The sequence below is a fragment of the Perognathus longimembris genome, chromosome 5 (genome assembly GCF_023159225.1).
Source record: "Perognathus longimembris pacificus isolate PPM17 chromosome 5, ASM2315922v1, whole genome shotgun sequence".
Taxonomy (NCBI): domain Eukaryota; kingdom Metazoa; phylum Chordata; class Mammalia; order Rodentia; family Heteromyidae; genus Perognathus; species Perognathus longimembris.
The window spans coordinates 11,823,445-11,967,623 of NC_063165.1; the positions used below are offsets into that span (position 1 = coordinate 11,823,445).

Below are 144,179 nucleotides of genomic sequence, written 5' to 3' on the forward strand. Positions count from 1 at the left end.
TAACTTAGTAGGAAAGGGCTGCCATGAGAGGCAGGGGTAACCATGGCAACCAGACGCCTTGGTAACAAGACTGACTACTGATGCAGCAAGACCTCATCTGATAGAGCATAGATCACCTTGGCATGCGTGCAATTCTGTGTGTGTGTGTGTGTGTGTGTGTGTGTGTGTGTGTGTAAATAAAACAATCGTATGCTTCTGGATCCATGCTGTGGTAAGAGACTTATTTTTCTCTTTTGCTTCTCCAGAAGCAAAGTATATCCTTTAATCCCAATTAAAATAGATATACCACAAGGGAAATTACCCAATACGGAACAAAACAAAAACCTTTCTGTGAATGGCACCCATCCAAAATGTTGTCTTTATGCCAGACAAAAATCACAAAGCAAGAATTGTTAACATGGTCCACTGAATTTCTAGGAACTGAAAATTTGAGAAACTGAAATAGAAGTACTTCTGTTTAACTTGTTATTATGTTATTTTATTATGTTAAGAGAATGTTTATGTAGGTAACAAGATTACAGTGATTATATCAGCCTCTTTAACCTCCCATAAATGGAAATACATCCTTATTCCTTGTTCCCATTTTGTGAAATCAAAAGTTATGTACACATTGATAGTGCTCAGAAAAAAATATATCCCAAAAGTAAATGTCAAGAGAAAATATATTTATGATAAAGAAGAACTCTGAGTCATGCTTGAGTTTTTGTGATTAAGGAAAAATGTACAAATGGAAACTTCTTACGGTATCTATATCATAGACCCAAAAAAATTAAGTCCATGGAATTTATTCTGTTCTTTGTTCAATCTCTCTGGGTGAATTAAATACTTTTTTACTTTTTTTAATTGAAAGAACTCCAGCATGAAAAATAACTCTTTTTTAACTTTAACTTTTGTATTAGCACATAATAGTTGTATATAATAATGAGATCTCTTGTGAAAGGACTTATGTGGTATGCATTCCATTTTTGCTTGCTTTAAATCCTCATTTGATCAAATTTATCCCTCACTATGAGAGCCATTCTCAAATTAGTGTATATAAGAAACAATAGGATGGTTATTTACATGCCATTTCAAGAAATGGAGAAATTAATGTTTTGACAATTATATTAAAGAATCAGGAACCTTCTTTTATCTCCATGCTCCGGAATAGTTTAAAAATATTTAGTACATAAAGGATGTTACTCCTTCGTGCTAGGACTGGCCAGAGCTACAATTCGCCTGCTTGTGTGGGCATACACCACTGTACCCAGCCATCCTGTGTTCCTTCTCCCTGCAATGACAGGCACACACTTACCACATCCAGCCATTGGATAAGATGGAGTCTCTTGACCTTTAATGCCAGGGCTGACTTTGAATTTCTATCACCAGATTTCCATCTCTCAAGCTGCTAGGACTAGAGACTGTACCCATTACCTCCATGGGGTACAATTCTTTACTAGCATAAAGAAGCATATCCTTCATGTTCTAAATATTTTTAAACTATTCTTGGGCATCATACACACTAAGGTGCTTTACTGGATGAGTTCTCTGATACTAATGTGTCTCAGCTTTCCTATCCCTGTTATTATTCTCTCAGTTGCTTTGTATTCAAAACTTTCACCTAGTTTCTAGATTTTTCTAGAGAAAAATGATCTGGATCTCTTTATTTAGAATACAGTGGAAAGAGGAAAATCAGGGGCTTCCTATGCCTCTATCTTATCAATGTGCCCTTGGTGAAAATGAAAGTGAGTTTCAGTATCTCTTAGGAAAAACAAAAGACATTTCTATGTGTGACTGAATACTTATTCTACTGTGTATACATTACATTTCACCACTGTCAGTGACAGCAGTAGAACAAGATGGAGAAATAAGGATTTAGCTAGGAAGGAATCAGTCTCTCAGATAATAGAATTATGTACATATAAATCTAAGACAAAAAAATAATGGGTATAACTAGTGAGATTTTTTGAAAATAAGAGTCTAGAATAAAAAATAAGCCAATGTTTAGAAGAACAAAGGGTCATATATATTAAAGAATATTTGGAAAAAATAGTAGTTTTGACAGGTGGAGAGAGCATTCCTTATAACAAATCAAGGCTCCTAATGAAACTATATAATAAAGGCAATACAGTGCTGGAAAAGAAATAAATGGACCAATTACACCAAACAAAAATCTTAGAATAAAGACAGTATGAACACTGTAATTCAATATGAACTAAATTCTAGTAGAAAATATCAAACTTTTAAAAAGAAAATCTCAAAAATGTGTATTTGACATCAAGGTCTAGGTGCATTTTGTTTATTTTATTATCTTTACATAGTAGTACAAAGGAGTTTCCATTTAACAAAGCAATTTATGAATACAAAAGAAGATCATAAATTATGAACCACAAAAAGGTAATTTAGACTATATTCAAACTCAGAGCTTCTATGTATCAAAAGATACTATTTAAATATTTAAGAAGGAAAATTGAAGCCCTGTTGTGAAAATGTTATTCTCTGTGCATTTGATTGATAAAGGTAGTTGAATACAGGTTATGAAAAATTAAGGAAATAAGAAACGTGCACATAACACAAGAAAAGAGAAAGTGATGTGAAGGAAGATTCTAAAACGTCATCCTAAACTACGCATGTGAAAGCTTGCTCAGTCACAAGTTTGAGATATATGTATTTGAGCAAAAAACCATGTTTATTAGACGAGATAAGCAAAATGAAAAAGAAACAAGTCTGACCATCACAGTTGTAGACATAACTGAGGAGCAATTGACCACTTATCCGTTGTGAAAGGAGTACCAACATTGCAACATTACACACAAATGTACCTTATACATTATAATTACCTTATACCTTATAATTGTAGGTATATCTCTTTGAGTAACTATGATACTTATGCATAAAGTACCACAAGAATCACAAGATGTTTTATTGTACCTTTATTTCTAGTCAGCAAACAAAACAAAAAATAGTTCACTGGCAAATGAATCAGGAGACTAGTACCTTCACAGAATAAAATAATATAAAAGAGAAGTACAATTAAATAAACTTGAGCTACACAGTTGCACATGAAAAATCACCAGAATGCAATCCCAACCACTTGAAATGAATGAAGACCCTGGAAGCTTAGTGCGTCATGAGAGAAATCATTTTGATTCTATTTGATCACTACAGAATAGCATGCCTGGATGAAAAACCATTAGCCAAACTGGTACCTCTAAGACACAGGCAGATGGAAAGCTTTCAAGTATCTATACTACTTTCCAATTTTGCTTAGAAGTCTTAAAAATCACAGTCCACATGCATAGAGCATTACCAAAGTAGGCCTTTGGTTCAATGCTGGCTGCTCACCTCCTAGCCATGTGCAGAATCACTTCCATTTCATTAACTTTCTGCTTGCTTCAATAATGACTTCTGCATGATCTTCCTTCTATTCAGGAGCAAAATTGTGTAGAAAATAAACCCATAGTTGACAAGACTAAAGATTAATTGCAAAGAAGTCTGTTACTCCCAATTGATTAGGCCACACTTACTTCTTGACATATGTTTTTAAAGTGTTGCAAATTAAATAATAATTATTGGTTTCTGTTGTTTGTGATCCAGCAGACAGATTAAAAGTATTTATTGAGGGGGCTGGGGATATGGCCTAGGGGCCATAAAAGTATTTATTGAGGGGGCTGGGGATATTGCCTCCCATACATGAAGCCCTAGGTTCGATTCCCCAGCACCACGTATACAGAAAACGGCCAGAAGGGGCGCTGTGGCTCAGGTGGCAGAGTGTTAGCCTTGAGCAGGAAGAAGCCAGGGACAGTGCTCAGACCCTGAGTCCAAGGCCCAGGACTGGCCAAAAAAAAAAAAAAAAAGTATTTATTGAAGATAGAAAGAGCAAGACAATTAACACAGAGTCTTACTTCTCCTGCTTTATCGATTCCAACACTGGCAGATCCATGTTCAGCCTAGGGCTTTCATAAGCACAAAAGGTCATGGATTCAGGTCATCACAAACTTCCACAGGAGGAGAAGCATAAACAACTTCAAATACAAGTTGTTTAAGTGACCACAACATAACATAACAAATGTGCCTCGGTGTGTTCCGTGATCCCTCTTGATTGCTTTTCTACACATTATGGCAATACTTGAGAAAACTAACTTCTATAGGAAAGACAAGATTGTACAAGTCTAGTAAGTAAATAGAGAATGAAGTACCACCTTCTCAACATTTGTGCATACGTACACATACATACTCATGCACAGCTCCCCCACCAGAAGATACCCACCTCAGCTTAATGCTTGACCACAAAACCATCTTATCAGATTTGAGACACGATTGGTAAAAAATTTATCTTGGTGAATAATCCAAAACTGTCCCTAACTAGAGGAAAGGCATATGTTTGTCCTCTGGTCATTAAAATATTAGATAAAATGACTTCCTCCTCCAGGATTATGGAGGAATTCAATGTTTACATTTTGTGTATGGCATCTAAAAATGTAGCATTCTCTAGTATATGATGAAAATGTGGCAATCTTTTAGCTAGGGCTTGCACAAAACACTGTTACAATGATAAAGGCTAACCAAACATACATTCTTTCTCTTGAATGGAGTTTTGTTTAAAGCCATTGACTCTGCGTGTGAGCATCAAGCTTATTGAGTAAGAAATAGTTTGAGTACTCAAAGCAATTCAGCCAGTGTACAGGAGGAAAGAAACAAACATAAGTGAATGGTGAAGTATAGGAATGCTAAGATGAAGTTAACTTAATGCCACAAAATGATAGACAAGAGACTTCAGAAGGAAGGTAAGGCCTTTGCTGAGTGTTGAATTAGATGAATAAGAATATATGAAAATAAAATATTTCAACTGAGAAAGTTCTTAAAGCCAGAGAGCAGGGTAAGCATGTAAGTCTCAAAACATAAATTCTATTGCAGGATAACATGTGCAAGGAAGAAAATGTCAGGCCTAGATTAGGAAAATAAAGCTCTTGAGGAAGACAAAAGGCTGGATCACAGGGGCTTTAAAATAGGCAGAACACGAACATCCTTCGGTAGAATTTTTTTTCTAAAGGTCAAATTTATTTTAGATAGATTTTTTTTTCTTCTGGTTGGTAGATAGATTTCAAAAAGGTCAAGTCTGGAAAGTGGGAGGCCAATTAAGGAGTTTTTATAAAATTTTATGAAAGAAATAGTTGAAGACTCTCAAAGAAGAGGGCTGGTTAATACAAGATTGGAAAAAGTTTTAGGCATCTGTGTATGGTAAGAGAGAAAGAGGCTAAGCCTACAATTACTCTGTTTCCATCCTTGGGTGACCAAGAGAAGGATTTCCAAAAGGGATGGTGGGATGGTGACACATATACACATACAAACAGATACACGCACACACACACACACACACACATACACATCCTAGGGAAACTTTTAGGGACCCACAGGAAAACATCAAAAGGCAGATTTTAGATCATCAGCATGTATTCAGAAAAGGCCACAGGAAAATGGGTGTCCTAATTAACAGAGATTTCATAGATAAAACTGAAAGAGCTTATTCGAAAAAAAAAATAGATTTAAAAGTAGACAGAGGGTTGGGAATATGGCCTAGTGGTAGAGTGCTTGCCTCGCATACAAGAAGCATTGGGTTCGATTCCTCACCTCCAAAAATATAGAAAAAGCCAGAAGTAGCGCTGTGACTCAAATGGTAGAGTGCTAGCATTGAGATAAAAAGAAGCCAGGGACAGTGCTCAGGCCCTGAGTTCATGCCCCAGGACTTGCAAATAAATAAGTAGATGGAGAATAAAACTGACACAAAAGAAGAAGGGAAGAATTGTTTCTAAAGCTAATGAGAAGGGATACTATGCAATCAGCACCCATAAATCTAGTGCAGTTTCACTCTAAAAGAATATGTATTCTCCATTTCTCCATAAAAGATTTTCTCGTGTCATTTCAACTTATCAGAAGACAAGCAGTATTTATCTAACCATTAACAGTCCTGTCCCAGAGGATATATATGTATTATCACATTTTAAAAATCAGGGATATTTTCTATAAAGTATAGTCTATTTAACTATTTTTAAATTTCTTATCCAAAACAAACTTTGGTGTGTGATTATTCTAATCTAGTCCTACCTTGATAGATAACAAATTGATTTTATGTAAAAGAAAGAACCTGAGAACTTCAATTGGGCAAGGATAATTATCATGGATTATCCAATTTGACTTGGATAATTGTCAGGCGCTCAATAACATCAGAATAAACATCTTTAAAAATCCTTTGGAAAGAAGAATGGGGAGTATTCACCTGAATGTGATTTGTGTTTGTTGAATATGCATTGAGAATTTCCCACTTGCCAAGCATGATGCTGCTTGTTGGATATCCCAGGCCCTCACACATTTGGAAAAGTATAAACAAAGAAAAAGATGGCTCCTACAATGTGCCACCATTCTATACTAGGGGGTAAAATAGTCCTGTGCTGGCTTGGAACCATGATCTTTAGATCTCAGCCTCCTGAGAAGCTTGGATTATAAGTGTAAGCTATCTGTGCTAGGCTCCAGGGGTGTTTTGATAGTTTTCATGCCGTCACTGTTAAAGGGACAATATGTTAGAAAGAGACTCTTCATAAATTGTAGTGTGACCAAATAATAAAATTCCCAATCAAGGAAAGGTATTTTGTGGTTCCTTAGTTTGGTGAGTAGTATCTTTCATTTTTATGTGTTTTCCGTAGGTTTTCATTTTGCTTTCTGCTTCCTAAATAACACAATTGAGATTGCAGAAGCATTTATTTTATTTCATTTTATTTTTGCCAGTCCTAGGGCTTTGATTTGGGGCCAGAGCACTGTCCCTGACTTCTTTTTGCTCTAGGCTAGCACTCTACCATTTGAGCCAGAGTGACACTTCAGGCTTTTTGTTTGTGTTGTGCTGAGGAGTCGAACCCAGGGCTTCATTCATCCAAGGCAAGCACTCTACCACTAAGCCACATTCGCAGTCCTTGCAGAAGCAGTTAGAAAAAAGACATTGGAGATGTATGGCAGGAAAGAACAAGACATCTGTTACTGTTGTAAAGTTTTCTTTAAAATATTATTGTTTTATTTGGTATATTCTATGTTTCTAGTAAGCCAACAGAAATCAAATCTAAACCTGTTTAGATATTATTTATGCACTATTTCCCTAAGAAAGCCATATTTAAAACCACAAAATCAACTTCCAACTTCTTATCTGTTTTCTGTTATAGAGTAAGTATAAAAATATTTTAATGAATATTTTCCATACAATAAATCTTTTTCTTTACCTCAAAAAATGATAATATCTTCTCTCTCTACTTTCTACGTTGTTATGGAAAAGGATGACTTCCTATACATTGCCTCGCTCTGCTGCCCTGGAGATGCATATTCAACAATGAGTACAAAGCTTGGAGACAGGGCAGATGTAACTCACTAGCAGTCAATATCAGCAGAGTGTTACTAACATCAATTTCATTGGGATGTATAATGGCAGTTGCCATAGCAACATCATCTTCACAAGGCATGGAAATACCACATCTTCTTTTATTTTTTAATGGAGAATCCTAGGGTCAGATTATCATTTCTCTTCATATCTCATTTATACTCTGTCCTCAGACATTCAAGAGGATTTTTATAGACATAAAAGATTGCTTAATATTTAAGTGGTATAATACTTTTAACTGAGATTCTTCTAGGAATATTGGATGTGAGAGGATTTAGGATAAAATATTTAAATTTTAAAAAAATCAAGGATTTTACTTGACCCTCTAAGAACGTGAAAGGTTTTTATTTAAACATGACTATAGAAATTCAACAAAGGAACTCCTTTAAGGGTCAAAGAAAAACTATAATCTGTTCCATTTAAAGAATTTTAAGAAATATGTGTCCCTTTTCTGAATTTTTTCTAACTTCTTTGAGGATTAAATTTAGAATAATAATTACAGTTTAATGATTTGTTCAAATACATATGTGTATGTTTGTTTATGTATATATGTCTATCTTAGAGATATCTCTAAGATAGACATATATATATAAGGCTTTATATATAACATATACTCATCTTTGTTTTTTTTGTAAGAGTTTATAGAGAGGAAGAGAACACAGAAAGAGCAATTTGATTTTCTTTTTATTTATTAGGTTGTATACAACATGTAGATCAATGGTTTTACCGTTTTTACTTACACAGTACAAAGAATGATCCTTTCTTAGACAGACTAATGATAGTGGAAATGAAAAAAGAAAGGATTGCTCTTCTGCTGTACTTACAAAGTATACTTTGGGAGCAGAAAAGTTTCAGGAGAACCTAGAAATGCAGTTTGCAAAAAAGTCAACATAAGTAGATTAGATGCAGTTCTTTAAAAGAAATATTAGAATACATCCCTCAAATTAATGATAATAATGAACAGAAGAATTAATACTTGCTATCTAGTAGTCTTCTTGTACAGAAATAACTTGCAGATGCCAATCAGAACATTAAAAGTTGATTGTATAACCAAAGGACTTCTACACAGAATTCAAGATATTCTTTAACTGTGGATGGAGAAAGTACAAACTTTCATCTCCAGTAACATCTAATTGAATATGTCAGCATTTCTTTCGATTGTAAGTGTCAGTGAGGGCTGGGAATGTGGCCTAGTGGCAAGAGTGCTTGCCTCATATACATGAAGCCCTGGGTTCGATTCCTCAGCACCACACATATAGAAAAGGCCAGAAGTGGTGCTGTGGCTTTAGAGGCAGAGTGCTAGCCTTGAGCAAAAAAGAAGCCAGGGACAGTCCTCAGGCCCTTAGTCCAAGGCCCAAGACTGGCACAAAACAAAACAAAACAAAAAAAAAAACAAAAGTGTTAGTGACAAAATATAGCACTATAAGAAATATGTTTATGTCACCAAGAAGTTTCTAGTACCTTCCTATCAAATCAGAGTAGTTCTACTTGCAAAATGTCATTTATTCCATTATCATTTATTATAATCACCTTGATATTACAGCAGACCTCAGCTTGTTGCTAATTAGTGTTATTTTGCATATTAATAAAAATGCACCTGTGTCACTATTTCAAAAATTTGAATTACTGTTACTTTGATTGGTGTGACTGATTTTTGGGAGATCCTGTGTTTTGTTTTGTGGCTTCAGAAACATCATACTAAGCAAGGAAACACTGCTTTCATTGGACAGCCTAAGCAGTTCAGGACCTAGTAAAAAAAGCTGCAACATTTCAAGGCCTATATTCAAGGATATCAGCATAACATAGTTCCACAGCAACAAATGTTTAGGAGACATTATTTTCATATGTTCTTTCAGAAGTCATCTTGGTACAATTTAAGTGATGTATGTTTCAGTTGACGTGAGCCTGGAACTTCATAAAAAAATGGAACAATAAGAACATGAGCTATACTTTTGTGTTATGTGAAGCTGAAAATGCTTGGCAGGCCAGGCATCTGTCCCAGGTCCTGAGAGATAAAAGAAGAGCAAGACAGCAAAATAATCATGGTGTCTGCTGGAGTGATTTATCTTATTTAAAAAAAAGAGTGATAATATTTATTTTTACTTTCAATATAATGTGTATTTGTATCCATGTCAGGCACAACCCCTGGATTTATAGTTAAAATTCGATGGAAGAGAGAAGACTAAAATAGAACTGTGACAGAAGTTAAAGATCACAGTGCCCCAGTTGATGATCAGATCTGTTCAAAAGACACCATGGTGACATATTTTGTAGAAATAACTTGGGCTGATAAATTCAAGTGACAGATATCTACATATACAGCAAAGCCTGAGAGTAGATAGCAATGGAATCTACAGTGATCATGGGCTTCTGAGTGTTCCTGCATCTTGACAGGGGAAGATCTGGTCCCCATGTTCTGTCTGACCTGGTAAAGACCTGCCAACTTGCCAGCTGTCCTGAGCTGAGGCTAACCAAACAGCTCATCTCCTGACCAAGTCAAATGTGGATGCGAAACTACGTTTACAAAGCCACCCACAAGATTCTTGCATGCAGTTTCAAGTCATAATTTCTAAAAATTTGTTTCTAAGAACCATCTGCTCCATCAATAATTCTTGCTTTCTTGCTCTCTCTTTTCCTGTGTACCTTACAGCTGAAAATCCTGAACATGTCCAATGTAAATTTGCTTCATGATTTATTCCTTAGTCTCTAAAAAATCTCTTAATACAAACAATCTCAGATTTGGAGAACAAAAGTGATATTCTTCTATGTGTAAATATAAGAACTGTCACATTTATGTCTGCCTCCTGCTTTCAAAATCAATATATGTTGACTATGGCAGCATCTGCACTACATTTTCCATTTCACAAACAAGCCTACAATAAATAGTCTGCCAACCAGGCTATAACTAGGCCACAAGAAAACTTTTCTTTAATTTGGAGACAACAGGAGCTTTCAATCTCCAGGAGATAGGAAAAGACTAGTGAGTCTCTCGAGTCCTTACCTTTCTTTTTTAACTCTAGCATTCATTCTTTGTTGCATATGGTTCAAGGCTGAAGCTTTCCAACATCCAATACGCTGAGGATGAATGTGTATGGGTTTTGTTGTTGTTGTTCTTGTAAGAAAAAGAAAATCCCAATTCAGAATAAGATATGGGCAAGGAAGGAGAGGGCAAGTGAACTTCCATGTTTGAAGAAGTCCTTAGTAATCAACCTAGTGCCTAGAGACTCCCAGGTCCCCTTTTATGTGCTTGTATATTAGAATTGTATATGAGTTAAAACGTTTTTGCTTACAGCCTGGGGGTGCTGTGGTTTGGATTTGGTTTGTCCCTCAAAGGTCCACAAATAATGAAGCTTGATTCTCACTTTGAGATTTTGAGGTGATAGACTATTGAGAGCTGGCACCTATGGGGTGGTTATTGGAGGATATCCCTGGGAAAGGCTTACGATAGTCCTCCAAGTTAGCTCTCAAGAGACTGAGTCATTATAAAATGCCTGAGTATGACTCCAACCACATCTCCTGCCTAGTAGATTATTTCTTTCTCCTGTATGGGCTCCCTCCTTTGTGCCATCAGATGGTGCATTGAAAGGAGGCCTGACAAGACTTGACGAGATGTCACTTCCACTTTTCACCCTTCAAAATAAGTCTTTTCTCTTTGGGAGCAGTTCACTTCAAGTATTTTATCATAGTAATGAAAACCAAACTAATGTAGTCAGCTTAATGCTTACGCCAAAGATATCTAGGCCCTCATCTTTTATAATATGAAATATTAATTTATTTGGCAAAAGAGACATAAAAGAAATGATTAAGTATAGCAATTTGACAGAAGCAATTATAATTATTATGGATTGTCCAACTTATCCCAAACTATAATTACCAAGTGTCCTTATAAAGAGAGAGAAAAATGTGACTGTAGAAACAGAAGTCAATGAGATTAAGCAAAGAGAGATTAAAGAGAAACTACTGGTTTTAAATAAGGAGGTATGGAACAAAAGTTAAGGAATTTAAGGAAAGACATCTAGACTACACAAAAGGAAAGAGATTTAATTTTCTTCTAGAGAATCTGGTGGAAGCAGCTCATCTGACACCTTGATTTCAACACGGCAAAACTGAGTGGAATTCTCACCTCCAAAACTATGAAGGAATAGCTGTGGATTGCTTACACCACCAAGTTTATGAAAACAACTTGAAACTAATGCACTCAATAAGAAGTGACTTAAACAATGATGTTGTCTTCTTATACCATAAGGACAGAACACTAGGCCTAATTTTCCTGTAAATCTCTTGGCTCTCTCCTCTAGGGACTAAATGAACTTGAATGCAAGGAAGTAACAAAGGGTAGATCTTTATTTCTTACTGTCTCTTCTCTTGGTTATAGCTCCTAAGAAAGCACACAAACAGTACAAGAAATGTATCCAATGCCTAATGTATGAAACTGTAACCTCTCTGTAATTCAGTTTGATTATATATATATATATATATATATATATATATATATATATATATATATAGAGAGAGAGAGAGAGAGAGAGAGAGAGAGAGAGAGAGAGAAAGCACACAATGCTGTCATCCATAGAGACACAGGTTTGGGTCTATTGATGGAAACTTGGCCTCCAATGGTGAGATCATTGGATGGATTTTAAACACCACTGAGCAAGTGTTTGGAGTTGTTGGAAATGGAATCATGTTGGCATCCATCAACTAAGTATTCCTTTCAGATGTAAGCATTTACTAGAGATGCAGTTATTCTAAGCTCACCACATATCTCTTCTCCAAACATCTTCGTCCTGGATCTGCAAGTCTTAGGCCAACAGAAACACAAAACAAAACAAAATGATGTTCACCTTCTCTCAGATCATTTCTACTTCCAGGAAAAAAATGGGCATAGCAAGTGGAAATTCTGTCCACTGCCCTAGGAAATGCTCCTAATATGTCGGTGGGCTCCTCATATGAATTTACATGTAGCTCACATACGTTCGGATTACTTATAGTCCACTTTAGAACTCTGAGAAGAAAACTGAGATGTAATGATTCATTCATTCCTTGTCCCTAGGTGACTCTAACTGTGTGTACTAGGATAGGTATTCACTTTACATCAGGAAGTACACTGGACCTGAGATTGTTCTAGTTCCGTTACTTGTTCATATGCAGTGGACAGGTACCTTCAAAAAGGGTCTGATCCTAAAGACAGTTCCAGAGAAGCCCTGCCCATAGATAATTTCACACATTCCACTTCCACGAAACAATCCAGTGATGTTTGCTTCTGTCAGTTGGGCACATCAGATGCTATCAGTTCATGAATCACTTTTTGACCTTCTAGTGGAATCATCAGAAACTTGGAGACTATATTTCCCAGTTCAGAGTACAAAGCCAAGCTACAACAGAGAAGATCTATTACTTAACCAAACAAGATGACTCTACAGAAGCATATTAGAGAAGTAATTATCAGAATATGCAGCTTCAGGCTTCTGTAACAAATACATTTTGATTTGTAATTCTATACAAAATACTCATAAGGTCCTATACAAACCAAAAAGTAAAAAAGCAACCCAGGGCTGGGGATATGGCCTAGTGGCAAGAGTGCTTGCCTCGTATACATGAGGCCCTGGGTTCGATTCCCCAGCACCACATATACAGAAAATGGCCAGAAGTGGCGCTGTGGCTCAAGTGGCAGAGTGCTAGCCTTGAGCAAGAAGAAGCCAGGGACAGTCCTCAGGCCCTGAGTCCAAGCCCCAGGACTGGCCAAAAAAAAAAAAAAAAAAAAGCAACGCAGGTCATAATAAATATTGGTTTTACTCCAGGATAAGTACACTGATAATTTTCTTTCTATTCTATTCTTGACATAGTTTCAAAATGCAGCTCAAGACCTGTTGAATGGATTTCACAACTCAGGAATGAGTTACAATACAGTTTAAAACATGCTGCCCTGGAGACCACAGAGTCATTCTCCTACTGAGATTTTGCTGGGGGAATCACAGAACAATCCCATCAGCTACAGAAAGTTCAAGTGAAATCAATTCCACTGTTGGACTTTCACAAGTAGTAACACTGTCTGCCTTGCAGAGGCTGCTAAAGAAACTCCTCTAAGTCAGGCTGAAGCCTCCCAGTAGATGGGTCTGAGCAACCTTTGACATGTTCTACATAGTCATCTGATTTAAAGGAGCCTACCATACACTTTTCCTTCTCCTTTATGCAAGATATAGTAGTGACTTGGCTTTTATGTTTGAGGAAACCAACAGCATACGTTATGAAGTGGTAATAATATGCCTCAAATATTACTCAGGGTAGTAGCTTTATTATTGATAACCCTCAGGCCTCCAGAGAAAATAGAAGATGAATCCCCTTTTGGAACATTGGGGAGCATTATTGACACATTTTCTAGATTTGGTTTGGGGATATCCATGTTTCAACTTGTAAAATGTGGAGCAAATTTATTTAAAAATAGCCAAATAAATTAAAGAAAGCCAGAACACTAGGATTTTGTTCCCAGAATATCCTAGGCAGAAATAGAAATTAAGACTCGGGAGAAAGATGGCGCCGAGACAATAGGGAGGCACCCCGACTCGCACCAACTGAATAGCGAGCTGGGAACTCCAACACCCAACACTCCACCAAGAACCCAGCAAAACCAGCATCCAGAAGCAGTGGAGAAACGCAGGAAAACAAAAAGGAGCAAAAAAGAAGAACCGAAAACCTACACGGAGCCGGAGATTAATCGGGGCACCCTCCCCCCACCAGCCGGCCCTGGCCCAAACAGGGTCAGGCTGGGAAAGGGAAACCCGGCGATCGGCAGACAGGTTGCCAGGAGCGCAGAATCCATATAGCGGGAGACCCCACGGACACAAAGCAGGGTGCGGACCAAGACACACCCAGCAGCGACGAGAAGTTCGGGTCCACACCGGATTCGGACAAGGGAACCCAGCGCGGCAGAAAGAGGGAACGGGGGAGCCACCACGACACTTCGCCAACCCCTGAAGGGCCAACGGCAGTGCGGGACACGCACACAAAGCAGCAAAAGTGAGTCCCCCATAATCCCTTCCCCCAACGGGAGACCCAAGCCCGACAAAGACGATATATCTCCCTCCCTCCCCCTCCCCACTCCCGTGGGAACAAAGATTCCCCAAATCAGGCGGGAAGCTCCCAGCAGGCACTGGGAAGCCAGTCTAGCAGGGGAAGGGCGGAACAGCCCCAAGCCCCCAAAGGTTCCTGAACTGGCAGAACCGGCCCCGTCCCCTTCCCAACAGGGGCCAGGGACGGCCGGCAGGGCAAGCCCCACCCGAGGCGCCTAGACCTTGCGGACTCTTACAACTAAAATCACAGGCGCTGGTGGGCAATACCAGCCCAGCAGGGTCACCTGAGCCTGATCTCGTTCCCCCTCCTCGAAGCGGAGGCGAGGTCTGAGGGTGCCAAGCCACACCCGGACAGTCGATCCCACTGGGCCCCACACATACTGCTTCCCCCCCCCAACGGACTCGCGGGAGGGCGCAAGCACAACCCAACAACCCAGGGCTCGCTCTGGGAGGCAGACCCCACTTAAGTGCCTGTTGTAGGGGACTCACAGTGCACAGGAGGGCGGGGCCCCGGCGAAAGCGCCCGCTCTGATAGGCGTGCCCTGCACTGGTGGGCGGGGCCACAGCGACAGCACCTGCTGACGCAGACACGCCTACACAGAAGGGAGGGAAGAACTACACAGACTTCCAGATGCGCAAATCACAAAGAAACATAACTCAGTTCATCAAAGGACAAGCCAACTCGCCAGCTCCAAAAAGCAGCACGACTGGAGAGGAGATGGAGAATAAAAAAGCAAATGAGGACATGTTAACAGGAATGATCGAAACCGTCAGAAATGAAATCAGAAAACAATTCCAGGAGTTTAGAGCGGAAATCTGGAAGGACACCCAGGAAGCCAAGAAAGAAATGGAAGCAAAACTGGATACAATGCAAGCCTCGTTTAAAGAAATGGAAGCAAAAATGGATATAATGCAAGCCGCCTTTAAAGAAAATCTCCACACCCTGAGAATTGAAATGCATGAAAAAATAGATTTAAAATACAACTCTTTAAAGGAAGAAATTTCCACGATCAGAGCTGATATGACAACCATGAATAGCTCTCTGACATCCATAAACTCCGCAATTGAAACCATAACACAAAGAGTGGACCATATGGAATCCAGAATCTCTCGCCTGGACGATGAAGCAGCTGACAACAACCAGAAAATGACCACACTCCAAGAAAAGGTGAAGCTTCAGGGAAGATTACTCCAGGAACTAATGGACAAAGACAAGAGATATAATCTGCGTATAATTGGAATAGAAGAAGGAGCCGAATATCAGAGCAGAGGGCTTAATCATGTTCTCAATAAAGTTATTGCAGAAAACTTCCCCAATCTCACAGGGGACCCCATCCAGGTAACCGAAGCCTATAGGACACCTGGCAGGCCAGACCCCAGGAAAACCACCCCAAGGCACATAATATTCAAGACTACAGACCTCAAGATTAAAGAGCAAATTCTGAATTCAGCCAAAGCGAAGAAGGAAACTTTTTTCAATGGGAAGAGGATTCGAATAACATCCGACTTATCCACACAAACTTACCAAGCTCGAAGTGAGTGGAAGAACACCATCCAAGTACTTCAGAATAACAATTTACAACCTCGGATCAAATATCCAGCGAAACTGGAGTTCACATTCGAAGGGAGAACCAGATCTTTCCACACCAAAGAGGAGCTAAAGGAGTATGTGAATAAAAAACCAGCCCTACAGCGAATATTAAGAGGGGAAGCCCACCCAACAGAGATCGTAAAAGACACACAGACAGATTCAGAAAGAAACTTCAATAGCCAAAGTCCAGCAGAAACACAAGCTCACTAAAGACAAGAAGAAAAAAAAAAAACAACAGGAAAAAACAGCCCAACAAGAAAATGGAAGGAGAAAAAACACCCTTATCCTTGATCTCTTTAAATATAAATGGCTTAAACTCCCCGATCAAGAGGAGCAGACTGGCAGAATGGATCCGCAAGCAAAAAGTTGACATCTGTTGTCTACAAGAGACCCACCTTACAGCAAGGGACAAAAACAGGCTTCGAATGAAAGGATGGAGCAAGATCTACCAAGCAAATGCACCCACCAAAACGGCAGGTGTAGCCATCCTGATCTCAGACAAGCTGGATTTCTCTTTAAAGTCCACTCAAAAAGACAAAGAAGGACACTACATATTGATACAAGGAAAAATCCAGAATCAAGACATCACGGTGATAAATGTATACTCACCGAACAAAAGAGGCCCGACATATGTCAAGCAAATTCTCACAGAATTACAGAGCAAGATAGATGCAAACACAATCATAGTGGGTGACTTTAATACTCCTCTCTCTCCAAGAGACAGATCCAACACCCAGAGGATTAGTAAGGGAGCTGAGGACCTAAATAACACCATTGCCCAAATGGATCTAACAGACCTATATAGAACCTTCCACCCTACAGAGACCCAATACACCTTCTTTTCAGCAGCCCATGGATCATATTCCAAAATAGACCACGTCATAGCCCACACAAAGAACCTCAGCAAATACAAAAGAATTGACATCATCCCATGTATTATATCTGATCACAGTGGATTAAAGGTAACCCTCAACAACAAAGGATACCACAGAGCCTATACACACTCTTGGAGGCTAAACCCCACGCTGCTATCCAACACTTGGGCCACAGATCAAATTAAAGATGAAATCAACGAATTCATAAGCCACAATGACAAAGAAAACACATCACAAAGAAACCTATGGGACACAGCTAAGGCAGTACTGAGGGGCAAGATCATTGCACTCAGTACCCACATTAAAAGAATGGAAGCAGAGCAGGTGAATACCCTCACGATGAAGCTAAAACAACTGGAGAAACAAGAAATGACAGAATCTAAAACGACTAGGAGGGGAGAGATTACAAAGATTAAAGAAGAGATAAATCTGATTGAAAATAGAAAGACCATTCAACAAATAAATAAGACTAAAAGCTGGTTCTTTGAGAAAATAAACAAAATTGACAGACCCCTTGCAAGACTCACAAAAAAAAGAAGAGAAGAGACTCATATACGTAAAATCAGGGACTCCACAGGAAAAATTACAACAAATACACACGATATTCAAACAATCATAAGGAGCTATTTCCAAAACCTCTACTCAACAAAAAACAATAATTTTACAGAAATGGATCAATTCTTAGAGAAGTACAAACTGCCCAAACTGAACCAAGAAGAAATAAATCAACTAAATAAACCAATAACTTACGGTGAGATACAGGAGGTAATCAAGAACCTCCCTACTAAGAAAAGCCCAGGCCCAGATGGATTCACCAATGAATTCTACAAAACCTTTAGTGAGGAGCTAATTCCAATACTCCTCAAACTCTTCCGCGAAATAGAAACGGAGGGAAAAATCCCGAACTCATTCTACGAAGCTAATATCATACTCATCCCCAAACCAGGCAAAGATCCAACAAAAAAAGAGAACTACAGACCAATATCACTAATGAACACAGATGCAAAGCTCCTCAATAAAATATTAGCTAACAGGATCCAGAAAGTGATCAAGAATATCATACATCATGACCAAGTAGGCTTCATCCCTCAGTCACAAGGATGGTTCAACATCCGTAAATCAATCAATGTAATTCACCACATAAACAGAACTAAAATCAAGAATCACATTGTTATCTCAGTCGATGCCCAAAAAGCCTTTGACAAAATACAACATCCATACCTATTAAAAGCTTTGGAGAGAACAGGAATAGATGGAACATTCCTCAAAACAATAAAAGCCATATACAACAGACCAACTGCTAATATCATATTAAATGGAGAGAAACTTAAATCATTCCCCCTAAACACAGGAACAAGACAAGGATGCCCACTCTCCCCACTTCTGTTCAACATAGTACTGGAATCCCTAGCCATAGCAATAAGGCAAGAGGAGGACATCAAAGGGATCCACATCGGCAAGGAAGAAATCAAGTTATCCCTATTCGCAGACGACATGATCTTATATCTCAAGGACCCAAAAAACTCAGTACCCAAACTCCTACATCTAATAAACCAATTTGGCAAAGTAGCAGGATACAAAATCAATCCACAAAAGTCAGCAGCTTTTCTGTACACCAGCAATAGACAAACAGAAAAGGAAATTATGGAAACGATTCCATTTACAGTAGCCAAAAAAAGAATAAAGTACCTAGGGATCAACTTAACCAAGGACGTGACGGACCTATTCAATGAAAACTACAAAAATCTAATAAGGGAAATCAAAGAAGACACAAGGAGATGGAAAGACCTCCCATGCTCATGGGTAGGCAGAATCAATATAGTGAAAATGGCCATACTGCCCAAATTGTTATACAAATTCAATGCAATACCTATCAAAATCCCAGCCACATTCTTCACTGAAATAGAGAAACCAATCCATAAGTTCATATGGAACAGCAAAAAACCTAGAATAGCCAAAGCAATTCTAGGCAAAAAACATAGTGCAGGAGGTATCACCATACCAGACTTCAAGCTCTACTACAAGGCCATCATAACAAAAACAGCATGGTATTGGTATAAAAACAGATCGGAAGACCAGTGGATTAGAATTGAAGACCCAGAAATAAAACCGCACTCTTACAGCCAACTGATATTCGACAAAGGAGCTAAAGACATACAATGGAATAAACATAGCCTCTTCAACTACTGGTGCTGGGAGAACTGGGCAGCCATATGCAGAAAACTCAAAGTAGACCCAAGCCTATCACCATGCACCAAGATCAACTCAAAATGGATCAAGGACCTCAACATCAGACCTGAATCCTTGAAACTACTGAAGGACAGAGTAGGAAAGACACTAGAACTTATAGGCACAGGAAGGAACTTCCTGAATAGAGTCCCAGGCGCACAACAAATAGGGGAAAGACTCAACAAATGGGACTACTACAAATTAAAAAGTTTCTGCACAGCTAAGGTCATAGCCACCAAAATAGAAAGACAGCCAACGATATGGGAAAGGATATTTACCAGCACAGCAACAGACAAAGGCCTGATATCTGTCATCTACAGAGAACTCAAAAAACTAAGCCCCTCCAAGCCCAATAAACCTATTAGGAAATGGGCAAAAGAGCTAAAGAGAGACTTCACAAGAGAAGATATAAAAATGGCAAAGAAACACATGAGGAAATGCTCAACATCCCTGCTAGTAAAGGAAATGCAAATAAAAACAACCCTGAGATACCACCTCACCCCAGTTAGAATGGCCTATACTCTGAACTCAGGAAACAACAAATGCTGGAGGGGCTGTGGGGAAAGAGGAACCCTTCTCCATTGTTGGTGGGAGTGCAAATTAGTACAGCCACTTTGGAGAACAGTATGGAGGTTTCTCAAAAAGCTCAATATAGACCTACCCTATGACCCAGCCATACCACTCCTAGGCATCTATCCTAAACAGCAAAACCCAAGATATCAAAAGAACATTTGTACTTCCATGTTTATCGCAGCACAATTCACAATAGCCAAAATTTGGAAACAACCCAGATGCCCCTCCACAGATGAATGGATCCAAAAAATATGGTACTTATACACAATGGAATACTACATAGCGATTAGGAATGGTGAAATATTGTTATTTGCAGGGAAATGGTCAGAACTCGAACAAATAATGTTGAGTGAGACAAGCCTAGAACACAGAAAACAAAGGGGCATGATCTCCCTGATATATGACTGTTAACAAAGGGAGATGGAGAGACAGTAGAGACCAAGTCTGTGAACACTGTATATGTGCTTGATACATTGTATACTGCATATGGGTCTACCTGACCTAGACAAGGGATGGGAAAACAGGTTGTAAGATATCACAAGAAATGTACACAATGCCCTACTATGTAACTGCACCCTCTTTGCACAGCACCTTGTAAAAAAAAAAAAAAATTTATGTTCAATTGATAATAAAAAAAAAAAATAAAAAAAAAAAAAAAAAAAAAAAACCTACAAAGAAGCTGGAATGGCAATTAAACATCTTGGTAGCCATAAAAAAAAAAAAAAAAAAAAAAAAAAAAAAAAAAAAAGAAATTAAGACTCTATTGAATTGTTTATTCTAGGAAGCTGTGGAGGAAATGTGTGCTGGAACTGTCTGCAAGTACCTAAAGACCATTAGCAAACCTCACAAGAAAATAGCATCCAGTTCAGAAGTTATAGCTCTGAAAGGGTGAACTAATGAAACAGTGGTACTCACTAGACACTCACAGAGTGGAGGGGGGGGGGTGTTCAGGGGGGAAAAGCCTGGGAGAAAATGAGGGAAGAGGTAACACTGTTCAAAAAGAAATGTACTTATTACCTGAGTTATGTAACTGTAACACTATGTACATGAGCTCTATAATAAAATTATATAATATATATAAAATTATATAATATATATAATTTTAAAGGAAGTCATAGCTCTGAGAAAAGCATTGGATTTACATCTAAATAATAGAGGCCAAAGAGAAGGTTCAGCAGTGCCCAGAATTGCACTGGGGAAAATCTACACCATAAAATGGTGAAGCTAGCTATACCTCAGTAAGCACCAGTTCATGCACTCTGCTAGATGAATCTCCTGATTCACAAGAGTCCTGAGAACACACAATTCATGCTTGAATCTGAGCTTCTCTCCTTGTCCCATAGGGCAAAAACCAACAAATAGACTGAAGGGGACTTTGAATTTTTCTTGCATTCAATGGTAAGGGAAGCTTGTTAGGAAGTCTTTATAAATGGTGGAAAACAATAAAACAATTTATTTTATTACATATGAAATATGTTAACGATTGGCCCTACTATGCTTTTTAAAATATTATCATTAAGTAGTTGTGCAAAGAAGTTACCATTTAACAAAGCAGTTCGCAAATACGATGCTTTTGGACCAGTGACACCCCTTTTCACCATTCTCACCCAACCCTTATTTATCCACCCACCCTTCCCTCACTCTTCTTAATTTTGTAGGACATACATTGGATTCTTGTCTGTATTTCCTCCTCTTCTCCTCTTCATTTGCCTTCCTCTTTCCCTGGGTCCCACCCCACCCATTTTGAGTACCTGATTTTTGGTGTTTTATTTTGCTGAACTTTATTTTGGATTTCTAAAGAATTACATTATTTGAGATTTCCTTTGAATCTACCATATTTCAGTTTAATGCATTTGTATGTACTTGCGTAACATACAACGTATTTACTTATGAATTGGTAAGCTACATCTAGCTTCCACATATAAGGAGAAACATAGATCCTTTGTCTCTCTGGTTCTAATTTAACTTCAGGGAACATAATTGTTCCAAGTCTTTCCATTTCTTTACAAAGGATACAATATCATTTTTTCCTAGTGGATAAATGAAATTCTATATATTTTTGAAGTGGAATTCAGTTTATAAAGTCAAGTGGAAGTAATATTTCAAAACTGACTCTTTGCTAAATAAAGAACGGGCACCCTAGCCTTCCCTACCATCTTCTACAGCTTCATTTTCTAGTTGTAGTTAACCTGCCATGAAACCCCGGTATGCAAATCTAAAAATGGCAAATTCCAGAAATAGACCACTCCAAGATTTGAATCACTCACCATTCATAACCCTGCCTTGTGCTGCCTATATGTGAACCCTTCCTTTGCTCGGTGCATACACTGTATACTCATCACCCTTTCCTGAGATACTTAGCAGCCACCTTGGTGATGAGACCAATTGTCATCATGTCACAGTGATTCCATTACGGTAACTTTTATTTGTCTTAGGAATGACCCCAAAGTGAAAGAGTAAAGATACCAAATGTACGAGGGCATAAACATTTAGAAGGAGTCCCATTTGTCCAACCTTTCTTTGATTTGTTGCATTTCTGGACCTTTGGTAAGGAAGTTTCATCCTGTGTCAAGGAGCCCAAGTGTTTCTCCTATTCCTTCTTGTGGTGTTTTCAGGGTATCTCATTTTACTTCAAGGTCTTTGATCCATTTGGAATTCATTTTGGTGCAGGGTGATACATAGGTGATCTAGTTTTAGTTTGTTACAGGTGTTGAACCAGTTTTGCCAGCACCATTTGTTCAACGGCTGTCTTTCTTCAATCCTATCTTTTTAGCTCCTTTGTCAAAGATTAGGTAGCCATAGGTCTGTGGGTGCCGAAGTCAGCGGGCAGCGAAAGGGAATCCTGCCTGATTGAGGGGGAGAGGATTAAAGAAAAAGATAGACAAGAGAAAAAAGACAAGAGACAAAAGATGGGGTTCGGGAGGTCTACAGCTCAAGATTATGGCTCAAGACTGCAGCCCCATTTATTCTTAACTTCCAGCTTATATACAGTTTAGGAACCAGGGAATAGCATAGGATTAACTAAAGATTAAGAAAACAGGAAGGCCCTGAAGTTGGTAAATGACAAGAGGCAGTAAAACAAGATAAGGTTGAATGGTTTACATAAAACAGACTCTTGTGGACAAAACTAAACATCTCTGGATTAGTGCTGTCCTTCAACTAAGCCATGTCCTTGCACGTCCTTGAGAGCATAGCCAGAAGTCAGGATGAACTTTGCTGTTGGCTTCCTACATCTCCCCCGTCTTTGTTTGAAGAAGTGAAGCCGCCCGTCTTAGGTTGGGTGGGTCGCCCTGTTTGCCTTACCCATCATTGGGAACTTCTTCAGAGCAAAGCTGAAGTCCCTGTCTTAGGCTGGTCATACTGGCACCCCCTCTTACACATCTCTGACTGCAGTTCCTCTCAGGGGAAATTCATTTACTTGGAGTTTGATCTTATGTAACTGGCTGGCTAAACTCATAAAAGAGTTTTGTAATATACGTACAATGCAAGGAAGGCATAGGAAAACCATCAGTAAAAGTATTCTCGGACCGAGCGATGTCATTAGTAGCCCCTTAACATTAGTCAAGGAAGGGATATAGTTTTGAAATTGTTCAAACAGTTCTTTTAAATGTTTTAACACTTGAATACCTGTTTCTTTATACCACGCTTTAGATATGTTCATAGGAAGCATGACAATTGGAGGCTGCTTAGTAACAATTATAGAATCAGTAAGACCACTATACAAGCAATTTGTAAAAGAACAGTTACTACAAGTAACATCGAAATACATGGCTCCTATAGAAATATTAAAAGTCCATACATAATGGCATGAGGAGGTGTTACACAACTCATAATGCTTCTTAAAAAGGAAGAAGTGGGCCACGAGATATTATTTAGGGCAGCCACTAACATCCAGACATGATGTTGAAGGTGTCTATTCATCAACCACAGACCTGGGTTGTACTTCACTTTGACAATAACGGAGAGAAAAAAATAAAAATTAGAAAAAAAAATAAAAGGGCAGATTAACTCTGGTAAGATGTGGCAAAACTCCAGGGTCTATATAAAAATACCCTGCATGTCTAAGGTTCGGCAATATCCACAGTTTTAGGCGTTTACGGGGGTGTTAGAGTGCATTTCTTACAAATGGGGGGGGGGCTGTTTTATGTTGTGCTGTGGTATAAAAGGAAAAGAGAACTTTGCTTTCTTTTTAAAGAATGAATATGTGAATGGAAAGAAAACTTATCCTCAGTAGACAATGAAATGGGGGCTCATATGTCAGTCTTATCAGAGTCCCAATTCTCCAGAAGTATGTAACTACAAATCATGCAACCTAAAACTTAATGAGACTGGCAGATGGAAAACTCTTTGACCAACTTCCCATACAAAGTTAATAACAGGGAAAAGACTAGCATCCTGGTCTAGGACACTGTTTATTCTAAAACTTCACTAACTTCATTAAATTTCCTTTCATGTCTATACAACTTAGATTTACAAGTGGGCCATAAAAGTGGGAGAAAAAAAATCTGTATATTACATCTCTCCTCACTGCACATCAGCTGAAAAGGTGATGAAGGAGCTAGGTGAAATGCCTCAATAACCTACTTCTGCATAACTTATGTATATGTATGAGCAAGAAGGATACATAACAGTCATTATGACCTCTAAGAGAAGATCAGAGGGTAGAGAATCTGTTTTTTTCAGTTAGAGGAAGTGATGCAGCAGTATAACGTACATTAGGAAAACAGATAAATAAAATAGCAATAGCAAATATTTAGTAACAGTTATAAAGACTGACGTTTACACAAGCGTAACAGATTATATGAAATGACATTTATTTCAAGAATAATAATAAATTACATTTGTGACATACATCAAGCCATGCATCAAGGTTTCTATGATCACACGTCTAGACTAATATGACGATCATAAATAAGAATCTGTATACAAAATATCATTTGGACAAATTTGTTTTCAGAATGGGATGCTGTGAAATTTCATCACACATTGGAAAGTGATCCAACATTCTAATCTACATCTTTTCATCCTCATATAGTCAATATTACTGATTTATCTGCTTTCCTCCTCTTCTCTATCTCATTTTTTATTCCTCTTCTTAAGTTCTATATCCCCTGTCCATTTTGTCTTCATTTCTTTCACACCTCTTGACACATTTTGGTTTGGCTCAAGGATTCTCCTTTCAAATGGATGACATTCCCTTCAGTACCATTTTCCCCACCCCTACCCCTACCCAGATTTCTCCTTTTCATCCATGTGATTGTTTCACTACAGATGGCCAACTTGATCAGCCCCACGTCAACTTTCCAAGACCTTCTGGTGACTGGTGGATGAAGAATTAAAGCTCAGAAATGTTGACTCTATTCTGCACAACCTATTGGGCCAATCTAGCACAAATGACAGTTTCAGCGGTCTGATTGTAGCTATAATGGAGAACAGATCCTCCTTCTACCTGCTTCTGTTTCCTTCACACTCCCGTGTACACTCATTCCCAAAGCATTCCCCGTGTCAGCTTCCTGAGTACTGAGTAGGCCTCAGGAAGGAGGATTTTCCAGGAAGGAATTCTCCATCCTGCAAAGAAACACTGAATATTTCATAATATCTATTCCTACTAAGGAACTGTTCTGCTGCCACATAACTACTAAATCTCACCTCAACAACTACTGAAAAATAGCAAATAAAAAATCATATAGCATACACTTAGCACTCACATAGTATGAAATCTGCATTCTCAAAAGCCAAGTATACCATGTGTATATTATGAGTAACTACGCAAGCATGTGGTACCATAGGTCTCTAGAAATTTTTCATCTTGCATCATTGAACCTCTGTATCCGATTCATATCCCTAGACCCTGACCACCACAATTCTACTTTTTGCTTTGAAGAAATTGACTACTTCAGGTACTCTGTATCTGCAGAATATCACCATATTTGTCCTTCTGTAACTGCCTTATTTCATTTATCATAAACTCTTCAAAGTTCATTCATATTATAGAACATGACACGATTGCCCTTGCATTGAAAGCAGAATGATGTTGCATTATAAGTATATTATACACGCAAATATATATTATGTTCTCATTGTGTCCACATCTTGACTATCGTTAATAACAATTTAATGAAAACTAGAGTACTTGCTTCAAGATTCTGTCTTTAGTTCTTTGGGATAAATACTTAGATATATTTTACACTAGATTGTCTTGATCATTTATAAATTTATATGCATAGTTTAGTGTTCCTATTCACCAACTGGAAAATGCAAATATATTTATTTGGATTATATCTACCGTATCATAATCTCTGCAAATAGTCCTGCTGTTGCTGCTACTGCCGTGTGTGTGTGTGTGTGTGTGTGTGTGTGTGTGTGTGTGTGTGTGTATGTAATGAAATTGAGATGGGGACATTTTATTTACAGAGGTGATTTTATTACCTCATCGAAGATTAAAAACATGAGCTAGACTAGTTGTTCACACCAGTGATTTGTGATTGACCTAAAGTGTATCAAAGCATTCCAGAAAGCTCGTGACAGCTATTTTTGTTTCTTCATTGTGAATACATTCACAATGTACAAAACTGCATGTTTCTTTTTTGTGATGGAATGTGACATAACTGATGGAGACCAGGAGCTGCTCTGTGACCCCTAGCTGTCATTTGGGGACTTATGACTCAGCTGCACATGACTGGATGCTATGGGAGATGCGAGGGGCATAAAGTTTTACTTCTTGACTACTTTTAATTTTAGTCACATCCTGTATAAAAATATGGCCATATCAAACCATCCATTAGCAGCAGGAAGCATAAAGAATAATGATGCTGAACTCTGGAAAATGAGAGTCACGCAAAAGAAAAAAGTCTGAAATTCTGTTTCCAGGAAACTTTTATTCGTTCCAATTGAGAGAAAAAATATTTTTTGCCTCTGAAACTGTCATTAAATTCTTGTAATTTAAATTTTTTCAGAACTTTACAAGGTTGTAAAAGGAGGTTACAATCTAATATGTTCATCGAAGTATCTGGTAATTCCTGTATAAAGTCAGTCTTTCCAACATTCTCCCATCCTACCTGTCCCTCTCCCAGGCTTAGCTCACATTTCCAATTTCCTTAATGATATCATATTTTAATGGTTCTTTGAGATAGTTTAAAAAGGAATGTGAAAAGGAAAATAGATGGTAATTGGGCAATTTTACCTCATTTTTTTGTGTCCTCAGAAATCATGTTCACCTAAACTCCCAATCTATGTTTACAAACCACAATTGATATAACAACTTCTAATGACCTCTGCATTTATTCAATATAAACACAAAATACAAACTGATGAGAACACAAATAGCTACTAGCATAGAACTCACCATTGTGTATATATATTATATATAATATAAATATATATATATATTTGGTTTCCTTTATAAAATAGGCTATGTTAATTTATTGATTTAGTTTAAATCATGTTTTTCATAGCCAATTCATTTAAAATAAGTTAATGACCAAATGTGAATTATGATTGAAACAATTGCTAAAGTCTATATGATGTGTCTTAAGACTAGGGAATAAATTAGATTATGAGTTAAGATATAATATCAGCATTTCTCAGGAGATACAGAAAAAACACATTTAGGTAAAACACCAGAACAGTCTCCAAGATAGCCTAGATGGCAGTTTAAATTTGTACTACCAATTTTGGAAAGTAATAGAGAGGGACTGTATTTGTAACACTGATAAAATGTGTTAAAAAATCTCTTTATCTGAGACTTTTGCAATATCTTAGGGCAAGATAGTTATTCCCCATCTCTTTCCACTCTCTGTTCAAAACTTCTCAAATTCTTTTCCCCAAGTCTTTGTAGCTGCTCCCATTGTGCAAGCTAACATATTCAAATAATAACAATACTAGTAATCAATAGAAAGGCAAATGTGGGAGTCATGTTGTGGGACTTCAAGAAAGGAGAAGGATTTATTAATGCATATTTCCCCAGATATTAAGCCCATATATCTCATTCTTGCTGAGTAGTACTCTATTGTGGGATGCACTACCTTTTGTTTACTGGCTTTTATTCTGAGGTACATTTGAGATTTATCCTCCTCCATTGTGTTTAATGTTAGATTGTTCTACTCTGTTTTCATTTAGAACCAGTTTATCCATTTCACAATCATCATATTAGTCAAACTCTGTTGTACCACTCTTTAGGGAAACTATAGAGAAACCAAAATCCTATATTTTACCAAATTTACTCACTTTAGCAAACAATTTCACAATATCTGAGACAGCCAGGAAAGTACAATTGTCACTTGTCATTATCCAGTAATTCCATCAATAGTTTTAACAAAATTTGTAGGTATGTGCATGGAGATAAATCTACAAAAATGTTCATAGAAATACTTTTACAGAAGCAAAATATCAAAACAGCACATAGTTCTGGTCAACAGAAGATAGGACATATCGTAGTAAATCGTTAAATTGAGCATCATACAGTGATAGAAATCAACATGGATCACTAGCCTCTACTAGGATAATTCAATTGCAAATGTAATTTTGACTATGAAAAGTAAGTTTTAACTTATGATGCCATTCCTTCATACAACTAAAATGATAATATCTCCTGTGTAAAAAACATTGTAAGGTATAGGAAGAGTTGGCACGGTTGGCTTACGCCTATAATCCTAGCTACTCAGGAGGCTAAGATCTGAGGATCACAGTTCAAAGCCAGCTAGGACAGAAAAGTGTGTGAGACTCTTATCTCCAATAAATTACTGAGAAACAGCTGGTAGTGGTGCTGTGGCTCAAGTGGTAGAGCACTAGTTTTGAGCAAAAGACTCTCAGGAAAAGCACCCATGCCCTGAGTTCAAGCCCCAGGACCATCAGAAAAGAAAAAAGAAAAGAAAAAAATAGGAAGATATCATAAACACCCTGTGTAGAAAGTGGAAGGCAGATAAGAGAAAGACTTTTATTATTGTTCTTATTATTCTTGAAGGTTGGCTGATGCTACACAGGAAGTCACTATCAGATCTCATGTGTCTTATGTGTTAAAAATTTTACAATTAGGGACTGGGAATATGGCCTAGTGGCAAGCCTCATATACATGAGGCCCTGGGTTCAATTCCCCAGCATCACATATACAGAAAATGGCCAGAAGTAGCGCTGTGGCTCAAGTGGCAGAGTGCTAGCCTTGAGCAAAAAGAAGCCAGGGATAGTGCTCAGGCCCTGAGTCCGGGCCCCAGGACTGGCAAAAAAAAAAAAAAAAATATATATATATATATATATATATATATATATACACACACACACACACACACACACACATATATATATATATATATTCTTTTAAGCTACTAAATCACTCAGAAGTAAACACCTGATTTTACACTTTCCTAAGAATATCCTTTAGAAAGTACAATGGCACCAAGTACAGGTGGCTCATGCCTGTAATCAGGAGGTTGATATCTGAGGATCACAGTATAAAGCGAGCCCAGACAGCAAAGTCTATAAAACTCTCATCTCCAAGTAATCACCAAAAAGTTGGAAGTAGAACTGTGGCTCAAATGGGTAGAGCACCAGCTTTGAGCAAAATAGTTCAGAGAATAGCATCCAGGTCCTAATGTCAAGCCCCAGGAAAGGCACACAAATGCGTGTGCACATACAAACACAGATACACACACAGATACACACACATGCACACACACACATTTTTTTAACAGATGCATGCTAGATTTTTATTTTTTTTTCTTTCACATTTTTTTTCAGCCTCTTTTCAAATTTTTATTATCAAACTGATGTACAGAGAGGTTACAGTTTCATACGTTAGGCATTGGATACATTTCTTGTACTGTTTGTTACCTTGTCCCTCATACCCCCCTCCCACCACCCCCTTTCCCTTGCCCCGCCCCCGGAGGTGTTCAGTTCACTTACACCCAACAGTTTTGCAAGTTATTGCTTTTGTAGTTGTTTGTCTTTTTTTTTACCCTGTGTCTCTCAAATTTGGTATTCCCTTTCAATTTCCTACTTCCAATACCAGTATACATGGTTTCCAATATACTCAGATAAGATTACAGAGATAGTGTAGGTACAACCACAGGAAGGTGATACAAGATCATCATCAATAATAGAAGCTACAGATACACATGGGACGTTGAAAGTAGTTACAACTGTGATAAAACAATTGTTTCCATAACATGGAGTTCATTTCACTTAGCATCATCTTATGTGTTCATAAGGGTATAGCTATTGGGCCTTGTGATGCTCTGCTATAACTTGCCTAAACCTGTACTAATTATTCCCAATAAGGGAGACCATAGAGTCCGTGTTTCTTTGGGTCTGGCTCACTTCACTTAGTATAATTTTTTCCAAGTCCTTCCATTTCCTTACAAATGGGACAATGTCATTCTTTCTGATAGAGGCATAAAATTCCATTGTGTATATGTACCACATTTTCCTGATCCATTCATCTACTGAGGGGCATCTGGGTTGGTTCCAGATTCTCGCTATGACAAATTGTGCTGCGATGAACATTGTTGTGCTGGTGGCATTACTGTGATTTTGTTTGTGGTCTTTTGGGTAGATACCCAAAAGTGGGGCTGCTGGGTCATAGGGGAGTTCTATATTGAGCCTTCTGAGGAATCTCCATACCACTTGCCAGAGTGGCTGAACCAGTTTACATTCCCACCAACAATGAAGTAGGGTTCCCTTTTGGCCACATCCCCTCCAACAATTATTATTGTTAGTTTTCTTGATATATGACATTCTTACTGGGGTGAGATGGAATCTCAATGTTGTTTTGATTTGCATTTCTTTTATGGCCAGTGATGTAGAGCATTTTTTCTTATGTCTCTTGGCCTTTCTCATTTCCTCATCAGAGAAGTCTCTTTGTAAGTCTTTAGCCCACTTGATGAGGGGGCTATTGGTTCTTTGCGGTTTTGTTTTGGAAGAAGGTAATTTTTTTAGTTCTGCATATATTTTAGATATGAGGCCTTTATCTGTTGAATGTCTAGTAAATATCTTCTCCCAGTCTGTGGGCTTTCTGTTTATCTTGCGAGCTATGTCCTTTGCCGTGCAGAAGCTCTGCAGTTTGATGCAGTCCCATTTGTCCAACCTTTCTTTGATTTGTAGCCTTTCTGGGTCTTTGTTAAGGAAGTTCCCTCCTGTGCCAAGGATCCCAAGACACACACACATTTTTAAAGTACATTAGAGTAAAGGTTACTGAAGTTTGGGATGTGTAGGTAACATCAGAATGACTCAGTTTACCATGTTGATTCTGCGAATCAGCATTACAAACTGGACAAGTGAGGAGCTGGAGAAGAATGTGAAGACCTTTGGGTCTCTTACACAATTGATGCCACCACATAGCATTTGAATAAAATGTACAGGACCACATAGATTGCTAGGGAGCGAAACACTCCAGTGGCGTAAACTGTCCCACATGATTCGCTTATTTTACCAATTTGCCTTTAGCAAATATTAGCCTAAGAGAGGCACAGAGTTGCCAGGCATGAACCATTTCACCACTTACTGTAACAGATCAAAGAGACTTCCTTTAGACACAAGAGAGATCTGACACAGAAAGATACGGATGGTCCCAACAGACCCTGGATTTTCCCAATGATGAAATTCTGCAAAGTGATTCAAATAACACTCCATGGAAAGGATAAAAGAGTAAGATCTTCATAGGTTCCCACATTCATTTTTAGAGTACAAGCTTATAACTTTTTGCTGAATTATAGAAGCTAAGGCTTGGTACTTTAGGAAAGTGGATCTTTTTTTAATAACACTCTCCAAAGGCCTTGAATATTCAAAACCAGTGGAAATAATGTGCTTCTCCTAATGATACGATGACGTATCAGAAAAAGTCACAAGATACCACTGAAAGACCTAGACTGATAGCAAGAGGAATGGAAGTGTTCACTCTTCTTTATATGAACAGATTAGAAAGAAGCAATATGTGTGGATATACAGCTATATATGAATCTATCCGTAGGGAAACCAAATACCTCCAGGTAAGGGAAGATTACTGGGCTTTTGTTAGAAACGTTAGTTATCTCCTCTCCTACCCTTTGCCCTCCACTGCTGTTGTATTTATTGCTGTTTGGTAGTACCAGGGTTTGAGTGAAGGACATTTTCCTGTGCCCTCAACCCCATTTTGCTTTAGTAATGCTTCACTTTTTTTTTTTTTTTTTTGCACCAGATTTTAATCCCCTGCTGGCCTCAGACAGGAATCCTCTGATTTATGCCTCCTGTGTAGCTAGGATCAGGAGCATCCCACAGCCTCCAGCTTATTGGTTGAAGTGGAATCTAGCTAACTTTTTGCCTTGGCTAGCCTTGAACTGTGATTTCTCCCTGTTCTTTATCTGGCTTCTCACCACTGAAGTTTTGGAAATACTATAGTTATGGCTACTCAACAGGACTCTATATGGAGAGTGGACCAGTATTTTCTAGCTGTTCCTATTTCCTGGTGTTTCTTGACTGCAGAGATGAATAGTGCAAACTCTTCCCTAATCTCATTCAGTATTCAAATCTGCTAGGGTTTCATTCCCGAAGGAAGATTAAGAAACACTCCATGATGAGACTGAAATCTCAGATAACACTGAGAACTCTGAGGTTAAATTCAAAATGTTGTTTTGTGTCTCATTACATCAAGCTCAGCATGCCAGCCACCTACAATCACAAAATAATGATGTTGAATAGGCAAACATTTTGAAGGCCTTTAATTAATTGAAAAGATAATAAGCCACATTTTTTATATTCTGATAAAAAGCCCCACCCCTATATTGAATAATAACTGTACCTAGAAGGAATATACTCAAAGCTGAGAAGTTTAAAATTTTATAAACAAAACAAAACTTCTTCAGGTCCAATTAAGTGAGTCTGGCTACCTGCACACTAATCAGTAGCAGTGGTAGTGCTTTTGACCATTGGTGCATCAAAGTAAGACTTATAACCCACTCTGAGCATTTATTTCAAGTAGCTTTTTTTTTTTTTAGTTTCAGTTCATGAGTAAATATAATAGCCTGTTAATTCTGTCAGAAAATTTTTTCAAGCTGTTTTACTAATAATGCCAAGTTGAAAATGTACTGAAGTTAACCAAACTGGCTTTGCAAAAGAAAAAGAAAAGAGAGGAGGAGGAGGAGGAGGAGGAGGAGGAGGAGGAGGAGGAGGAGGAGGAGGAGGAGGAGGAGGAGGAGGAGGAGGAGGAGGAGGAGGAGGAGGAGGAGGAGGGAGGAGGGAGGAGGGGAGGAGGGAGGAGGGAGGAGGGGGAGGGGGAGGGGGAGGAGGGAGGAGGGGAAGAAGGAGGAGCAGGAGGAGGGGGAGGAGGGAGGAGGGGTAGGAGGAGGAGCAGGAGGAGGGGAAGGCGGCAAAGCCCTAAATGCCATTTTCTGTAGAAAACTCACAGTTTGGTATTATTCAGGGAAAAGACAAAAGAAATGTGCAGTGGTAGAAGAAACATGTCCCCCATATGCAATGAGGACATATTTTGATGATACAGTTGATTGATTTGCTGCTGAATTTGTTTATTGCTAACAGTTGAACCTAGGAAAGTAAGCCTGGTCGGTACCTTCTTCACAATGCTAAGAACAAGCATAGCATTCCCTTTATCTGCGCTTCTCTGGCTTTCTTTGTGTCTCTAGCCTTTCTCTTCAAAGTCAATTTCAATAGAGAAACCTTGAAAATCTCCTAAGAGCTTTTCCCTTGATCATATTGGCCACAGTCTTACATGTAACATTAAGCACACCTTTGATGTCTAAATAGTTTGCAGTGAGAATAAGTTTTAAATTTTTCTCTTTTTCCAAGAATTCTTGGTCCGAAACAAGAGAATTATCTGTTCATTTTCTTTTGTTCTTCTCCCAAAGGAAGAGGAAGAGGCTCCTGTGGATGCTGCACTGTGGAACACCTTTAAACCATAGCTGCATTTACAGTGGGTAGAGAAATTTGCTCATCATCCCTTTACCATTCATTCCTCAACCTTCCAACATGGTCTATTGAGAGCCACAGATTGTTTTGACAATCTCTAGTGCCACTTCAAATACCTCTCCATCAGAACACTGAGACTTGACTTTAAGCACCTTTGGTCCCAGAGAAATGGCAGAGGAGGAAGTCAGATGAAAGCAGGACAATAAGCAAAAGGAAAAAAAAATCAAAGGACGAGAAGGGTAATTTGTAAACTTTGCTTTGACCCTTGTGCAAACCTAGAAAGAGAATCTAACCTTTTGGAAGTAAAGGAAGGTAAAAGCCTGATGATGTGATTTTTCCCCCCAAGGGTATAAGTTGTAAGAATGTGGCTATATCAGCTTTATGTTTAACGACTTAAAATTAGAAAATGTTTCTAAAACTTTCACTTGGAAAGCTTTTGTGGGCTAATCAGCAAATACTGTGACATATTTGCTTTGAAACATGCTTCCATTATTGCCATAGAACCATAAAAATAAGTTTTGCTGCTCTTGCTGTTTAATAATAGATTTTTAATTACTCTGTATTTTTCCTTGGGATTTGGGGAATTTCTTTCATTTTGTCTACTTTATGAAGAAATAACATACTCAAGAATTATTTTTTTCAAGAGTTTACGAACATTTCCTTCTCATATTAGTTCTCAGGTCTTTTCAGTTGTCAAAACTGTTGAAACCAAAGGTACATTTAAACCACATACTACCTCAAGAGACTGCCTTCAGTACATTTTTGTTCAGAAATCCCATATAATTAACCATCATATTGTTTTCTCCCTGTCTTCATGGCCTCTACGGAAGTGCTTTGTAAATATTGCATTTCATAAAAGGGAAAGCTATCCCTTAGGAAACTTGAAAAATACTTTTCCCCTAATCATTTTGCACTCTAAACACTATTCTGAAATGTTATCACCTAAATTAATCATGTAAAGGGTATCCCTAATGTAACTACTGTTACTTCTGCTCCCCGTGTGACCTCTCTTCATTCATTCAATGGTTTAAGAAGAATAGGAATTTTGGTAGATATCCTCTTAGAAGCTTACACCTCAGAGGGAGACACATTGCTTAAAATTCTCCAGATTAATCTGGTTACAGGAAAATGATCTACCTCTAAGCAACAGTCACCCTAAAATTTGTACCAAGATTTATATATTCTGCAGTAAAATTGAAATTTTTTTGCTCTTCTAGGACCCCTAAAAGAAACGAATAAGTGTATGCTTACATATCATTTTCCCTGCTGGAAAGAGAGTTTATTCTACTTGGAATATGAAAAAAAATCATATAAAATACATTCTTCCTATGTAGCTAACTCTTAGTTGCTACCAAATAGGGTCTTACTAGACCTGAACTGATAAGCTAGTTCCGAGCCTTACAGGAAGAAAACTAGAGAGAAAGGGAAAGAACAAAACATCATGTGGTTTTAGTTTGGTTTGTATTTTGTTTTCTTGCAGGCAGGCTCTATCTAGTTACATAGCTCAGGCGGGGCTGAAACTCAAAGTCCTCCTATCTCTGCTTCCTCAATGCCTGGGTGCACAGTATAACCACCTACAGCTCTGAAGATTCTCCCCTTAGTTCAAAACGTTGCCTCAGGAACATTTGTTTAAAAATGACAGATTACACAGATATATTTCCCTATGATGTCTTTTTGTATTTTACCAAAACAACAGCAAAAAATCAAAAGGTAAATGTCACAATCCCAGAAGGATAAAGCAGCAGAAGAGACAATATCTGACAGAACAATAAATGTTTAGAAGTTAGAAAACAGAGAGATGAGTGATAATGGGTTTAACTGTCAATAGAAAGCTGACAGCTACCGAACCCATCTCTCCAGAAAGCAAAGCTATTGGCCAAAAAGAACTGGAAGAGACTGAGGAATGGTGTATGGTAGGCAGATATGGTTCAGTGTGGGAGAAATGATTGAGATTCCTTGAAAAACACAGTTCAGTAATGACTCCTTCCTCAACCCAATGTCTGCAGCAGAACACATCTTTAGGAAGAGGAATCCATGTTGGATTAATAATAAAGGAGGCCCTGTACCCGCCATATAATATTACCCATCCCAGATGGGAACAAAAGAGAGGGTAGAAGGAGAAGAGTGATATTATTTCCTTTTATTCCACCCCATGGAGTAATAATGGAGTATTGAGGTCAAGAGTTGGGTTCGAACAGGGAAGTCATTTGGGGAATGGTGGCACATAACTCAGATGAGCATATAATTTAAAAAAAATGCTAGTTAACTTTAAACTGCCTTATGAAGATTTCAGCTTCTTAATTTTCACACACTTTCTTAATTATTTGTTTCCTGTGTTACTAAAATTAGTTTTTGTTCCTTCTTTCCTTTGCTGCTAGATAGTGGGAGACAGAGTCTAAATGCAAAAGGTCAGTAAGTTTCATTTAATGGAATTCATTTGGTGGACTGCTGAGGTGAGATTGTATACTCTTGTCCATTTTAAGAATCAGTCACATCAGTAATGATCCCAGGGATCTAGCAGATTGTTTAGAAACTGCTTATTCCAGGTGCAATTGTGGATAAAATTCACATCAGTTGAAGATATACCAAAAGAGTCACACAAAAATATCACTTAAATAACCATGGATTGATGTCATTCAAAGTAGTTAAGATTTTAAGAATAGTGATAAAAATCATGATTGTAGTGAGCAGTGTCTAAAATGTTTTATGCTATTCTGTTGTTCTTTGACAATTTAAAAATGTACATTCCTACACATTAATAATGAACCAAAGGTTTACTGTGAATTAACCCTATTCACAAACAGATCGATAAAAGTGGCTCATAACATCAATAATAACAGTCATCTGTCCAATATAGATCATCATTGCAGTCTTATGAATTGTTGGAAGTGATTTGAGGACCTTGATTATAATATATGTGGCAATATGATTTAAAAACAGGTGGATAGTTATTATATACATATAAATGAAATGAAATGCAATGTCATAGCTTAATATGAATATACAAGCTGTAATTATCAAATAAAGGATATTGATATTTCCATGTCCTCAAATACTTTTCATTTATTTGTTTGAGTAGCTTTTTATCTCTTGTTTTTTAATTATTTACTCATTATACACTAAATTATTCTAGACTCAGACACCCTACTCTGCTATGAAACAATGCCCTTTCTTTCACATACTTAACTGTTGTTGTTTTTTATGAGAGAATTCATCATGCTCAACATGTCCATGTGTGGGACTGAAAGTATTCTTAATTATAGTAGTTCTCAGTTAAGCCACATCACTAATGTACCAGCTTGTTTTATTGACATTAGCTAGCATTGTGGTTTTGATTTGTCATTGTACATTGAAAATATAGTTGAGATTTTGCTAGTTTCTTAAGTTTTAAGTAAGTGCCTTATGGAATAAATCATGATCCTTTCCTCAAAAAAAAAAAAAAAAGCTGAAATTTTGAAGCTCTAACTTCCAATGTGGCTGTGTTCTGATAAAGAACCTTTATAGACTAACTAGGGCTAAGTGAAGTCATAAGGGTGAGCTCTCTGTTCCATATGATTTGTGTTTTTCTAAAAAGGTAGAGATCATGAAAAAGGCCAGGTGAGGACACAGTGTCAAGCTACCATCTGCCAGCCAATCAAAGAGGCCTCTGGAGACTCTGAATCTTCCAACACTTTGATCTAGGATGTCTAAACCCACACTGTGAGAAAGTAAATTTCCATCGTTGAAGTCATCAGATCTGTGATATTTCATAATACTGGTCTAAGAAGATTAATACCATGTAAATGCACTCTGAAAAAATATTAGATATGTGGGAGGACATACAATTTTACATATACTTCATTACAATATAGGTGAGAAAGTCAAAGATATATGGAAGTTGGGTACAGTGGTTCACTGTTCATAAAACAAAAACACATCTCTCACAGAAGCAACAATTTCCTGCTGCTCCACAGGGAGAGCTTGGGAGGCTGACTCTTTGAAGCCAGCTCAGGTAAAATATGATCAAAATATAAGCCTGGAGTAATGACATTCACTCATAATCCAAGATTAACCAGGATAACCAAGTGGGTTCAAGGCTCATCCTCCAGGAGTGTGGAGGTTATAATAAGAAAGCAGTAAATGAATTAAAAATAAACATTACAACAAGAATATTTAATATACATATGTGATAAGGGAAGTCGGAAATGTGAAAGGAGTCTAGGGGGAAGGAATAGATGGCCACTTAGGTGGAAAAGCTAAATTGTAACCTTTTTGTACAATCTTTGTAAGTTCCAAAAAAATTCAATAATTTTTAAAAAGCTAAAGCAGAGAGGGATGGGGTATGGCTATAGTAATAGAGAACCTGTCTGACAACTCTGAGGACTACGTTAAATTTCAACTACCTCTTCTCCCCCAGAAAAAGCACCTGAAAAAGTTTAGCTCTTCTATGATAAAATAGTAACATTCAAATTTCCAGTTATACTTCCTGGGTTTAATTTTTAATTAAGTATGCTATCGTTACTGTACTGCTCCTCAAGCAACTGCCGCATGCATCATGACCTACAAAGAATATAATTATCTGAATTGTATTTTCTCTTGGGTAGAGAAAAGAGACATTTTTTAAAAAAAATTTCTGAAACCAGAAGATAAGTGAAGGCACTGTTGTGCTCACCAGCCTTGAAGGTTGTGTCTCTCTGGATGCTTCACAATGGTATGATCCTGAGTCCATAGCCACACACCTAGAGATTTAGCTGTCTGTCATACAGTTGGATCCATGAGCTTCTCAGGAGCCTTTCTCAAATTCCATGACCCTCACGTGTAGTTTGCCCTTATGTTGGTCACATTGGTCGTAGTTGTTGGTCATGTGGCCACTCTGCCAAGTCCAATCATACTATTTGTCATGATGCTAAACTTCCCTTCCTATATGTCAAGTCATAGAGCCAAGACAAAGCTGGGATTGTTTTTGCCTTACTACAGATCTAGTGAGATCACATTAGAGAGTAACTATTCACCTCTGCTGTCTATTAGGTGACCTGAGTCCCCCAAATCAAGCTTATTTCAAGGATTCATAGAGAATTTCCAATCATGTAATGCCTGGACTTAAAACCGTTCCTTCAGATGTGATAGAATCCACATTCTACATCAACATCCTAGCAATTAGTTTTCTTTCAATATGGTGCATGGAAGTACCAAGCCAAATCTCTATAAGTGTCCTGACTATGCTCACATGTGTGAAAGGAGGGCCAAGTTCTCAGCTAAAGGAAGTCTGTCTTTCACCCTACTATGTATGAGCTTTGACTTATTTTCAAGGATCTTTCTTTTTCTTAGTTGACTATGTGAGGGAATATCTACTTCCTGAGAGTGAGTCCTCACCTTCACTGAGTTATAACCTTTTACTCTGGTCCACCAGGCGAACTGTTTCTGATAGCAGGACCTTTGAATGAAGTAACTTCCCTGTGTTTAGGTTATTTGGTTTCAGGTCAGATTAAGAAATCTGGAAAGTCCTCAAAAATGTTCATGCCACATGAAATTCATGCCCTTCCTTCTATGGTTTCTTTCTGATGTAAGTTTAAAATTCTGCCTCTTTCTTTTCCTTGAAGTCCTCTTCATGTGAGATCCTCACTCCAGGAAACAGCTGTTCAAAGCAAGAATACATGCAATCCTCAAGAATAAATTACAGTATAGAGCAGATTACATTATAAATATATTCATAAAACAGAAACACATCTTTCATAGAAGCAACAAAATCTGTATAAACATAGCTTTGCCAAAAACTTAAGCACAACAGCTAAAATTACCAAAGGGGCGACATAGCTTCTCAGTTTTTAACATCAGCAGTCATGTTTACATACTGAGTGAAAGATGCAGAGAAGAACAAAAGGTGTGCCAACATGTAGCAGAAGAGATGCACACAGAATAAAGAGATCGCTTAGGGACATAATAATTAGGAAATAAAAGTCAAAGCATGGGTAGAGGGCTTAATCTTAAATAAGAGGAAAACTGATCTAGGTTTGGCTTAGGGATCTGGAAAAGATTTAAAACTAGAAGTATAACAATACTAGAATGTTTTCCATTGAGGTATTATCATACTTCATATACTTAGAATATAGATAGAAAAATGTGTGAGTATAAAATGAAGCATTAAATATATAATATCTTTTTCTTGATAAAGGGGATATATATTTTTATGTTTATTTACCAAATGACTATGAAGCAGAGGTCTTCATTTCAGTAGATGGAAGACAAAATTTCTTCCCCTGACTTGACAGCCCTATACTGAAGGTAAGTTAATCATTCGGTCTATACTATGACCTATGGACCAAGTCAGAAATTGTGAAGAATAAGGTATTTCTCCACTAGAAAAGAATATTATCCTGTCATATTTTTGCATGTCTGTGTATAGGGAATGACACAGCAGGATGCAGTGGAAATAGGATGAATTTTAAAGTCCTGTGCCTGAAGACCAATGGAACAGAATTGAAGACCCAGAAATAAACCCACAGAACTATGCCTACTTAATCTTTGATAAAGGAGCTAAACAAAATTAGTCTGGAAGAAAGATAGCCTCTTTAACAAATGGTGCTGGCAAAACTGGTTCAACAAACAAACTAAACTAAAACAAACTAAAACTAGATCCTTATATATCACCCTACACCAAAATCAATTCCAAATGGATCAAAGAACTCAAAATTAGAACAGATAACCTGAAAACTCTAAAGGAAGGAGTAGGAGAAACACTTGGGCTCCTTGGCACAGGACAGAACTTCCTTAACAAAGACCCAGAAATGTGACAAATCAAAGAAAGGATGGACAAATGGGACTGCATAAAACTGCAGAGCTTTTACAAGGCAAAGGACATAGCTCACAAGATAAACAGAAAGAACAGATTGGGAAAAGATCTTTACTGGGCATACAATGGACAAAGGCCTCATATCTAAAATATATGCAGAACTAAAAAAATTACATTCCTCCAAAACAAAACCGCAAAGAACCAGTAGCCCCCTCATCAAGTGGGCTAAACACTTAAAAGGAGACTTCTCTGATGAGGAAATGAGAATGGCCAAGAGACATATGAAAAAGTGCTCTACACCACTGGCCATAAAAGAAATGCAAATCAAAACAACATTGAGAGTCCATCTCACCCCAGTAAGAATGTCCTATATCAAGAAAACTAACAATAACAGCTGTTGGAGGGGATGTGGCCAAAAGGGAACCCTACTTCATTGTTGGTGGGAATGTAAACTGGTTCAGCCACTCTGTCAAGCCGTATGGAGATTCCTCAGAAGGCTAAACATGGAGCTCCCCTACAGCCTAGCAGCCCCACTTTGGGGCAACTACCCAAAAGACCACAAACAAGAACACACTAAAGCCACCAGTACAACAATATTCATTGCAGCACAATTTGTCATAGCTAGAATTTGGAATCAACCCAGATGCCTCTCAGTAGATGAGTGGATCAGGAAAATGTGGTACATATACACAATGGAATTTTATGCCTCTTTCAGAAAGAATGACATTGCCCCATTCTTAAGGAAATGGAAGGACTTGAAACAAATTATACTAAGTGAAGTGAGCCAGACCTAAAAAGGAACATGGACTCTATGGTCTCCCTCATAGGGAATAATTAGCACAGGTTTAGGCTAGTCACAGCAGAGGATCACAAGAGCCCAATAGCTATACCCTTATGATCACATAAGATGATGCTAAGTGAAATAAACTCCATGTTACGGAAACGACTGTCATATCACTGTTGTAATTACTTTCAACATGTGATGTGAAACCGTAGCTTCTGTTATTGATGATCCTCTTGTATCCCCTTCCTATGGTTGTACCTGCACTATCTGTGTATCTTATCTGAGTACATTGGAAACCGTGTATACTGGTATTAGACCTCGGAAATAGAAAGGGAATACCAAAATTGAGAGACACAGGGTTAAAAAAAAGACAAATGACTACAAAAGCAATATTTGCAAAACTGGTATAAATGAACTGAACAACTCATGGGGGGAAAGGAAAAGGGGGAGGAGGAGGGGGGAATGAGGGAGGAGGTAACAAACAGTACAAGAAATGTATCAAATGCCTAATGTATGAAAGTGTAACCTCTCTGTACCTCAGTTTGACAATAAAAATTTAACAGAAAAAAAGTCCTCTGATCATGTTTAATATTCTGGCTTCCTTAGCAATGATTAGACATGTTTGTAAACTCCTTAACAAGGTGAAAATGAAAGCAATACCGCACATGGTTGCTGTTCTTTCTGTCTCCTCTCTGATAAGAGTAACTGAAAACAAAGCAGAGTGTGGTGGTACTAATAAAACACAGGAAGTTGAGGCAGAAGAATGGTAATGTCAAGGCCAGCTTGAAGTTCTTAGTGAGATTGAGGTCAACTAATTCTACATAGCAGGACCCTGTCTCTCTCACACACACAAGAATCAAATGCAAAGTAAGAACAGAAAAAAAGAGGAAGAAAATGAGGAAGGGAGAGAAGGAAGAAAGGAGGGAGGGAGGGAAACTGACAAGCACAAGGACAATGTTAAGGGAAGCTTTGGTCAAAATGTCTGAAAGATCTAGGTAGTATTCTCTGAGTTTGTCTGTGAGAAAAACCACTCCTTCCAAAGGGGACAAAAGATGGAAAAATGGGGGCAGGGTAGAAAAAAAAAAGATGTGGCAAAGATGAAAAGGAAAAAAGGGTTCAGCCTGTTATAGCCATATCTTTAGTAAGATACGATTCCCACTTAAAGGCTCCACCACAAATACCATGCCATTGGGAATTAAGTCTCATTATAAATTTTTGAGGAGACACAAACTTTTGACTCATACCAGATACCTAGCATTACCTTGAGTTCTTCCAATTCTTCTAAATTGCAAAAAGTCCTTGGATCTGGGGAAAACCTTACATAAAATCCTGTACTTTTCCACTATGTCATCTGTATAAGAACAATGATAATTTAGGCAAGTTAGATCATATGATGATATAGAGTAGGGCTTGTCAACCTCAGTTCTATTGACTACAAAATTTTTGTACAGATTGTATTGAATTCTTTTTGTACAGATTGTTTTGAATTCTTTTGTACAGGTTGTATTGAATTCTTTTGTACAGGTTGTATTGAAGAATATGTAGCAGCATCTCTGGTCACTATCTCTCCTCTTCTGGCATACAAATGTCTCTAGATATTATAAAATATCTCCATCAGAGAATTTGTTCCAATTTAAAAATTGTTCTTGAGACCAAAATTGTTGCATATTTAGGGAGAATGAGTTGCATACTCTAGAGAGAAACTTTACTCATTCATCCAATCAACAATACAACATGGAAATTTTTTATTTTATTTATTTACTTATTTTTGCCATTCCTGGGCCTTAGACTCAGGGCCTGAGCACTGTCCCTGGCTTCTTTTTGCTCAAGGCTAAGCCCTCTGCCACTTGAGCCACAGCGCCACTTCTGGCCATTTTCTATATATGTGGTGCTGGGGAATTGAACTCAGGGCTTCATGTGTACAAGGCAAGCACTCTTGCCACTAGGCCATATTCCCAGCCCCAACTTGGAAAACTTTTGAGAAAGATATAGCCTAGTATGTTAAACCCAAATTGTCTCATTATGTAAATCAGTAATTTAGGTAGGGGTGTCTTTTCTCAATATTTGAAAAAAAATATCCCAGAAAAAACAGAAAGTGGAAATGGCCTAGGAAGATACAAGGAACTCAGCAATGGGATCCTTGGACCGTCACCCCATCTGCTTTATGATTTATAGCATTCAGTGTCCCCAGAGTGCTAGGATTTCCAGTGTATTATTCTTGCATTACACATGTCATGTATAAATTTCTGCTTGCCACTAATATTTTCAAATGTTATTTCTCATCACAGCATTACTGGGGCTGTGTGTGTGTGTGTGTGTGTGTGTGTGTGTGTGTGTGTGTGTGTGTGTAATTTCATGTAGTAAATACAAACCACTAGCATATAACCCAGTTTAGAGAGTGATGGGAGATACATAGAAAATAAGAATGTAGTTTGTTAGAACTCAAGGAAAATGGGAAAGAAGTACAGAAGGCAAGATTTAGTTTGAGAAATAGAGGGAGAGGGAAAACTTACTAAAAGGGTAACATTTGAATAAAAATGCAATGGAGAGGAAAAAAAACATAGTTTTGCCACATGCAAATCTTTCCATGTGAAAAGCCTTAGAAAAGGTGTCCAGGTGAAAAAAACTGCTGCATGTATGTGTGCATGTTTGGATATATATGTATGTGTGCTAATACTTCCATATGTACATCTAAATTCTTTCTCTGCTTCTTTGCTCCTGTTTTTGTTTTTATTTTTCGCATTTAATCCTCTTTCAGTAAATGAGGCTAGAAATGGCTTCTGGTCCCTGTGTTCTCTCCCAATACACACTCCTGTATGCGTAGCTCGAGTGTTCCCCATCTCTGAAAATCACTAGCTTAATCATCCTTCGCTAGGAACTCAAGGTCACTTTACCCTTCAGCTCTGCTACCATCAGGTTTTATTTCACATTTATCTTTCCAGAGAAATCCCTGGAAGACATCAGAAGAAAGAGTCCTGACAGTAGCAGAGGTTAAAAGCAAACAGGTAAGTATATGTCTCCCTCTCATCAGTACAAAATGGAAACCGATTTTCCCCAGACAGTGAAAAAATCAGAAGTAGCTCACTATCCACGGTAGGTATCATAAAGTCACTTATTAAACCAAAAATCATTTTACATACCTATGAGCTGGATCTTGGTCTTTATTGTTGTTATTGTTTTGATTTAGTTTTGTTTTTGATTTTTGATAATAGGGCTTAAAATCAGACTGCATTTGCTAAACCAGCTATCTACCATTTAAACCACATCTTTAGTCTTTTCTGCCTTAGGTTATTTTTTAGATAAGTTCTCATTTTTAGCCTAGCTGATCTGGGCACAATCCCCCTACCTATGCCTCCCACTTATCTGGGTTCCCATGCCTGGCAGAACCAAATCATGATTAAGGGTCCTTAGAAAGGCAAAGGCAAAGTTCAACATAACAAGCACCAGGATGCAGCTACTTGAAAAGGGGTAGGGTGCAGTCAAGGGGAAACGAATAGAGGCATAAAGAGACCAAGAGGGGGAGAATATAGTCAAGAATGTAATGTATATACCACAATATTAACAAAGGTGAGAGAAAAGGTAAGTAGGGGAGTGATGAGTGGAAATATTGAAAGGGCTGACATTAATCAAAGATCCATTGTATTTATAAACAACTTTATTAAATGGAAACTTCTTTGAACAACTACTTAATGATTTAAAAATTAGCTGTGCAGACCCGGCTGTGGAAGCTTTCATGGTAATAATAACACTCAACAAATAACTGCTATTCAGCTGTAATCACCCATTACTCTCCAGTACCACATGGCCAATATGCCTCCTACAGAGAACCATTTTCCCAAGAAAAATGTCAGAAGTTCAATTCCTCAGCCTCTCTTATACCTATAGCTCTGTTGGATGATTCGCGCTCTTTCTTGGGCTGCATTCTGATGATGCTTCACACTGACTATTGAAGGAAGGGCTATGAAGGTGGAAGTACACCCACAATGTCTTTTTGCAAGGGTAGGTGGCATTGTAGAAACACACGAGAAGCAGAGAGGCAGCAATAATAGCATTTGGTCCTCAGGATGTGACGCCAACTCAACAACATCCTGGTGTAATTGCCTCAAAGTGCACTGTTTGTCAGCTCAGAACTAACCATCCGCCTCTGCTGGGCATTCCAGATGTGGTGCATGTCAGTGATGAGTTAAATTTCCCATTTTGTTCTATTTTAAGTGATTTAAAATTTAGTTACAATGATTTCATTAAATTGCCTACTAACAAAGCAATTGATATGATCATTTAATTTAATTCATTAATGGTAATCACAATTAAATGAAGAATTCAATAATAACAATTTTATTATATTAATGATAAGGCATGAACAATACAAGAGACATTAAAAACTACTAAAAATAAAGGTGGATACAATAGTAGCAATAGAGATCAATGCAACTAATGAACAACATATGCATGTGGGCAATGTGTAATGTAACAATTTTATGCAATTACTATATGCTAATAACTTAAAATACCTCCTCTGTTACTGGAACGCTTAAGCATGGTAGGAGAAATTTCAGTAAGTAAACTTACCTTTCCAGCTATGCATGAATTCCAAATATAGATGAGGTGACGAAAATTCAGCCCCTCGATTGAGATGGATTGTAAATGTATTGTAGACACAGAATTTCAAAATCTGTGTATTAGAAATCATTTTTAAAAGTCTCATTAATAATTTTCAACATCATTCACATGTTGAGTAACACTTTGGCTTATTCAAGGTCAATAAAATACTATTAAATTAACTTCACTTATTTAATTTTTCTTTTCTAATATGGCTATGGAAATTTTTAAATTACATATGTGGCTCACACAATTTCACTGGACAGCAATTTTCCAGGCCAACAGTTCTCAAATATTAATATACACCCAGAAGTTACCTGAAAGTTATTTTAAACCAATATGATAATCAGGTTAAGAATAAGGGACAGTAAGCAAGAAATCAAACTCTGAGAAAATGATGACTTAGGTAGGATCTGAAGGTGATAATGGGGGGAGAGCACAAAAAAATAGAACATTGTGTGGCAAGGATATGATAAGTACTTGCTGAAATCTCCAACAAAGCTTCGCGGTCAAATCTAGAAAATAGGAAGGCAGGTGGAAAATAACTCATGCAGAACTTTTTGTGTCTCATTAAGGAGTTTGGATTGTAATCAAAGCCCCAAAAGAATTTCAATCGGTGAAGTACTGAGACATAGTTTTACTTTTAAAAGGTTACATGGAGCATGATGGCACTGGTACCTTACACCTGTAATCCCGGCGATTTGGAAGCTGAGATCCAAGAATTGAGATTCAAAGCCAGCCGAGGCATAAGGTGCATGAGACTCTTCTCTCCAATTGACTACCAAAAAGCTCAACATGGAGATGTGGCTCAGGTGGTAGAACACCAGCCTTAAATAGAAAAAGCCAAACAACATCTTAAGGCTCTAAGTTCAAGACCCAGTACTAGCATAAAAATTAAAAATAAAAAGCCAAAACATAAATAGATCACATGATTATATCCAAAAAGCTGTTTCTATCAGAGCCAAACAGAAATTAAGAGACCAGTAAGAAGAGCAATTGTTAGTAAGTAAAATATTCTGAACCAACCTGATGGTTGAAAACTTCACAAATGAGAGAAACATTTATAATGAAATGTTAACTGAGGAACAAATGCAAAAAACATAGAGGTCTTATGTTTTAATTACAAATACTGGTGAATGGATGCAATAAAAGATTAGACTATTACCCACCTCTTCAAAAAGAAAAAGCTATTGTGATTATGTGTGCTATTTTTTTTCTTTTTCAACATTTGAATTACTATAGTATGATTTTACAGTATAAAGTGAAAGCTTTGTTCTAATTCAGTGAAAGATTTTTCTCCCCAGTCCCTCAGTAGGGTGAAATATTTCTATTGACCAACAAGATAAATATTTCATAGTATGAACAATATTTTGTTTGTATTTCTCACCAGAGTAAGTTTCAGTTTATTTTTTACTACAAGGAAGTATGCCATTAGTTTTTACATGACATTCCCTGTGCTACAGATAAAAGTAATTTAAAGAATTTACAAGTAAATTTAAATTAGGGCTCTAACTAGAAACAATAGTGGCCATCATATTAAATTTCCCCATAGAACCACTAGCAAAACAAACTTAGTAATTTATGATTTGTAGATTTACATTTGTATTGCTTGTTACATGCTGATTTTATATATTGCTATCCTATTAAAGTATGCACTAACAACACAGAGATTTTATATACAAAATGAAATTGAACGAATATTTTTGCTGATGATAAAGTTTTCCATAACCAGGAAAAAGGAAGTAAACTTTCTATAACTTAAATCTAGAGACCAAAAAACAAAAAAGAAACAATTTAAATTAACACATTTTTGTGTTACACTGAGGATCAAAATCAAGGCCTCCACATAGAAAGTTAATAAATGTTTTTCTCTTAAAAAATAAGAACTTCTAGGTGCCCATGACCCATGCCTGTGATAACCCTACCTACTCAGAAGGCTAAGATTTGAGGATCATAGTTCAAAACCAGCCTCAGCTGGAAAGCCCATGAGATTCTTATCTCCAACTAACCACTAAAAAGCTGGAAATGAAGCTGTGGCTCACATGGAAGAGGGCTAGTCTTGAACAAAAAATATAAATAACTCAGGGATCACACCAAGGCTCTGAATTTAAGCCCCAGGACCAGCACAAGAAAAACATAAGTAAAATATAAATAAACATATAAATACAGAAATAAATTATCCATTCAACAGAACTACCAGAGGATGCTACTCAGTAGTGTTTTTTAGTGAACAGAAAACAAATGTGTTGGCAGGGATTGATAGGAAAGGGAAAAGATATTGAAGGATGAAGAAGATCGGATTATACTCTGTGTGTGTGTGCCCGTGTGTATGTGTATGTGTGTGTGTGTGTGTGTGTACAGCAAATCCACTAAACTCTATTTGACGAAAGGGGAAAGAGGCAGGTAAGGAATGAAACCAGGAAGGACGGGGTGAACTTAGTCAAAGTACATGCTACACACATGGAATTTTCACAACTCACTCCTCACATCATTAACATATGCTACTTTTAAAAAGTGAAAAACAATTACATAATTAATATGTTTAAGAAATAAAAAAAATGAATTATGTAATCCATATTTATATGTTTAAAATGTAAGAAAAGGAATTATAGGTTTGGTGTACCCACATACTTGTGTATATACAAATACAACTCAGAAATCATAAGCCTACCCTGGTAAGTTAATTTTCATCCATTACCATAGGGCTCTTCCTTAGCATCTCCCACCCCATACCTATAACTCAACATTTACTTGTTCATCTCCATAATATAGCAGAAATAGTTTCCAAATTCTTTTGTCCATAAAACTACCCACAGATATAGCATACAAAACTCACTAATACTGTGCTTTTATTTCATTCCAATTTTATCCCACCCAAGAGTGAGAGTAGTTAGTCAATTACTGTGTTCATAGTCTATTAAATTTGCTTTCTAACCTGCTCCCAATTTTAATTCAGCTGAGATCCAGTTGGGCTAATTTATTTCATTTGTTGCTATTATTTCATTTCTTTTCCTCCCCATTCTTGCTGATTTCCATTTAGTTTAGTTGAATATGCAAATATTAACTTCTAAAAGTAAAAACACTTCAAAAGGTAAACCCAGAGAAGTGTCAGTCCTGTCCCTTTGCCAGTCTGTCCACCTCTTGAGCACAACCATTATTTTCTCTTTCACTCCCATTAATAAAATTTAAGCCTTTTCTGTTTTTATTGAGATGATAGATACAAAACAATGAGGAAACTATCTTTCGTGTGTGATAGGATTGTGGAATATAGAATAGCAAAAAGAAAAAGAGATTTCATTCTTTCTTTTTTTTTTGCCAGTCCTGGGCCTTCAACTCAGGGCCTGAGCACTGTCCCTGGCTTCTTTTTGCTCAAGGCTAGCACTCTACCACTTGAGCCACAGCACCATTTCTGGCCATTTTCTGTATATGTGGTGCTGCTGGGGAATCGAACCCAGTCCTTCATGTATAGGAGGCCAGCACTCTTGCCCACGAGGCCATATTCCCAGACCTCTTCCCTTTTTCTTTCTTGTACAAAAGCCACTATTCCGCTGCAGGTGTTCCATTGCATTATGAAACCATGTATGTGGAAATCATTGCAAATCTATTCACAGATGGTGTTCTTATTTAGTTTTTATTGTTCGATGCTATCATCTTAAAGGCATCACACTTCCAATCATCCAAGCAAAATTTCCTTGAGGGACACGTTATTCATTCATTCATTTATTTATTAGTGTTGATTTTCTGGGTTTTCCACATACCACAAACATCCCATCTGCTAATGATACTTTGGTTTCCAATTTCTTTTTTTTTCTCAGAGTATAGACGTCTGTTTTATTGATACTAGTATTATGAGGACTTCCTTACAATTCTCCTTTAACTCTTCCAGGAAAGAATAACGTCGTATACAGTTAATCACAAGGCATAAATGTGAAGCCTTCTGGTTCATGAATGTCAAATCAATGCTCTGCTTCTCTTCCTTTCGACATTCATATTCCAGTCAGAGAAAAATACAAATCCTTGTTCCTTTTTCTCTTATCTAATTGCATAGGCAGTGACTCCAGCACAGTGATAACAGGGTGCATTTTTCTTTTGCTTCCTCTGAACTATAAATATATCAGTATTTTATCTTCTTCCAGCCTAGGTTCATATGGTTGCTGGGCTTGCAATTCTTCTTGGCTTCACAGTCATTCTTTATGCAAGCTACCTTTAAACTTCCCAGTTGTCCTTTCTGTTCAAAATAGCAGTGTTCGTCCCTTGCTTGGAAGAGGTGAGGCGGGTGGAGAACGCAGTGGAGGCCAGGGCAAAAGGAACTGAGTTTCCAAAGGCTCAGGGTTAGAAAAAAAAAAGTTGCTTCAGAGCCTGGCTGTGCCCCCTGTCGTTGGTGGAAGCCAGCAGGGCTTAGGAGAGAGGGAGGAGTCGGAACACCCGGGTCCCCTGCCTCTACCCTGCTTTTTCCTCCGGGATGAAATGTGAGCCTGGGTGGCTGCGGATGCCAGAGCTACGCCTCCCCTCCGGCCCTGCGCGCCCACAGCCCCGACCTGCGGCCCAGCCCGGACGCCCCACACCGGCCAGGCTCCCAGCCAGGGCTCCCTGGACCATGGCCGGATCTCCGCTTCGTCCTGCTCTCTCCATCTGACCCGTCCACCTCCTCTCTCTATCCCTCCTGGTTCCTGGCTCTCCTTGTGCTCCACTGTGTCCTTCCAGACGCGCCACGTCGGGCCACCGGCTTGGATGGACCTGCAGCGGCCGCCCGGGCGTCCAGGGGTCTTGCTTCCAAAGTTAGTCCTGCTGTTTGTCTACGCAGGTCAGTGACAGAGGACGGTGGGAGGGCCAGGGGCTCGAGGCTGCATCTGGGTCACTGTCCTGGCCTAAAGTAGTGGGGAGAAGGGCAGAAATTTGGAGGTCCCTGCTTGAGGGAGGCAACAGCCAACAGCAGCGCCTCCATCCGTCATCTGCACCTTCATCCCCCATTTGTTCTTTGCTTTAACTTTTCCTGTTTGCTTTCTCCCTTCTTTCCTTCTGCGAAGTAACTTAGAAACCATGAGTTTTCCTTCCTTCCTTCTCTCTCTGACTTCTCTCTCTCTCCCTCTCTCTGTCTCTCCATCTCTCTGTCTCTGTCTCTCTCTGTCTCTCTGTCTCTCTGTCTCTGTCTCTGTCTCTGTCTCTCTCTCTCTCTCGCTTGCTCGCTCTCTCTCCCCTCCCTGAATTTGTGAGCAAAATATCTAGGATTAAAGAAGAATCTGAGGTTGAGGATAGGGACTCTAGAGATAGAAAGAGAAAGAGCATACTTTGGAAAAGCACTCGAAATATTACTTTAGTTTTTAAATAAGGGCATCTGGTGACTTTTCCAGTTGATAATAGGCTATTCAGAGACTCTCTTCACCTCCACTTTCTGAGGGATGTCAGTTCCCCCCCCCCAAAAAAAAAGATTCCCAGGACTAAAGGCTAGGCAGACAGTTGTATGGCTGAATTGAAATCTGAGCTCATCAGGTCTAAACTTTGTTGTGTAATGTGGTTAAGCACTCATTTATACAGGGTATCTCATCCCCTCCTTGTAATTATTCTTACTGGAAATTGCTAATAATTAATGACACAAAGTAGGGTGTTTTGTTTTGTGATTAATATGGAGCCCCTAACGGCCTTTCATGGTTTATTCAAGTATAAAGTTAATTTACACACGTGATCTTTGCATCTGCCCATATTCACAAACCACTGTGGGCTAAAAGCAAAGTCTTTCATAAAATGGTCTCACCCAAACTCAGTTTTCCTATGACATGGAGTGCTGTGTGTGACCAGGACAAAATTCACCCTCTTTGATGCTTGAAGATACTGCAGAAAAATTGTTCTGCTATGCTGCTACTTCAAAAGTATTAAAATGTACTATTGCATACAAAAGATTGAATTCCACCCCCACCCCCGCAACTTGGGCAGAAAGGGATCACAATAATGCCTACAGAAAATGTTTATCTGTTTCTGAAAATACAAATTGGTACTATCTAAGAGCTTTGATTAAAAAAAAGATCTGTAGGAGGGAAATGCTAACTTTCTTATATAAACATTCATAAAAGCAAACAGAATGTATTTAAGATGGAGGTAATGTACATTTTCACCTGACTGGAGCATATTTAACTTCATCTGCCTTTACTCAAACATGACACTGACCACAATTTCCCTTGTTCTTTTGTCTATAGAATGCTTCTGTCTATAGAATGCATACCTGTTCTTCCTTTCCTCTAGGCCTTCCAGTGCTTATATAAGTTGTGCTGGGATGGATAAAAGCAGGACAACTGGCCAGCGGTGAGCTTACCTATGGGCAGCTCTCCTTTCTTTCCTGAATCCTTACCTAGTGAACTACAGAGTAATTACAAGCCAACATTGGATTGCCTTCTGTAAGAAATCTTTAACTGCTATATTTTTTATGTTAATTCGTGGATTTATTTCAGAAGCCTTTTAGGGCAACCATATTCATATAAAGGTCAAGCAGAGATGGGCTTTGAGTTTTCTCTGGGAGATGGGGTGTGTTCGTGGAGTAAATGAACATGAACATGTTTCTGTCACTAGAACAGCCACAATCAAGGGCTGTGATTATTCAAGGAAGATGATCTTGTGTGAATAAGTTCCTATTTTATTCAGCAAAGTTCTACCACAGACTAGCAAAACTACTAGCCCATCGAGTATTGTGATTAATATGTGCTTAAAAAATTGAAGAAAACTTGGAGAAACAAGATCTTTGAAGAACAGACAAGCGCTGATAAAGGAGAAGACCTAAGCTATAGATAGGGGAGGATACATTATGAACATGACATGGGTGTGTATACACAATAGATCAGTCTGTTTGAAATTAAGAGATTCAATTGGAAGTATGCATTTGGGGCTAAATCCCAGAATATCACAGAAATAAAAATAGTTTCGACATCCTGGTAAATGAATTCTTGGCTTCATAGTACAAAATCTAAGTCATTGTTCACAGCATGAGTTATTTTCTGCAAAGTAAGAGCATTACATTCATGCTCTATTTAGTTAGGCAAATAAGAATAATTTTTCCATTTTGATATATCCTATTTTCTATGGAGTCACTTTTAGAGACAGATCCAATGAAGTGTTTATATCATTTTCCAACACTCACTGTAGGCTACAAAGACAGGAATCCGTCAAGGATTTAACCTTCCTGGCCTCGGCCTGTGCCTTCTGTCTCCACCCTTTCCTTCCTGTCTTCTCCTTAGCTATAGCTTGCAAGATCCATTTCCAAATCCAGATAACTGCTTTTCCTGTTCTATATATTCCTTAAGGTGGACCTGGGAGTTAAGTTGGGAATTATTCTTTTAGACTATATCTTTAATTAAAAAGCAGTTGAAGACAGTTTGAACTGGCTAAATTCAGGGTTATTAACTTGGTTGTTAGGCATAATAAAAGTAATATGATTTGCCTTCTGAGGACAATTGGAATGTTTCATTCTTTCACAAAACAGAAAATGTTGCAGTAAAGTCTCCCCTTCTGATCATCATAAAAATTATGTTCAAATAAGTCAGAGGAAGCAGCTAACATAAATAAGCTTTGGGATAAGATTTAAAACAAAACAAAGTGAAAAAAATAAACCACTCTAGTTGGAAAGGCTGTGATTGTGAATGCCTATTCAGTATTATGAAATTTTCAGTAGTTGACTTTTGGGAAAACAGACAATGGTGCTGGAAAATACCACAAAAATAATGAACAAGTTGTGATATGATGCAAATTTTTGCTGCAAGTATGACCCACTTCTTGGCTAGAAGATATGGGGCTTGGTTTCCTGTAGTGTTTGCTCACAATATTTTAGATAACACCATGTCCTTAGGATAGTAAAAATTGGAGGGCAATAGAGGTTATTGAATCTTTCAAATTCATGTTAAGCTAGATAGGTTATCATTGTACAGACTATTATTCCAAAGGCAACCAGAGAGTCACTTATACATTGAATATTTTCCCTTAGCAGAATGATCTTCATGGCTTTTAAGAGCATGAAGCAACAGATCTCTGCTAAATTCAGGAGACTGCTGATCCATCTAATAATTTAAATCAATTGAATAGTCCTAAAAATGACAGCTGCAAAAATTCATTGAGGAAGCTGTAAATTAAATAGCCCTAAAAAGTATACAATTTTTTTTAAAACAGTGATTGTCTACATACTAGCTTTTTTCTCAGATCTAAATAATTCTCTTTAAAAAGTGGGCAGGGTGGGCTGGGGATATGGCCTAGTGGCAAGAGTGCTTGCCTCGTATATATGAGGCCCTGGGTTCAATTCCCCAGCACCACATATATAGAAAACGGCCAGAAGTGGTGCTGTGGCTCAAGTGGCAGAGTGCTAGCCTTGAGCAAGAAGAAGCCAGGGACAGTGCTCAGGCCCTGAGTCCAGTCCCCAGGACTGGTCAAAAAAAAAAAAAAAAGTGGGCAGGGTACCAGTGGCTCACATGTATTGATAGCTATTCTGGAGACAGCAATAGGGAGGAATGTAGTTCTATGCTAGTCTAAGCAAAAGCAGGTTTTGAGACTTCTGGGCACAGAGTCATCCGAACTGCAGCAGAGGTTGAGAAGGAGCAGATTGTTCTAGGATACCCTGGGCAAAAGGCAAAGGTTCCTGAGACTCTCTCTAAACGGAAGGACATGGATGTAGTGGTGCTCACTTGTCATTCCAGCTATGACAGGAAGCACAAAATAGGAGAAGCACAAAACCCTCATGTGAGCAAAAACCAAGATCTTAGCTCACAAATAACCAAGGTAAGAAGGCTGGAGGCATGGCTTAGCAGCGGAGAACCTGTCTGGCAAACATGAGGCCCCATTCAAAGTCTCAAAAAAAAGAAGAAAAAAACCTAAAAGTAGATTTAAGCAATCTAACCTTTCTTTTCTAGTTAAGTCAATACATGAACATGTACACATTAATATAACATTTTGTATTTTGACTATTATATCTTTTAGGAAATCAGATGCTTCACATAATTCATACAATAGTTAATTTACTTTCAGCAATTACGTTGGAAATGCTACTATTAAGTGATCCTTGAATATACAACTTAAATTATTAAACTGTGCTTAGAGTTTTTCTAACCCTATTCTGAAACTCATATCCCTCATAATTTATAGTATTGATTGTGACTAACTGCTAACCAGAAGTTGTAGAACAAATCATTTAAAGAATGTTTTAGCTAATGTAGTTTTTCTTTAATATTCTTGGTACAATTTTCCTTCTTTAAAAATAGATAAACAGCAATTCATTTTTATCAGCTCTAACATATCCTGTTAATTCAAAACTACCTTTTTCTTCTTCACTTTTTACTGTCTTATAATTTTTTGGTTCTCCAATATTACACTAGATAAACTATTAATCATTCACAAACTAATTATGGGAATTTCCTTCTGTAATTAGCTCATGGTCTTCCAAGACCAATGGACTGACAGAATGCAGACTCATTTATAGTATGCTTTATATATATAAACTGCAATTATGAAGATTAAAAACTGTATAAAAGGACCAAAAATACATTAGCATGGTAAATAGACACACTAATTTTAATCACTGTTTGGTATTACCTATGTCAATACCATTTTCTATCAACTAAGTTAATTAAGAATGTACTGCTTAAAAGTCAGAAGACTTTATCACTTAAAACTATTATAAGAACTATATTAAAGATTAACATAAAAATGAGAAAAAGAACTGTGTTGATTAACTGAATAGCTGGTTAATTGATGCATTCCTTCATTCCTCCTTTCTTCATCTTATTCAAGCAATGCTACCTAAGCATGACAGTGCCCGGTGCAGGAGATTTAAGAAAACTTGTCTTTGCCTCCATCAGATTGGAATGTAGCAGGGAAGAGCAGATAATTTAGACCCCTACAAAAACATTGTAGAGCCAGGCCCTGGCAGCTCACACCTGTAATCCCAGCTACTCAGACACCTGAGCTCTGTGGATCTCTGTTTGAAGCCAATTGAGTAGGAAAGTCCAAGAGATTCTTACTTCCAATTAACTACCCCAAAATCCGAAATGGAACTGTGGTTCAAAGTGGTAAAGCACTCACTTCGAGCAATAAAGCTCAGGGACAGTGCCTATGCCCTGAGTTCAAGCCCCATGACTGACTATATCTATCTATCTATCTATCATCTATCTATCTATACAGATAGATATAGATAAAGATATATAGAGATAGATAGATAGATATAGATATTTCAAAATTCTATTCAACATTATTCAAAATTCTGCTGTATGTTATATATTTTGAATAAGAAAATATGACTGTACTAAGTAGATATTTGATTCAGTGGGATATACATAATTTCTTTTCAAAAGATGTGATTGCAGAAGTATCTCTGCTCTTGCATTTTTTTTTTTTAGATGATTGCGTTGCTCAGTGTGGCAAAGACTGCCGCTCGTACTGCTGCGATGGACACACACCATACTGCTGTTCCTACTACGCCTATATTGGAAACATTCTCTCGTGAGTCCTGGCCAGATGGGAAAGGATTGATGTTATTTGTTTTCAAGGAACACTGAGTTATAATTGTGAGCAAGGGGGTTTAAGATTATTTATTGATTTATAAATTTTACTGGAGGTTTTAAATGCCCCTTAATATCTGGTATGCTCTATGATTTGATGGCTATGCAAAAATGAATATAAATTGAATTTTTAGAGGGAGATTAAAGAGTATTCTTCCTTTGTTCAATATTGTGTACTATAGTAATGTTTTCAGTAGACATAATTGATCATTTCACTGTTGTCGGTGGTATATTTTTGCCTTCTGTGTTGAAGAATTTGGAATTTAACATTATCTGTTAAAATACTAATACATAGTTTACCTTGCCATCCATTAACACATCAAATGCGTACAAGATAGGAATACAAGAATGAATACAAGATAGGAGAGGTCATGAATAAGACAGTTGCAATATTTAATATCAGTGTTTTTACATAATTTTCATAAAGCAACTCTTGGAAATGAGTTTAAAGTCCAAGAAGTAGTAGGCATGAATAATGAAAAGTAATAAATAAACCACATGCATGCAAGAGAGAATATATTATATACATAGGAAGGAACTTAGCATATCTCATAACAAAGATGTTATTTTCATACTGCTTTAGAACAATGGACAAAGGACCTGCCTTGAGGATTGAAAGTCTAGAAATGTGAACATGTGGTCCTCAGGGTTGAAGGGATAGCCTATAGCTCTTGGCTAACAAGAGTGGTCTAGCCTCTATCCTCTTCTGCTTTTCTCTTCTCATCATTTCTGCTCCCAGATTTCTGTTCTTCTGGATTTGTGTCCTCTGCAGGCTGAACAGAAACAAGAAATATTAGACATTCACTTATAAGTGCTCAGCTATTTGAAGAACATGTCTGATGAGATGACTTATAACACAAATACATCCTCCATTTCCCAACACACAAAACCTGGCACTACAGAAATCTTCTAGAGGGTTCATTGGGCCTAGTAATACAGAGTCAAACCTTTCCACATTCAGTCCACCAAAACAGCCACAATCTGGTATTCTCTCAAAGACTCTCAAAGTCACATAAGAAGTATCAGACTGAAATTCAAAACGAATGTTTTCTAAATTTTAAATGAAACTTCTGTATTCCTTGAAATGTAAATAAACACTAGTGTTTAAATTGCCCCTCAGAATGACTTTTTTTGACAGAATGATTTTTTCACAGAAGTGTATCTATTCAAACCTAAATACATAATAATGCTTAAAATAGGATGTGACTTCACAGTCTTTAATGTAATTTAAAATTTCCTTAGTGGTAAACTGAAGTTGTATTTCCAAATAATCTCTTTATCCCCCAGGCAGGGGAGTGCAGTCATCATGAAACCAGTACCAGTAATCCTGCGATTTTTGGGTCCACTGACTCTTGATCCATTTATCACACTGAGTTGTGATATACTGTTGTCCTGATTCCTCTTCCCATAGTCATCACTATCTTGGTAACTAAATATAGAGCACATAACTACTGATTCGTCGGAATATGTGAGAATTTAAAATTTGAAGTTATGTTTTGTGTGATTGACATTTGCCCTCAAAGTTATACTTCCATGACCTATGCTCAAGATCTATACATACCTAATTTCAGCATTTAATTAAAGTAAATGATTAGTTTCACTGACACATTTATCTGAATTATAAGGACCATGGGTTTGTGATGCTGAGGGACAAAATGTGTTTTAGGAGGGAAAATAAACCCAAATGGCACTATATTTCAGGCAGTTAAAACTGAACTTGCTGTTCAAAATAGAAACTACTGAGTAAATTCCGTGCTAAACAATTCTTAGAGGGAAAAATAAGCATTAAAGTCTTTTCCCCCACTGACTAAAGAATACTTTTTCAGGATTTCCAGTTATTGTTTAACATTTGAAAAGACTTCTTAACTCCACCCAACTTTTTTTTTAAGTTGTGGCCGGATGGGGTAAGTAGAAAAAAAAATTAATTCTGAAAATGCTTCCAAGAGGTTTTTGTACACATATTTTCCAAAATGATTTTATTATGAAATTTATAAACTATGTTTCCTCTCTTGCAACCATCCAAATACATTCTTGATACAATCATTTTAATCACCTTAAAATAAAGTTGAATTTTTGTAGTGACCAGTAGAAAGAAGGAAGAAAGCAATAAACACAACGAAACATGGTATATTATAAATGAACTATTTTTAATTTGTTTGTGATGTTGATGAACTATCAAAATTAACAATTGGCTTCCTTTTAAATTAAGTAAAAAGAGACCAGAACACAAATTAGACCATGTTTTTTTTTGGTGAAGTTGAATTCTTGAGAGCCTTATTGCTAAAGCCTCTTGCTATTCACCAACACAATATTCAGAGCTCAGGAGATATGGTTAACCCCTTTATTTGATTCTACACCTGCCTCTACTCTTTTGTCACACTATTAATATTTGGTTTTGATAGGATCATAGGACATAAATTTATATTTTTCTGTTTATTGAAAAATCTTTCTTTCCATGATCCTTTCCTTTGTAGATATTTCCTAATATTCTAGATGAGTTACATTGATGAAATAAACTTATGTTTTCTCCGATTTCTCACCTCTCTTATTTTCTTATTTTACTTAGGAATATTAAGAATATTTTTAAGAACTCTATATTAAACTTAAGAAGGTAATATATTATCATATCTACTTTTGGTTCACTACAGAAATAGTAATTTGCATATAGGAGATTCATAATGTTATTTTTAGAAATAAATATTTTTGTGCTGATTGGCATATGCTATTCAATCAATAGTTATTTTATAAGCACACATTGAGTGGCCCCTACTGTGAGAACCAAAAATGAATATGTAATGCATTCTGACTTCTAAGAAAGACCTTGAAAAATCTGCTCAGAGAAGAGAATAGAGACAATTCTCAATTAGTGCATTCTGGATGACCAGACAGTCCGTGTGCATGTGAGTGTGTTGTTTAGAATAAGATGTTTAGAGAAAGCTTAGTAACTGGCATTTGATCAAAGTTTTTAAGGAAGAACAGATATTCACACAAATGGACAGTGAAGAAAGGGAAATGAATTCCAGACAGAGTGACTCTGGAGTACAAAGCCAGAGTAGAAGAAAGGAAATTATTAGTTTGGTAAAACCCATATTGTTCAGTGTAGATAGATTGGCAAGATTAAACTAGATGAAAACATAAGAATAAGTAGGTCAGATAAGAAGTAGAGTTTTACTAACATAGTCTTATTGGTCATGTCTACTAAAACTAAAATGAAACAATTCCATATTTTTCTGGGAAATTAGATTACTATGTTCTTTAGAAAGCAGTCTCTTTCAGACACTACTAAACAAAGTATGAAGGTAAGAAGACTCCAAACGCAAGCTGTTCTTATTCATTCTGTTATATGAAAGATTATTAGCAACTGTTATGATGTGACATTATTTGGAACATGTCTTCAGGAGATTTATGGTCATGTGTGACTACTAGGAGCCAGAAAGCCTCACTGTGTTTAGCAATGAGAATTTGGGACACTTTGAGAAATAATTTCCAGCTAGTTTGACTCTCAGATATAACATTAGGCAGCTCTTCTCTATGAAAGATGAACTCCTTTGTAATGAATATGGAAAAGGGCATTTATATTTATCCTGCTAATGAAACTAAACAAACATTCCCTGGAAAGGGTGTACAATGTAAAGATCTGGTAGAATTTAGGGGAATACAAAATGCAGTTGGGTGGCTAATTAATGTTTATCTATTGGAACCAACTAACAAATAAGACAATCCAGAAAATGAAAGTACTGGGTATTGCAAGAGAATAATTGCAAAATATTAAGTATGGCCCAGATATTAACCAATTGGGATGTAGTGAGTCAGATGAAATGATATAGGATTTAATTCTCTAACTCAAAAATAGACTTATATTTTTCATTATAAAATGCTGACCGGTGTAAGATTCCTCAGAGAACCATCTGGCAACACAAAATCCCCAAGGGTGAAAAATATCTAGAGGAAGAACTCATAATTAAGATGCTGTTGGGATTAAGTTTCTCTTTCTCTCAATGAAATGTGGAAGATATATAACCCACAGTTTTGCAAAGACAGTTAATAAATGCCACTACTGTGATTTTACAGCCTTGCTATGCATGAAAGCAAAACTGAGCTAAAAGATAAAGGTTTCCTATTTCCAGATGGCATTTGAGAGCCTTATGATCATTAAGTAGCTGAATGTTCTGAGCTGCACACAGAGGTGATTCAAACACTGGCAGAAACAATGCCATTTCAACAGCTTGGATGTTGGTTTAAAATGTTACATAAATTAATGGAATTAGAATTGAGTGTTAGATATGTACCTAAACCTTGGAAAAGCACGTAGTAAACAAATCAAATTTTGTCTCTTTTTCTTGTTTGTTTTACTAATGCCACAAAGAGAAATTAACTGACATGTTTTAAAAAATGTGAACTAGATTTAAAATTGGCAATAATTTACATTTGAAAGAAAGGCAGTGTGTCTCTGAAGACATATAATTACATGTCATATGTAATTAAGAGAAAACATAAATATGTAGATATTTAAAGCTTTAATCTGCCAAACTACATTCTCTCTTAATTGCCTTCATAAATTAAGCCTAATTAGGAGAAATACAATTTGTTTATAGACAGGAACGAATGAAGTTTCTAGGATACACTCCCAACAATTTATTGTTGCAAGCATATACAGACATGATCAGCGAGCTACAGCAGCCACTGAGAGGTCCAGCCATGAACCACACAGGGTCCTGCCCTTGAGTTGCTTAGGAGCTCCTAGCAGCAGTACACCACCCATTATGGAAAACACAAGACACAGGAGACTCAGAAGGGAGTTTTCACTGCAACGTTGGTAGGGTGCTGTGAAGACATTTTAGCATGAGTAATTCTAATATTAAATTCAGAAGGAACAGAAATTCATAAAACACATATTTTACAGTTAAAACGCCAAGCCAACTAGGAATGTTGAAGAAAAAATTAATCTAACAGGTAGCAATAAAAAATACATCTCCTTATCTCAAATCCCAGACTCAGTGGTGGAATGTTAAAACCTTTCACTCTAAGGCAGTGGTAGGACAAATCAGTGACTACCATCACTTCTGTCCAGACTGGTACAGAAAATCCTGTCCAACCAAATGTAATGGGGCAAGGAATTAGAAAGAAAGAAACTGAATTGCTGCTACTTACAAATATTGTTGGTGTCAATACTCAGAATAGAAAAACTCATAATAGAACTCACCAAGAAGGCAGGGCATGTAATCAGGATAGCAAGATTAGTTCAGTGTTACATACCAGCAACACTAATTAGAAAGTAGAGCTTGTATGTATATAAACAAATTCACAGTGCAATATTATGAACTGTAAGAGATCTGCGGGAGCAGATCAGAACACTTGCCCAGCAATTCCTATGTGCCAAGCACCATTCTGAGTGGTTCAAATGTATGAATTTGTTTAGCTCATAACATAGTCGTTGGAGTAAATGTGATTAGTATATCCTTACTATCTACTGCACAGAAGCTCAGGGCTTCATCCACAATATCACACACAAAGAAACTTGCAAGCACTTCATAAGAAATCCAATAAGTGTGTGGCATATATTGAGTAACATAAAACCAAAATTTTCAATTTATGAAAAAGACACCAAAAGAAATTAAGAGATATATACAAATTATGGATGGAAATATTGCAATGATACCATTACTAGGAGATGTCAGTTTTTTCCTGAACTACCTCTGAACTCCATCAGAACTCCATCTGAACTCCATAATTCCAATCAAAAGATTATTTTTAATTTAATTTGAAAGAGTAGGCTTACAGTTAATGTGGGAAAGTAAAAGACTCAGAATAAGACACTATTTGAAAACATCTAGTGCTACAAAAGGATTGACAGAAGAGATCAGGACTTCCCCCTGATGGGAGGTAGAGCAAGGATTAGGACTAAACTACAGAAGCAGGTCCAGATAGGTTTTAAACTCTCCCCTTTGCATGACTGCTTTGCATGGTATCCTTGAAATGAATTGGGGAGTATTCAAGAAGGTTTAGAAAAGGGAATGACTTACATTTCTAATATGCTAAATTCAAATGTACCAATGTTAAATACAAGTGGAAAGTGCAGGGTATCACATATTGACTTGTAATAAAAAGCTAATGATTGCAAAGGTACTTGGGGTATGTGACACTCATCTCGGCATTAGAGAGGTCTATGCAAGAGGATTATGAGCTCAGCTTGGACTGCCTAATAAGATCCTGTGATTTCTATTCCTCTTTCAATTCTATCAACACTGATGTGCATGCCTCCATTCACATGAGTACACTACCAATGGTAGGAGGGGTAACAAATGCCTTTGGTTTCTTTTGAAGTGTGTGTGTGTGTGTGTGTGTGTGTGTGTGTGTGTGCGCTACAAGATATAAAAAAATATAGGATTTTTTATATCTCAGTTTATTTTGAATTGCATGTGTTGCCATTAGAATCAGTTTGGGGACTTTCTGCATTTATTTGCTGAGATTTACTCACATCACATTTGGTAATATGTAGCCCTATATTTTAATTTTTAGGAACTACTTTAATTATATACAAGTCTAAGTTGGGTAATAGAAGCCAAACCATGTTTGGGAGTGAAAGAGACTTTTAGAGTGGGTGTGAGGACTAATAAGGACTACTATTTCTGTGTGTGTGTGTGTGTGTGTGTGTGTGTGTGTGTGTGTGTGTGTGTGTGTTTGACAGTTCTAGGGCTTGAACTCAGCGCCTCTGTGCTATCCCTGGGCTTTTTGCTTAAGGTTATTGCTCAACCACTTGAGTCACAGCTCTACTTCCATTTTTTCTTCTTCTTTTTAATTGGAGATGAGTCTAACTGACTTTCATGCCCAGGCTGGCTTGGAACTGTGATCTTCATATCTCATCCTCTTGAATAGATAGGATTACAGTCATGAACCATTGGTGCTGACCTACTATTTATTTTTAATGCTTCCTCCATTCCAGATCTTCAAGATGTGTTGATTTATTATGCATAATAATTTTAAGAAGGATATAATTGATTCCATAAATTATTAACTTAGATATCCTAAAACTCTGTGACTGAGACATTGTTATTTTTATCTGCCCAAATGAAAAGGTTGAGACTATGTTAAATAATTTGTTCTGTTCCAGACAGCTCCTGTGCAACAAGCTGGTATTTAAAACTATATGCCTTTGGTCTTTTTCTGTTGCTTCCCACTGGCTCCTAAACATCAGATGAAGGTCACAAGATGGGATGAATGACAAAAGCTTGTTGCTCTCCTTACAAGATCCTAAATGATGTATTTAAGGAGATGCTTTCCCTGCCTTAAATTCTCTCCAATATCTTGCCACACCATTATTCTTTCTCTGTTCTGTTATGTATCAACTTATTGAAGTTTCTTCAGATATCTGCATGCCCTTCCACACCCTAGACCTGAGAGAAAAGGAGCCAGTCTGTCAATTCTTTAGGGAAGCCACAGGGCTTGTCAGATTGAAAGATCCAATAACACATCATTGAAATGCAGGTCAAGTCTCTGTTTAAACATGAAAAGCCTGAGATTTTATGGGTTCTAAATTATTAATGCACATCATCTGGATAAATATTTGTTTAGATAAATCAAATCATAATTTGAATATGTTATTGGTTTCAAAGACTGTCTTCCCATGGAATACAGATTAAGTATCCTCATAGAGCAAAAAGTGTAATTGAGTCAGTTATCATTTTCTAATAGCACTTTTTATGATAAATTATAATCAGATGAGAGGGGCTAGAATTGAAACACCAATGAGATTATAATGATTTAACTTCTTGTCATGTTTTGCAGTGAACATGCTTCATCAATGAGGTAGCGGGGCCCTCAGCCTAAGAATATTAAGACAACAGGCATTCAACTCTATGCACTTTCATAATTTTTACATATAAAATGTTTTAATGACACAAGGGAGTAGATATACATTGGTTTTCTATTTTCTGTATTGTAAAAATTCTGGCAGCAGCTCAGCCTAGAACAATGTCTCCCTGTTATCTCCCAACTGTGAAGCATTGGGAAGAACACACCCATAACTAATGAAAATTTCAGAGGGCAATGATAATGTCATAAAGTATAATAGGATTCCATTTGAAAGAGCCACGGATGAAAGCCTGAACTACTTAACCCATAGTAACACTCTGAGACGTGAACAGATATGGTAGATTCTAGAGAAAGAAGGAAGAACTTGCACATAAAAAGTTGTTTATGCCTTGGCACAAATAGAAACAGTACAAAGGACTTTAAACCTTTTTTTCTATCCACAATGTCAAAAAGATGAGCAGACCTATACTGTGCTATATTTTGCAAAAATAAATAAGTGCTTTGGAGGTTGCATATAACCAGCCCTACAGGAATGCTAAAACATTGTTCATCTGCAAACATCAGGAATAATACAAGACCAGCCTCTAAAGCATTATCCACAGGAAAATACTTGAATTTAAAGATTTTTTACTAAAATATATTAATTTTACATATTAATGGAATTCGATATGACATATAATGTTCAGTAATCCAATCCAATCTCTCTTTATGCACCCCACACACAGTTCTCAAACTCTAGTAATCATTGTTCAATCTATACTTCATCTAAGGTATTTACCTTTCTCATATGAGAAACCTATGTGATATGTCTCTCTGCATCTGGCTTATTTCTATCTATAAAATCCTTCTGTTTCATCCATTTGGCGATGAATGGCAGCATCTCATTCTTCTCTGTGGCTGGATCATACTCATTTTCTTCATTCATGGATGGGCATATAGGTAGCATTCATGTTACCTTAGGTATCGTTAATCATGTTTAAAGTTATCAAATAAATGCTGACAATTCTACTCTGAAGTTGTAATCTTAAATAACACCTACCCCTACCATTACTTGGTAGAATTGAACAAGGAACTGGTTTTTTTGTGTGGTTCTATACTTCACTACCAGCAATCTTAGTGTTAGGAAATTATAAAGGAAAGATCATGAGTATTTGGAGTCAAGGAAAAAAACAACAAAAAACTGGGTTTGGATTTCTCTTCTTTTGTGCTGTGAGCTTAGTTTTGTTAATACTATTGAATCTGTTTGTTGGTAGATACAAAGGAAAGAATGGAAACAACTTGCTTGCCTCTCCTAATGGGGCTGAAAGATACATTTGTTATAGAAAAGCATTCAGTAGGGCTTTAGACTTTTTCCTTGCTATGAATGAAAACATTGGTCTTTGAAAAAGGAAAATCCAAATGTGAGGGAAAAGGAAACAGCTGGAGAGCATCATGGCTTCATTTGGTTCATCTGTAACATCTGTGAAGGTACAGGGTACCACTACCAGGTAGGAACTCTCTCCCTGGCTAAGGGGAATGACTGACTGTCAAGTGAAGAATACCAGTGCCAAAACAGAGGTATATCACTCCCAGGAGAGTATCCCTGGCCTCGAATAAGGCAAATAATCCTCTTGATCAAAGGTTATTGCAGTCTGATAGCTGCAAAGGCCACTAATTAAGTCCTGCATCCTGCTGCCCACTGGTTGCCCAAAGCACCACACAGCCAGAAAGTCCTGTGTGCTTGATCTACACATCTGCCTTGTTGCCCTAGGCTGATCTGTAAATGATACCAAGAAACAATCTCAGAAACAAGGGCAAGTCTAAATACAAGTCCATAAGCCCAATGCATGAAAAAAAAATAGCAAGTGTAATTCCAAAAGTCAGTGAGTAATGATTTGCTTTATAAACACATTCATTATGAAATTCTAATTAATTCTTTTTATTAAATGTGATTCATGACTTTTCAAAATGATGGATTTTTATGTGCCTAGCTTACATCTATTGATATGTGAATCATTAAGGGGCACAACAGTGTGCTGACTATTGGGCATTACAATCAAGCAATCCCAGTGCTCTACCAAAATATTGCATGAAGCATTTTAGAATTGCCATTGTTAGGGTTCATTAAAGCATCTCTCAATAGATGTAGCCTATGTTTGCAACAAACATCAAAGTATTTTCCGTGGTAGACAACGCATGCCAGATGGACTACCAAAGGAAAACAATCATTAATGATCACAAGGACCAACTGAAGTGTATCAATACAAAAATGACTCTCTTTTGATTCATCTTGTTGGACATCCACAAAGAATTTGTTGTTCATGTCATGTATTGATTTAATGTTGGGGGTAAATTAGTTTTTAACTCATTATCTTCACTGAAAGGGCTGAGTCCAGTTCTGTGTTTGTTTAACTGTGCCAGTCCTGGGGCTTGAACTCAGGGCCTAGGCAATGCTCCTGAGCTTCTTAGGCTTACTGTTAGCTCTCTACCACTTGAACTACAATGCCACTGCTAGCCTTTTCTGAGTAGTTTATTGGAGATGAGTCTCAGTGACTTTCCTTCCCAGGCTGTCTTTGAACCGAGATCCTCAGATGTCAACCTCATGAGTATCTAGGATTACAGGTGTGAGCTACCAAGGTCCAGCTGAGTCCAGTTCTGATTGAGATGAAGAACGCCTCTTCCACCCTGTGGCTCCAGAAGCTACAGGTCTAGAACATGAATAGCAGGTATCTCAGGAGTAGAAGAATCATCAACACCAGACAACATGGGGAACACATTCAAAATACTTCCCTACTATTCAGGTTTATTTATGTATTCACGTGACTTTGAACTAAATATATCTCAGACATATAAGTGGTCTCAGGGACCAAAGATCACTGCAAGAGGAGCAATGTAATTGTGGCTAAGGAAGCAAGTGTTTCTTTGTCTTCTAAGACACAGGGGGATATTCTTCAATATTTTTTCTTTCAAGTGTCTCTTGGCTATCAAAGCAATAGCAGTGAGAGCAAGATTCAAAAACTTAGAAAACAAGGAAAGTTTCTTTTTGATCAGGAAGGTAGGTGAATCTTCAACTCTCTCTCTCTCTCTCTCTCTCTCTCTCTCTCTCTCTCTCTCTCTCTCTCTCTCTCTCTCTCTGGATCTATACACATGTCTGAGTGTCTATGTCTCTGTCTGTTTTTCCTACTACCAATCAACACTGGTTGTGAGTCCGATTATGAGCATGTTCAAAAACTGTAGGAATAAAGGCCATCTTTCTGGCTAGATATTTTTTTCAGTTTCCCTAGGGAGCCAAAGAATACTTAGAAAATGGGGAAGCTGAGGGAAGGGACCCTTACAGTTCATAGGTATGTTAAAAGAATGGAAAAAGAGACACCAAGCAAGCATTACCTGAAAGAAAGCAGACATGGCTGTATAAATATATGACAAAATGAAATTCTAAACAGAGAATATTATAAAGAATGATATTACCTAATGATAAAATCAGGCCAATTTACCAAGAGGTCATAACAATATTAAATGAGTGCTTATCTGAAAATAAAAGTTCATGAAACAGAGGCTTATCCATTCCTGAAAAGAGTAATAGACATGTCTGTAATTATGCTAGGCTTCTTTTTCAGAAAAATAGCACTGCTATAACGGAGAGAAAATCAGCAAAGACTGAGAAAACTTGAACAAGTCCATCAACCTAATGGATCTAATTAATACATTTTTAGAGCATTACACCCTACAAAAAAGCAGTTGTGCCTTTTAAGACCTGCTAGCAACATTCATTAAGATAGACCACATCCTGGGTGGCAAAACAAACTTTAAAAAATTGAAAGTAATGAAATTTGTTACACAATTATGCGAGAACTCAGTAACAGAAAGCAAGCTAAGTGGAATTTGCAAACATTTGAAAATTAAACAAGATAAAAAAATAATCCATGGGCCAAAAGGATATCTTAAATTTAAAAATACTTTAAATTGCAAAAAAATCACAGCATAACAAATCAGGAAATAAAATTAGAACAGAGTCTAAAAGGAATTTATCACCTATCAAGAAAAGAACTTTTCAAATCAATAATCTGTTTTTACCTTTAAAAATGAAGAAAAAAAAAAAAGAAGGGCTAGATTAACCCAAAGCAGAAATCAATGTATGTGAAAACAGATGGAACAGACAAATCTAAAAACTCTTTGAAAATATCAATATAATTGACAAATCTCTAGCAGGACCAAAGGAAAAGAGAAAAAAGACAGAGAAGCCACAAATTACAAAAGTACTAAAGTATCAATGTTGTCATCATAATATGGCAGATAGGCATAAAATATGGAGAAATATAAAGTTGAATGTTGAATTCTAAATTTAGAAATGTGTATAGAGATTTTTCCTTACTTATCAATTCAGCACATCCAGCCAATGATCACTCATCTCATTTCTCTAGATTCTTATAGCCATTTATTCCACAAATGAACCTTTTTCTTTATCATATATTTATGTGTGTGTCATTTCTTGAGGTAAATTTCTGAGAGGTATTGCATCTTGTGTTCCTTTGTCTTTCTCTGCCTCTTTTCTTCAGTGTATGTCACCTAGTCCCCTGAAAGTCCAGAAGCTGATAAAATTTCATCTATATGACAGGCATTTACAAACTATTAAGTCAATAGACTGTCTGTTGTCTAACCTAAAAAGAAAGAATTATGAAAACTAGCAAAACCATGTTTGCCTTCTGGCTTTGTATTAGTGGGTAAATTTAAACAAATTCACTAAACTTTCTTGACCCCTACTTTTTTCTTATTTAAAGAAGAAATCATAAATGGGGCAATGGTGGCTTAGGCCTGTAAGGCTAGCTACTCAGGAGCCGAGATCTAAGGATTGTGGTTCAATGCTTTCTCAGGCATGAATTATCCACCAGAAAATCAGAAGTTGTGCTGTGTTTCAAAGTAGTAGAGCTCTAGCTTTGAGCAAAAAGACCTCAGGGATAGCACCCAGGGACTGAGTTCCAGCCCTACAACTGACAAAATAAAATTAAATAACAGTAAGAAGAACTCATACTATTAACATGCAAAATTCTTATTAAGAATTACATATCTGTGTTAGAATGCATGCTTTGAATTGCTAGACATCTTCCACCATACTGTTTCTCTGTTATTGAGAAGCACAGAGCTGCGTCCCACAAGGGTAATGTCTAAACTGTGTTTGTCTGAAAAATAGATGCCCCATTAGGGTATCAGCAGAAAATAAGCTTTTCATCACTTACGAATCTGCTATCTCTGCATTATTATATACACCTATAATAATGTACACATGTACGTATATGATTTATACATAAATATGTGTATTTTGAAGTTAGTGGCAAAAATGTTTTTCTAGATGTCATGAGTGGTTACAAAAGTTTACAGACACTAAAGGAAGATATTAAATGGTCCATCGATGTGTTTTCCTTAAGACAATGCACTTTGAATAAGACATACCAATATGGAGCTCATGTTACCTTTTGAAGCAACACATCACTATGGATGAAAGAGGATAATACACACACATACACACATACACACACACACACACACACACACACACACACACATACACACCCCAAATTTCTTCAGCCCTGTAGTGGACGTGTAAAGGTATCATGATGTATTTTTTTATACCTGAGGACAGGGATGGCACTGGGATCCAGGGGTCTAAGCAACAACTGAGAACACACAGATAGTCCCCCACACCACAGAATTATTTGGTTCTAAATGTTAATAGTGGCAAAGTCTAAAACACTTGATCTAGAAAATATGTGATCAAGGTTCAACCGAGCTCTGCTATCTAGAGATATTTACACAAATTCTTTAGATTCTTTTTTTTTTTTCTTTTTTCCAATCCTGGGGCTTGAACTCAGGGCCTGAGCACTGTCTCTGGCTTCTTCTTGCTCAAGGATAGCACTCTACCACTTGAGCCACAGCGCCAGTTCCAGCTTTTTCTATATATGTGGTGCTGAGGAATCAAACCCAAGGCTTCATGTATATGAGGCAAGCACTTTACCACTAGGCCATATTCCCAGCCCCTTTAGATTCTTTTGCAGATATTTTGACCAACCTTACAAAGACTTGCACTTTACCAAAGTCTTCATGAATTGCCTGTAGTTCACTAAAATGTCATTCTCTGAGGCTCTGAAATGCTTATCTGTGATGTATCCAACTGTCAGGCATAGATCATTCTGGAATGGTATAACAGGGCAAAAAGAAGGCAGTATCACAGTTAGTAGGGAAGGGAAGACAAAAATCATGTGGACTTATTTCATTAGCACATTTGGTCAAAATACCTTAAATCTTTTTAAAGACAGAACAAGTGGCTGAGCTAATCACTATTTATAAAGGATTTAACCTCCCACTGTGCGTTCACAATGGAGACAATGCTCAGTAATAAAATCATGACTAACTTGTTTGGACAAAGAACAAAACACAAAGAGAAATTGAAATTTTGTTATTTGATTGTATAAATAGTAAAATAAAGAAAATAACATATTGAAATTTATCTTCCATGGGAAAATGAATAACAAAGGTATACTGACTTGCATTTAAGTCCAGGTGAAATTATTTTCATTTCACTTTCTTTCTTCAAATTGTGAGAGTCTTGATAGTGATTCACAAACAATATCAAGGAAGATTGGATATGCCATTCTAATTCTAAACCAGTCTAAAACTTGACAAACCCTGTTTTGTGTAGTAAGAACACATAATTTAAGAATTTTGATCTTTGAGAAGACCCATTCTGTCTGCTTTTCTATAATACACCAAAGATCCATACAACAGGGTAGAAATATTAATTTCATATGTTGTATTGTGAACAGGCCCATAGGTAACATGAACTAGAGACAAAGACAGGGGAAATCGAAAACTAAAGATGTCCATAATTAAATTTTCTCACGAAAATTACTTAAAGAATGAACTTCAATTTAGGTTTATTAAAATAAATGTACTGTCACACAAAATGTGCAAGAATTTTAGAAGCAAGAAAAAGATAAGATTAAAATAAAAACTAATCATTGACAAACTTTCCCAACTATGTGCATACAGTTTTAAAAACTCATTCAACTTTTAAAAATAATGATTCTGTTTTTTTCCTTTTTTTTTTTTGTTCTTCCAATCTAAATATTTATAAGCAGGAAGAGCTCACACAGAGCTGAAGAGGCCCTAAAATCCAAACCATTCTGGTACAGTTACAAAGCATTTCACAAGGAGAAGAGGGGAAGAGCTTATCCTAAAATGATTTATACAAAGTCAGTAAAATCTGTTCTACTTTTCAGATTATGCTATTAGGAAGACCAACCCCCAGGTGTCTCAATTAATCAATGGTCTGATATAAAGATCTGCAAAACCTTGTCGTTTATTTTGTTCCTGTAGTGCATCATTTATTTCAAATAACATTTTTAAGCCTGTATTTGCATATAAGAAACAAAACATACTTATCATATTTACTCATTTTAAAGGGCACTCAAGCGTTCAAATGTCCTCCATTTGTAAACACCGGGACTTAATTGGGTCTATTCACAAGAGCCAGACATTTCACAGCATTTAAATTAATTCAGATTAGATGTCCCTAAAGTTTAGTGTGCTTTATCTGAAGTGGTGGCTAAATGTACATTTTCCTGGGACCTAATCTAGAAATCCACAATCATTAGATAGAAAATTTGTTTCTACTCACCCCCACCACCTTCAAACACACACTAGAAAATTCTGGGACCTATGGTCCTGCGAATACACCATCTGTATAATCCACACCAAGATCCATTTCATTTCTAGCATCCTACTATCGCTCTACTTAATTATCAAATTAAGATACACAATTAAACATTAACCTTCAATTGAATGTACTGGTGCATATCTCTAGTCCCAGGTAGGTGAGAGGTAGAGGTAGATTGCAGAAGTACAAAACCCCAAGTTTAACTTGCCCTACAAAAGCTTGTACTTTCAGAAAGAAAAGACAACATCCTTAGGTTGAATGCTGCAAAGACTGGATTTTTGGGTGTTTTTGTTGTTGTTGTTGTTTTCTTATTATTATTTTAAGAAACAAACTACGTGCTAACCCCAGGGCTTCCTAATCAGAAAATGCAGCCTCATCCTGGCTCAGCTCTTGACTTGTGATGCTGGCTCTTCTGCCTACGTTCAAGGGACACTTCCATCTTCAGGGTCTTCCTGCCAGGAAACCCACACTTGCACTTCATTTCCTGTTGTGATTGTTCCTTTGTGATGTCTCTGAGGCCACCTCTGGCCACAATGAGCTTCCTCCTTGAGCCAGCCAAACTATTTCCTGAGATAGCTATTATTATGGCTGCAGTACTCTGAACGAAGTACAACCTAGAGTGACTTTGGGCCTAGTTATAATCTGTAATAGAATCTTAACTAATCCAACAATGAGATTAGGAAGACACTTCTTAACGCATACCTAATGAGAGTAGAATTTATTATTTAAAAAATAGTTTTTTTAAATATCAGAAGGTTGCACAAGAGGGCTAACATTTAATGTGAACATTTAAAAATGTCCATTGCTTCTTGATCAGAGGCAGCCCTTCCATCATTCTTCCATATCCCATCTGTTCTTTTCCCATTCCGTAGACTCATCTCACTTTTCCCACTTTATCACCCAGGTACATATTCTGGCTGTATCTGTCCATTATCTTTTTTTTTTTTATTCATCCAACCCCTCACCTCCACACTAATCCCTTCCCTCATCCAAATTTGTTTCAGATTCCTGCTGTTCATTTATGTTATACTACCCGTTTACTGCTCAAAAGATGTATTCCGTGGAGTTTCACTATTGCATATACTGTACTTTAGTGAAGTTAATGGAATGATACAGTGTGTGTGTGTGTGTGTGTGTGTGTGTGTGTGTGTATACATATGGTTATTTTTTATTGTGTTTACATGGGAGGTGATATTTTGGGCCTAAAATCCACATATGAGAAATAAAAACAAAAGGACACGTCTTTTGGGGTCTGATATCTTTCCTAAATACCTAATCTTTTAAAGACTCCCATTTTCTCAATACGGTTGCATTAAAGACCAAACTCATAGCACATTAACCTTTGGGGATGATATCCAATCTATTACAGGCCTTTCCTTGGCATTCATGAGGCTGCAAACTGAACAGCACTTGAGAAAGTAATATGTTTTGATGAACCCCTTCAAAACCAGTGTTTGCTTCTACTTCAATTTCCTCTCCATCAAATAACTTAGAATGGTTGGACCATTTAGGGGCTCCAGCTAGGGGAAGGAGAATTATGGATAGCTTTAGCATAAGTTTAATTTAGTATATATTCATGTGGAAGCAGTCATTTCCACATTTAAGTTAATTGTTGCTAGCCACTCCAATAAAGGAATTGCTTCTAAAAGCAATCAAATACCTCACTGCCCCAATACACCCAGCATTCTAATGAGAAGGGAACCGTGAATGTATGATTCTCCAAGTGTTCCCAATAATTATGCAGAATAGAACTCCACGAGTAGCAACGGAGAAAAGTTTGAAACATACATGACCAGAATAGAGTCTGTAGCAATTCTTCAAAATGGATCATTACCACTTATCCATGAACAAATCTTAATAGATGTTTTCTCGAATTTGAAAACAGTCCTAAATATTTACACATTGCCACTATCAAGCTTTGATGTTTAAACCAAGAATAGCTAAAAGCAAGCAGCAATCCATCCTGCTTGTGGAATACTATATTAGTTTTAGTCTTCTTGGTTTAGGAAAAAGATACTGCAAAATGGTTGTCATAAGAAGAGAGATTCAAAAATGTATAGCCAAAATGCAGAATGCAAGCATGTAGACATTTGTGCTACTGAACTATGGCAATTAGTCTAATGCCTTCTTTCTCTTAATGAGAGTTCCCCCAAATCTTTTGTTGTTGCTTGGCAATCCAGGAGGTTGGAAGTCAGAGCCTTGCACTTACTAGGCTGGTCTGATGCTGCTAGCCCTGATCTACTTGCTAGCCCTCTTTCTTACTGATTATTTTTAGCTACCCACCCAAGTATGCACTAGAGCCTATTTTAAGTTTCCATCATTGCTAGGATTCAAGGAGCATGCCACTGTGTCCAGTTTCCCTTTTAGGGAGAAGGAGTTTCTCAAAAAAAATTTTTTTTTTACCTGGGCTGACCTAGAACCATGATTCTCTCGATCTCAATCTTTCCATTAACTTGAAATGACCAAACTGTGAACAGCTATGGGTTGAGAAAGGGTCTCAACTGCTTTACTGGCCAAGCAAGCCTTGAGCCATGATCCTCCAACTCTCAGCCTCTCAAATAACTAAGATTATAAGTGGGAGCCACCATCTCCCATGGATAGTGCCCCAGTTTTTTGCAAGCTTTATATTTGAGGAAGAAGATCCACCACTGGCTTTGCCCATCAAGTTGCATAGATTGCTAACTTCTCTACCTTGAGTTTATTTTTCCCATAAATTTAATTTTTGCTTGTTTTATATTTTTAGACAAAAACAGACCATGTTTTAACAGAATCAGCCATTATTGTCACTATGACTAATGATACTTTCGATGAGGAAAAGAAATCATAAGTGACCAAGTTAGTTCAAGAGTAGGAAGATTTTCTGTAACACTGGCATAGTCTGTACTTTATTGATCTTTTGAGGATTTGTTATTATTATGTAGTTGTACAAAAGGGGTACAATTCCATAAATCAGGTTATGCTTCTTGGTCAATGTCACCTCTTCTTCATTCTCCCCCAATACTCCTCTTATCCTTACTTTAATTTTAAAGCTAAATTTTTAGAAAGTATAAAAGGAATTAATGGCCACAGAAATATCTTCCCATTTTTAATTTTTAAAATGAAAAATTAAGCAGATCATTGCTTCCCTTCCAAAAATGTCTTCCTGGATTTAAAAAAATAGGTATCTTGGACATCTAGCCTAGATAGCAAGTACTATGCCCTACCTAAAAGAAAAGGTGGAGCTAATTCAAATTAATTCAAATTACTTTCTTAGTCTTTATTGTTAAAGTGAATAATAAAAAGCATGATTAGTTTTATTAGGAATAACTATCACTTTCAACCAGAAGCTAGAAACTCTTACACAGTGCAGACGAATGCCTTCAATGTCATTCACAAACCCCACCATCTTGTAATGAAACAAAGTAGCCTAAAATAAAGAGAATTAGGGGGACCCGCAGGAGCTGCTGAAGAGGTGACATTGGAGCAGAGAAGAGACAACAGTGAAGAAGTCATCACGTAAAGATTTTGAAAACTACAAGTTCTCAGCACGCAGGAGGCAAACTCTGATATTATAAGGTGTGAAGAATAGGAAAACTGGCCATGGCAAACAAAATAGTTCAAAATAGCATAACTATCTTATATTTGTAGCAAAAAATATCATTTTAATCTTAACTGTATTTGCCACCTTAACAAGTAAACACAGACCAGGATGTATAGTGGAGAGATTTTATCATTTAATATCTTCTGTCTCTTAATTGTTTTTGTGCTTTGCAGGTACCATGGTCTGAATTTAAAACCTCATACTCCTAGCTTGCTTACTCATACGGCACTCTACCACACTTCCTGGCTTTTTGCTGGCTATTTTGGAGATGTAATTTTGTGAACTTTTCTGCTAAGCTGTTTTGAACCATTACTCTCTAGATCTCAGCCTCTTGAGTAACTAACGTTACAGGCACGAGACGTTGGTATCTGACTTCCAATATTATTAGTATTACACTATGATTTATGTGTCATTTTAGGCTGAAATAATTTATCTTAAGAATTTATTAGCTTAAGATATTTAAATTTTTATCTCCATAGTATAGACTATGCAGATGGACATTATTTTTATTATAAAATTATTCTTTAAATTTAACTTAAATAATGTAAAAGAAGTTGAATAAAGTTGTCTCTCTTTCTGGCATTACCATTAATGGCTGTATCCCAATGTCACCATTACACATGGGGAGGCTGAGATCTGAGGACTGCAGTTCAATGCCAGCCAGGGCAGGAAAGGTGATGAGACTCTTATCTCCACCAGAAAACTGGAAGTGGTCCTGTGACTCAAAGTAATAGAGCAGTAGCACTGAGCAAAAATGCTCAAGGACAGTGCCAAGGCACTGAGTTTAAGCCCCACTACCACCAGCACCACCACCAAAAACAACAACAATATATCTTTACATGTTGACCCTGACTGCCAAGAGTTTATAAAACTTAGTTTTGTGCATCAGGGAAGAGATTTATAAACATGGCATTCTTATGACAGACTTTCAGCCAATAAATATTTAGCTTATAAATCCTTTTCTTTCCCTTCGGGATTCATAGACCTGATTTAATAGTCAAGAAGCTAAAATCTATAATTTGATCAGGCATAAATCTCAATATGAAATTTCTGATTTAGCATGTGTTTTGTAAATCCTGGTCAGGGTGCATCTTTTTTTCTAAGTATTGTGCATTTAGCAGAGCCCTATGTGTTCATATTTAGGGCTCAGCTGATAAGGTTTTATTCTGGTATTCCTGATCTGAATAAGACAAGAGGTGAATAGAACTTCCTCTGTATTCTGGGTGAGGGATTACCAGAGGTGCACTGTAAACCTATTGATGATTTCAGCATATTTTGGAGATAGTAATTAAACTTTAGTATCTTGAGACTATATTACTTAATAGTAATTAAACTTCAGTAAAGCATAAACAGACCCAGCCTACCTTATGGATAGATGTGGCCATTCAACCAACTTGAAGCCCGTGGCAGGAGCAGAGGTGAATGCATGCATCACTGTATCTGTTCTCTCTGGAATGATGTTGTGGCTTGGGTCCAAATGAAGGAGAGGAACATGGACCTCTGAAGTGAATGTCCATCGTGTGACCCCTGTTGTCCAGACGGAAGAAAACTTTTTATACTCAACAAACATCCTTTGATTTTTTTTTCAGTACAATTTAGCAAATACATTACTTGTCAAGGCATATGGCTGCTTGTAGAAATAAAGGTAAATATGATTTAGTCCTTGGCTTTCTTAAACTTACACTAAATGATAATTTTGCTTATATAAATTTAAATTTTAGCTGATACACACTTAAAAATTGTTCATATAAGTGAGGTATATGTGTTTTAAGCTATTAAAATAGTACAAAAATGCAATTACTTTTTCTGATTATATATGTTATGGCCCTTCTACATTCTTTTGAACTTCTAGAAAGTATTTTTCATGTATGTATGTACATATATAAATTCTCTATATTTACATATATACATTCTCTGTATATATTCTCTTGTACTTCTAGCAAGTATTTGTTCTGAGGTATATATATTTTATATATATATATATCAAAAACAAATAGAGAGAGAAAAGAAAGGGAGAGATCTGGGATACTGGGGTATTTAGATTTGGATCCTATCTAATCTTGTGTCTCATTTCATGTAAAATGTCTCACTTATTTGACATTTTGATAAAAATCTCACAAATCACTGAGGCTCATCTTTTTCTTTGTATTTACTTTGATCTCCAAGTTTTACTTTTTTTTCTTATTTATTGTCAAAGTTATGTACAGAGAGGTTACAGTTTCATACATTAGGCCTTGGGTACATCTCTTGTACTGTTTGTTACCTCCTCCCTCATTTCCCACTCCCCCCCTCTCTTTCCCCCCATGAGTGGTTCAGCTGGTTTACACCAAATGGTTTTGCAAGCATTGCTTTTGGAGTTGTCTTTTTGTCCTTTGTCTCTCGATTTTGATATGCCCTTTCAGTGGTAGAGCATTTGACTGCAGTGAAAATTTTACAGTTTTGATTGAAGTACATTTAAGTCACTAACTTTACTTTCATCTCTAATATTCTTTTAAGCCATCCAATGAATCAATTTTTATTCAGATAGTTTATGTCTTGTTTCTAAAGTTATATTTGGCTCTTTTTTTCTAAAATCATTTACATCTCCTTTCAGATTTCCCATTCATGCCCTCATCACAAACATAGACTTTGTGGTTTTGAGCATGATATTTGAGCATAGTAGATTCTTGATCCCTGTTCCCCAGCAGTATAGAAATAAAGCCAAGAACAGTAATCCAGCTATAATAAAGAGTTTGCTTAACAAAGTAAAGGCAAAGCAGAAGAGTGAGCAGAGGGACTCAGAAATCTTGTGGTCCACTGCATGGCTGAGGACTGACTGTTAGGTATTGTTTCCCCAATCCCCACTTTTTCCTCCTCATCTTGGGTAATTTCTCAGATGGTGATTGGCTTATTTGAAATAGGCAAGGCCCTCCCCTGGGTGGTGGCCACCATTTGGGGCCAGGATCCTGCCTGAAGTGGCTGGCTGCTCTGATGATTTCTTTCTAACAGAGGTATAATAGCTGCATTAAAATCTTTATTAGCTGATATAATTTTATACACCATCTAGGTCATCTCAGAGTTGATGTCTTTAATTGCTTTCTTTTGATCACATGCCTAGTAATTTGGCACTACATCCTGAAAATTTTTTTAAATGCATAGGTTTTATTTTTTTCTCCTAGTGTTGATTGCTTTTTGTTTGTGTATTTTTTCAGATAGTTTATTTGTCAGGACTCAAGCCCAGTTCTTTTCATTCCTAAGAGTGTGTAAAATCAACTTCAGTGTATGGTTCTTTCAGCTTTAAATGCTCCCATTCAAGCACAGTTTTGGGGTCATCCTGAGATATGCCCCAGAATTATGTGCAAAATATGGTTTGTCCCCTTTGTAGTTTCTTTCCTGATTTCCCTTCTAAATCTCCATCTGCTTTGGCAATTCTGAACTCCATTCTCTTAAAACTAGCACACAAAAGACATTGCTGCTCAAGGTGTAGCTAAATTCCTTCTTTCTTCTGACTGGCCCTGTGCTTAGAGGCCAGAAACCTCATTGAGTTCCACTTATTCTTTCCCAGTTTTGATTCACTTTCAATTTATACCTGCTTTAAGCTTCTCTCCAATAACTTCATAGATTTGGCCTTATGTTTTGTTGAGAGTTTTTAGTCCTCATAGAAATCAGAGATAAACTGAAAGGAAATATTCTACATCTACCCTTCTCATAAGGGAAGAATCTGTCCTCTATCTTATCATTGTGTCTGAAGATCTCAGTCTACTACCCTAGATGGAGATGCTCAAAACAACAAAAGAGAATTTATGAAAATTCTTTTATAAAAATTTCTAAAATGTGGGATAGGTATTTTTTTTAAGTACCATTGGATAACAACTTTGTTTCTTTCACTTCTGTAGTAAATCAGAGGAAAGATGATCCTCAGTAGGGGAAATAAAAGTGTAAATCCAGGCATAATAAAATGTTACTTATGAATGCACCAGAGCTTCTGGTTAAGTATTGTGGATTGAATGCAAAGCCACCTGTTTCTCCTTCGCATCTACACAAAACGACAGTCAAAGAACTTCTAAGAACTCACCGGGACAAAAAAAAGCAAGCAGGCAGCACAACTGACATTTTAAAATCTGGAATGTAGCTTAACTCCTGCTAAATGCTTTAGACTACAGATGCAGAAAGCTGAGTACTTTGAGTCAAAAAGCCAGCCATTTCCACATAAAACTACAGAAATCCTCAGGGATAGCAGATGATAGACACTCCAAAGGCAGGTTTGCAAAAAATCAAAGAACTGAAAGCTAGAGGATGAAGAGAACACCTTTAGAAGAGAAATTAAACTTTTCCCTTATACTTCCACCCCATAGAAGTTCATAACTTTGCCAATGCTGCTACACCAGGACAGTCTGTTTTCTGGACAAGTTTCATCCCTGGATTTGGATACAGGAAATTGGAGAAATTTCTATGCTGAAATATGAGGGTTTGGGGAACAAAAATCTTTCTACTGAAAAGAGATCTGTAGTCTGCATGGCCTATGGAGGAAGAGAAAAAAAAAGGCTGATTGTCAGGCTTACCAACTAAAGGATAACAATTGGTAAAGTGCTTTCTGGGGAAATGTACCTACCTGGAAGCAAAGACTGATAGCAGAGATTTTTAACCAATGCGTCACTGAACTTCAATGAGAAATAAGTCATTCCAATCATTCTCACATACCTCTGAAAGTGTTTCCATCATCTTTGAATGTAGTACCAAACTATCACCTTATGATTATACCTGTGATGCTGTGCCCAATAGGATCACAGTTACTTTCTTATCAAAACACCAGGTACACTCATCATTTCAGAATTAGAGCAATCTAATGGCCATGGAACCAAAAGAGTTCTAGAGCTTCTGATCTATGGATACAGAATTTGGAGGTTTCCTCAAGCCAAATATTAAACTCAAGGGAACAGCCCCACAGAAAGAGTCACAAATTGATAAACTCCACTCCAGCTTCCTAATGTGGCTCTATTGAATCTCATCTTGAAAAATTATTAGACACCTCAGGAAGATCTGGTATTTAAGGAAAGTTACTCACAAAATGAGCAAAAATAAAATAAAATAAAATTTTAAAAAGGAGACACAAAGTGACAGAAAAACAAACACAGAAAAAATATTGCAATTAATATCCAAAGAGAAATAAAAGATATTTGACATCCAGAAAACCTCCCTTCTCCAAGTCAGGTTGTTTTTGTTTGTTTGGTTGGTTAGTTGAGGTTTTTTTTGCCAGTCCTGGAGCTTGAACTCAGGGCATGAGCACTGTCCCTGTCTTCTTTTTGCTCAAGGCTGGCACTCTGCCACTTGAGCCACAGCGCCACTTCTGGCTTTTTCCATACACGTGGTGCTAAGGAATTGAACCCAGGGCTTCATGTATTCGAGTTGAGCACTTTACCACTAGTCCATACTCCAGCCCCCAAGTTAGGCTGGACAAAAAGCTTGATTGGTAGATAAATGTTGCTGCCACTAAGCAGGGCAAACTTGGAAGTGCTTTGTGTTGCCTTGAGAATCAGAATCTCTAACATACACCTCCATTTCTCTGCTCTTTTTGTGACTTAAGTTATAAAGTGCTACCGCTAAATGTGTCCCCTCTAAAGTTTATAAGCCAAAATCTTCATCTTCCAACTACTACATTATTGGTATTTGGAGCTGGCACTTGATGGATGCAACTATGGTTAGAAAGCCGGACTCATGTGGTAGCATGACAGCTTTGTAAGAAGAGGAAGGGAGGCAAACTAGCTCAGTGATTCTTTCAGGTGGGATACTTTCAGCAATGAGAGCTGCACAAAGCCCTCACCAGAGCCTGCGAAGATACCAGCACCATGTTCTTGGATTTTCCAGCCTCCAGATCCATGAGCACAATACCTTTCTATTCTCTAGAATGACATGGCATTAAGTATTTGCTATCCTAACTGAAAATGGGCTGGGATATGAACCAAAGGTAATTGCTACACCAAAGAATAAGACAGAGAAGTAGACTAGATCTCTTAATGGCTGAAACCTGGCCTTATTCATGAGTTAGTTGCATTCCAGTGGTTTTAAGTCAAACCCTGCATGTTTCCATACATGACTTTAGCCTCACACAAAGCAGATGTCTTCTTATCATCAGGATTAACTCCTTCCTCCTCCTCCTCCTATTCTCTTCCACTACTAAATTAACTTATGCATATCAGCTGCAACTCACTTCCTGCATTGCTTCACTAGGAAACTTCTCTGAACCCACACACAAGAGAAGATTCCTTGCCATTGGTTCCCTATGATATTTTTCCTTTCATAGACTTCATCATTAGTTACACATATACATTCTTAGCTCTTTTGCTTGACTGTCATCTCTGTTCAGGTCTGTTCAGGCTTGAGAAGTACAGTTAAGTCCTCAGTGGTTACTTATTGAATTGTGAGCAAGCAAACATAGCATCAGGAAAGCTGAGAATAAACACAGCTCTAGAAGACACAGAGATGACATAGTTTGGATGGATATGCACACATAAATGCCAATGTACACATGGAAGCAGAAGAGGTTAATAAAGTGTGATGCCACGATTCCAAAAACATCATGAAGCATATACAGTCTCATTCCTATGTCTCAGGGCTGTTGGTGTTATAGAAATAGAGAATGAAGATCAAAGGGAAAAGTTCACCTCTTTCTACCTCAGAATTGAATTTTAAAAGCAAAGCTTCAAACCCTTTACAACTGCATTACAGTGACTCCTGCTACACTTTTCTAACAAGCAAACCTCTGAAGTAAGGATGGAATGATGTTATAATGGGCAAAATAACTCCCACCTTCTAAAAACAAAGTCTTGAGTTGCTATCATACCTGACTATGAAATGTCATAATTTGACAGTGCCTTCCTTCAATAATGTGCACTGTTGCTTCATGCATGTAGAACACATACACACACCCACAAGATATTTATATATAATTTTATTTAAAGCGTACTAAGGAATGTCATGAAAAGCAGAGCTTAATACCTGTGGGTTACCTTCATCAGTGTGTTACATCTGCTTCTTTTTCATACAGCCCAGGCAGTTTAACAGTAGAAAGCCATGATCTCTGCTAAAGAAGAAGGACGTTTTGAATAAACTCCCCTAGTGGCCTCTCTGTCTGCCATTTTTGAGCAAGGAGGAAAAGCCTTGGAGGATGGGGTTCTGAGAGTATTTCCAGGTTCATTAGGAGAGCACAGCCAAGAGAAGGAACACAGCACACAGACCTTTTGTGATAAACCAATGGCATTTGAGAGATCCCCTGGGTTGAAGAAGGTGCTAGAAGAACCTCAATCTAAAAATCATTATCTGAACTCAGAGCCGTTGAGCTAGGAGTTGTGCAAACCTTACAGACTTTCTTCCTTCTATCCCAGTGAATAAAACAAGTAAAATTTCAATGGTAAAATTCTTAATCATAACAAAATGATTCTAAGTAGAGTATCTTCTATTCTTTGTCAACTGACTTGCTCCCTCCTTTTGCTCTCATTCAACAAAGAATCTTTACATTGGATTACTTGTTGAAGCAGTAAGAAGCATTCATTCTCTCCAGGCCAGACTGGCTCTGTAGCTCTACGTTCTTATAGTTGTAATGTCCAGAGATTAATTTCTAGTGACTTGTGGGAAATAAAAATGAATTAGTTAAGTAAACAAATAAGATAAAATAGGCACCTAGGGAAGCTATATTTCTATCACAGCTATCCTGTGAAATGAAAACAATTATATTTGCCTTGCAGGTACAGGGAGTAAAAGTAATTACATAAAATCTGTGTGGCCATTATCAAGTCACCTTGCTCTGTCTGTGACTCCCAGCAGGAAACAAGTAGCTCGTTCAGATTGGAACTTGAAGAGAGTTTCATTAAAGGATGTTTTGTAAAGGTGCATGGAGGAATTGGAAAAACCAACAAAACATGGTGCAATTACTCTGGCATGTCAACAACAACGAGTCTTTACTATTCCTAAGCCTGAAAGAGAAAGGAGAACTGGCAATTACCAAACTCCAGAGAGTGGTTGTAAGAAAAGGGCCATCCATGGGAGCTGTGGATTACACTTGGACTTTGGTACTTCCAGTTCCCTGGCTTTTGGACTCTGGAATTTATACTACTCTGATCCCTCATTCATCCCTGAAATCCCAGACCTGACTCAGACTGAGTCTCACCACTGATTTACAGATCTTATGCCCTTAATTTGCATAGTATTTGTTCTCAGGAGAATTCTAATATACAAATTGATCTGTGTGTGTGTGTGTGTGTGTGTGTATGAGAGAGAGACAGACAGACAGGCAGACAGACAGAGACAGAGACAGAGAGTCAGGGAGAAGGGAGGGAGAAAGCTTTTTCCTTGATCTTCTTTTTCAATAATGGAGATTGAAACCAGGCCTTGCTCTAGCCAAGTATTCTTCTATTTGGGCCATGCACCAGCTCATAAACAACTTTTTGAATGTATAGCCTATAGTATGGCCAAGTTTTATAATTTTGCTAGGCACTGGTGGCTTATACTTTGAATTTAACTTTATATGTTAAATAGCAGTGGATATTTGCATTGTTCTAAGAATTAATCACTACATGAGCATATCTACAAAGAGTCATGGAGAAGCATTTTTTATTATTGAGAAGGACTCAGTGAGTATGATAATATCTTACATATGGTCTTTTATTTGCTGCTAATAATGGATTCATTTGTTGTAGTGAAATAGATATAAGGATGGAGGGTGAGATTTTATATTGACAGACTACCTGACCCAAATGAATAAAGCTTGTTGAGAAGACAAGTAAGTGATTTATTTGGAAGTACCTTCTTGTCTCCTACATTATATTATCTGATGGTTATGTGTAATAGTCACCGAGATCCTTAGAAACACGTGCACATTGATTTCTGGTGAGAAAATGAGTTTGGGGTTAGTGTAATTATAGCATCTCTCAATAGATTAAACTGAGTCTTAGGTATTACTTATACTTTCTCCCCATTTTAGAGTGCCTTCCACAGTTACATTAACAAATTTCAGGAAATGCTTTTTAATAGTGATTTTCAAAAAAAATCAGAATCTTGGAAGTATAAATCTTTTAAGTTAACAAATAGAAACTTAGTTATTAGAAAGTGATAACATTTTGGTACAATAACCATTTTCACTTCTACTCTATCCTTGTGGTTGATAATTGACAGGGTTTTAACCAGAATATCTCTAGATTCTTACTTTTTTTTTCGAGAGTTGCTATTTTTTCATAGAATAATTATGATTTATTTCTTGACATTTCGATGTGGTATTTTTATAAAAGAGCTCACTTTCTATACCTTAAACAAAGAAAATGTAATAAGGTTTCCTTAGCTATCATTATCCCAGAGTATGTAGAAAATTATATTTTTAGCCACCCAACAAGCGAAAAGATCGAGTGATCAATGAACTGTTATATTATTTGAACAAAAAATTTCCCTGGCACCTATAAAAGAGTCTCATGCTTCAAACCTGAATTTAGCTTTGAATCTGGCAGCAGGCCTATAAAATAACAACTTCTCTAGGGGAGCTGAGCTTCTTTTTTGTGCAATTCATCTGGCCATATTCATGTAAAATTTTAAAAATGTACAAAAGCAACAATGATTTACAGAACATCCGTGCCAACAGAGGCCATTTTTACTTGATGATGAAAACACATCTATCCAACTACCAGTAATTGCTCATATAATGAAAGATGTCTAAATTCAGAGAGCACAAAAAAAACTTCCTATTACATATTATTTTCTCATAAGCTTTCTAATCTTTGAGGTTTAGATAGCACTCATTGAGTACAAATAGAAATAATCTTATTTTATTTTGTTATGTTACGTCATTTTACATAGTCAAACTATATCCAGTTTATCCAAGTTCATGCCTGCCAAGCTGAAGAAGGGAGAGACAGTAATATTGTAAAAATTGGGCTGGGGATATAGCCTAATGGCAAGAGTGCCTGCCTCGGATACACGAGGCCCTAGGTTCGATTCCCCAGCACCACATATACAGAAAACGGCCAGAAGCGGCGCTGTGGCTCAAGTGGCAGAGTGGCCTTGAGCGGGAAGAAGCCAGGGACAGTGCTCAGGCCCTGAGTCCAAGGCCCAGGACTGGCCAAAAAAATAAATAAATAAATAAATAAAATAAAAAAAATATTGTAAAAATTATGCTAGATTAGCAAGATTAGATTCCAAGCCTTTGTTTCCTGAAATGATAATATTTGGCCTCATGGAGAAATAAAGGGTAGGAGGACACACTGCTTCTGGCCCTTGCTCTGGCTCTAATTTCTTGCAAATCTTCAAATGCCTGTTTTATGCCTGTTTTCTGTGCAACATGTTTAATGTACAGTCTGTCGTTTTCTGCCTCTGAGCACTCCTGTTATAAATACATTTGTATATTTGGAAGGAAATGCAAATCCAGAATCCCTTCACTTTGGAAATCAACTTACTTTATTTTTCAATTCACTACAAGTGATTGGAATCAATTCTTCTTTTTTTTTTTTTTTTTTTTTTTGGTATGGGGAAAGGAATATCTTTTCTGAAACAGATAATGAGAATTAACAAGGCTGAAGGCCAAGTGATGTATTTCTAAGTGGGAATCCTGGATTTTTACATGCTTTTAGGGTTGTTGTTGTTGTTTTTTAGTTCTTTTTATTCCTAGGACTCTGAGTCAGGGAATGACTATATAGTTCAAAAGATGAAAACCTTTAAACTGATAATTAAAAAGGTGAAGAGATTTATAAAGGGTCCACTGTCACTCGGCCAATAAATAGTTGATCTGAGATTGGAATTTGAGCTATTAAAGTCTTACATCAGTATATAGGAGGAAAATTAGTTTGTTGGAATGAAGTTTTTCCTTTGAAACATTGAAAATTATTTTCAGTGTAGATATCTTGCCATATTGATTGGGTAATTCAAAGGACTGTCATGAGCTTAATACGGAAGTCATTTCTATCTTGTAACTAAGAGTTTTAAAATGTAAAATTTTCAAAATGGATTTATAAACTAGTTTTTGTAAATTTCGTATCAGAATGCTTAAGAGAAAATAACTCTTTAATGAGAACTACCCAAGGAGTTAGCAGAGTAAAATGATTTATATATAGCAATGATTATAGCAGGTGGGTGGGGAGGGGGGAACCAAGTAGTTGATCATACCTTTAATTAACACAAATTTCTTCAGAAGACAGATAAGATTCTGCTTATCATACTACTATAAATTTACTCATTAAACATCCCATATACACATAAGAACACCATCTTTTTAATTAAAATGTTATAATGACATAAATATCCCCATGGACAAAAAATAAGAAGCATTAATATACAAACCTTAAACAGTGCTAAAACCCCTGAAAAGAGAGGAATGCAGAAATAGCCAGGAGTTCAACTTCCCTAAGTCCTGGACTAGTAGTGGGGACCCACAGGGTTGGGACTGGGCTTAGGTTGAATGCTAGAGCATGTGGACTTTCCCAGAGTTGAATTCAGTTCACCACCTTATCAGAGATGCAATAAAACAATTCTATGGAGTGGCTGATAGTTAGTTCAAAGACACTTTTAGAATTCTCAAAGGAAGAAGTCTGCTACAAATATTTGAAAGCCCAACCAAGTGACACAAACAGAATTGGGGGAAAATGTATGCTGAGAAGGAAGAAGACAAAGAGGAAGAATTAAAAATCAAAAATAATACAGGGATTATTCTAAAATCTCATTTCAATTGCCTGTAAACTCCATTTTGACCCTTCAATATGTGCTCTGAAAGAATAGACAGAATTGTTCTTAGCATTCTTTTTTCCTTCAGAGTAGGCATGATGGTAAAATTTAATGGTCCAGACCAGTGAAGCTATACATGAGGAAGGAGAAGAATATCTGGTGGAGTCCTTTCTAAATAACAACCTAGAGGTCAAAATCCTCAACAACATTGCAACTTTGACCTAATGACTTTTCCCAGGATCTTTAACCATTGAATCTAGAACTTTCGATAATTCCTACTACAGTCAGTCCCCAGATTTCCTCTGCAGGCTCCAGATGCATATGATAAGGATGGTTCTTACCCTCTGCCTGTGTTCAAGTCACTCATTCCTCATTCCTGCACCCAACCCACTCTCTAAAGAACTGCCTCTCACTTGTCTATGGTGAACCAGCAAACTTCCTCTAACGTGCAGTAGCTGAATCATACCTGTGTCAGCATAACCTGTTTCCCAGTCTGTTCTTTCCTTGGATATTCTGTTTAGTCCTAGGATATCATATAGTGTTCCATTCCCTTATATCTTAGTTTATTCTTTTCTCAAACTTAGCAATTATTTATGCTAATTCTTTATAAATTAATTTCCCTTGTTTGAGTCATTAGGTGATTTCTATCTCTTGATACAATATCTACATTGTTTAGAAAGTGGATAGAGACACAAATTTACTTTAGACTTCCTTATGCCAACTTTGCATAGTAAACATATTGAAAGGTTAAGAAGAAAATATACTATTTGTCATGGAACATTAAGAAACAGAGAATACAGTGAGGCAATTTAATAGAGCAAAGCTGGGTATAAAGGCCAATAGAAACCATAGTTTAAAATATACACTTACATATACATATAACATGCACATGCACACAAATGTTCAAGATCCAAAACGATCCTAAACTTCAAAGATATCTGTAGCAACAGAACTAACCAACAAAGTCACTTGAAAAAAAACTCACTAAAAAAAATACACTAGTAATATTTTTAAAGCATTTATGTGTTAAGGGATGGCCCTCCTAATTTATAAACAGTTTGCACACAGAATTTAAAGGTGTCTGGATCAAAGTCGATTTTTTTTCTTTTGCTTTTAAAACTTGAGTTCTTCAAGAAACTACATTATCAATTTTAATACTTCATAACAGGATAGATCTTACTTTGTTTCAATTAACTTTATGAATAGCCATGATGTAATGAGCATACAATGATGCTACCAAGGTAAGTGTAAAAAGAGTTTGCTAAGTGAGCCAGACCCAAAGAAACATGGACTCTTTGGTCTCCCTTATTGGGAATAATTAGTACAGGTTTAGGCAAGTCATAGCAGAGCATCACAAGGCCCAATAGCTATACCTTTATGAACACATAAGATGATGCTAAGTGAAATGAACTCCATGTTATGGAGACAATTGTTATATCACAGTTGTAACTGCTTTCAACGTCCCATGTGTATCTGTAGCTTCTATTTTTGATGATGTTCTTGTATCACCTTCCTGTGGTTGCACCTACACTATCTCTGTAATCTTATCTGAGTATATTGGAAACCGTGTATACTGGTATTGGAACTAGGAAATTGAAAGGGAATACCAAAATTGAGAGACACAGGGTTAAAAAAAAGAGAAACAACTACAAAAGCAATACTTGCAAAACTGTTTGGTGTAAGTGAACTGAACACCTCAGGGGGGGAAAGGGAAAGGGGGAGGGGGGAAGGGGGGTATGAGGGACAAGGTAACAAACAATACAAGAAATGTATCCAAGCCTAACGTATGAAACTGTAACCTTTCTGTACATCAGTTTGATAATAAAAATTGGGGAAAAAAAAGAGTTTGCTTTCCTACCTTTGAGAATCTCAATCAGGAGGGATACAGACAGAGCTATTGATTATATGACATTAAAAAAATCCTATATTTATAGACAATTTCATCCCAAGGACAACTGAATTCCACCAGGAATTAAATGGGACTAGAAAAGTAAAGATTTTCCAGGCCTACAGGGAAATGGAGCATGTACTGGGCAAAAAGAACCATCGGCATGCAAGTGTGATATACACACCTTTGCAGAAACACTTAGCACTGAACACTCAATGTAATGTAGTCTGTCCAGTCTCATCACATAAGACTAAAGCCACTATGTCTTCTGTGTATTTATTTACTTCCAGACTACAAACCTCTGTCATTCTCCCTGTCATTATCTCCCATTTCTTCCCATCTATGTTCTGTATTACCTTTGTCAGAAATCAATCCTTATGCTGTGACATTCTAGATTTCTCAGTGAAAATGTTGAGATGTAAAAGTTCATCAATGATACAGCCTATGTCAGAGCTATGTGACAGCAACTCAAATATAACTTTAAGTCACAAGTACATGCCAGGCTCCCAAAAAATACTTGCCCACTTCTGTGGGCAAATCTAGAATTTTCTAGAGATTTAATTTTAAAAGATTTTCTGTACTATCCCAGTTTGAGATTCTTCTTCCTCCTTCAAAAAGGTTTAATATGTTTGATATCATATCCCAGGCTTTTCCTTTTAAAGAAAAGAACAATATTTTGCAAAAACTAAATATATCTAGATAATAGAGTACATTTTGCCTGTATTTTTCTCTTTCAGTTGCAAGCCACTTGGAAATAAGTAGGATTTTCTGATAGTGTTTGAAAGATTAGAAGTAATACGATATTAAAACTGTGTATAATAACATAAAAAGTAAAAAATGGATTCTAGGAGGGATAGTCAAGGATGTTATTAATACAATGTTGTTGTTTGTTCCACAGCAATTCATTGTACTGGTAGGTACATGAATTTTTAACCTTGATTATAACCATATTATCATTTGGTAGACTCTTAAATCCTGGCTAAATATTGCTTTTATTATTCTTCAGTATCTCTTCATTACTTGCTTGCTTGTAGAGGAAATTTAATATTAAAGAAAAATGTAGCATATATTGCTTTAAATGTAGAACACATTCTAAAGGGCAACCTAAGTTTAAGTTTGAACATCATCATGTGTAATATATACAGATAATATTGCCTTGCTAGGCAGATAATTAAACATTGATTACATTTTGAGAAGCCTCTGTAATACTAGCAAAACTACCAAACTCATTGGCTAACACCAATGTTTATGAGAAGTAAAAAAAAAAATTTTGTTAGTTCTAGGGCTTGGACTCAGGGCCTGAGCACTGTTCCTGGCTTCTTTTTGCTCAAGACTAGCACTCTACATTTGATCCACAGGGCCACTTCCAACTTTTTCTGTTTATGTGCTGCTGAGGAATCGAACCCAGGGCTTCATCCATGGTAGGCAAGCACTGTACTGCTAAGCCATACTCCCAGCCCTACGAGAAGTAATTTTTAAAAGAATGTATACAATTTTCTAGTTTTGATAGCAGTGAATATTCTTGTAGTCACAGAAAACCCAAGATTTTTTTCATAACTTAGTATTCATTGGCCATCCTTTAATAAAGGCATTAATATTTATCGAATGAAAAAGGCTTTTTAGTATGCTCTAAACCATCCTAAACCTGTTTTGTTTTCCAGTACAGATTAGCTTTCAAAGGGTCCTTGTAAACTCTCAGACTTCCACATCCATGTGAATTTGACAATAAAGAAATGTATGTGGGAAGTGATTTGAATAGAACCTCGAACCTTCCATGAGCCTAAGATCCAAATCATGCTTTATTTCCTGGAAGACTCTGAAAAAGTCACATTCTGTGCCAACTCTGTACATACTACTAAAAGCGAGAGGTGTTGTTTGACTCAGTTTACAATACAGCCAAGGTAAAAATCTTTCTTGTAAGCCACGTAAGGAAAACATTCCTTGCACAACACCTGTACATGTTAAATGAGAAACTGACCACAAGATCTCAAGCATATGTCAGGTTTATACTACTTGTGTCCTTCTTGTGCTCTGCCTGGTCCATTCTTCTGTGTCTCTTGCCTTCCCCCAGGCTAGGGACACTTTTCCTTCTTTAAAAGTCTGTTTACTCTGCAAGACCATGAACTATAACTCAACCTATGTAAGAGAAATTTAAGGAGACCAAAATTCAGAACTCATTTTAGTTCATTCACTCTGTGTTGGCTTCTCTGCTCATACATGTGTTCTTCTCATCTTGGGAATAAGAATGGTGGTCAGAAGATTTGTTTAAACCAATCACTTCCCAGTTGCTTTGGGATTATGTTTACAAACTCTTAAAGTAGGAGACTCAATGTACATTCTCTTCTATCAGAGGGATTTACACGTTGTATTTATAAAAGTTTGTAAACAAAGTTTACAAACATAGGATAGAGATAAAATGAAAGTACAGGAATAATGAAGTACGATACATCAAAAGCCTAAGCAGGGCTGGGGATATAGCCTAGTGGCAAGAGTGCCTGCCTTGGATACACGAGGCCCTAGGTTCAATTCCCCAGCACCACATATACAGAAAAAACGGCCAGAAGCGGTGCTGTGGCTCACGTGGCAGAGTGCTAGCCTTGAGCGGGAAGAAGCCAAGGACAGTGCTCAGGCCCTGAGTCCAAGGCCCAGGACTGGCAAAAAAAAAAAAAAAAGCCTAAGCAAATTTCTTACATTATTTTACCCCAGTATTATAGTTATCTCCTTATTTAAAAACAATATACAATCATTCCATTTCAGGACCTACTGGCTGTTCAGATATGGTACTAAGCAGCAAAGTAAGAAGCTGAGCGTAAGTCTGGATCTTAAGCCTTACTACCTCCTCAGGCGTTCTAAGATCAAGTGACTCTATTCTTGCCAAAGTCTACAGCTCCTGCTTTAACCTCTTTTCTGTTGCCATGGTCCCTGGCAAATGGGTTCTTTAATCCCACTGATATTTGGAGCTTGACTATTCTTCAGATTTGTGTCCGCACTGGGGCAAGGTCCTAGGCTTCTGACTTTCAAAACTCTTACCTGTTTTTAATGGAACAAAATGATCCTATAGTACTTTAATTAAAGCACTGACTTGGATCTTTTGTTGTATCATTACAATTTCCTCAGGACCCTGCAATTTAGTGAGTATGGCTCTGCTTCTGATCTCATTCAGTCTATAGGGATCTATACTAGGTCTGCTCATGTCTGATGCATAATGAGAGTCACAAAGATGACTAAGGCCAGTCATCACACTTCTGGATCCTATAACATAGCGGAGAATACCATCCAAGTGCATGCTGAAGAGCCATGCAAGGCAGAATATGGAAAGTATATCAGGGAAGTACAATAAAGCATGTCAATCCCTGGCAGAAGGAAATTAAATTACATTAGCTTGACACATTCCTGAACTGCCATGTTAAAAGTGACATTTCAGGCTGGCTTTCAGTGTTGGATAAAATATCAACAGAGAGATATAAAAGATACAACTAGAACGAGGTGGAAACAGGAGCAAAGACACAGAGGTGGCTAACTGGGACCAGAGGCAGAGAAAAGAGTTCATGGCATGGAGAAGATAGGCTGGGTCTGAATAATGGAAAATCCTGACTGCCTGGGAGAGGAAAAGCACTTGATATGAAGGATACCGGAGAGCAAGACTGTGGTTTGCAGCAACACAGTTATCTGTCAGCTCAGAGGATACCATTCATTCATATCATCTAGGGATTGGCAAATTGTGGTTTATCTGGTCAAATACCAAATATTTCATGTTTAGAGGCCTTGTGGTCTATATAAAAACCACTCAGGATTGAACTCATGACCTTGTGCTTGGTACTCTATCAGGTACTCTACTCAGGCAGCTACTCTATCACTTAAGCCATGTCCCCAAACCCTTCAACTCTGTTACTTGAACTCCAAATAATTATGGACAATATGTGAGCACATGTGTCTAAGTAAAATGCTATTTATGAACACTGAGAAGCAAATTTGATAAAATGTGTCTGTGACATTTTTCTATCACTCAAAAATGTAAAAGAAAGAATAAAATAAAATGTTCTTAGTTAATAGGCAACTTACAAAAAAGAACGGGTCAGGTTTGACTTTCATGTTGTGTATACTGACTTTTGATGAATACTTGATAGGAATGACAGGTTTAGAGATGGAAGACATAAAGGCCACCTTGGAAAGCCATTGATAGTGATCATAGAAGGAAAACGAAGGAAAACACAATGCCATTTACTCCAGGGGGGAGGAACTAGTAATGAGCCTGTTACTTTAAATTTAACCATGTGTGCATATCTATGTGCATGCGTTCATTTGAATGATGCTTTTGATACATTTCTGGTTTTTTTTTTGTTGTTGTTTTTTTGGGGGGGGGAGTCCTGGGGCTTGGACTCAGGGCCTGAGCACTGTCCCTGGCTTCTTTTTGCTCAAGGCTAGCACTCTGCCACTTGAGCCACAGCGCCACTTCTGGCTGTTTTCTATATATGTAGTGCTGGGGAATCGAACCCAGGGCCTCATGTATACGAGGCAAGCACTCTTGCCACTAGGCCATATCCCCAGCCCTTTGATACATTACTGAACTGTCACACTGTGTGCAGAAAGTCACACTTTAATACAGCTGTTTTTCTATAGTTTTTATTTTCTGAGTAATCTACACAATGTACCTAGGACTGTGACCCTCTCTTCTAGTAACTTTTATAAAAGAAAACAGAAGAGTCCAAAGAGAATAAAAGAAGAAAAGCAATTATTCCCAAGGTTATAATCTTTTGGAGGGAAAAGTAATTTAGACCCTTGAGTGAAAGCAGTAGTACAAGCTGTCAGCAAAATAAAACAAAAAGCAGTCACTTTGCAATAACCTGGTCCTATTTTATCACAACATCATATAGAACACCCAATAAAATTTGCTGTGCTTTCTGTTACACTGCTGTAAAAGCGAGCACTTGGGCATGTTTCAGAATGCGGGTTCAATGAACTTCTGTTGTCAAAGGTTTTTATCCCCCTGTGGGTATGCAGGCTGCCTTCAGTCACATGGTCTCTATTATTGTCTGGCTTGACCAGATCCACCTGCTTTTGTTCATCAAAGAAGAGCAATGTAGGGCAGGAAAATCTGTGGCAGTATTGAATGATAATACTCTCCTCAGGAATTTTGTGTGTTGGCTGCCCAGTACTATCTGGTTTATGCACTCTAATATTTTAATCTCTTTAATCCGTGACCACTGAATGACTGTAAAGATACTCCGAATGTTTAGCACGTGTGTGATGCAATCAATAACCGCAAGAAACATCTTCTAACCTAGTAACAGGTGGTATCTCCACAGAGGCAAATATCTGCTTACTATGAAATCATGTCTATCAAACAGAGAAATACACAAATGAAATGAACTTTTCAGATAAAAAATTAGCAATTATCATGAACTGATAAAAAAAAACTTGTCTGGTCATATACAGTAATCGTTATCAAATGAACTCCAGAAAATGGAAACAAGATTTTTTTTCATTTCCTCTCAAGTAAAAAGCTAGAATCACCACTAATGGCCCTCTCCAGCCTCATTCTCTTATTTCACATGCTGGAGGAAACTTTTTCACCTTTTTTTTTTTTTGCCAGTCCTGGGGCTTGAACTCAGGGCCTGAGCACTGTCCCTGGCTTCTTTTTGCTCAAGGCTAGCACTCTGCCAACTTGAACCACAGCGCCTACTTCTAGCTCTTTCTGTGTATGTGGTACTGAGGAATCGAACCTAGGGCTTCATGAATAGGAGGCAAGCACTCTTGCCACTAGGCCATATTCCCAGCCCCTGGGGAAAACTTTAAAAATATATTTTTTTATTATTCTTAGGTAATTTGTACTAAAGACTTGCCATTCACCAAAGCAGGGCACCTTGATCAATGTCACTCCTTTCAACATTCTACCTCCTCCTCCCAACCCTCCTCTTCCTCCCTTTGCTTCAATCTTAGGACATGTTTTGATTTTCTCTTTTGTCATGTAACAAAGCAGACTGTGTGTGTAATGCATCTTGATCTGTGTCATCACTTCAACATTTTCACCACGCCCCCTCAGACTCAACCCTTCCCTTGCATTTCTCAGTTCTGTGGTATATACAACGCTGCATCCTCCCTGTCTTGCCCCTGCTTTCTTCTCCCTCTCTCACTTGCCCCACCCTCCTCTCTTACAAGTATCCATTTCCTGGTACTTATGTTGTTGTGCTTTAACTTAGTGTTTTTTTAAGAATTACATTTGCTGTTTCCATAGTCTATTACGTTTCATTTAATTCATTTATAACCACTTGCTTACCACCCAGTGTGTTTACTTATAGGTAGATAGGCACATTCAAGCTATCACAAGTGAAGGAAATCATGCAACCTGTGCTTCTCGGAATCTGGCTTACTTCACCCAATAATTTTCCCCAAGTCTTCCTATTTCTTTACAAGTGGTACAATATCATTCTTTCTGATGGATGAGTGGAATTCCACTGTGCATGTATACCACCTTTTCTTGGTCCATTCATCCACTGAGGAGCATCTGGGATGATTCCCTATCTTGGCTATGGTGAATAATGTTGCAATGATATGATGGTGCTAGAAAAGAAAAATTAATGCAGACCTGGCTGCTTCTTTTCCCTCCTTCTCTTTCACATAAAGATTTCTTCAAGTTCTTTCCTGAATTTTCAACCAAATCTCTTACCACATCTAGATTGCAACATGTACTGCAGCTGCACACATCTGCTTGTTTCCCAATTGTCATAAAGTGCCTTACACATCTGTGATACTTGGGTTTTTTTTATTCAGTGCCCTCTACTGCAATCTTTTCTCACGTTGTCTAATTGCCAAATTCCTACTGTTTTTAGCCTCTATTTATAAGTCATTTCATTTGAGATGTTTGTTCTGACCTCATTTTCAGAGCCCCCATAAATAACTTCATTTCAGAGGTGACTTCAAGCTTATATCTCTCAGCCCCAAGAGATAACTCTTTGTAAGACAAACCACTAAAACTGTGGGAGATAATAGGTTTTCAACTGATGGTGAACTCTAAGTACCATTTTGCCACCAAATTGTCTATTGTCCACATATCTAAGAGAAGGTCATAGCTGTGTCTCAATACCCACCCTGTCCAGCTCAGTGAGTAGAAAAGGCCACTGTGTTATCATACTGTTCGTCATGGGAAAGTGTAGTCATTTATGTTAGCAGTGTGTTGGATAGTGAAAATAAACAGTATCTTAATAAGAATGTTTGTTCTTACTAAGGGGGAAAGGTCATTTGTTTAGGAGATTTTATTTGTCTGGGGGATTTTATTGCCCATGATTGGTTTATCTTCATAGTTCTTTAACAAGCAGCGATGGTTATTAAATAATTTCTACTCTATGGTCTGACCTCATTTTCTTATGGATTATGACAGATCTGTTAAGAAAAATCAGCTCTTGATTTCTTGGTCTACGTGGAGATTTGAGTTCTGAAGTTTGTGTAAAGTAGATTTTATGTGATAGAACAGTTATTCTAAAGCCAGTGGTTGTATAATGATAAATAGAAAGCCACCTAATTTTCATTGGGAACTACTATATTTCAGCAACACAACATTGTTTAGTATTTATATTTGGCTCTTTTTCTCATTACAGGGTAGCATATGTTCTCAGATGGGACATTGCTGCTCTTGCTTCATCAACTTGAAACCTCTCTCTAGTCGGCATAAGGAGTGTTTGGTTGAATGCTACAATAATATGCTTTTATAACTGGTGGCTGACTCATCTGTTTTCACAGGATTGGTACTGTAAAAAAAGTGAGACATATGCTTCATGTGTAAGAACTGGGCATGCTTTTTAAGTTGAAAGTAAAATGAACCCCTGAACATATTCAACTGGAAGCCATAGCAACCTATGGGCCAAAGGGTTCTCATACCTACAATTTGGGTTGTTTTCCCAAGTTGTAGTCTCACTGTTTTATATATGTTCATGAAGGGAATGAAAAGTGTATAAGCAAAAAATAAAAATAAAATGTCTAAGCTTAAATCATACTGTAAAGAATGATCTTTGAAATGATTCTAATTTCTTTGAAACTACCTATAAACCTTGATCCTCTTGTCACTAATGGCTTCATTGGCTTAAAGAATACACAGTGGTCAAGTGATGGAATGAGGGCCAGGGTCATATTAGCAAGTGGTTATTTTCCTGTGTTGGTTGAGAAACCAACAGACGATGCACCTTCTGAGCCTTGGACTCGTTCCGGGAAGGATTCACAGACTGAGCGCTTGAATACTCAATAGTAAGATTTCCAGATTGAATTAAGAGCACGGAAGACCTGGACATGGGAACGTGCAGACAGGGTCCTTCTACCGAGAACACTGAGCACATTGCACATTGAGTTGTGATTTAACTCCCAAAGTGGATCCAGAAAACCTTCTTCATGTCTTCTGGGAGTCCATTTCCTCTGTCTCCTAACCTTGGCCCTAGGTGCTTCAGTCACAGAATATAGCACAATGATGATTTTCAAATTATACCTACAGAGCTTATGAATCAAAAAAATGCAGCAAAACCTCAGTTATGTAATAGTTAAGACAAATAATGTCACAGAAGATATGTTGAGGGGCAAGTTGGTTGATAGGATGACTCTGGCCTGGAATCACAGTGATCTAGAATATAGCTAAACTGAAATTAATGAATGAGGATTCTAGTCTATCTAGGGGAAAGAATGAGGACCTAATTCTCAAGTTTCTTTTGTCCAAATTAGAAAGACTTTGAAGCCTAATCTGATCCTCACTTCTTGGGTAATGGGCAATGGATTAATTATACATTGTGCCAAGGGGTTGTAGAGTTGGGTGTTGTTTTATTATTTTCAATTTTCCAGTTTTATTATCTTTTTTTGTTTTTTTATTAATTAAATTTTGTTGACAAGTGTTATGCAAAAGGGGTACAGTTATATAATAAGGCAGTGAGTACCTTTCTTTTGATATCTTACACCCTCATTTTTCTTTCGCTTCCCTAGATCAGGTAGGCATATATACAATACCTAGTGTACCAAAATCATATACAGTAACCACGTAGCATACACCAAAGGCAATTCACCTAGAACTTTAAATGTAACATCAACAATAGAATTCTTCTGTGTCCTTCTCTTGGAGTTGTTTTTGCTTATTCTCTTATATGATCATATGTACATAGCTGTTGAGCTATTGTGATCCACTGATAGGTCTATTCTAGACCTTTTTATGTTTAGTAGTTGTTTGGTTTTAGATACATAATGTAAGGTCACTGACCCAAACCTGTGGAAATAACTTTTGAAAAGAAGATTTTTGTTTCACTGACCTGGTCTCTACTGCCCCCCCCACGCCCTAACAGTCATTTATCAAGGAGACCATGCTGCTTTGTCCTCTGTGTTCTAGGCTTGTCTCGCTCAACATTATTTGTTCAAGTTCTGACCACTTCCCTGCAAATACCAATATTTTATCATCATATTTTATGATCTTTAAGTAATTGTACAAAGGAGTTTCCTTTCATCAGAGCAGTTTATAAATCTAATGTATCTTTTTTTTCTTATTTATTGTCAAAATGATGTACAGAGAGGTTACAGTTTCATACGTTAGGCCTTGGGTACATTTCTTGTACTGCTTGTTACCTCCTCCATGAGTTGTTTAGTTGGTTTACACCAAACAGTTTTGCAAGTATTGCTTTTGTAGTCGGTTGTCTTTTTATCCTTTGTCTCTCAATTTTGGTATTCCATTTCACTTTCCTCGTTCTAAACCAGTATATACAGTTTTCAATGTACTCAGATAAGATACAGTGCTAGTGCAGGTACAACCACAGGAAGGGGACACAAGAGGATCATCAACAACTGAAACTACAGTTTCACATGGCATTTTTTTTTTTTTTTTTTTTGGCCAGTCCTGGGACTTGGACTCAGGGCCTGAGCACTGTCCCTGGCTTCCTTTTGCTCAAGGCTAGCACTCTGCCACTTGAGCCACAGTGCCACTTCTGGCCGTTTTCTGTATATGTGGTGCTGGGGAATCAAACCCAGGGCCTCATGTATACGAGGCTAGCTCTCTTGCCACTAGGCCATATCCCCAGCCCTCACATGGCATTTTGAAAGTATCTAATGTATGTTGGTCAATGTCATTCTTTTAATCATTCTCTCCTATCTCTTGCAACCCCACCTCTTCCTTCCATTTTCTTAATTTTATAAGATATGCACTGACTGAGCTTTAGGACTGCATTTACCACACCCCTCACTCTGTCAACTTTATTGGTGCTTTTTATACATTGCTCTAGTGGTGTATCAGTGGGTATGTAATAAATCATAAAAAATCACCAAGCAATAAATTTAATATTTGCCTACTTTTGTCATTTAAAATATGTCACAAGAAAGGATAAAATGGAGAGAGTTAAAAAGTGGGGCAAATTCCCAAAAGAAATCAGATATTTTTGTGTGGTTTTGTATCAATCATTTCTCTCATATTTAAGCAATGAAAAGCAGTCAAACCATTTTTTTTGTTTGTTTTTCATATTATTAACCTACTTTCTCCAGAAACATCGTCTCTGTGTGGTGTTCCTCAGACATTCGTGATCAGCCCCTGTGGCTCTGTGGCTGCCCTCGGAACCCTGATTCACAACTTTTATGGGCACAGTGACTTCATTTAACTTGATAATAATGATCATGATAATGATAATGGGAATAGCTAATGTGTATCAGGCACATTAGCTTTCCTAGGCACTCTGGTTACCTACACACTCCCATTTAATTCTCATAATAACCTTACAAAGTACATTAAGTATGTACATATATTTCTTACAAAAAAATGTTGAAGCTTAGTGAGATTAAGCAGCCCCTGCACGGTCAGACTACAAGACATGGTGGAAATTTAGGTTATCAAAGTTTAATTTTTAGCTCTCTGGGATGCTTCATCTCTTGACAGGTTCCACATTCTTATTTTGAAGTCCATCTTCATTTTTAACTTGGGTCTTTTAATTGATTATTGAGAGCTTGGGGATAAAATTGTTGAAGGATATATTTATTTTAAATATTTTATTATAGCTTTGTGAGGCACCATATGAAAAGCATAATTAATAGCATCAAAACTATAAATGTTTAATCAGGCATGGTTGTATATGCCTATAATCCCAGCTATTCAGGATCTAGAGGCAGAAAGATGAAAATTTCTAGGTCAGCTTAAGAAATGTTAGTAAGATCCCTATCTAAAGAAAGAAAAGAAAAGGGAAATAAAAAGGTTGTAGGAGTGGTATAAGTGGTTGTACTAGTTATACTTGTCTAACATTCCAGAGACTCCCAATTCTTACCTAAGTACAAAAACAAAACAAACAAAAATACCCTGGGGGCTAGGAATATGGCTTAGCAGTAGAGTGCTTGTCTTGCATGAATGAAGCCCTGGGTTCTATTCCTCAGTACCACATAAACAGAAAAAGCCGGAAGTGGTGCTGTGGCTCAAGTGGTAGAGTGCTAACTTTGAGCAAAAACAAGCCAGGGACAGTGCTCAGGCCCTGAGTCCAAGCCCAGGATTGGCAATAAAATAAAATAAAGCAAAAAAATATATACTCTGAAAGTTTAGCTAGAAGTGAATATGTTTGCTTTATTATTTCACCCCTAAACTGTATTTTATTTCATATATTATTTTCTAGATTCCAGAATTGTTCTCCTGTGAGCATAAATTTTTTAAGGATTTTTAATTATCTTTCAACAATGCAAATATATCCTGAATCCATCTGCCACCTAAAATAGAAAACATCTTCCCTCAAGTACATAACTGTTCTTGCTATTCTATTATTATATTTTCTCATGATACAATGACTTACCTGAACACCATTAGAAAAGGCTAGTGCGTCAAACTCTGAATGGTTTGATGTGGAATTCTTCCAACTGAATTTTATTTTCTTTATCATTGATTCTTTTTCTCATCTGTCCTTGATCCAACTCACTGGTTCAAAATTCCTTTAGACTAGAAAAGATGAGAATAGATATAGATAAATAACTGAGCAAAAAATACCGACATCAGAGCCTTTTTTAAAAATCGGAATAAGAACTGTGGGGGCATCAAAAAAGTTCTTCAATAAAGTAAAGATATCACTTTTGTCCTATTCCTACACATCACAGTCTTTATAATAGTATGTCAGGACATTTTTTATTTAAGTTTTTTTGGGTTTTTTTGGCCAGTCTTGGGGCTTGAACTCGGGGCTGGAGCACTGTCCCTGGCTTCTTTTTGCTCAAGGCTAGCACTCTACCACTTGAGCCACAGCGCCACTTCCAGATTTTTCTATACATGTTGTACTGAGGAATCAAACCCAGGGCTTCATGTATACAAGACAAGTACTTTACCAGTAGGCCATATTCTCAACCCTGTCTAGATATTTTTAATAATGGTAAAGTACTGAAATTGGGATTAGCTCTAGAGATTGATTTTAGTGAATTCCAGTGGAGTTTTAACATTGAACCTTGGGGAGGTGGGGAGGGAAGAGTAACCTTATCTCACTACAAGTTGCATCCACTTTTATTTTCAATATCTCCGTACTTGTACTTGTGACAACAGAAAATGCATTCAGAACCCATGTGTAGGGAAGAATACAAACATCTAAACAAAATTAGCAGAAAGGAAAAGGGAATAAAGATAAAAATTTCACGCAGAACACCTAATATGGTGAAATGAGCTGGCAGCAGCCAAGTGCCAATGGCTCGTGTCTATAGTCTTCGCTACTCAGGTGGCTGAGATCGGAGGAGGAACATTCTTATCTCCAAGTAAGCAGCAAAAAGCTAGAAATGGGGGTGTGGCTCAAGTAATATAGCAAAAAAGAAAGCCAAAGAGAGCATGATGCTCTGAGTTCCAGCACATGTGTGTATTCACACACTCACACAATCAGGAACTTAAAAGAACTCTTCTTTAACATTATCTGTATCTGACTAGTATGCTACAACAGAGAGCAGTGCATACAAAATATAAAACATATCTAGATCTTTTAGATAAGGACACCACTCCAGTTTATGAATAGAAGGAATTAAAATCCTAGTAAAAGAAGGAGCAGACATCGTCCTCTCTTTGCCTTGTGTGTGTGAAGAGCATAAAGAATTGCAAGGGCAAACATAATAAATTCTCTATTTCCTGGCAAGCCAGTAGCCTGAAGTAATTAATGTATAGGAAGGACACAATGACTTTTTCTTTAATACTGCTTACTCATAATCTCACATTCTCTTCTTACCTTTATTGGTCTATAGTTCAACTAAAGCAACTATACAGTTACTTTTCCCATCAAATTTGCTGTACATTTTACCCACTTCTACAAACAAGCAGCATTCATATCCTCATTTCATCTTCTTTATAACCCATCCAAATACTGCTATCAAGTGCCCTATGGAAAGTGCATTCTGCTCTCTGAACATTTTGAACTGGTAGCAGCAGAGGTTGCTTGTTGCTTTTGTCTTGAATTCTACCCCTGAACATCTCTTTACCTCTTTGCCTTTTCCTAGAGGTGATTCTAAATTTCTAAAACTAGAATTTGAGTGCATAAATCCATGCTTTATTTTTTAAATTAAGGTTGAAACTTTAAGGATACAAAAAAATAGTTCACTATTAATACCACAAATGGGCAGATTTTTGTGACTGCTTTTGTAGTTCTACTTCAACATTATCCATTTCTTTCTATTCTGAGGCACTGAGGGACCAGGGCAAGCAAACCAAGATCCTTTGCTGTATGGGTTTCTGTTCCATATTCATTAAAATATACTTATCCTTTGACACTTTTAATAACACTCATCAGGTCCCTCTCTCTTACTGTGATCTTCATCTTTAGTACACTTGGCACACTGTCATTAATTTTTACAACCCTTCAGAGAGACTGATAAGTGGGTATTACTGGTCAGATTTTCATTCAGTCTGACAGTGGGAATCCTTTCATTGAGATAACATAAGATAGAATTGGGACCCATTATCTCCACTGTACAGATGAAGAAAATGAGACTGTAGGATTAAGTGGTAAACCACACAGAGAGAGCCATGTGAACAGAGTGCCAAAGCCTTTTCCACTCCAGCTCTCAATCCTAAATCTTCTGTACTGAGCTTGTTATAGATCTCTTCCTTGGGATGGGAAATTCCTATATATAATTTTCTCTAAGGATTAGAATTAGCCAAGCACCTTGCACAAAATGATATGTTTCTTCAATATGCCTAGTCCAGCAAAATAGAGTCCTTTTGTTTGCCAAGTTCTTTGAGAAAAAAAAACCTGCATCTTCCCAAACTAAAAGTCATTAATTCAGACTTTTTTCGAAGCCTGGGGTGTTGGTACATACCTGTAATTTCAAGACTTGGAAAGCAGAGATAGGAGGCTCATGAGTTCAAGGTTCGTTTAGGCTACCTAATGAATTTGAGGCTGTTTGGGGCTATATTTTAAGACTCTATCTCAGAGAGAAAGAAAAGCATGGAAAAAAAGGGAAAGGGGATGATAAAGAAAAGATGATTAAAATATTTTATTACATTGGCCAGATAATATAACGATACGCAAACAAATGGTTCTAATCACTTCTATAAAATATTTATTACTACTGTGATGATTATTATAGCTCAACAGACAAGATTGTTTTTATATTGGCAATGATGGGAAAGAGATATTTGTTTTCCTTCTTAGAACTGGAGATGTTACTTTAGAGAAGAATTGTGTGAGTAATATGGTCTAAATTACAACTTGTCAATATCTTTAGAGTTCCATTCTTACTGGATTGTAATTAATCATCCCACTGAAATGTAACTCACTTGTAATCTCCTTTTCCATGTTCATTAGGTTAAAATGCCACCTCTACTTTACTTTCTTTTGCTGACCTGCAGCAGCTGTATTATTAAAGTAGAAGTTTGACTAATTCGTTGTGATACTTGGGATCTGGAAAAAACCACAAGCATCAAATAATCCAATTAGATTCTAGCTGCAAAAAGACCTGGATGGAAAGATCAGACTGTATGAAATAATCTAACAGTTAACACAAAGGCTATTATTTTAAATACATGTTGTGCCAAGGCTTAAGGACATGAGTTTTGGAGGATAATTAAGAGTTCACTGATTAAACAAAGTAAACCTGAAAGTTAGCTTATTATCCTAAAGGTTTGTTGAACACAGAACTTAAACGTATATATGCTCTATAAACATGTTCACCCTTTGAAAACACAATTGGTTAAAATCAGACCATTAAGTAGCAAGAGTGAACAAAGCTTAGGTCCTGCTCTCCCTCAGACACCATTCTGTTTGACCCTTCCTCTTATTCCCCTATAAATTGTTAAGGAATTGTTAGCAGAATTCTCTTTTGGGGGAGTAATAAGAAATCTGATTGTAATTCTAGCTACTTGGGCAGCTGGGATCCACAGGATAATCATTACGGGCCAGCTTGGGCAGAAAAATTCACTAAAATCCATCTCTCAAATAGCAAAAAGCATGGCTAGAGGTGTGCCCCAGGTGGTAGAGCACCACCCTAGTAAGAATAAGACTTTGAGTTCAAATCCTAGTGTCCCTAAACACATAAAAATATAATATTCCAATACTCCATTTTCCATGGTGAAATATAGCCTGCCTCCGGACTGCTTATATTTTAAATTGTAGGGTTATCCAAAAATTTTAGGCATCTGAGGACATCTTAAAGCTATAATAATCCTTTCAGAGTTTTAATTTAGTTACTATTAAATTTAACTTCCATGTTCTTAAATTCTCTCCTCCCCAAAATTTCACTGTCCCAAAAGATACTTAAATAGGACTGCCTTGACTTATCAAGATTCTATCACTAGTTGGACCAATTGTATTCCTTTCCTGGGATTGTTTCTACTGGAATGAGACAAGATTTGAACTACTGTTTTCCTGGTAGTGGTTTCCTGGTAGATAATGATAAGACATAAAATGTAGGAACTCGTTGGAGCTCTGTAGCAGCAGTAGTCCATAGTAAAATAGAATGTTCTTGTTTATATAATTTTACTATCATCAATTAGTTGTACAAGAAGGTTGCTTTTCACTTGTCTATTCGTGTACACGGTGCACCTTGATTAGTATAACCCCTCCATTCCTCTCCCTCCTCCCTCCTGTGCCTTTTACCAACTACTCTTAATAAACACAATTATTTTATTTTCCCACATCTATAGGATATATTTTGATCACATTCATTCTTCTCCATGCCTTCTGTTCACCCTTTCCCCTCCTACTAGGCAGTCCATGCTACATAAAACATGCTTTACATTCCTGCCATTCTCTTATTGTAGCCTATGCTAACTGTTGAATGATTTCACCCTGTGATCTCACATATACATATCCAGTTTTCTAATCACATGGACACATACACCCTCATTCACTATCATTTTGCCCATCTCTACTACCGCCATTATTCAAGAGCTTTCAGTGAGTTTAATTTTGTTCTTTTCTTTCTCAGATGTACTATCAGTTGATACAATGAGCAGAATGGGTTGCTAGTGAATGACTTTAATGCTCATGAGACTAAATCCTAGGAGAAACCAACACATGACAGCTGTAATCAATCACAGTGAACTGACACAACTGTATCTGTGAGGTTGTGAGAAAAATCTCCAACAAGACTTGACCCGGCAGCTACTAGTCAGCCGCCTGCTCATGAAAGTCATATACAGATCATAAATGTCAGACCTGGGCAAATGGTTGGCAGCACTGAGAAAGGAGATCTCTCCAATAGATAGTGATTGATCACGGGCTTGTCTTGGAAGAGGATGGTGACTTTCCAGGGTCCTGGAAGAGGATTATGGTTGTTTTGTTGGCAGGTCATCCTGTCATATATGGCCAAGCAGTCAACAGGGCCACATAGGTAAATATTGGGTTAAGTCATTTATGCCATCAAGGTCTGTTGCCTGTGTCTGCAATTAATTGGGAAAGATCGTCATCCTCCAGTATCAACCCCAGTCTATCAGGAGCTTTAATCAATTTTTAAATTCTAAGCAATGAATAGCAGATGCTCTTCTGTCTGGTCATTCAAAACACTCAGTCCTGAAGCCAGTAGAAAGGAAAACAGATTGGCTTTGAATTTTCATAGTCAGAGACAATCACTTAAGTCTTATATGCATTCAGGAATTAAATTTAATGTAAAAAATTGCATACTTTCAATAGAAATCTGTGTAGTTCAGTGTTCTTTTTTACACTTAGTGTGATAATAGAATACAGAAAAATAGAAAGAATTTCCACATCAGGTAATGGCCATAACCAGTTAAAGTGATTAGCTCAATGGGAAGTTTCAGGAAAGGTACTTCAAATGACAGTCCTACACCTAGAAAGAACTGGGAAGCTTGTAGGTTTGGAAGGTGGAAGTGTGTACACAGTGGTTGTGTCTGCTTAAATATAGTGTATGATCATTTCTCTCATCTTTCATTTCTGCACATTTTTGGACTGTATCATATAACTGGTTGGGAAATTACTTGAAGGAAATACTTGATTTAAATATTAGTTGAAACTTATTATTGACCTTAAAATCTGACATTTTTGTTGGATCTGCTAACGAGGAAATGAAATGTGACTAATTTTCTACCTTGCTTTATTTTTTAAAAACTAATGAATATAAATATGCCTCAATTTAATTTCTTAACAGTTTCCTGCACACATATTTTGGAAAGTCTATGACTAAATAATTAGGTCATTGATTATATCTCCAACATAAATTAAGCCTTCCAATTCATTTAGACCTGAAAATTGTAATACCAAAGCTTTCAGATAACTTTTCTTTTTCTAACTTCAAATTATCTCCTTTGATAAATCTCTCTATAAAATATTTCTTTATTAAACCACTAAACTCCTCAGTTACTAATACCAGTGCATCTAAATGTCTTACACACATTGTCATCATAATTTAGTAGCAAACTAAAAATTGCCAACAGAAATACCATAAAAGTATTTATTGCAATTCTCAATGACATTGTATTTCCTTTTTCAGTGAGTGAGAAAAAAAATCTGAGAGAGGTATTTTCTGAGAAGTACAAAGACACATTCAAACACCGCTATCTGTACTTTCACTTTATAGAATTCTTTTTTTGAGGATTTGAGAAGTGCATTATCAGTCTTATTTTTGCATTACTATAAGAAAACACCAGTGTCTATGCAACTTATTAAAAAATTGATTTTAGCATCTAAAAGTCCAAACAACATAACATCACCTTTGATAAGAGCCACCTCACTTCATCACAGCAAATAAGATCACATCAGAACAGGAACATGTTTGAGAAAGTCATGTGACAAGTCAGTAATCAAGAAAGCCACCACAGTTCAGAGAACTATGCTAATCCCTTCCAAGGACATACTTCCAAGAATCTAGCTAGCAGCCTCTCATTGGGCTCTGCCTGTAAAAGGTCGCACTGACTACCTCTTCATTTTGCCATACTTGTGACCAAGCTTCGAAATAATGAAAATCTGGGGGACACACTTAAACCATCTCTAAACCACAGCAGAGGTCATGCAAGGATTACTAGATATTTTAAGAAAACAACAAACATGGAACAAATTGAAATAATCAATGATAAAACAACTTGGCCAAGGCAAAGGAAACCAACAGAATGGAATACATTCAGAGAATATATCACTAGTACTTTCAGAGTTTAAGAGACCATATTCCCCAGGTTAAAACAGAATGCTATTTTTTTTAAGTGATGAGAGTACAGTAGAGGGCAAGTTAGAGAAGTTGAAAATTTTAAATAAGATGGCTGACCTGGGATCGAGGTACGTGCCCACCCACCCAGCTACTGAGAGGGGTCATAGTTCAAAGCCAGACTGCTAGAAAGCTAGCTAGACTCCACTATCAGCAAATAAGCAGACTGAGGTGAAATGCCTGGAGTTCCAGCTACATGGAAGACATAAGTAGAAAACCTGTTGTTCCCAGACAAAAGAAAAGGTAGGGGTGGAGAGGGGAGCCACTGGGAGTGTAGGTTAAGTGGTTAACAAAACAAAGTGGAGACTCTGAGTTCAAACACCATTATCAGTGTGTGTGTGTGTGTGTGTGTGTGTGTGTGTGTGTGTGTGTGTGTGACAGAGACAGAGAAAGAAAGAGAGACAGAGAGAGAGAGAGAGAGAGAGAGAGAGAGAGAGAGAGAAAGAATTGTACAAGTTCAGTAGAACTTTGGAATAGTAAGCCAAAGAATTTCCCAGGAAAGTAGTGCAAAAAAAAATGAGACAAAAGAAAAGGTTAGAGAAGCAATAAAGGAAGTTTAGAATTTTACTTTCAAATAGATTTTCAGGAAGAGAAGGTGGAGAGAAAATTATCAATCTATGTAGTAGTCTTGAAAACAAAACACACATGACCAGAAATGAAGAACCCAAGGATCTGGCAAAATGAGGTTCTGTAAAATTCAGGGACATGAGACTTCAGGATACCTGGGGGAGAGAGGGGGAGAAATTGCCAAGGGTCTTTAGGAAGAAAGAAAAGAAATAACTGATTCCACAGAGAGACAGGTGATTAGAATGTCATGGCATTCCTGTGCAGCAGTACCAGGTTCCAGAAGACAATGACTATTAGCTGCATATTTCTGTGAAATGGTGTATTCTGTCTCAACGCTCCATCCATAGCAGCTACCGTAGGGATTAGTACATCCCAAAAAGCCCATGTGTTGAAAGCTTAGTCCCCAGTCTGGCACTACTGGGAAGTGGTAGAACCTTCACGAGGTAGAGCTTAGTGGGGGAAGGTCAAGTCTTTGGGAGCAGGTCCTTGAAGAGGATGTTGACTCCTCTGACTCTTCCTTGTCCTTTGGTTTTGTTTCTTGTCTGCTATGAGGAGAGCAGCTCAGTTTCTCAGTCCTGCCGTGCTGTGCTGCCTTATCACAGGCCCAAAGGCAACCGACCCAAGCACACTTAACTCATGTCTCTAAAACTAAAAGCCAAAATAAAACATTCCTCCACTTCAGTTGAATTACTTCCAATATTATGTTTTTATAAAATCAGATAACTGAGGAACATAACATCTAAATTAGAAATCAAGCAAGTATAATATCAAATCTGCTTTCAGGCTTTTATACACAGACTTTTTAAAATTTCAATTTATAGTTTTGTTGCATGAGCTTAAGTGTTCTGGAGGAAACCGTTAACATGAGTACAAATGAGGTTTTGTTGACATTGGTCTGGAACTTAATAGAATATTTCTTTGTGGGTTAAAAAATAAGATGTTTGATTTGGTTTTCTTTGTTTTAAAAGGAAAAACATACAACATAAAGAGTTTTAATCAAAAATGCTAAACTACATTGAGCATCTTGTCCTGTATCATGTTTTTATTTAAAAATGTACTCTATGTTAAATAGATAAACCTGTGTTGCTTAGTGTGCAGCAAAATGGGGTCTTGATTTTTCTTTTTATTTATCTAATTTAATTTTTTATTATTCTTGGGTTTTTATTAGTAGCTTTTTAAATTATTATCATAACTGCAGGATTGTTCATTGTACAAATACACACACAGGCTTTGGAAACAGTCATCTGAATGAAAGATTGGTCAATTATGTTGGAAAAAAACATTTCCTAAGTGATTACAACTTTTTTGTTTTCACCTTTTGAACTACAAATGACCATTTGCTTAGCTGATTCAAGTGATTCTTTTTAAAAATCATTTTTTTTCTCCTGTATCCCTGAGAACATTTATAATAAAACACTTTTCATACAGACTTGGAGCTATCTTTGAAAGACTGAAAAATGCTTATTACCCTATGTCTCCATCTATTCTTTTTCCCTATAGGGGCACTGCGATTGCGGGCATCGTGTTTGGAATCGTGTTCATCATGGGGGTTATTGCAGGAATCGCCATCTGCATCTGCATGTGCATGAAGAACAACAGGAGGACTCGGGTAGACGTCCTCAGAACTGCTCACATCAGTGCCATCGCCTCCTGTCCTGGTGAGCCACACTGCCTACTCCTAAAAACTGACTCAGCTCATTAGTCATACTCTACTCCGTAGAAACAGGAGGAGACATTCAGTACTCTCAGGGACATAGTCTCCAATTTTCTAGGGCAATTTTCTAAGAAAATGCAAATTGAAACTGTAACTTTGAATAAAGTAAAGATCCAACCTATCTTGTATTGGAGGACAGTCCTAATCTCAATGGTTGTCACACGGACTCGCCAGTGAGCCAAAATTACAATAATTGATTCACACGCTCTGTCTCTATCTACCAGTGAGCTCTGATAAGCAATTATAAAGAAAATATGTTAGATGTCTCAATAAGCAATAGATGTACATAGCTGGAAAAAAGTATTGAAGAAAGTTTTTATATGTTCTCATTAAACAAAAATATAATGCTTTTACATAATAGTAAAATGCTAGACAAAACATGGAAGTAACATATTAATAATTTGCCAAGTACATGCAAGCATTTGCTGGAAGTTCTCTATGTAAATATATCAAACACATAAGATTTCATAAGCGAACTACCACATTTTGCATCCGTGATGTCAATAGTGCTTTTTATGTCAACCTGTGTGTGTCTGATGTAACATACAAAAGGGCGAATTTTAAATCTGACACACGCTTAGTAAACAATTTCTCATCCACGTTCATGTCCTCTCAGTCTCTATAAAAATGGAGAGATGTGTCTTCTATATACAGTGTGTCCTATAAAAAATTCCCTAATCTATTCCCTTTAACCTGGGAGTTGGATTTCAGCTGCGCATGAGTGGCACTTTCTCCAGTTCCTGTTGGGTCATGTCTTCTCCTCCACTGTCTTCATGTTGCAGTCCATCAGAGCTCTGCCTATGCCTTTTACACACCACATTACTCTACTTGAATCATCTGGACTCACACTCAGAAGTCCTATTTATATTCTAATGCTTCCCAAATTTACATATGTCCATACTAAGCCTATCTTCTGACATTCAGATGCATCTCAGTGTCTATTGGACACTTGTTCTCTTGGTGTCTAGGAAATATACCCGTTTTAATGTGTTTTCAGATATATTTCTATCTCCTCAAATTTCTCATCTGTAACCTTTCACATATTTGTTGAGGATATCTCCAGCCTTCTCATCACTGGGCCCCAAATCCTGGAGTCTTAAATGATTCCCCTCATTTCTTCAAGGGAAATTTCTTCAGGAAAATTTCTCAGCTGTGACTGTAGAATACAATCAGCCTCTGACTACTTCTCCCAAGGAGGAGCAGAAGCTGTGATTTCCAGGGGTGGGGGGGAGGCATACTCTCAATTCCAACCTCCTTTACTGAAGTTACATCTCTTAGCTTCTTGGGCCTCATTCCCTTTGCCAGTCTGGGTGCATCACAGTGAATGAATGAAGCCTGCTTTAATCTCTGTTTTAAGTCTGTAATCGTTCCCTTACCCTAGTTATCCTTATGATACTCATTTATTTTCAGAGTGCTTATAATCTCATAAGAGCCCATATATTTGAATATTACTGCACCATGATGTTAGCTGTTGACTGCCCATCTCCTACTAGAATATTCACTCCATATTAGAGATCTTGGTGCTTTTCATTCATCTCTGTTCTGAGCAGGTAAGACCTGGCATAGGTTCTTGGCAAACTTTCCTGGTGAATGCAGTGTACAACTCATGTTAAGACTTGACTTTCAATGCCTAGGAGGTTGATCATAGATTTCACCTAGTAATCCAAGCCTTCTATACACTATGCAAACAAAGTAATTCAAGCGTTTTGTCTTAAATCAGCCAGATTAAATGAATCATGCCTGCAATCTTAGCTACTTTGGAAGCAGAGATCAGGACTAGCCTAAGAAAAAATGTTGTAGGATCTTAAATAGAGAAAGGAAGTTATGTTCAGAAAACCAAGTAAGAAAGCATTTAGACAAGAGTGTGAATTCATGCAGAAATAGAGAGTTTTGCAGATGATACACTGTTTATTGAATAGAAGTTGGAAAAAATCAACATCACCATTATCCCATGACCATGTAATTGCTATTGTTGGCAAGGTGGTGGAAATGTAAACAGGAAGCTCAACATCTAGGATGACTGATTGGCTGGGAATATGGCCTAGTGGTAAAGTGCTTTCCTCGTATACATGAAGCCCTGGGTTCGATTCCTCAGCACCACATATATAGAAAAGGCCAGAAGTGGCCCTGTGGCTCAAGTGGCAGAGTGATAGCCTTGAGCAAAAAGAAGCCAGGGACAGTGCTCAGGCCCTGAGTTCAAGCCCCTAGACTGGCAAAAAAATAATAAAATAAGTTAGAATGAAAAGGGCTATAGCCATGGCTTAAATGAGAGAGCCTTTTCTTAATAAGTCAAAAGCCCTAAGTTCAAAAATCAGTACTCACCAAAAAAAAACAAACAAAAAAAAACCAGTACTTGAGTTTTAATGTGCCAAGTATATTGTTGTAGTTGGTATAAAGATATTCAGATGAAGCTATAAGGAAAACAATAGATAGAAATTTATATACAGGGAGAGAGAGAATATATTCTATCTCTAATGCAAGGTCATATGTTTTCTGATGTTTGAGTTTGCTTTCTCATGTCTAGAAACATATTTTTTCAGACTTCATAGTGTCATTTTTCATATGAAGAGAACACACAATGCAATGCCTTTGCAGTAAATTCACAGTTCTAGAAATTGAATACTGCAATAAACACTAGGAGCCTTAGGCTGGAAACAATTTTGCTGCAAAAATGAAATTTACAAAACTAAGTCTAGGAAAAGATAATGTCCTCAATTACTTCTCATTTCCTGCTCAAAGTCAGTAATTAAGCTTTCACTTAAAGGATCAGGAAATGATACATAATACTAGTGACTGTTTTTGAAAACCCTCCATCTGTGAAAATACGAAGACTTTTACTGGCACTAATTAATTAGCCTTGTGAAAATTGAGATAAGAACCCAACTCACTGTATTCCGTAGTTCCACAGTCTAAAGCTACAGTAAGGAGAACATAGCTTAGGCTATCTTCTCATGAGGTGGAAGTTGGAAGTGCTCAGTGGGAGCCCGCAGAGAAGATGATTGCTGTGCTCTGCAGAGGACTGAATGCCATTGTGCTTCCCTTTCCAGCCCTTGTGAGGCAGTGACCTTTCAAAATAAACCTTCTCATCCTGTGGTATTGGTTAGAATTAACAGGTGTCCTTTCCAATTACAATTATGAGGAAAACAGCCAGTGTGACCAACAAAAAGAAGATAAAAGGTTTCAATACCATCAAGAAAACTGAGATGTGAAGGATGTTTTTAAGTCCTTTGAAGAGAGAAATATGACAGACAGACAAAAAGACAGACAGACAGAAAGGGGATGGGAGATTTGCTAGTGGAAAAATGTTAGAATGCTAAAGGATACACTAGAAAGGAGTTGAAGAGTTGAGAAAAATGATCAATTTAATATTCTTAGAAAATTTGGGTTAAATCATGAAGAAGGGAAAGGATGGCTGATGAGACTAATATTTGCAAGTCACAAAGTGTCTACAAGATTGTTGACTGTTATAAGATGGAAAAAGTAGGTAACAACACATGGAGAGACCAAATAATGTTTCAACCAGAGGTCAAAATGAATAATGTTCCCAAGTTATAAATGGATATCATACCTCTGTGAGTGTGTTACTGTAAGGTTAAGATAACTTCAAGAATTAAATGTTCAGTATGGAAGCTAAGAGCTTAAATCTGACATTCAAAAAAAGATTCTCATCATTCCACAAGACATACTTGGTGTATGATTTTTCAAAGCTGACCATGGCAGCTAATCTCACCTCATTCCCATCTCCTTTCCATGCACCTTTTGCTTAAACAAAGAACCTCTCCTGACTCTACACTTTCAGGCCAACTTATTAGCCTTCAGCTTCTTCTCTATCTTCTCATTTGGCTTCATAGGTCCTAGTTACTTTCCCAAAGTCAGCAACTTGGAACCCTCTAAGTCACCAACACCACAATTCAGAGCACTTGTCCTTTCATGTACACATGTCCTAGGCCTGGAAAAAAATAATATTTTTTTTAAAATTTAATTTTATTGTCAAGGTGATGTGCTGAGGGGTTACAGTTGCATACGTAAGGCATTGAGTACATTTCTTGTCAAACTTGATACCTCCTCCTTCATCAAAAATGATATTTTTGCAGAGAAACACTATGCATTCTTCTAAAGTGTTTAGTTAGATTCATGGCGTAAATGTAGCAGGTGTGCAGATATTTATCAAATGGCTACTATTTTCTCCTTCTCTTTTTTTTAGGGGCTCCACCCCCCTACACTTATGACCATGAGATGGAATACCATGTGGACTTGCCTCCTCCATACTCCCCAACACCACAGGCTTCAGTACAATATTCTCCACCCCCTCCGTATCCTGGAAATTCAAGAAAATAATCCCCCTTGGACAGTGTTAGTGTTAATCAGTGGTCTTGCCTGGAACAAAATGCCTCACCTCAGAAAAATGCAGAAAATGATTGCCCTGAGGAATACTTCGGGGGGGTCAGATCACAACTCAGATGGAATGCCCATATTATAAAATGCTGCGTTTCCACCCTGCTCAGAGCTGACACCGTGTGCAGCGCTCTATCCAGCTCTATGGAATTACATGTTGAGAGATCTATTGATCTCCTTAAGTACATTCAGGGAAGAATAATGAAATTGACAGAACAGCTGATTAGCCTGTTGTTTAAGGAAGAGCTGAAGGACATTTCAGTATTGATCCTGGAAAAGAGAAGACAGAAGTGGGCCATGAGCATTGCCTGTCCCGTAAAAGGAAGCAGCTTTATTCTCTGTAGCTTTAAAAGTCAAATGTAGAATTTTTCATTATTTCATTCACCAAGAAGTATATCCTGAATACCTCATAGTCTGCTGTGTGCCTGGCACTGCTTTACGGGCACTGGGTGGAGGTTAATGGGGAATTGGGGTTTTGGTATAGTCATACCTCATTTATTGCACTTTGCATAATTGCACTTTTCAGATATCACATATTATTTTTTTTACAAACTTAGTGTTTGTGGCAATCCTTTGAGGAGCAAGTCCATCAGTGCCATTTTGGCAATAGCACATGCTAACTTCACGTCTTTGTTTCATAGTTTACAAATATGATATTTCCAGTGTGCACATTGTTCTTATATCTGTTACGGTGATCTGCTGATTTTTTGTAAGGTTACTTTTGTATTTGATTTGGGTTGCCATGAACCACATCCATAGAAGATAATAAGTTTAATAGATTGACAGATTTGTGCATTCTGCGTATTCTGGTAGCTCCACTGACAAGCTCTCTCCTATCCCCCTCCCTTCTCCTTGGGTCTCCTTATTCCCTGACATACAACAATATAGACATTTGCCCACTTAATAACCCTATAGTGGATTCTAAGTGTTCAAGAGAAAGGAAGAATCACAATTTCTCCTTTAAGTCAAACACTAGATGTGGTTAATCTCATCGAAAATGACTTGCCAGAAACTGAGGTAGACTAAAATGTATACCGCCTTTGTCATCAATAATCCAGGTTGTGAACATAAAAGGATAGTTCTTAAAGAAAATGGAACAAAAGACTCTCCAGTGAATGCCCAAATGAAAAAAAAAAAAAGAGAGACTTAGTCTCATTGCCTCCAAAAAGAAAGCTTTAATCTGGATAGAAGCTTAAACCAGACACATTCCTGTAAGCCAAAACGTACTCCAGAGGAAGCGCTAATACCACCTCAATAAAATGAGTAGTTGAGGACACTGAAGAGAAGTCAGCAGAGGCTGGATTGTGAGCTTTAAGAAAATAACCCTCTCTGTCTGAGGGCAAAGCTTCAGCAAGTTCTCCAGATCTAGGTAATACCACCAAAGGTGAACAGATATTCAATGTAGATAAAACAGGGCTTTATGAGAAGACCATGGCAGCTAGGACTTTCATAGCTAGAGAGAAGTCTTCCTGGCTTCAAAGCTTCAGGCTGACTGTCTGGTTAGGAAATAAATACATCTGCTGACTTTCCACTAAAGCCAATGCTCGGTGTTATTTACCATTCAGAACTCCTGATGTCCTCAAAAATAGTTGTAAATCTACTCTGCTTATACGCTCTAGACAGCAAAGCCTTGTAACATGGTTTGTTGAATATTTTGAGCCTATTCTTTAGACCTGTAACTCAGAAAAAACAATTCCTTTCAAACTATTAGTGTTAATGCAACCGATCACCCAGAGTGTCATGGGCGATGCCAAGAGCATGAAGGCTGTTTCCTGGATGCTGACCCAGAATCTAGGCTGGGGCCCGCACATGAAGAATGACTTTTACCCTCAAGTCTTATTATTCAAGAAACATATTTCATGGGGCCTGTTGCCATAGAAATTGATTCCTCTGATAGATCTAGAAAAAGTAAACAGAAAACTTCTCGAAAAATATTCTAAACTCTAGATGCTGTTAAGATCACTCCTGATTTATGAGAGGAGGTCAAAGTGTTGAATTAACAGGGATTTGGACCACATTGGTTCCAGTGTTTCTGTGTGACCATGTAGGATATACTGATCCCAGCCCTCCTGTATGGTTTAAGACTTCAATGGAGGACGTACCTGCAGTTGGATTAGAAATGGCAAAAGAACTAGAATTAGAAGCGGAGCTTGAAAATATTCTGCCGACTCATCAAAAATTAAGGTGATAAAGAGTTATTTCTTAGGAATGAGCAAAGTCGTTTCCAGAGGTGAAGTCCATTCCTCATCATGATTCTGTGAACATTGTGGAAATGACCCCCAAAGGTTTAGAATATTACAGAACAAAGAAATAATAAAGCAGCATCAAGCCTGGAAAGGGTTGACCACAATTTTGAAAGATGTTCATTCTACTGTGTCTGAAAATAGCTACAACAACCTCCCAGGCTACAGAGAGAGCTCTCGTGAGCAGCAGGGTCAACCTATGCATCATACTTCATGGCTGACTTATTTTAAGATATTACCATGACCTCCTCAACTTTCAGAAACCATCAGCCCGGATCACTGAGCTGCCATCAGCCATCAACACTGAATGAATACCCTCCGGTAACAAAAAAAGTTTATGACCCACTGGTCATTAGCATATTTTAGCAATAAACTGTTTTTGTAATTAAGGCATGTACAAAGTTTTATAGACATAATGCTGTTTCAAGCTTAATAGACCAGAGTGTAATATAAACATGACTTTAATGGGCACTGGATGGAAAATCAAAATTTGTGAGAGTCAATTTATTGCAATATTTGCTTTTTAAATGGTGGTAGTCTGTAAATGAAATCAGAGGTATATCCCAGCTATATCTGTATTTGAAGGAAAAAAAAGCAACTGGAGTTTCCTTATTGAATAAGTTGTTTTGTGAAGTTCCCAGTTACCAAAACTTCAAAATAGTGTCTGAATATCTGGTAAAGAAATGATCTGGAAGAGTATCTTAATCCAATGCTGGACAGTTCTGCTTACATTTTAAGTAAATGTGAATTTTATATCTATAAAACTAAAAATAACAGTTGAATCTTATTTGTTGAAATTGAGAATTAAAAATAGGGTCAAAGGAACTCCACAGCCACTGTAAGGCAAGATTTTACAATGCTAACATCTGCTTCTTATACCTCCTCTGGATTTACTCAGTGGATTATGACAAAGATTATTCCAGCTGTGGAGGAAAATAGTACCATGATCCAGGGGCAAAAAATACTTCACTTTACAGCAAAAGATGAACAGCCAATTATTCCCATGGATTTTATGCTGGGTAGTGAAATCTCAGAACTTGAAGATGTAATATAGGAAACTTATGAAATGATAAGGGAAAATATAATTTGGATTCCCTTCTCTGGAATTCTATTCAAATGTAACTGAGACAGATTTTTATTCCTCTTTTTGTAAAACTTTGATAATTTCTTCTTTACTCAGAGGAAGAAAGCTAATTAATTGAAGTGGTTTCCTTTACTGTCAAATGCCTACACTAGAAATACAATGATCTGACTTATCATAGTTTTTCTCTACACTGAGATCCAAAGGCTAAAACTTGTTTTGAATGACTTGCCCAATTTTCAGGCACCAATAACTTTCTTACTTAGGCAGATAAAGAGCATTGAAGACTTTCAGCCTATTCTAATGAGTGAATCCTCCCGACTTAGACAAAGTGTTCGGCACAGTGTTCACAGTCAGCTTATGTGATCAGATTCAATCACACTTCAGCTATGACATTCAAAGCACCCAGGTCACTGTGATTTTGAAGCTATTGGTTGGCAAAGCACCACATGTTATGTAAGAAAAATGTAGAGAAATGTCTGAATTATCGATATCTTCACCATCAGTGAGTATTGTGTTCTTAAATCTTACTCACACAGAGGAGCCATTTTGGTCCCTACCATTTCTCTTAGTTGTTTATGGTCTCCCAGTAGGCATACCACAATCCCATATACTATTTTTCCCCCATATACTATTGCTATTGCTACTATTTAGTGTCACACTTACACAATTGTGAACAGAATGGACTTTTGAACTTCTGTGTTTTTTGTTTAAGTGATGTCTTGTGGGAGAGGTGAAATAATATAGATGAATGCTTGAATTATGATTATTTTAAAACTAACATATTTGTTGTGGCCAAAATACTAACAATAAGCAACAAAATGAAATAAACCATTGGAAGAAGGGTTACATCTTAATTGTCTTGCATCCATTTTTTTTTCTACCCTCAGTCTACTTGGTTTAGCTCTTTGCGCTATACAGGAAACACAGGTAGGGAACACCTTTCTGAACTCATGATCTTTACTTTGAATCCTGTTTCCTGTCTGCATTATTTGTGGGAGGGTACCGAAGTTTCTCTAAGACTTAACTTTCCACTCTGGAAAATGGAAACAATGTAATGGGTATCACCAGATTCTGTGACAATTGGATGGGTAGATGCAAAAATTCTAAATGTGGGGTCTAACACATGGAAAACGTCCTGTAAATATGAGCTGAAAATTCAACAAAAAAATCACTGTAATGAAAATTGCTTCTAGAATAGTGTTATCCAACGCTGCTTAGAGCTGATCATTTAAGTTTCACATAATTGAAATTAAGTGAGCATTTAAGTTCTTCTGTCTCACTAACCCTATTTCAAATGATGCATAGCCTGGTGTGGCTGGTGACTGCCAGATCAGAAAGCTTTGCTCTATAAAAAAAAATCCATTAACTAATAGAAATCACTGCAGTTACCACCACCCAGAAAATCTATGGGCTTTGCCGGTTAGCTGTGAGGAAGCCACTGCTGTAGCTGTACACCTCAGGCTCCAGGAGAAGCCATGAGCATCAAGAGGCCCATCTCACCTCACCACAGCTGGGCTTAGGAAGCTATTGAAGAAGCTAAAGGATAGTGATACAAGTTCAACTTTGGACCGAGTGGTTGAAATAGACAGATACATTGGCCTGTTCTCAAGAGTTCCCTTAATTCCACAGTTCCCTTCTCTGCTCTAGTAGCCATCACAGGAGCAACCAGATGACCCCAGCTTCCTGAGAGGCAGTGCTGAATGTACCCAACTGTTCTTCATAACCCTGTGCCCACCACATATCTACTCAACTACCACCCTGCCCTCATCTAACCGAACCTACTTTGCCAACTCATGGGTAAGATCAGACTCCCATCAGATGAGATGTTGAGCTTAGCAAATAATGGAGTTATGACTGCTGTCATTTTAACTAACTTTCTTAACCTAATACCCATGTACTAAAGTCCCACTTTGGTAATCACCACAAAGCCTTCTGAGGATTGTCAGTTTCTCAGTTCAGAACTGTTGGGAATGGTCATATTTATTACAGGCCCAGGCAAGAAGTCAGGTTGAGCTGTGTGAGTCCAGTGCTTGTGTGGTACAGGTCCTCTGTGTAGGGTGGAAAATGATAAGAAAACTAGAGTTTCCATCCTCTCCAACCCAATTGCCACTTCTTATGCCCTATCTATGTCCAAGAAAGGACCCAGCTTGCTTCAGTCATCTTAGAAGCTCTTCTGAGCCAGATAACCACATTTCTATAAAATTCCATTCTTCCAGAACATGAGAGGAATAGTTCATGTAGCACATTTGTCATAAAGATCTTATTTAGGTTAGTAACTCAGACACAAATATGCATTCACATTCCCTTTCCAACCTTTGTCCTTCACTCCCCAGTCTTCCTATATTTATTACTGTGTGAAATAATTATCTATGATTGTATACCAAAACACTTCAAATCTTAGTGGCTTGAAAAAATATTTATGATCTCGGATTCTCTAGAGGCATAACTTAGCTGGGTTCACCTTCAGGAAGCAGTCATCTCAATGTGTAATTTGAGGAAAGCTGCTCCCCAGCTCTCCTCCCCCTCGCACATTCTTGTTGTCAGGACTCAGTTCCTTGAAGGTGTCTGGACTAAGAAATTCATTTTCTTGCTGGCTATTGGCCAGAGACCACCTTCAGTTTCTTGCCATATGGGCCTCTCCCTAGGGAAGTGACAATATGCCAACGTGCTTCTCCAGAGCATACAAGCAAGCAGAGCCAGAGACCGACAGAGTGATGTGAAAACACAGAACACTTGCAAGATGGGAGTCACAGACTTTTTAAATTTAATCTTAAAAGGAATATCCTGTCACTTTTACTGTTATCGTGTCACTCTTAACTGTATCTTTTGATTAGAATCTGGGTACTAGGATCAATCTACACAAAACAAGAGAGGAGACTGGAAATTCTTGGTCACATTTCCAACTGGAAGGCAGAGAAAAATAAGAAAGTCATGGTTCAAGACCAGCCCAAGCAAAAGCTATTGAGGGCTGATCTCAGAGAACAGTGGTATATACTAGCAATCCCAGTGGAAAGGAGGCAGAGGTGGGAAGATCAAGGTCCAAGGCTAACCCCAGACAACAACACAAGACTTTGTCTGAAAAATAACTAGAAATAAAAAGGGCTGGAGTGATGGAACAATTTGCAAAGCACTAGCTGAGTAAATGCAAGCCCTGGTACCACTAAAGCCAAAGCAAAGGGCTAGTCAAGGGTCCAGAAACCAAGAATTGGAAGATTCAGGGGGAACCATCTTAGCAGTCAGCATACCTCAGCAAGGATATGTTTTAACAATCACATTCTCCTAGGGTCATTACTTAGAGAAAAATAACAGCCCCTCTCTAACAAGAAGAAATCAACCCAACAGCTGAAGAAATCCCAAGGCTGGGGCCCTAGCTATGAATCAGACTGCTTTTATTGAGCTGACAAGAATAGAGACGAGTTGGACACATTCAAAGGCCATGTGAAGTAGATAAGTCTGTATTGCTAAGGAACACTGGCAAGCAACACACAGGGGCTGGGTTCCCACAGATTTTATTTATGAGCAGCACTTTGCACTTGGCAAAAAAGGAAGGACATCACAGACCCCAGGCCTCTATGCACAAGTTCCAAAAGAGTCCCAGTCCTAACCTTTGTTTCAACTTTGTTCCAAGATATTTCATTGCCATCAAGAAAAGAACTCCAAGACAACTTTCCAGATGAGTGCTCAATGGATCAAGTTGCTACCTCACCAAATCTTGAATACCTTTGCCAAAACTGGAAAGACAATAAATCCAAGGCAGTATTGCAGAACTGCAGAAAACTCTGTCAGGAAGGTTTGCCTTCTCAGAACACAGCAGGAATAACTAGTTTAGAAATCATTCACAGTCTCTGACCTCTCCTTCTGCTCTGCTTCCCATCCTTTCACTCAGGCACAAATTACTTTGAGAGAGAGGAAGAGAGAGAGAGAGAGAGAGAGAGAGAGAGAGAGAGAGAGAGAGAGAGAGACTGTTTCCTGCCATTTCTGAGTGAGAGGAGGAAGCAGGGACACTGTTTTCTGAGTCATACTAGGCCATGGATGATAAATGATTGAGATCTAGCCCCATTTCCATGGCCTGAAAAGTGGATTTTTTTCTGACAGAAATTCAAAGACAACAAATGATCTGATTCCCTCACTATAGCTTATTGTCAGTGTCTTGATTATCACACAACATCTGTGTCATCCCTGTGATTAGAAAGTGACTCAAAAGAAGATCCAAAGAATTCAATACTTACAGTTCAGCTCTTGATTTCTAAGTGTAAATTCTTTGAGAACCTCTTTTGTCTAGACCCTCACCATCACCACCTGAACACAGAACATTATACCCTCATTTGATCAGCTGGGGTTAAAATACCTGCCAGAAACTCTACAGAAACCTCCTCATCTTGCCAACAATTGGCTCATAGTCTGAGGAACACATTTCAGTCCTTTCTGCAACTATAACTTTCTCCCCACTGTCCCTTTATGCACCTGTTGGCTATCTTGCATAGCCAGACTGGCTGCACTATCTCCCCTTACATCTCCAAGCTCTTTGACAGCAAGAACTGTCTTTTAGAGATCTGAATTCTGGATCACGAAATACAAGTTGAACATCTTAATTCACTTGACATAAAAAAAAATGTTAGGATTTACAGAGAATGAATCTGTAGTGAATGACTATGGACAATAATCCAAGGAGCAGGATAAAAGATGGAATTGTGTAGTTTGTAAGTGATGATGGGCGTTACCATGGTACTGGTGGATTGTGATGTTCACACAGCATTAATACACGTTGGTTCTTGTGAGTGAGTGTGCTCTTCCTCACTGACTCACTCAGTGGGAATTAAACAACACGTTAATTTGGGATGGGCACTTTATAGTTCTTCAAATGAAAACTGAGTCGTTTCTTACATAAGAATTGTTTCATAAGTCACATTTCCACCGAATGTATTCTAAGGTAATTTAGCCTTCACAAATAAGGTACAAAGCATTCACTAAAAACATTTTTACATGCAAAAATAAGAGACCAGGCACGTGCTGGTGACATACCTGTAATCATAAGTAGTTAGGGGGTTGAAAACATGAGGACCACAGTTCAGGGCCAGCCTGAGAAGCAAAGTTTGCAAGGCCCATTCTTAACCCATGGCTAGGTATAGAATTCACCTGTCATCTGACACTATGTGTGTGATATGATCTCCAGGTGGGAAGCCAGAGTGTTTATGCTCCTTGCTATACCAACAGTGAAAGGAAGCCTAATGTTAGGTGAACAGCTTGCACAGGGATAGGAAGCTAGACCTTTCTCAAAAATCACCGGTGAAAAATAGGGTTGGAGATATGGCTTAAGTAGTAGGATGTCAGCATAGCAAGCACAAGGCCCAGAGTATAAATAAAGAAGTACACATCAGGTAGCATAGTTCTTACACTAGCATTTTTGTCACGGTATCTTGAATGAAAGCTATTGGAGAATAGCTTTGAAAAGAAACAAAAGCAAATAAAAGTTACTGGACATTGGGAAAAAATGGCAAGTTGCTTTTAGGCCTTTGTTATTATGATTAGAATGAATATTACTATATTTATCTGAATTGAAAAAAGCAGCAACACCCCAGTAAAAAACAAAAACCTAGATTCTCGATAAAATCGGTCCCAGAAGTGTGTTGCCTTAAATAATAAAAAGATGTGTGTGTGTGTGTGTGTGTGTGTGTGTGTGTGAACTGTCTAAGGCACTTTACATTCAATTTGTACTTGATATCTTCCCAACTTTTTCTCTTAGTTCCCATCACTATCTTTATTTTGCTCAGAGAGAATCTATAAATATTTCACTTACTAGTCCAAAAAAATGCATATAAAGAGGTAAGGATAAACTAAAGGTTGTCAAGAAATAGATTTCTACTTGCAAAATCTCTTTCATGGCAATCTGGAGGCTCATCATAGAGTTTAGCCACCTTCCGCTCCAATCCTTATATTACTATGAACAAGATACAGACAGGAAGACTCTTCTATCTCAGCAGCAGCACCTGTCCTCTCAGACAATCATTGGACCATCTCATAGGCCAGCTTGAATTTGACCATTAGAAACCACTATGAAGTTCCCATGGTTCTCTATGTTGTCTGTCACTGAAAGTCCTCTTTATGCATGTTTCACTTTCCACAGTTGACCTACAGTCAACCATGGTCCAAAAATGTGAAAAAGAGCATTCTAGACATAAACAGTTCATGAGTTCTCAACCGTGTAACATTATGAGAAATAGGATGAATTCGCCAACCCTGTCCCATCCTTCCTGGCTGTAAGTTATCCCACTATGTAGAGTATCTACGCTGTCTATGCTACCTTCATCCTGCCATTAGTCATTGTATAAAGGTTTGTTTTAGCAAATGTGCTATTGACTGAGGTACTTGTACTGAGTCAAGCACAGGAGTATTGGTATTGCCTGTTTGGATGTGCCAAAGAGATGTAAAACACTTTCCTTAGATAAAATCACATGACTATGACAGAGATATTATAGTTACATAATTGTTATTTCAGTATTTCATATAATCCTAACATTTTTATTACTATTCACCTCTCCCTGTGCCTAATTGATAAGTTAAACTTTCTCATAGGTTTATGTGTATAGGGAAAACAAAAACTACAGTTAATATTGTGGTACTATCTACACTCACGAGCATCCTCTGTCTGGATATTTATACCTAAACATGTTTGTAGAATTGGTGGTTGGCTGTCTGTTACACCGTTTTGTAGAAGTTCAACATCATAGTAGAACTTAAGAGAAATATGTCAATATTGAAATATTAAACTTGGCAATAGTATGTTGGCATAGTTAGGGAAACTTCAAAGAGAGAAAAAGAAAATAATGCTGGTCTTCCAGATAATTCCACACAAAATGGCAAAATAATTTCTATAGTAATCATCTATAGTAATTGTATTCTGATGTAACAAAATGCTCAAGCCTGACTAATTTATAATGAGCAGAAGTCTGGCCCTGTTCTTGGCTCACAGTTCTGGAGCTGGGAAATCCAAAGGCAGAGCATCAACTCTAGCAAGAACCTACATACCACCTCATCCCGTGGCAGAAGGCAGAAGATGGAAGGAAATAAGAGAGCAGGAGGAGTACCCCATGCTGATATCTTGATGCTCAAGATAATTACATTAGTGTATCCAAGAATGCTGAACCCTTAGATCAAGACTCGATGCTTTAACGTGTCTTTCTACTGGCCTCCTTTTCTTTGTATTTAGCACATGCACAGTTCTTACTATGTACCTAGCACTATATTCATCTCCTCACAAATATTCTTCATGTATCTACAGAATTATGGGTCAGAAAATTGTTTCATAGACAGGCTAAGGAGCGTCTCAAAGGCTGCACCTCTAATGGTGGCTGAAGTAGACTGGATCCATCTATTTTTCTGAATGTTTATGATCTACATAATGCTGCACAAAAGTACACAGCTGATTCCACTCATTTTATGGACACTGGAGAGCAACAATAAAGTTTGTGTCAGGTATCATAAAAGTGAGGACAGGTAATTTCTTGGGTTTTATGAATGCTTTCATGAAATCCTTCTACAAGTTCTGTGCTGGCAGTGATATGTGGTACGGGCTTCTGGTTTCCTAAAGGTATTGTGATTTGTGAGCTATTTTATATCCTTTGTATATACCTTTGGGCAGATGTAAAATAAAAATGAGAAATTCTGTTTCACCATAGGAAGCAGGTTCACTAAGCACTGGTTACCAGTTCTGAGTCCAGGGAGGCAAAACTCATTCCTACACAAGTTTCAGGAAATGGACTTACTGCCTCCATAGAGGCTATAAAGGAAAACCAAAGGATAGGATTTACTAAGTAAGTTCCTTTAGGGTTAGGAAAGCTGCCATGAGCAGATGAACACTGAACTGTGTATGCTCTATTTGCACTGTGACTGAAGAATTCTGGAAAGCAGCCTGCCTTGGTTTTATAACCCAGGGCTATGTGACTCACTGAGCTGAAGCATCCTGTTTTGTTGGGGCAGAGATGCTAGTCTTATCTGGCCAGTTTCTCTTTATCTCAAGATGTTGTTTCCCAACACATTTACAAGATTATTAAGAACTACAAGTGAGAAAGGAGAAGAGCTGTGTCAAGCTAAGGCCACCCAGACAACTGTCCAACATTAAATGCTCTTCCTTATAAAAGAATTTCAGGATTGTCTACACTCCCAAAAGCAGAATATTTTACTATATTTCTATACATTTCCAATGGTGTCCGCATTTTCAAGGATGATTAATTCGCTGTGTATCTGATTCTCATCTAGGCATGTATAAGAGATGGATCTGGAGGAGATGGAACAATTAGACACTTTGTCATGTAGTTATGAACAGGCATGATTGTTCATTCCCAAATTAGTCAATTACAAAATAAAATTTACAAGCCAATTAAATGCTTCCCTGTCAGTTGTCAGATTTTAATCCCTTACATCCAGAAGACTGTAAAGAGAGAACTTTAAGTCTCAAAATAGCTAATGTTTTCATTGTAAAGGTAGCATTCTCCTTCAGTCAATACTTCATGGTGTTTTCAGCTTTCTCGGAAAGATTTCTCTATAATGTTCCATCAGAGAAAATAAGATGAGCATAGGCATTTTAAAGCAACTTTCTTTTAAATTTTCACAATTTTGAATGACATCAAGGAACACAAAACTCTTGTACATACATGAGATGAGAATTTACTGAACCTAATTTTCAAACCACCCATGTAGCCAATGGAAAATAAAATATTCCAATTTCCCTAAAAAGAATGCAAGGGGGCAAAAGAAGTTTATACAACTATATAATCCATGAATAGGCGCGGGGAAGGTGGCTCAGTAGTAGACAGCTTTCCTAGCATGCATGAAGCCCTGGGTTTGATTCCTCAGTACCACATAGAAAAATCTGGAAGTAGCTCTGTGGCTCAAGTGGTAGAGTACTAGCCTTGAGCAAAAGAAACTCAGGGATACTGCCCAAGCCCTGAGTTCAGGCCCAGGGCTGGCAAAAAAAAAATCCATGGATATATATATATATATATATATATATATATATATATATGTGTGTGTGTGTGTGTGTGTGTGTGTGTGTGTGTGTGTATACACTTCTCACGATATACATGTGTGTATATATATATATATATATATCGTGAGAAGTTGACATGGTTCATAATTTTTCTCTTAAAGTCTGTACATGTAAGACTCAGCCTCAGCAACAGACCCCCTAAGTATTTTTTATTTTTCTAAACACAGTGGGGTTTTAAAAAATATGACCCAAACATCTGGGCACCAATAGCGCATATCTATAGCTCCAACTATTTAGGAGGCTAAGGTTGGAAGGATTTTAGTTCCAAGTCAGCCTGGGCGAAATACTTCACAAGCCCCATTTCTCAATTCATCATTGGACATCGTGGTACACAATGATCATTACAAGGATATGAAAGGCTGAGATTAAAAGCATGACCTTTCCAAGCCAGTCCTGATAGAAAAGCCCTTGAGAATCTGTCTCCACAGAGGACTGAGTGCCATAGTATAAGCCGGTGCCCCTAGCAATGACAGGAAACCTAAAAGCAGGTGTATCATAGTTTTAGGTATGCATGTCAACAGAAAGCATGACCCTACACACACAAAAAATAATAGTTAACTTACAGTGATAACCCTGTGTACTTCACTTTGACAATAAAGAAGGAAAAAAAACTGTGATAAAGCAGTGGTGCAGGTTGGAGTACACCATTTACAAATGTGAGGCCTTGAGTTCAAACTCCAGCATTGCCAAAAATAAAGAAATTGATGTCTCAAACCAAATGTGGAGGTTAGACTTAGTACCTATGGTAACTATTTTCTTTTCTTGTGTTAAATCATTTTTATTGAGATACAGTAATAGCGCAGGAAAAAAACACAGGAAGGGGATACAAGAGGATTATCACCAAAAACCCTACGGTTTCACATGGCATGTTGAAAGTAATTACAACATCAAAATCAAGAGACAAAGGATAAAAAGACAAATGACTCCAAAAGCAATACTTACAAAGCCATTTGGTGTAAACCAACTGAACAACTCATGGCAGGGAGAGGGGAAGGGGGAGGGGAGAGGAAGAGAAATGAGGGAGGAGGTAACAAATTGTACAAAAAATGTACCCACTGCCTTATGTATGAAACTGTAACCCCTCTGTACATCACTTTGACAATAAGTAATTATTTTTAAAAACCATTTTATTATCTTTAAGTAGTTGTACACAGGAGTTGTCATTCAACAAAACAGTTTATGAACACAGTGCCTCCAGATCCACCTCACTCCTTCCCAATTCTCACCCATCACTCCCACCCCTTCCCGTCACTCTTGATTTTGTAGGCCATGCACTGAATTTTGGCTGCATGCCCAGCTCTTAGTCTCCCCACATGCTGTGACACATCCTTATCTTTCAGAGAGCAGCGATGATGAAAGATGGCCTGGGATGATTTTTCCCCTACTTTGATACGAATTTTCTAGGAGTTGGAAAGGGATGTTACTTTGTGCAGTAGTGTAGGTACATGTAAGTATGTGTGTCAAGTTTAACTCACTGTGCAGTTTGGTGTCAGTCAGAGATGAATTTAAATTCTGGTCCCAAAGCTTACCATGGACAGGACCATGTTGAACTTATGTGGTTTCTTCACTTATATATTTGAAACACTTGAGCTGTTGCTTTACCTATACTTTAAATACATGTGATTTTTTTTAAGACAAGGTTTCAGGCTTGTCTTGAATCATACTCCTCCTCATTCAACTCTAAAGTGCTGGGATTATAGGTATGCATTACCATACCTGCCTATATGATTTTTTAAGAGCAAAGACAAAGGGAGATGTAATTAAAATTAAGATCTCAACATAGAAATGTTGCCTGAGTTTTTAGCCTCCTGGATTACATTACAAATTGTAGACCTTCTACTCTTCACCCCACAAAAGACATAGCCAAATTCCCTAAAGTATACACTCATGTGCATACACAAACACACACTGATTTTTTTTCCAGAAAATTTTGTCTAATACGCTATCTCATGATATTTGGAAAGAAGATTTATTTGATTCAAGAATACCAAAAGTGTATTACCATCCCTCCCCCCTCCAATACAACATTACACAGAATCTACTCATTAACTCACTAGCACATTGGCTTTGCAAGAGAATCAAGGAAAGCTGTGCAAGATGAGAAAGTCATCAGGAGTAGAGTCTCCCATGAGAAAATAACTGTGGCTGTTGATTGCTCTCTTGCCACAATTTTTTCACAGTAGCTGTCAATGGAAGAAAAAAAAAATTGAAATCCAGTGTGTCATTAGCTGTATTTGGACCAGATCCAACTCTATGCGGGGCCTCTCACTCCACTAGGAGGCAGACCCATATGTCTGGCAGCAATCGTATTTGAAGTGAGAGCTGTTGGCCCAGTTTCTGGAAAACCTCAGACATCAAACTCAGGACCAAACTGTTCCTCCATTGGGCTCTGACATCTGAAAAGTGGAGCAGAAGGATTCCCAAATAACTAAATCAATGGAAACATGACAGAGCAAGGAAAAGATTTTTGCTTGTCATTGAATATGATTTTTTAAAAATGTAATGTCTATTGTTTCTCAGCCTTTTGGCTAAGATCAAGTGTAGTATCTGTTCTTATCAGTTTAAAAAATGTAATGTCTTATATTCCATCACTTCTATTTATCAGAATTTCTAAAGAAGATACTTAAACCAAAGCTGGGTCAATTTTTTTTAAAAGTTGATATTCTCTTCACAAGAAAAATTGATACAATATTCTTTCCCAATATCCAAAATTTCATTCATTCATCTTTCTCTCCATGCTCAGACAACCTTCTATTGTAGGTTAAACTGGGAAATTTTCACCTGGGAAAACACTGAATTTTATAATCAGTGCTTACAAGAAGATAATCACAAATTGTTCACAGTGGAAGTAACTCAACTCAAGACTGCAAACTTTTCATGGCGTTCTTAATATATAGAAAACCTACTCTTAAAAAAAAAAAAGAATAGGAGACAGTTACACTCATGACTTTCGGGGAAAAAAAAAACAGTTTATAAGTGGCTCACACTTTGGATTCTTATTACTAAGGAGGCAGAGATCTGAGGAACACAGTTCAAGGCCAACCTGGGCAATAAAGTCTGTGAGACTCTTATCTTCAGTTCACCACCAAAAGACTGGAAGTGAAGCTGTGGTTCAACTGGTAGAGGACCAGACATGAGCAACAAAGTTCAGGGACAAAGTACACATCATCTTTTAACTCCATGATTTCACATTAAAGAAAATATCAAAAAGAAATAATCCAATAAACATGCCAAGATGTATGCATGTGAATCAAATTTGCAATGTTGAATGTAACATAAAATCAATTGTAATTACACATAATGATTATGCATACAACAAAATAATCTATCACAAGTGAATCATATAAAACAATTTTATCTTCATATTATGTGAGGCACAGAAAAGAACATAAATTATAATATCTATCCATTTTGGTTTTAACAAAAATATAGAATATAGAAAACTATATAGAAAGCCTAAAAAAAATTCACAAAAGAGTGGATATTTTTTCTCTATGGTAATGGAAGAAAGGTCTCTATCATCTATTTTCTTAAATGTGTACCATTTTCTGGATAAATAACCCATTTATTTTTTTCGTAGTAAGGAAACAGTAGACATTTAAAATCTAACTCTACATAAATTAACATTGGATTAAATAGTCCATTGATGCTTCTTCTAACCAGAAAACAGTTGATATGTAAAAATTCTAAGTAAATAAATTATTGTAGACTATTAATTATGTAATTTAAGGGAAATTTTAATTTTTGGAATTTCAGAAAATTGCTTTATAATTCTTAATGGAAGTTAGGAACAGAGGTAGAATTTCTCATCATTCAAACAAAATGAAATTCTCTGAAATCTAGAGAACCTGCAAGAAAGTATTCAAATAATCCTGCCAATAAACATGTAGGTTGAAATCTATGGGACTATTGCTTGCATTTGTCACTGTCTCTAAATCTGTGCAGAAACATGAGCAATTCGTCAATGAGCCAATTAAATATCATGAGGACTGATGCCAAATACTGTCTGCCATAGACTCCATGTGTGCTGCTTGACAAAGCTTTTGTTAACATCTCAGTTCTGGCTATTCTTACATTGGAAGTTTGCATAGCAATTTCTCTCTGAATATTTTTCCATTGATTTTCAAAGTAAGTCCTTCTATTAACCAAAGTCAATCTCACCATGTGTTGTCATGCATTCAGTGTTGAAGAGAACTGAGGCCTTTTAGAACAGAGAAGATGACCAGCAACGGGGAAAACCCTGGAATTTGTTTAGCAGGTCAACAAAATGAATGGAGCTATTTGACTTTATACTCAAGGATCCAACTGTGAATAGAAAATCTGGGTATAGTTTCTTCTGCATCACATCAAGCAGTTATAATGAAAGAAAAAGGTGATTAAATTATCTATATACGTGTGTGTGTGTGTGTGTGTGTGTGTGTAATATCTCAAGATAGCAGAAATTGACAGCAGATAAGGCAGATCCTGGAAACCCATTTTTTAGTCAAAAGTTTAGTTCTTGCATTTCTCTGTGTGCTTGGGAGGAGGTAATACATCTTGGAAAGGAGCCAGGACAGAATGAGAGAAGAATTTGGGAGATGTAAGATAGCAGGAATATAGCAGATGGCATAAAGTTATTTCCATATTTTAACAATGGTAGAACTCCACATACTCACTGTAGACCTTTGAATTTTGTGGCGAGAAGTGCAATTCGCTGTGGAAACACACCTCCATCAGTGTTTTTCTCTTAGGCCACAGGTTTGAGAATAGTTGTGCTTTGCCCTCATGAAGGACATCTGGCAATATCTCGAAGGTGTTTTCATTTGCTACCACGGAGGCCAGGTGCTACTCACACCAGAGGCAAGAGTCCTAATGTTCACATAGTAACTACCTGGGTCGTGTTCTCAATAGTCCACAAATGAGAAACACTGCCTTTAACGTTGCATATAAGTTATGTAAGTTTTCTTATAATTTTCCTTGTCTGAACTAATTGATATTTCAATGGGCAAAATAATGATTTGAATCTAATAGGACATAGTACAGCCATAACTTGTAAACTGCTAGTATTTGTGTTCATCATGGTCACATTCTCCTGCTCTTTGTTAAAAACACAGGAAACCTCAGACTTAATAACTTCAGATTACCATAGACATGCCAGGGGGATTAAGCAATAACAGTTATGTCCCATTTGCAAAATCAAAAATGTCACATAGACAATTGTTAACAAAGAGTTCAAGCTCCAGTAGTAGAGCTCCAGTGTAGTAAATGCAAGAAATGCCTTGAGTTCAAACCCCAGCACCACTACACAAACAACAAAAAAGCCTTCATGTTCACAAAACAAAGCAGCTATTCATTCCCCCAGAGGTAGACTACTAGCATAAATGTATGAATGGCAATTTATGTCATAGGTAAAATTCTGGTGAGTGGGGATGGAGCAAAGAAGTGAATGTGTAAATAGGTGTGCATGTATATTTGTGTACATGACGGTCACAGATTTGTTGTTGCTGAAGTATGAGCTTGCAAATGTGCACTGTGGCATCACACAAAAATGCTTCCATCTGTCCTAAACAGAGGAAGGCTGGAACACTTCTTGAGGGGGTAATGGCTTTTCAGTCCTCCGAGTTCATATTCTAGTAGTAGTATTCATGTCATCAGATTTAATTGATTATTGGAAGCTGTCTTGGTGTCTTTCCAATGGATATTTGAAGAAACTGAGTTTAAAAGAAAAACCCGTGTCTCTACCAGCCAGTGTGTACTCATTTAAATGTAGAAAGGCATCTCTCCCTAAGCCTCTTATAATCAAAAGACACACATTCTCTCTGCCAGTCTAGTATCAATTCAATATGAAGCTAGTGTGGCACTCCATAAAGGGCTCATTCAAGAACAGCTACACTAAAGCATCAAGCCAATCATCCTCCATCTACTACTATTTTTTTTATTTTTTTATTTTTTCTACTACTATTTTATGCATTGAGATCTATGTGGGAAAATACAAAGAAAGAGTTGAAACGTTCTTCTACAATGAACCATGTGCCGTCTCTGCATTCAGAGCATAGAATAACACTGGAAGGATATTCAATAAAAAAAGGTCCTTCTAGGAAATTAAACTGGAAAATTAAACTTTATACTCTGTGACTGTATTGCCTATCTTTTAAGTATCTCTTAAGATAAATAAAGATAATCTTTTAAGATAAAGATAAATTGATCTTTTATGAAAATAAAATTAGAACAAGAAATAAAATTGTCAGGGATTAAATGAGTGCCTATTATATTTGATTTGAGAGATCCTAAATATTCAGGATGATTATAGTCATATATATTGGGGGAAACTTAAATTAGATATGACAGTATTGTCACTTTAAGAAAGTACCTAAGAAAGTCAAGCTTGTCACACACAGATTATCTGCCCATAAAGGAAGCTTTTTATAGAAGAAATAGCATTAGTATATTTCAGAACACAATCATTATTGTTATTATTATCATTATCCTATAATTATCTTATATTACATTTTAGATATTACTTGTTATAAGTGTCAGAATATGAAACTACCCATTAGAAGCTATTTCTAATGCCCTCAAGTTAACTATTTATCTGAAGTAGTGGGAAACTGTATAGCATATATCAGATTACCAAACTGTCAAAGGCATTTTATTTTGCTCTGAGATTGAAAGCATTGAAAATGGAAGAACATTTAGGAAATAGAGACAGATTTGCATGATCAGACCAGAAAAAAAACTATTTCTGGATTTGGCTACACTTCAACAATGCATACCATCCCCTCACTTTGCTTCTAGCACTATATCAAGTTTTGACTATAGAGTTCTCATTTAGTCAGCTGTTAGTAGGAGTTGTACTGCTTGGAATTATATTGTGAGTACAGCTTTCCTTCTTTTTGAATATTAACAGTTTGCAGATAGGAAATTTACCAGAGTTGTAATTGTGCCCTAAAATCAAATGGAATAAAGAGCACGTCAATCACTAGGGATGACCTTAATAGGAAGTTTGGAGACCTGTACCAACAAGACTGGCCAGATTATTCATTCTTTCTCTTACACAGCCCCTGGAGGAATGCAGGTCAGTATTGCTCAGTTTCTATTGCAACAATGACTCAAAACATCCAGTACTCTCTCTATCCCATCTATCTTGGAATTGCCAAGAGATTCTTTTATCTAGGAGATACAAGGCAGCTTTCCAAAATTCTCCTAAAAGCTGAGCTCTCACTCCAGTGCTTTTGTTCAACACAATATTGCTCAAATTAGAATTGTCCCCATTGTGTTGGTTCTTGTGCTATTTAGCAAATTATCACAAATGCGTCAGCTCAACACCATATCTGTTCATTGGCTCACTGATGGACTCAATTTGCAAGACCAATGACTAAAGTGCTACCTGGGATTCACCCTTACCTAGAGGCTTTGGGAAAGAGTAGCTTTGTCCACAGATCCATGGTAGCCACAGGACGGAGGTCCCATTGCCTCAGGTTTTGGTCCAGGATCACTCTCAGGTCCTAAAGATGGCACTGCCCTGTCTTTGCACATGGTGCTCTCTGTCTTTAAAGCAGCAATCATATCACAAATCTGTGTTAGGCTTCACATTCTGCTGACATCCACTTGTACTTCCAGACAGAACAAAGCAGGATTTTCACAGACTCACAATTAGATTAGTCTCTTCACAATCTCTTGACTATGTCTAACTGGAGAGATGTAGGCAACTAGGATACAGACCAAGCCAAAGGCAGAAACGACATACCTTCACTACGTCTGCTATAAACAGAGCAGCGCTTTTTATTGGCAATAAAGCAAGCGTGAAATATGAAAAGTCTGTTTTACAGAGAATCTTTATTAATGAAATTTCACATGGTTCAGTTAGGGAACTAGTTAGTGACATATTTACCATACTCTACCTGTGCAATGCAAACATTATCATGCACAAAACATAGCTTTAATATATGATAGTGTGCTAGGCAATTTTCTTACTGTTTTCCAATGTCCTTTTAAAGTAATATTAGCTGCATTTTTGTAGTCCACATTTAGAAAAACAGACTAGAAGGTGAGTATGACTCTTTCCTTCCACACAGATGAAGCACAAGACAACAAAGGTTTTCAACCTCCATTGTACCCATGGAAAGAAGATACTATTTATTTGCACATGACCAAACCATATCTTGCTTTTGTATCTTTATGATTAGGTATGGATTCATGCTTGGTCAAAATTACAAAACAGATTTTGATTTGAATCCATTTTTAAAATATAACAAAATTAGGCAATCTTTAGCAAAGCAAAAAAAAATACACAGTTTATCTACTTTGTAAAGAACACCTCAGTTTTTCACAGAAAGGATCATCATCTGTCAGAAAAAAAGCATAAGTAAAGTTGCTAGAAAGCACTGCCCTGCATATGTGTCTCCTCCATCTCCATTCTGTTTTCAGAAGGCTGATGCAGGAGCTTCTTAATCTGAGAAGATATGCTTTATTAGACTTTCCCGTTTGTAATGAATATTTGAGTAGTTAATTTAGGGGCTGGTTCTTTATTGAAAACAATATATTATAGTCTTACTCTGCCTGGAAAAAAAACCCAAACTCCTATTTCTCAATGTGAGTTTATTAACTATCTAAATGTGATCTCATGAAGCAAAATTTTAATTGTCTTCAATCAGTGCATGAAAGGTCTCTTATAACAGAAAGAAAAAAAAGGTGACTATTTTAAGCCTATTAAGTAACCTAAACAATGAAATATAATAAGCCCATTATTTATTGAATCCGAATCTTAGTTGTTACCACTTAAACAATTTGGAATTTGGTGCTTATGTAAGATTACAATAGATGTAGACAGTACCCAAATTTTAAAAAGAAAAAAAAGAATTTCTCCATGAGTGAGGTCTTCTGGTTTTCAAGACATACCTTAAAATTACCCAGAGATTTGCTACACTAAAGGAAGCTTCAAAGGTAGTAGAAATATATATTACATATAATATATATATACATATATTTCCTGGAAGTGTGGGATTAAGCCACTTAATTTTGAAACATCAATTTCCCTTCCTATGACTTGACTGTAGGATGTGAGAATATATTTTAGCTGCAGCTATGTAGTTGTGTGACTTCTAGTAACAACCATTTTCTTCCTTTGCCATTCTAAAAACTCCACAGCTCTCGTGAGGACAATAGGAAAATCCTTCAAAAGATGAATGTCTACTCAAGTCCTAAATAGCATTGTGTTGAGTGAAAATATCAGCCTATAGAACCAAATTAGACATGAGATTTCATGGTGAGTGATCACATTTAAAATGGTTTAACCTATTGTTTGGTAATTTTATAGATTCCAATGCTAAAAGATTCTCGTTTGATTCTCGTTTCAGTTTTGAAGGGGTACAGATGAAGCACCAAGGAACTCCTTCAAGGATAGTTTCCTAGTATAAATTTTAAGGAGAGACTAATCTAGAATGTTATTTTTCTTTCAATACTGACCTGAAGCAGCTCTAAAATATGAACACATCTTATCTGTAGACTTGTTGAAAACATTCATCTTTTTGTGACTCTTGGCAGCAGACAATCCCCCAGGAGCTACTGTGGGCCTGTTAGACATCGCGGACCTGAGAATATATGGAATGAAAAATGACAAGCTGACCCTCTAGTGGAAATCGATCTGTTCCTTTAAACTTTGAAGCTTAAAGAGTTATTTGTCATTTTCACTTACTCTGCAGGTATGGAATTCTCTTCTAACAAGTTTTCAGGGTCGAAGTTTTGGTCACTGTGCAGTATCTTATTTTTTTCCTCCTATAGGCATACATACCCTGAGCATGACTTATAGCCTAGTCAGTAACCAAAATGACAACATGTAGGGAAGCATAAATTGCTTGACTCCAGAGCTAAGTGTCCATCTCAGAGATTTACAGTGGGGACCAAGGAGTCAAGAAGTGTTGCTACACTCTTAGAATTCACAGAGTTTGTTTTTCACTTTAACCCACTGAGATCCCTCCCATACTATAGAAACAGTGGTAATGACGTTAATGCTATTACTACACATATGTCAATCATCAACACAGCAGCATTGCAAATTTCCTTATGGTTCATCTATAATGGATTTTATTATACCTTTCTGGAAAAAATTAACAATATAACTTTAAAAAAACAACTGACTTTAAGAAACCTAGATGAATCTAACTTTAAAAAAGAACTCACCTTTATATGGTAAGCCTCTTGCTATGGCGAAGAAGAATCTCTTGGTATACAGGGGAAAAATCAGTGAGGGGAAGAAAAGGGATTTGGACTCTAATTAGCTGTGTGGCTTATTTATGTAAAGCTTGAGAATGGTTGCAATTAATCTGTAGTGATAGAAGGCAGATTATGGTTCTTTCCAATAGGTACCGGAAATCAACCAAAAGGAGAAACAAATGAACATTCCGGGGTAATGAAAACATTCTGTTTCTCACTTAGAGAGTGGTAGTTCTGAGAGGTCAATATCCTGAGTCTTATATAACATAGTTCCATAAAGAGAGTAAATTGAGAAACAGAAATTTATTGTGTCAGAGTTCTGAGGCTGCAAGATTGATATGTTCTCGGAGCATGCTGTTTCTGAAAGTTCTACATAATGATCTGATTCAGCCTTCTCTCCTAGTTTCTGGTAATGGGCTTATAGAAACATAAAATTCTGGTCTTCAGATTCTCCCTGTGTGCATATCTCTTCCTCTAAATCTCATCTTATTGTGAGGTCAACATACATATTAGGTCAGTGTCTACCCTAATGACTTTCTCTTAAATTGATTACTATGGTAAAGACATTATCTCCAAATAAGGTCACATTCTGATGTACTGGAGGTTAGAACTCCAATGTACTTTCTTGGAAGCATATAATTCAACCCATAAAATATAATTACACAGTTGTCACAACTTACAGAACTGTACACTTAGATCTATATTTTATTGTTATAAGTTAAGCTACAATAAAGTTCATTTTAGAAAAGTTTAAACATCTTTAAAATGTGTAATAGTAGTATAAAATAGTACTTACTCATCTATAAGAAGGATAGTGGCTATTAAGAGAAACTATTTTGTCCTGTATTCTTCCTAATTCTATTAAATCCTGCACATTAAATTCAACAAAATGACACAATTTGTTCCTTCCATTGTCAAGCATGGAATGAACCAACCATTGCTGAAGGCTGCCAAGTGATTTCCTGTTAAGAGCTTCCTTTTTTGTAACATCAGAATGTAAATACAGTTAAGATAATGTACTGCAATGAGGTAATGAAAAGAGTAGTCACAATGATAGCACATTACTGTAAGCCACTTTACTTTGGCTTCATCATACAAGTGCAATGCTGGAAAGGAAAAAAAAAAGTCCTTCCTAGGATGAATGGCTAGGAACTTCATAAATCTAGCGACTTAAAGAGCAAAAAGACATTTTAAAGGCCAGTACGTAAAACCATCTTTTCAGAGAGGTGGAGAGGTCAGATTGTTCAAGTCACATGGCTAAAAGAATATATGGGGACAGGGCCACATTTCCTGACAACTTGGTCCATGTTATTGCAAGACCCTACTCATCTCCACATTCAATTCTTATTCTTATTCCCTGTGAGGACTGCAGAGAACAGACAGACCTGAACATAGTCACCGAGAAAGAGGAAGGCAGAATCTCACCTCCTACAATGTCAAATCCTATTTCTTTGTGTGATAAAATGCAAAATTGGAATAATATTCTACCTCAAAACCGAGTAAGTTCTAGTACTTGTATTTGGAGTCATCTCTCATCTCCCTTTTTAACACATGTATGTCAGATGTACTTGTGTGAAAGGTTCAAAAACATGGATGATTTCTACTTTAAAATGATTCTCAAAGTAGATTTGAAGTACATCTGTAAGTGTACATAGTTCTAGTTAATTAAAATATATCATTTCTGCTTTCAATTATTTAAAAAAAAAATTCCTGACTGTAAGTTTAGAGAAGCCCTAGTAAGAATGTCACATCTTTCTAGTAGACAAAAGAAAAGTGGCATGTATCTTACTTGCCTTGTTTGCATCCATGTTTAACAATAGAGGAAACTAGGGTGTGGTGAAAGTGCCAGAGTAGTACCTGGAAAGTTCAAAAGACATAAGTTCAAACCTCAGTACTGCCAAAGAAAAGATGGCATTTTAGGATGTTAAGCAAAATGACGAGTGCCTACAATCCTAGCTATTCAGGAAGCAGAGATTAGGTGGATCATATTTCAAGACTACATCTGGCAAAATGTTCAGGATACTCATCTCAACCAATAAGAACGCTGAGTATGATGTCACGTGCCCATCATCTCAGCAATTCAGGAATCCTAAACAGGAGGATCATGGTCCATGAGGGCCCGGCTATAATGCAAGATCTTATTAGAAAAAGAACTAAAGTGGGGCTGGGGATATAGCCTAGTGGCAAGAGTGCCTGCCTCGGATACACGAGGCCCTAGGTTCGATTCCCCAGCACCACATATACAGAAAAAAACGGCCAGAAGCGGCGCTGTGGCTCAAGTGGCAGAGTGCTAGCCTTGAGCGGGAAGAAGCCAGGGACAGTGCTCAGGCCCTGAGTCCAAGGCCCAGGACTGGCCAAAAAAAAAAAAAAGAACTAAAGCAGAAAGAACTGGACGTGTGGCTCAAATGGTAGAGTGCCTACCTAACAAGCTTAAAATCCCGAGTTCAAACCTCAATACAAAAAGAACAATAACAAGCCCCATTTGGGAAGAGGGGAAGGAATTATCAAAATTTCTCAAAAGGTCTAATCATCTGTATATCATACATATATATACTCATTTGTATTCATACTTTTATTAATTCATTTATTAAATAAAAATTTTTTATAGAGCACTTATTACATGCCAGGCTTATCACTATAAAGTTTAAAAATAAATACATATATACATATGATTACATTTCCCTTCTTGTTTATTTAGAAACATTCATGTAGGCTGTAATAATTTTTTCAAATTGGTTTGTACTTAGGTCTTGCTTGCTGATCTGATGCACTGTCACTTGAGCTACATGTCCAACCCTGGTTGTTAGGGTTTTTTTATGGTAATTTTGGAGATGGGCCCCAGGGACTTTTCTAGCCAGCCTGGACTGGCTTTAAAGCTTAGTACACTGAATCTCAGCTAGGATTATAAGGCATGAACCATCAGTGCCTGACTAAACCATAGTCACTCTTAAAACAAAACAAATAACTTCAAGCCAGTTATCAAAGGTATACTATTATGACTATGTTACCTAGAGAGAGATGCAACTTTGGTTCATTTCTCTGGTAATAATATTTTCTAGGTCCTTGATATCCTAGCTTCTAGGTGTTCCAGATACTCAGACACAACGGAAAAATTTTATGAAGGACTTGACCTTATTCCATTGAGAGAAACAAATATGAACACATAAGTATGTAAAACAATTTGAGAAAGTAAGGAAAAACTGGAAGACAGGGTAGAAGGAGAGCAAGTGATAAAGGATGGGGAGCTTCTATTTCAATAAGATGCTCCAAAAAGTCCTTTTTTTTTTTTTGGTATTTTATAGTAAATGAGAAGGAAGTCTTGGAAGTTTCTGAGATAAGGAGCATAATCTGATTGGCATTTTTAAAAGGTCATTTTGTTTTCTATATGTAAATTAGACTGTAGAACAAGAGTAGAAGACAAGCTGTAAGGCTTTGGTAGCAGCCGAGGTGACAGATTTGACAAGGGCAATAATGATAAGCTACTTACGATTTGGGATATACTTCAGAAGAGAAGATAAATCTTTTATTAATGTGTCTTGGGTATGAGGAACAAAACCACCAACCAGGCAAGTGACCATGTCATTTACTGAAATGGGGAGAGCTAAAGAGAAAAAAGAAACCCATAGAATATTCCTAGATGAGAATCCTTAAACATACTGGCTTTCTCTTATATTACAAATTTTAATTTTGCTAATGGCCTTAATAAAAAAAAGTTTTCATCTGAGAGTACATGTTTGATATGATCTGGAAATGTTCATTGGGAAAGAACGCTAAGAATAATTTGGTTTCATTTAAGCTACCAACCATCTTAGAGTTCTTTTGGAGGGTATAATCAATTAATGTGCACATAATTAAATGAATACAAATCAGGTTCACATTAATATAGTAAGTTCAGAGAAAGTACGCCTTAAAGGAACACTACATCAAAATATAAGCCCAATGAGCCTGTTTGCAGGTTAATATAAAGGGAAAACCACTATATTATCACTTTGGATAAGAAACACATAAAAATGAAAACAGCCAATTATAAGCTGTCTGGGCAATGAAAATTCCTTTACACTTGTGTCTTACACTTTACACACTAGAAAATAGTGAGCTCTTTCCAAAATGCTGCATCTATTCCTGTTCCATGTACTTGTTTGAGAATCTTTTTCTCTCAGTCTTCCAAAGTTTGCAAGATCATTTTCTCTAGTGAAAATAATTCTGGCTGTACACTCCAGACGAGACATTCAATCTCCAGACATCCAATTCTCCCTGGCTTCAAGAGACTAGAAAGATTGATGCCCATAGAGTAAGTTTACCCACCTCTCAGCCCAGGCCCCATACCCCAGTCTGAACCAGTAGCATTGTGGTGCCTAAATTCCACCCTTTATCACATCTCAATATTAAAGCCTCAACATCACTCTATGTTGGGGGCCACTAGGATTCCTCCATTTTTGGTCTTCCATATGACTGAAATCAGGAATGTTTTATTTTCAAGTAACATTCATTTACCCTACTTTGCACAACTCTCCATATTCCTGGTTTATCCCATCCCCCCTCTCCCTACTTCTGGAAACTTCTTCTATGACTTCTGGAATTAGCAAAAACTATTAAAATACCTGTCCACCCCAGCCTATACTCTGGGGCCTGATTGACTTTAGTCAAATTAATAGATGTTTGTCGGCCCTTCCAAAGGGCTTCTCCTGTAATCCCCAAACCTGGTGGAAAATGCATTCCTTTTTCTTATTTCCACTTCGAGCCCAATTCTCAAAACCCCAAATCTCTCAATTCTAAAAAAAAAAAAAAGTTTTAAATATCTTTTGCTTTTCAAAATTCTTACCATCCAGCTTAGTTTCACTCTCTCTCCCCAAACCACTTCTCTTCCATGTTCATTTCAGTAAGCATATAAAAATATTTCCAGCACCCTGAACTCTCAGCCCCACTAAACTTCCTTCATCTGTAAACTTGCTCTCACTGTTTCCTCATCTGCAAACTCCCACCATCATCAACCAGTCCTTGTCATACTAAATACATATGTGTACTCCTTAAAGTATATATTCTACACCAAGATCCAGACAGAAAAGAGGAGGTCTTCTGCAGACCAATGGGAAAGCAAATGCCATCTGGAGAACACACAACTTCGATCCATGGGTGAAATGAGATGGGGGCCAAAGCCTTTAATGGCACTGCCATTAAATCCACTTGTGGATTCATAGCAACTAAGCATGAAGTCCTTGGGATCTCATTGTGACAGAGAGGTAGTTCCTTGAGCATGCATACATAGTCCACGCAAAGTGTGGTTTTCCAGTGTGTCCAGTCAAGAGCGCTTTGTCTAGCTGTTCCACAGGGAGACAGACAACAGTACAGAGTTGTACAAAGAATATCTGGATTGATGACATTGAAGAACTGAGAGGAAAAGAACAGAAACCATATTGGTGATAAGCAGACCCTGCTTCCGGTAGGAATTCAACTTTTATTCCATGTAGATGGCCAGACAACAGTAAGAATTCAGTACAATTTTCCTCCTAAACTCAAGACTCGTGAAACATAGTTACTTGGAGCCAAAAGGCCCCTTCTTCTCAGCAATTCCAAACCTGATTGATAAGCTTCTCACCAAAAAGGTGCTCCTTCCTTGGTCCTCCCCAATCAATCAGCACAAACTGTTCCTCCCAGCTTAGAGTCGGCTCCAGTCCCTCCACTCCTCTCTTTCCTCATACTTTTCTCTCCAATTAATCTGTCAGAAGATCCTGTTAGTCTTATTTCTAATTTTAATCTAGTGCTGAAGATCAAATACAGAAATATATGTACCCTGGAGAATAGTTCTACCACTGAGCTTTATCCCTAGGCCTCTACTTTTAAAACTCATCCCAGAAACACATCATTTCTTCAAACCTCCTCTGTACTTGCATTTGCCTGTGCAATCACTATCATTCTTGTCTGAATTAGACATTGCTACAGGTCTCACAATCATACTCCTATCCCAGCCAGAAAAAATATGAAGATATTAGGTTTTTCTCTTCTTGTTCTGTTTTGTTTTAGGGGGGAGGTATTTTGTTTATGTTTTTTGAGACAGTCTTGCTATGTAGCTCAGGCTGGTTTCAAACTTGAGATCCTCAAACCTCAGCCTCCAAGTCCTGGGATTGCAGGTTTTCACCAATCCTTGTGGCTGACGAAGCTGTTATGGTACATCATCTCATAGCATCTTCTCACAAAGGTGACCTCCTGTTTCACTCATAGTCAGGACTTGGCAGTGCCTCACAGAGCTAGTGAATTCCAGTCTGCTGTTTGTCTGACCTCACCTCCAAAGATTCTACCCACCAGCAGTAATCACAGTGACATCCTGGTTATTTCTCTTCACACCAGAATCTGTGCCAGGGAGCTTCTGTTTGTCCCTCCAGCCTTACCCTCCACCCTTCGCAACTCTGCTGTGTCCTGGAAAGATGAACTCTATGAGGTCTTACAGTGGTCTCTCAGGCCGTGTGCATCTGGTGATTTCTGCCCATGGAGATCCCAGATGAAATAGGAGCCTTCACTCCAGTGCATTTCTCCTGCCGGGATTGTATGCCAGTACTTCTGCCCTTTATGGAAGGTCACAGTTCCTGCCAGCACACTCTCAACACAGCTAGTGCTTACTCCTAAGTTCCCCACACCACCCATCCATCATTTACTCAAGCTTGCTGAGACTGCAGCAGCCCACTTTTTCTTCCTTTTGAATACTGTGCTCGCTCTTATAATTTCCCTACAACCTATTCACACCTTTATTTATTTATTTTATTTTTTTTGCCAGTCCTGGGCCTTGCACTCAGGGTCTGAGCACTGTCCCTGGCTTCTTTTTGCTCAAGGCTAGCACTCTGCCACTTGAGCCACAGCGCCACGTCTGGCCGTTTTCTATGTATGTGGTGCTTGGGAATAGAACCCAGGGCTTCATGTATACAAGGCAAGCGCTCTTGCCACTAGGGCATATTCCCAGCCAACCTGTTCACACCTTTTTTTTTTTTAAGATACTTTTCTCAACTCTCCTCAAAAACATGTAAAACATGTACTTGATGACATTGATGTTTGAACCCACAGCTTTGTGCTTGCTAGGTGGGCACTTTACCACTTGAACCAAACACCCAGCTCTTTTTTGTTTTACTTATTTCAGACAGAGTTTTGCATACTTTTTTTGCATCAGAGTCCAATTGTCTTAACTATTCCTACTGTATAGCTAAGGTTATAGGTTTGTGCTACAGTGCTCCACCCAAAACATGCACTATGGTTGTGTAATCTATCTCTTCCCTTCAGTGATATAGGAACTTTGTGTTTGCTGTCTGCTCTGCTATGGCAGTCTTTCCCAAATTACTCACACCATGCACTCTTGGCCTCATTCAAGTATTTGTTCAAATGTCACCTTTTCACAGATGCCTTTACTC

General features: G+C 37.4%; 1 protein-coding gene and 1 pseudogene across 2 annotated transcripts; both read left to right on the top strand.

The window, feature by feature from the left end:
• The first annotated feature begins 50,158 nt into the window (after positions 1 to 50,158).
• On the top strand, positions 50,159 to 118,360 carry Cyyr1 (cysteine and tyrosine rich 1). 2 transcript variants are annotated; one of them, XM_048346364.1, is made up of 4 exons: positions 50,159 to 50,580; positions 56,141 to 56,243; positions 109,613 to 109,721; positions 114,031 to 118,360. In XM_048346364.1, the coding sequence occupies exons 1-4, from the start codon at positions 50,508 to 50,510 to the stop codon at positions 114,304 to 114,306; spliced, it is 561 nt and encodes a 186-aa protein (XP_048202321.1). In that variant the 5' UTR covers positions 50,159 to 50,507; the 3' UTR covers positions 114,307 to 118,360. The 2 variants fall into 2 exon arrangements, with proteins under 2 accessions (XP_048202321.1, XP_048202322.1); XM_048346365.1 differs by having other exon boundaries at positions 50,161 to 50,580; positions 109,613 to 109,770; positions 114,031 to 114,298.
• Positions 118,361 to 129,102: 10,742 nt separating this feature from the next.
• LOC125352117 lies at positions 129,103 to 129,220 on the top strand (annotated as a pseudogene).
• The last annotated feature ends 14,959 nt before the right edge of the window (positions 129,221 to 144,179 follow it).

What these genes read in the sequence shown, in the direction of transcription:
- Cyyr1 (XM_048346364.1), top strand. Translation starts at nt 50,508, where the DNA reads ATGGACCTGCAGCGGCCGCCCGGGCGTCCAGGGGTCTTGCTTCCAAAG. An exon ending in CCTGCTGTTTGTCTACGCAG is followed by an intron (nt 50,581 to 56,140) that starts GTCAGTGACAGA and finishes TTTTTTTTTTAG; the next exon opens with ATGATTGCGTTGCTCAGTGT. An exon ending in TATATTGGAAACATTCTCTC is followed by an intron (nt 56,244 to 109,612) that starts GTGAGTCCTGGC and finishes TTTTCCCTATAG; the next exon opens with GGGCACTGCGATTGCGGGCA.